Source organism: Sesamum indicum, linkage group LG6 (genome assembly GCF_026168435.1).
Source record: "Sesamum indicum cultivar Baizhima isolate 11 linkage group LG6, ASM2616843v1, whole genome shotgun sequence".
In the NCBI taxonomy this organism is placed as follows: Eukaryota; Viridiplantae; Streptophyta; class Magnoliopsida; order Lamiales; family Pedaliaceae; genus Sesamum; species Sesamum indicum.
Window position 1 is genome coordinate 18,748,166 of NC_142662.1, and position 118,570 is coordinate 18,866,735.

At 33.6% G+C, this 118,570-nt stretch overlaps 13 protein-coding genes, 1 long non-coding RNA gene and 1 other non-coding gene across 20 annotated transcripts; 5 read left to right on the plus strand and 10 right to left on the minus strand.

Annotated features, from left to right (window-relative positions):
- Window positions 1–874: 874 nt before the first annotated feature.
- Window positions 875–4,180, minus strand: LOC105164247 (protein STAY-GREEN homolog, chloroplastic). Its single transcript, XM_088881431.1, has 5 exons — window positions 3,974–4,180; window positions 2,873–3,037; window positions 2,703–2,803; window positions 2,492–2,516; window positions 875–1,232 (listed from the first exon to the last, which is right to left on the minus strand). Exons 1-5 carry the CDS (start codon window positions 4,070–4,072, stop codon window positions 1,002–1,004), a joined length of 621 nt encoding a protein of 206 aa, XP_088737557.1. The 5' UTR covers window positions 4,073–4,180; the 3' UTR covers window positions 875–1,001.
- Window positions 4,181–4,729: 549 nt separating this feature from the next.
- On the minus strand, window positions 4,730–14,377 carry LOC105164246 (MADS-box protein SOC1). Its single transcript, XM_011082860.3, has 7 exons — window positions 13,627–14,377; window positions 9,562–9,646; window positions 6,998–7,059; window positions 6,329–6,428; window positions 6,154–6,195; window positions 6,023–6,064; window positions 4,730–5,111 (listed from the first exon to the last, which is right to left on the minus strand). Exons 1-7 carry the CDS (start codon window positions 13,806–13,808, stop codon window positions 4,986–4,988), a joined length of 639 nt encoding a protein of 212 aa, XP_011081162.1. The 5' UTR covers window positions 13,809–14,377; the 3' UTR covers window positions 4,730–4,985.
- Window positions 14,378–20,298: 5,921 nt separating this feature from the next.
- Window positions 20,299–29,849, plus strand: LOC105164163 (FAM63A-like protein (DUF544)). Its single transcript, XM_011082756.3, has 12 exons — window positions 20,299–20,669; window positions 21,521–21,639; window positions 21,835–21,941; window positions 22,203–22,290; window positions 24,550–25,573; window positions 25,734–25,788; window positions 25,877–25,958; window positions 26,838–26,918; window positions 27,778–27,882; window positions 27,961–28,007; window positions 28,413–28,557; window positions 29,591–29,849. Exons 1-12 carry the CDS (start codon window positions 20,471–20,473, stop codon window positions 29,666–29,668), a joined length of 2,130 nt encoding a protein of 709 aa, XP_011081058.1. The 5' UTR covers window positions 20,299–20,470; the 3' UTR covers window positions 29,669–29,849.
- A 6,115-nt stretch (window positions 29,850–35,964) lies between these two features.
- Window positions 35,965–41,833, plus strand: LOC105164161 (homeobox protein HD1). Its single transcript, XM_011082755.3, has 5 exons — window positions 35,965–36,925; window positions 37,030–37,150; window positions 40,746–40,936; window positions 41,075–41,206; window positions 41,360–41,833. The coding sequence occupies exons 1-5, from the start codon at window positions 36,623–36,625 to the stop codon at window positions 41,498–41,500; spliced, it is 888 nt and encodes a 295-aa protein (XP_011081057.2). The 5' UTR covers window positions 35,965–36,622; the 3' UTR covers window positions 41,501–41,833.
- A 1,578-nt stretch (window positions 41,834–43,411) lies between these two features.
- LOC105164160 (phospholipase D beta 1) lies at window positions 43,412–48,449 on the plus strand. Its single transcript, XM_011082754.3, has 10 exons — window positions 43,412–45,004; window positions 45,188–45,301; window positions 45,480–45,674; window positions 45,971–46,219; window positions 46,287–46,355; window positions 46,447–46,594; window positions 46,750–46,898; window positions 47,116–47,283; window positions 47,388–47,585; window positions 47,688–48,449. Exons 1-10 carry the CDS (start codon window positions 44,063–44,065, stop codon window positions 47,979–47,981), a joined length of 2,526 nt encoding a protein of 841 aa, XP_011081056.1. The 5' UTR covers window positions 43,412–44,062; the 3' UTR covers window positions 47,982–48,449.
- A 318-nt stretch (window positions 48,450–48,767) lies between these two features.
- LOC105164159 (cucumisin) lies at window positions 48,768–52,114 on the minus strand. The gene is made up of 10 exons (XM_011082753.3): window positions 52,031–52,114; window positions 51,850–51,938; window positions 51,672–51,769; window positions 51,444–51,584; window positions 51,229–51,328; window positions 50,640–51,150; window positions 50,235–50,563; window positions 50,028–50,139; window positions 49,729–49,942; window positions 48,768–49,623 (listed from the first exon to the last, which is right to left on the minus strand). Exons 1-10 carry the CDS (start codon window positions 52,112–52,114, stop codon window positions 48,974–48,976), a joined length of 2,328 nt encoding a protein of 775 aa, XP_011081055.2. The 3' UTR covers window positions 48,768–48,973.
- On the plus strand, window positions 49,698–52,598 carry LOC148787884 (uncharacterized). The gene is made up of 2 exons (XR_016065780.1): window positions 49,698–51,552; window positions 51,687–52,598. It is a non-coding gene; the product is annotated as an uncharacterized LOC148787884 (long non-coding RNA).
- A 2,121-nt stretch (window positions 52,599–54,719) lies between these two features.
- LOC105164245 (cucumisin-like) lies at window positions 54,720–58,037 on the plus strand. The gene is made up of 10 exons (XM_011082858.3): window positions 54,720–54,803; window positions 54,896–54,984; window positions 55,065–55,162; window positions 55,250–55,390; window positions 55,506–55,605; window positions 55,684–56,194; window positions 56,271–56,599; window positions 56,695–56,806; window positions 56,892–57,105; window positions 57,211–58,037. The coding sequence occupies exons 1-10, from the start codon at window positions 54,720–54,722 to the stop codon at window positions 57,858–57,860; spliced, it is 2,328 nt and encodes a 775-aa protein (XP_011081160.2). The 3' UTR covers window positions 57,861–58,037.
- Window positions 58,038–60,048: 2,011 nt separating this feature from the next.
- On the minus strand, window positions 60,049–62,704 carry LOC105164244 (cucumisin). Its single transcript, XM_011082857.3, has 7 exons — window positions 62,620–62,704; window positions 62,446–62,545; window positions 61,833–62,346; window positions 61,409–61,737; window positions 61,202–61,313; window positions 60,898–61,111; window positions 60,049–60,752 (listed from the first exon to the last, which is right to left on the minus strand). The coding sequence occupies exons 1-7, from the start codon at window positions 62,687–62,689 to the stop codon at window positions 60,112–60,114; spliced, it is 1,980 nt and encodes a 659-aa protein (XP_011081159.2). The 5' UTR covers window positions 62,690–62,704; the 3' UTR covers window positions 60,049–60,111.
- Window positions 62,705–64,292: 1,588 nt separating this feature from the next.
- HMGS (hydroxymethylglutaryl-CoA synthase / HMG-CoA synthase / 3-hydroxy-3-methylglutaryl coenzyme A synthase) lies at window positions 64,293–68,860 on the minus strand. 2 transcript variants are annotated; one of them, XM_011082747.3, is made up of 12 exons: window positions 68,586–68,860; window positions 67,850–67,956; window positions 67,103–67,235; window positions 66,521–66,664; window positions 66,101–66,259; window positions 65,894–65,967; window positions 65,741–65,816; window positions 65,583–65,638; window positions 65,412–65,499; window positions 65,096–65,236; window positions 64,857–65,006; window positions 64,293–64,714 (listed from the first exon to the last, which is right to left on the minus strand). In XM_011082747.3, exons 1-12 carry the CDS (start codon window positions 68,646–68,648, stop codon window positions 64,523–64,525), a joined length of 1,383 nt encoding a protein of 460 aa, XP_011081049.1. In that variant the 5' UTR covers window positions 68,649–68,860; the 3' UTR covers window positions 64,293–64,522. The 2 variants fall into 2 exon arrangements, with proteins under 2 accessions (XP_011081049.1, XP_088737992.1); XM_088881866.1 differs by lacking the exon at window positions 68,586–68,860 and adding an exon at window positions 68,087–68,111.
- Window positions 68,861–79,747: 10,887 nt separating this feature from the next.
- On the minus strand, window positions 79,748–81,919 carry LOC105164157 (molybdenum cofactor sulfurase). Its single transcript, XM_011082744.3, has one exon. It carries the CDS (start codon window positions 81,758–81,760, stop codon window positions 79,883–79,885), a length of 1,878 nt encoding a protein of 625 aa, XP_011081046.1. The 5' UTR covers window positions 81,761–81,919; the 3' UTR covers window positions 79,748–79,882.
- A 2,864-nt stretch (window positions 81,920–84,783) lies between these two features.
- On the minus strand, window positions 84,784–84,864 carry TRNAL-AAG (transfer RNA leucine (anticodon AAG)). Its single transcript has one exon. It is a non-coding gene; the product is annotated as a tRNA-Leu (tRNA).
- A 1,419-nt stretch (window positions 84,865–86,283) lies between these two features.
- LOC105164156 (prohibitin-1, mitochondrial) lies at window positions 86,284–90,336 on the minus strand. 2 transcript variants are annotated; one of them, XM_011082743.3, is made up of 7 exons: window positions 90,124–90,313; window positions 89,397–89,551; window positions 88,301–88,417; window positions 87,176–87,346; window positions 86,848–87,060; window positions 86,562–86,767; window positions 86,284–86,491 (listed from the first exon to the last, which is right to left on the minus strand). In XM_011082743.3, exons 2-6 carry the CDS (start codon window positions 89,532–89,534, stop codon window positions 86,597–86,599), a joined length of 810 nt encoding a protein of 269 aa, XP_011081045.1. In that variant the 5' UTR covers window positions 89,535–89,551; window positions 90,124–90,313; the 3' UTR covers window positions 86,284–86,491; window positions 86,562–86,596. The 2 variants fall into 2 exon arrangements, with proteins under 2 accessions (XP_011081045.1, XP_088737292.1); XM_088881166.1 differs by having other exon boundaries at window positions 86,284–86,767; window positions 90,183–90,336.
- Window positions 90,337–92,947: 2,611 nt separating this feature from the next.
- On the minus strand, window positions 92,948–97,592 carry LOC105164154 (protein HOTHEAD-like). Its single transcript, XM_088882075.1, has 5 exons — window positions 97,433–97,592; window positions 95,973–96,614; window positions 94,925–95,316; window positions 93,981–94,546; window positions 92,948–93,111 (listed from the first exon to the last, which is right to left on the minus strand). Exons 1-5 carry the CDS (start codon window positions 97,527–97,529, stop codon window positions 93,069–93,071), a joined length of 1,740 nt encoding a protein of 579 aa, XP_088738201.1. The 5' UTR covers window positions 97,530–97,592; the 3' UTR covers window positions 92,948–93,068.
- A 2,482-nt stretch (window positions 97,593–100,074) lies between these two features.
- On the minus strand, window positions 100,075–109,196 carry LOC105164153 (SPX domain-containing membrane protein At4g22990). Of its 4 annotated transcripts, XM_011082741.3 has the most exons (13): window positions 108,742–109,194; window positions 108,348–108,405; window positions 107,866–107,970; window positions 107,441–107,499; window positions 106,876–106,996; window positions 105,996–106,307; window positions 105,664–105,768; window positions 105,093–105,547; window positions 104,015–104,319; window positions 102,683–102,855; window positions 101,729–101,919; window positions 100,826–100,959; window positions 100,075–100,573 (listed from the first exon to the last, which is right to left on the minus strand). In XM_011082741.3, exons 4-13 carry the CDS (start codon window positions 107,491–107,493, stop codon window positions 100,335–100,337), a joined length of 2,088 nt encoding a protein of 695 aa, XP_011081043.1. In that variant the 5' UTR covers window positions 107,494–107,499; window positions 107,866–107,970; window positions 108,348–108,405; window positions 108,742–109,194; the 3' UTR covers window positions 100,075–100,334. The 4 variants fall into 4 exon arrangements, with proteins under 4 accessions (XP_011081043.1, XP_020550310.1, XP_011081042.1 ...); XM_020694651.2 differs by lacking the exon at window positions 108,348–108,405 and having other exon boundaries at window positions 102,683–102,852; window positions 108,742–109,196; XM_011082740.3 differs by lacking the exon at window positions 108,348–108,405.
- Window positions 109,197–118,570: the final 9,374 nt, after the last annotated feature.

Below are 118,570 nucleotides of genomic sequence, written 5' to 3' on the forward strand. Positions count from 1 at the left end.
AAAATAATATTATAATAATCTCATATGCAAACTCTGAAAACTTAAAATTCAGAGAACAACGAGAAATTGAGAACTTACTTTTCAACACTAAATTGTGTTCTGAAATCAAAATAATCGTATATTAAGTGTGATATATTTATTTTATGATTGATTAATTTTCTTAAACTGTACATCAATCACATAATAGATATATTATACTTTTTATATTATTAATTCAAATTTAACCAAATTCGATCTGATCTTGAATTCCCGTATTTGTAATTGAATTGAATGAGAGGAAGAAATCTACTACACTTTCTCAATGGGTATGAAATGCCCCCACAAAGCCCAATACCACACAGAGTACAAAGGCCTGACTCAGACAAATCACCCTTCACTCGTAACTGTCGGGCCCAAGAATCCAGTCCGATATGGAAGTTGGACTCTCACTTCAAAAAAAGAAAAAGAAAAAAGAGATCATAAAAGGATCACGTGATAATTTTAATTTTTCTAGTAATAATGTGTTAAGCTAAAAAAAATTATTTTATCACAATAATAAATTTTATAATTTATCCGGTAAAATAAAAAATGGTAAAAGACCCCCTAAATGGGAAAATAAAAAAAACAAGGTCAAGCAACCCCTTGAATTAAAATATATATATATATAATTTATTGCACGCACGATTCTTTTTAAATCAACACGTTAGAGTAAATCACATTAAGCTAATTAGGAAGGTCCCTAACAAAAATATTCTGATGCTTAAGTCAGCTCTTAGAATTCAACTAACTAACGGAAAACTATCGAAAGATAAATATTAGTGAGCTTTTATTTAATTTGTGGAATTAAAAGTGAGAATTTTATAACTAATGTGATAATAAATATACAAACTCTAAATTACAAAAAGAAAAATGCTATTTTCGCCCCCATTTTTAACTACAAATTAGATGAAATGATGAAAATAAAATAACAAGTTAAAGTCCTCATAAATTCTTCTAAATTTATTCTTAACTCCTTTTCAAGCTCAATTGGGGATAGCCCTCTTCTTGCGTGGCTGAGGCGCAGCACAATGCTTAACAATGCTGTGGGACCCAGAGGGGGGCTTTGGTTGACAGAGTGGGCCCCAGCACTCCACCTTGTTGAACTCAGGGATGTTGGAGTGAAAATGGATCCAAGCCGAAGCCTGTCGGAGCTCCGGATAGCTGTTGAACAATGTCTTGTCTCCATGCACAAAAGCCTTCAAAACCTTCAATAATCAATTTTTAGGGTTTTGTTAACTGGCCTATGCATATTGTACGTGATGGGGGGTTTAAACAGTTAAAAAAGGGTCGCAAACACCTAATTTGTCCCCGAAAATGTTGAAAATTACGAAATCAAATCAAATAAGCGTTCCTATTTTTTTGTTGACCCTAATCTGTCTAACCCCATCAATTTGTTATCAGATCTATCGATGTTGAATCCACATAAAAGGCAGACTATTCGACACGTAGATCCATATACCCTCCCACACATGATTCATGTAAATACTAACGGTATGATTAATATGTCAAAATGAAATGGATTTAGGAATGGAATAAAGAAGATAAATGAATCGCATTTGAATAGTATTCATATTATTGGCATGTCCAACAGGACAATAGAATTTTCATTCCTTAGTTCCTTAGTTAATTCCATCAATATAATTGATAATTAAAAAATAATGATTAGTAATTAAATAAAATTATTTTTGTGTTTAAAAAATATTTATTCATTATTTTATTTAGTATGTTGAATTCAATTATATAACAACAGTGTTTTCAAAATTACTTACAGAAGGCTATAAGTAATTTATAAAACATCTCATATATTATTGAATATATATATATAGGTTATTTATTTACGTAATAAATAATTTATTGACTCGTTAAACATATTAATTATAATTTTCTAATATAAAAAAATAATTCGAACAATCAAATGGACTAATGTATTTAATCAGTGCATCTATCATAATTTTTTCAGTACTCAATTCAATAATTTCTTTTGAATTAATAAAATAATTAAATATCAAAATAATATGACTTTTTTTTGTTTACCATGCATACATAGTTATTTCTTAATATTAGATACCAAAAACACTCAAATTTGATAACAATTAAAACTGAGTGTTAAATTAATACATAAAAAAAAATCTTCATTCCCTAAATATTGGGAATAGCTAATACCATGATTGGGGAAGGGAATGACTAATCCCTTATCTACGGGAACAAGAATTCACATGGGAATAAGCATTCACAAACTTAAAGCATACCAATCAAGACATAGGAATAGACTTGGGAATACCCACTCATTCTTACATACCAATCACACCCTTAGGGTCTCCATAAGATATGATTGTGAAGTCCAGCTTTACAACCCCAATATATTATAAATTATCTGATTTAAGTTTAAAAAAGTTTCAACTGGGGGCAATTCAACAAGTCTAACAATCTATTATCCAGGTAAATCCACTATCAAAATCGAGATAAGACAGACCCATTTTAGAGTGGCAGAAGTTTGACTTAACAAGACAAGTCATGATCACATATGTCAACCCGAATCAATACATTCATAGATTATATGGTAATTTCTGTGGATGGCAACCAGGATCATTGTCATTTGAAAAATGAAACATTTTTCTAATTTTATATGGATAAATTGCATTTAACCCTAAAATAGTTGAAAAAACCTTTTAACGCCTCTCGGCTAGAAAATGTGACAATGCACATGAAGGCACATTTTTCCTTTGATTTTCTTCCATTCTCCCACCACTTCATCTCTCTGCAATCTGCTGTACCATCCTTGTACCTGCAACCACTTAACAATACTGTTGCTTTCCCCTAAATCCAGAATCAGAAAATAAACTGAAGAAATTACCTGACAAGTGTTTGTTGTCTGAGAGATGGAAAGAGTGAGGTTTGAGGTGAAATCACAGTGTGTGAGAGTGTAAGTTCTTGGAAGCACTTTTTCTTCATCAATTCCTAACAACACAACTCTCAGCTTTGATGCCTCAAATGTTGCTGGCCCAAACAATCTTGCTACCTGATCCCAACCAAAAAACGAAAAATTTAGTGCTAAACAATCATCTCATATGAAAATTTAACCACAAAAGTGTAAAATCGAATATAATCCGAATGATGAAATATAATATACCCTAAAATGTAGTACGTGATTTTTTTTTACTAATAAAAAAGGGTGTGATATGAGGGTTACATAATGATTCCTCGAAATTACATAAATGTTCCTAGGCTTCTAAATAACTTCAAAATTAGCCAAAAGATCAGTGCCTATTTTAGTCTCTCGTATGTATCGATCCAAACTCAGCTCGTGAATGTTCATAAATATTAGCCCCTCATGCCTCAAGTACAATTTTTACTATTCTAAGCATCTTTATGATTTTATATTTCTTTACAATATTGTTCTCAATGTTCTTTCTTTGTAGGACACGTAATTGGATCTCCAGCTTCCTTAAGCACTTTTCAAACCTTCCATAAATAGATCTATCTAGTCCTAAATACACTTTTTGTGAGGACTGTTTCATCTCAAATTCAAATTTATTTTTTTCAAAAACAGTCACTTAATATTTAGGATTAAATGCATTTTTTGGTCTTGTAGTCATTTATCCTTTTCTTTAACTTTCAGTGGTATCGTTTCGGTTATGTATCTTTTTTATTTTCATAATTTCAGTCCTTTTGTTTGTCGGTGGTGAACTCTGACAGAAAAAAGGACTCAAATCATGAAAATTAAAAAGATGTATGACCAAAATACTACTCTAGAAAATTAAACGGGACAAAACTATTGGCACAAATGGGCCAATAGGAACAAATGCCTCAATTTTAGAATGTAATGCAAGAGACACATGCATTTTTCCAACGAGAAAGGTAAACTCCAGCTATAAAAGCATTAAAATCACAAAAATTAACCAAAATGCTCGCTCAAAAAGTTAAAAAAACGGAAATTCAAGCCTAAATTACTCACGGGGAGTATGGATACATTGTTGTTTGCTTTTCCCCTGCTGCCACTGTGAAGAAATTTCATTAGCTTTAATGGAAGTAAACCACCTCTCAAGTTGCTCATGACGAGAAAGATAATAGACAGATAGTTTTCAGCTGCTTCTAATTGCTACTCTTTTTTGTTTAGAGCTTTCGGTATCGACGCTTAAAATGAGCTGCAGATCAATCATTATGTGTTCCTGTTGGCAATTTTTGCGTGCCAAAATTTTAAATGAACGACAAAATAATGTTCCGACATGTCTTTTGTTTGCTTGGCCCGTGGGGGAGCAGCAGATCCGTATGCAGTGTGAAATTGTGAATTGTTTATCACATGGGCTTTTTTCATTTTTTTTAAATTAAAAAATATAATTGAATTAAATTATGAAAGTGGCCCACGTGACGTTTTGATATATTCTCGAAAAGAATAAGTAAACTAATTTGTATTATTATTAGTTTCGTTGATTTTGTTTTTTTGTTAATAATATATTTTGTTAGTAACATGAATAATTTTTTTTAAAGTAAGAACAATTAATTATTATTATCAATATTTTGAATATTCTCAATCTTGTCATAGTCGAAAGGGCTTGATGTTGTCGTTGAAAGGGTGCAATGGGTCACAGCACTGAGCAATGCATGCCCGTGAAGCCTGTTCACATCAAAGCAAAAACATCACCATTATGTTTTGTTTCATTTTTAACTTGTTTTGATGTGTTTTATGAAGATAGAGAGAGAAAAACAAAGATAGATAAGTTGTGTTAGAGATAGTATTTATATTTGGATTTATTTTCCATAATGAAAAATTTATTCATGGAATTAATCATTATGAAAAAACATCGCAACATCTCCTCCCACACTATACACACTCTTCAAGTTACGCTGATTTCTTTCATCACCCTACTTGAAATATCAATAAGAAAGGTAAATTAAATATTTTCAAGAACATATACATAATTATTTTTCCAAAAAGAAGGAAAAATTAACATATTTTCTTCGAAAATTTAAATACCACCATTCGTCGTTGTCGAAGGGGGACCTATGAACAATGCCGTTTCCACCTCCATAGCTTGCGCCGGAGGCCGAACTGTTGGAAGATTTACAGACAGTTGCAGAGGTAGCATCTCAAACTGGACAAACAAACCAAATAACACAACAAATTTAGCAATTATCAATGAAACAAATACTTCATTGCTTTTTTATAAACAATATTACTAATTACAACGATTATTTGTTAGAATTATAAAAGAGGTTTCAATTAAACATCATACATATAGCTCTAAATCGAAACGTATATATATATTACTCACATAATAAAGACTCGAACCAAAGATCACCTTCGCTCCTTATTTTGTAACATTTGACAAGGCCTTATTAGCAAAGCCACAAATATTTCATGAAAACGTATTTTTCAGCAAACTGATATTAGTTGTCTAAGTAGTAATATGTGTCCGTTTCTATAACACAGTTTTGCAATAATTTCTAACACGGCACCGGACACACAAACTTAGAAACAAAAAAGTAACTATTTCCGATTTTATGACAAAATTGGAGACGGATTTAGCAACGGAGTGATTTTGATCCTTCACATATTGGATCTACACATCAATCTCAAGATAAAACAAAGAAGAGACACTCACTAACAATAATCCCAGTAACACAAAATATCCACAATATGCATAAAAAAACATTATTATGCGATCAAAAATTATATTTGGCTCATGAGTATAGTGATAGCCCATAAAGAGGAAAATTGTAATTTAATCCTATAAGTATGGAAGGACGGTTGTGCACCTAATTAAGATGGTCACCACTTTTCCGGTCATTTTTATCTTCAATATGTAAAATTTTTACAGGATAAAATTACTAAAATAAATTCATACAGAACTAATACTGCAATTTTCCGTACATAAGGTTCTAAATAAGTATTCATGTGTGATTATTTTATTGGAAAGAAAAATACAAGGAAACAACATAAACTTCTCATAAACAAGAGAATACCATGAAATCATATAAAACTCATAACTTATACTATGCTCACCTTTTTTCTTAATCTTGTGTTTTCTTGCATCAATTTCTTCTCCTACATCATCAAATAATAAAGCAACTCAGGATCCAAACAACGTTGTGTTCATAATTCTTGATATTCACAAGTACAAGATTAATTATTACCTGTTCCTTCAGCTGATCAATCTGCTCATGGAATAATGTATTCTGGGAACAATTAATAAGATTCAAGTCAGATTAGTACAATATGGCTGCTTAATATGTGCAATACATTGATTGCAGCACACACACACACACATGTTTGTGTATTATATATATATATATATATATATGTATATACCTTCCGAGCCCTGATGTTGTTCAAACTTCGTTCCAACAGTTGTTCGACCTGTTCTAACTCCTCGACGGAGCAAGAATCCAAACTTTCTCCCAAGAGCCTTCTGAAATACACATGCATTAGTTAGTTTCAGAAATCAAACTTTTCCAATATGTTTTGTAGGAGTGTATGTAAATATGAAATGGGCTAATTGTATTTTTAATCCTGTAATTAGTTATAATTCGACACTTTATTTCTATAATTTGTTAGAGTTTTAATATGAATGGGTTAATTGCATTTCAAGGCGTGTGCCAATTAAAATTCGAGATAACACATCTAATTGCCCAAATTTTTTAAGACGCGGCAAGCAGGTATATATGATATAGCAACTTATGTCACATCGCCTCACCTGGTTCACTTGTCACGTCATCATATTTTAGTCAATAAAAATATTTTTTCGATTTTTAACCAGCACATGACAGACAATTGCCAATTTCCAACCAACTTTGAAGATTACAGCCGAATTTGTCCTAAAATTGTTGAAATGAAAAAGATGAATGTTCCTAATAAATTACATAATTAAAATATTAAAAAAGATGTAATTACAGGATTGAAAACTCAGTTAAGTGAAATATGAATTGTTATTAGTTTGTAAGACATATTTGAGAAATTAAAAAGGATGATATATATAACCTTTTAGAATCTTCAAGGAGCTCAATCGTCTTACGCAGTTCAGCAGTCTCATCTTTCAAATGCTGCCTCGGATTAGAAACCAAAATGTCAGAATATACAGTTACCCTCTATTTACAACTATCTACGTACAAAGAGTAGGTCAATTTTGATGAATTAAATTGCAATATAAAATAGCCTATATTAGTAAAATTACATTTTTAGTCTCAAAATTGAGAAAAATTCGACACATTTAATTTAATCTTCTGCTTCGTGGGATTTATGAAACTAAATATGTTAAGTTTTTCTCAATTTTTGGGACCATCTTGAAAATCCTATAAAGCATATGATTAAAAGTGTTAAATTCCCTCTCCTATAGGACGAAAAGTTTAATTTTCGTAAACTTATAATATTAATTATGAAAAATTGAACGTATTCGAGCTAGGGTCGTACGTAGATTTATGATTTTGTTGGGAAGAAAGGTATAAGGTGATGGAGCGAACGTGATAAAAATAACAGTAAATTATACTAAATAAAATTTACACTCATTAAGGTTTAGTGTATTTTATATAAATGTCTCCTGCACCTTGCAAAATTACAAGTACAATTCTAAAATTATAAGTATCATAATTCACGGACGAATCCCTTCCGAGCAAGAATTACTAGAACCGTCTTGAAATATTTTTTTATATCTAAAAATCCATGAAAATAATTTTTGATGCAAAAGACCTTTTTCATCAACTTGAGTCTTCAACTGCACTCTGTTTTGAGGCAAAATTACACGATTTTCTTCTATTGAGTTCTTTTATTTATTGATATTCATTTTTAAAACTAGTTTCTTTGGACTGTATTCACTTATTTGCAATAATTTTTATGGAATTAAATCATTAAACTTTAATATTTTTAAATTTTTTTTGGTTTAATTCTATTAAAATTAAAATCATTTTGAAGAAATATTTTAGATCTCCAAAATTTTCTTAATGCAGTTAAAATCCATTGAGATTTTCATCAATTTTTTGTTTTAATTTAATAATTCTTGTAGAAAAATATTTCTCTAAATATTCTAGAGAGACAAAATATTAATTAGCAAAGATAACTATAAATTTTTAATTGGACGAACTAAATAAAAAGATTTGAGATCTCAACATTCGAATATTAGTTTACAAAAAGCTATATTGCATATAAATCAAATACAGCTAAAAGATTTACAATTGAATATCGATAAATAATAAAAAAAATCATAATATCTAGAGTAGTTATGAGAAAAGATAAAGTAATGGTCAGTCGTTTATCGTTTTAAAAAGAAAAGTTGATGGAATGATCAGTTTCTTGGATTAAAACGTATTTTAATTTGTCGTTTTTTTAGATATAAAAATTTATTATAAGCTGGTTCTCGCAATATTATTCTCTATTTTTTTAAGAAAATTTGATTCGTATCATAGAAATAATCAATGCTTTCTCAAAGTATCATTTAAAAAATACATTAAATAAAAGTAAATGTTATATAGATTTAGAATTTCCATAAATTCATGAGCTTAATTAATCTGTTTTCAACTCAAATGTAAGTAAACTATTATAGTAATAGCTTGCAAGATCAACATTTTTAGTCTTAGATTGATGATATATGACAAACTTGGAACATTTCATATCTTTGTAGTTGATCAATTGTGTTGAATTTTATTTATAAATTGTTGAAAAATGTATAACATTGTAATATAAAGTGTTTACAAAAATATTTGTACATTGCTCAAGCGGTTGGACAATACATCTAATGATCAGCAACACAATTATAGTTTTGCACTAAGATAGGTTTCTTTGCAATTTTGGTCCTTTAATTATTGATGTTTGGTATTTTATTCCTTTAAGAAATGGAATTTGCGATTTGGTCCATTAGGAATATATATTTTGCCAGAAATTCAAATATTGCCTGGAAAACCATGATACAAGTCACGTGTGTCCTCAAATTTAAGTCAGCACATGACTTGCATGCGATAATTTCCGAAAAATATAGAACTTTTTGACAAAGTATGTCCTCAAATTATGAAATCTACAAAAATAATGGACCATATTGCAAGTTTTATTTCTTAAACGACTGAAACACCAGACAACTATAATCACAGAACTGAAATTGCTATAAAGTCCTAAATTTAAGCAATGGAAAAATACTAGGAGGTTTGGAATACGAACGGCTTCCCCTTAAATCCACCACACGACTGCTTATATGGACATTCCGAGTTTGTGACACTATAATGTCCATGCTATTGATAGTATTTTAAATATTTTTAAACCTCATATGTACATATTCATTTTATTCAAATACATTGGTTATCATTTTTAATTAATCTTTTTTCACAATTTGATTTATTTAAAAAAGTAATGAATGTGTTTGTTTCGCTTGAATAACTTTATAAATCAATACTTTCTGAATTAAGAGAATATGTGTAAGTATCCAATAATGGATCAGCCAGGTAGTAACAATTTCCATTGACATGCAAACTTGAAATTCTAAGCAAGATAACCATATATGATAGCATGTTCGATCGTATATATTCGACAATTATCCACGGTAAGATGAGAAAAGTCCGTACCTGCGTATTTTCCTCCATAGTTTTTCTCCCAATTGCTAGATTCTTCACATTTGCTAGGTACCGTTCTATTGTCTTGTTGATCACACTGTCAATATTTTCAAACACTCTCAATTTTTATCCTCAAAATAAATATATTTTCATGTTAAAACATTACATAAGTTTTCTACTGCATAAATTAACAATGTTAGGGAAAATGAGGAGAAGGAAAGCTGAATTAGTGAAAAGGCAAAAACAAATGCTTGTGTACGACAGATACACATACTAAATGGGGAAAATGCAGTCCTGTAGCTTATGAAGGGTGGCATTTTTGGTCCTGCATGAATTGATTATTGCAATTTAGTCCATAAATTTAAAATTTTAGCAATTTTCATCATTTTGGCTGAAAAAATACATATAACTTGCACATGGCCCAGTTAAATAGTGATTTTAATTAGTCGTGTAACTTACGAGTCATTGGCATGTTTAGTCCTGTACTTTAGGGGAATTAGCATTTTTGGTCTTGTGTGAATTAATTTATAGGACTAGAATTGTAACTTAATTGGGTCATGTGCAAGTCATATACAATTTTTCGATCAAATTGGCCGGAAAAGAGCCAAAATTGCCAAAATTATAGAGTTTAAATTACGAAACTAATTCGTACAGAACCAAAATACCACCCTTTAAATTATAAGACTAAAATTACAAATTTTCCCTACTAAATTATAACAAGAGTGGTTATATTTCATGCTAGCATATGTCTATGTACCATATTACAATATTACCAAAAAATAACACAAAGATCATATTTATATAATCTACAGAAGAACCAACAAAACTCAAATAACAGAACCAAAACAATTACGAACTCAAATCTCGTTTTGAATATTACAACATAGTATACATATTTTGCCAAATATTTACGTTGACACAATTGAGAAGAATACTATCAGTTGACATGATGACTAATAAGTACAATAAAGAACAAGTCTTGCTGTTTTCTACCAACTTTCTCATCTAAGTTCATAGTATTACAGTTAGTGCACCTAACTTATGAACTTGTACGCAATTATTGCGTTAAATTTGAAGATATTCGTTACGTGTCTTCTATATCACATCACATGCATATATATAGATTGCCGTGTATTAATTACATTTGTGTGCGTGTACATATATTAGTATTGTGTAGGTTTTTATACTATAAAGAAATGAAGTTCGTAATAAGAAAATAGCTTATTAATGACTCTTGAAATCATTATATGCAAGCTATGGCAAAAACATTTCATGTGACCATAGAATGCTTACGATGATACGCTTGATATAAATGCGTATCTTTATTGTTTCTATAATTTTATACACGGGATAATAAGTAAAACTTGATTTAGTTAATTAGTTGAAAAAAGTATAAACTTTTAGGAGGAAGTATAAGTTTCTTGACTAGAGACGGATGTTTTTCAACTTTACCTACTCTTGATAATATTGTGGATATATATGTCTCAAAAAGATAAAGAATTACATGTGCCAATGACTAAGAATCACAACAAAAACTGTTTGAAAAGGAAAAGTTCTGATAAATTTCATTTGCAAATTCTCACATTAGCTCTTATCATGGGATCACTCCCAAAAAAAGAGCCTTTTGGAGACGGTTTTTGTGACGGATTTTCGAACACCTTGTCGACCCTTTTTAAATTTCAAACGGAATTATTGATGAATTTCCAACGGAAGAAAATCCGCCTCAAAAAATTAAGTCGCAAAAAATTGACGAAAATAAGACAGAAGATGATATTTGTCGGACTATATGGAACAATTTTGGATGGAAATAAGTGAACAATGATGCAGCTAATTATTGCAAGATTAACTCTATAAGTAATATTTTCTAATTTTTTATAATTTTTGCAAAGTGATTAAATAAAGCTTCGTTTATTTAAACAAATGTGGTGTCCGTTTATAAGCTCCTACATTTTATAAGATGTTTTAAAAGCTTATAAGATGGATTTTATTTTGAAAATAAGCTGCTAAAGTGTTTGGATAAAAGAAGATATTAAAGCTTTTAGGATGTGAAAACATCTTATAAGATGTTGGTGTTTCGTATAATAAGGGCTTTTATTGGTAAAATAACTAAAATGAGCATAATACTATTAGAATCAGATAAGTTGTTATTTCTTGACATATTTTTGTTTAATTTTTTTTTTAAAAATGCTTTTATAAATATTACACACTAGTTTAATTGTAAATAAAAATTTAATAAATAATCTTTTTATAATAAAAAACTAACGAATTATTACCTAAACTTTTAAATAAAAACAATATGTGTACATTCATGCTACTTGAATATTAATACAGATATATAATTGATACTTTTTTTGTTAATGCAATGATTATTTCTAGTCGTATAATTTATAATGTCCTGAATTTTTATATTTTTCAGTAAATATAATACCAATACTAATCTTAAATAATGAAGTATTTTTTATGTTTTAAATGTTAGAAAAATTAAATAGTAAAAGAAAAAAATTTAAATCCTAAAGAGAGAAAGAGTGTGTGTGTGTGTGTGAGAGAGAGAGAGAGAGAGATAAGGTGCATGTGTGTGCATGTGAAGAGAGAGAGAGAGGGGGAGGGAGTGAGGAGAGTGTTGTGGGTGTGTGGGTGTGAGCATATGAATTGGGATATTGTTGTCTTATAATATATTAATTTTATATAACTTATAAGATCTTATAAAAAAAATTTAGGAAAGTTAACTTTTTTTTTAAAGAGTTTGTAAGATCCAAAACATCTTATTTTGAGATCTTATAAGCTCTTTACAAAGAAATTGTCAAACACTTTATTGGAATTTATAAACTCTCTAACATTTTATAAGATGTTTTTTAAAAGTTTATAAGCTTAGCCGAACACCCTCATAGTTAATACAACTTGCAACACGTTCATTCATATATATACATATAGTATGTTTTGGACTTAAATTTTCAAACACGAATACATAATCTTGAAAGTGTTAGAACTTCGAACGACAAAAGTATATGATAACATGTACGTATAATTTATAAAGTAAAACTAAAATATGCCTACAACATATATATATATATATATGTAGTGCAAATGAACATCATCAAAGTGTGGGAAATAGTTATTATTCTAACATCTTAGTATTGCTGTTAACTGCAAGACAACAATCTTATCCTAAGACATGAAGCACTATAAGCAACGTAGATCAATTCCCTGAAACATATCAGCTAATTATAATCTCAGACAGATATTCTCATACTTCAAGAACATATGAACTTATGAAAATAGTGTAAAGTGGGTGGGGACACTGATGATAACATACAGCTATTCAAAGTACAATCTACTACAAGTCATCATGAAACTGTCCTTTCCACACTCCTGGAGACACAGAAACTCATCCAGTTTGCTTTGTCAATGGATGTTTGACAAGACATAGCTCTGATGTTATCCAAATAACAATAATTATTACAAGATTTTTGCTGTAACAGTTCACTTTTTACCACATATATCTTGCAATAATGCCATCTTAAACATGAAATCATGGGAATTAGAGATGTAATAATAATTAAAGAAAATATATGGGGAAAATGCTCATTAATTTTAGGGGGTTCCCCACTCCCAAGAAATTTGGAGGAGTGTGCAGGTCATGCACTTATAAATTATAACCTCAATAACATTCAGTGTTAATATAACTTCATTGGACAAAAAAAACCTTGGGATTTGGAGAAAGTATACATGAAAATCTCCAAAAACAAATGGAATTTTCAACAACCAAGAGAAGCCCACTTCATTACAGGTAATTCTTAAGTCCAAGTTGGGAGAAAAGGGAGGGAAATTTGACTAGAAAACAAGAAATACAGACACAGTTTTCCACAGAAAGACAACCTGCGCGTATTTCTACTTATATATTATCTGACAAATTCATAAGTCCAATTCACAAAAAGTCAGCTAATTGCATCAAAATTATTACTGTACATACATAGAATTATTAGCAACACACAAACACAAGATTTAGCTTATGATCTTATGATAAATCAAAAACAAGAAAAAAAGAAAAAAAAATATTAATTAGTGCAAATTTAGTACCTTGAGCTTGAGAATTCATAGAGTCTGCCTTTGGGGGAGAAGATTATGAGTGCAACTTCAGCATCACAGAGAACTGAGAGCTCAAAGGCCTTCTTCAAGAGCCCACTTCTGCGCTTGGAGAAGGTCACCTGCCTGCTGGTGGCATTTTCTATCCTTTTCATCTCAGTTTTCCCCCTCACCATTTCTAATCTCTTCTGTATGTATATGTGTATGTATATACACAACACACACAGTGGTGGGTGTAGATTTATATATATATATGTGTGTATGTGTATGTGTGTGTGTGTGCGTGCTTGTGAAGGGCTGCAGAAGAATAGTATTGATGCCAAGAAAACAGTAATGAAATCAAGAAATAGGGATTAATTTCCAAAAATAGAAAGGGGGTGGGGAGGGGATTGATGTGCTGATTGGCTCCAAGAATAGCAAAAAACAGACAAAAGATTTTGTGGGTTTTTTCTTTCAGATCTGCACTGTTTAAGGTAAGGATGAAAGAGAAACAGGTTGAGAGAGAGAGAGAGAGAGATTGAAAACCCTAGATTCAGTGTTCAAGAAAGAGAAGCAGCAGTGAACAGGATATTGTCTTTCAGGTTTCCATTTTCAACCATGGAATGAGAATATATATATAGAAAGTGGGAGGACATTAAATGCCAAGAAAAGAGTTGAAGTCTCATCATCTCTTTCTTCTTTTGGTAAAGAATCAGACATCCTAAGAAAAGAAAAATACATGTAAGAGTAGAATACTGCAATTTGTAAGTGGGAAGAAAATTAAACCTTGTTGGGGTTTGAATATATGTTATGTTGTTGTGTGTACATGTAATATTTCTATTATTGGTTACAAAGGAAAAGATGCCCTTTATTGGCCTTCTAGGGACCATTATTATTAATTAAATTGTGGGAATTGACATGTTAGTTAAGTCTCCAATGTTAAAGTGGGATCTGTTTTGATATGATACGAATTGCTTTTGATAATTTAGTTTTGTAATTTTATAATTGTGGTAATTTTAGTCATTTTTTAATTAATTTGATCGAAAAATTGTATGTGACTTGTACATGATTAAATAGTATTGCAATTTTAGTCTTGTAAATTAATTTGGATAGGACCAAAAATATCAACTCCCTAGGTTACAAGACTCCCATTTCCACTAAGTTACAGAACTAAAATTACAATTTAATTGGGGCATGTGCAAATCACATGCAATTTTTTGGTCAATTTGGCTGAAAGAGGATAAAAATTGCCAAAATCTTAAAATTGCAGGACTAGTATTGCAAATATCAATTCATATAGGATCAAAAATGCCAACCCTATAAATTTCAAGACTAAAATTACAATTTATCCCTCGACGAAATTTGATTCAAGCGCTTGAAAGATGATTATTTTTTGTATATATGTGTATAAAATAGGCAGTTATGTCCTTCTAACATGAAATGAGATACCTTTTTATTTGTACGAAAGTAATGGTTCAAGAGTAAAATTAAAAAGATGTAGGACCAAAATATAATAATAAATATTAAAAGACAAAAACATAATATGACCTAAGTTATGGGACAAAAAATACATTTAATCCTTACGTAAATATTCTTCAAGATGTAAGGCCAACTCTCTTCACGTCTCCTTAATTTTCTGCATTGATTCAACGCCACTAAGTTAATTTCCTTGGCCCGTTTCTATTGTTCTAATTAATTACGTATTATGGATAAAAGTAAAAAATTATAGTGAATAATATTTAGTCATAGTTGCACAACAATTATTAATTAGCCGTTATTTCTATAAGCAATGTAAAAATATAAATTATAGTTAAAAATTAATAAATATTTTGGACATTAGTAAAATCATTGTGAATATTGATAACCCATGGTCAAATTTAAATTTTCGCATCGATTCTATTTGTCCGAGGTAGATAAAATTTGATTTCAATCGTAGTTAAAGTATTGGGAATAATTTACTTTCTTTGTTTTGAATTTTCTACATGCAAAATATGTATAGAAGCAAAATCACACTTTGCATTAAAATAAAATAAAACATGGGAAAAAAAATTAAAATTAGTGTTTTTGGACAATGTACCGAAAATACAACCGGCTCCATTAATTAGCGGACAAAAAATGTACGTGAAGATTAAAATAAAAAAATGTGCAACTCTTGGAATGCAATGCAATAAACCATAACAAACATAACTAAATTGGGAAAGAAAAAAAAAGCCTACACATATATATAGGATCAAAAACACGATTTTTCCCCTCATCGTTAGAAGAAATTTAATATTTAATCATAATTATTTGTCATGGTTAAATGTAAATAGTTGTTGACAATTTTTGTGAATGTAGCTAAAATATTTATCATGGCACATTTACTATGGCTTATAATATGCCTTGGCAAAAACAGTTGTAGTAGTGAATAATCTAAATTCTTACATTGACTTTTATTTAACTATGATTGATTATAATTATTTACTACGATTTTAGTTCATAATCAATTAAATTATAGTCAATAATAATAATAATTTTTTTTTGAAACCAATCAAACTTTCTGTTTCATTTTTTTTTTAAAGAAAAAAAGAAATTCATAACATAAGTTTGATATTGAAGTCCCCAAACACGGTATATGTAGTTGATAAACGAGTTTACTAAATACGGAAAAACAAATAGTAATAAAACGATGCTGTCAGTGAGTGAGAGAGCTCTCGGTCTTGGAGTTGCACGCGGAGTTCCACGCGCCCACTGGTGACTAAATTATTTGTCCCTGCACGCGTCAGATATACGTCACCCTCCATCCGTACAATTTCCAAAACCTCCACCCAATGCCGAGTTGCCACCTCACATATCAGGGACCGTATCACATGGTCATTCTATGTTGTCACCAATCAACTTTTTCCCCCGAAAAAAAAAACAATATTTATTTTTGTAGGATGCGCAAATTGCATTTTTAGTCCCGTACAATAGATGGGTATACAAATCAACCCCACACTTAACCATATCTTCTAGAACGTCTCAAGATGCAAAAATTGTTCAAATTTTAGTCCCTAAGGATTCTTTTTTTTTTTTTATGGAGAAAGCACGTGGCTATTAATTTCAAAAGTTAGAGGAAAAAGTAGAGTTTAAATCATGAATTTTTAATTAATCCCACTTGATTAAACTCTTTACAATTTTACTTCCAAATTTTGAGCATTTTCGTTATTTTAATTAAATATTTTTGTGTAGATTTTTTTTTTTTTTGAAAATTAGTTATATATAGGAACTTTAGGACAAAGGGAATACATTTTCATCTACAAATTGGTAATCATTTGAAAAGGTTACAAGAAAATTTTATCTCGTGCTAGTTGTCATGGCACGTTGTCTCTGTGTGCATATGATAAATAATATTTTATATTTTAAAATATATTATAAATAATAACTTAATCAATAAATTATATTTAAAAAAATAATAAACAAAAAAAAATCAATTTAAGTATTATCTGCACGATAAAAGAATTTGTGTGGTGGTATTAGAATGGCCCGGAATCAGTTTTACTAAAAAAAAATAATTATAAGGCATAATTATCATACTTAAAAATTAGTATGGCATTATCATTAACTGAGTCTCGTAGATTTTTAAATAGTCTAAATTTTAGCTAGTTTTAGATTTGTTGCCTATAGTAAATATATGACTCTTTTCCTTTAAATAGATTATCGATAACTCCTAAGAGATTGATTCGACAGTAAATTATTTTTACTATTCAATCTCGAGTTTTAAGAATATTAGAAACGTGTTCTCATTATTTTATATTTTTAATTGCTTTAATCAAATATGAACTTATGAAATCATTTAAATAAATTTAGTCAGACATCCTATGAACTAATAACAAGTTTGATGTCTCTAAATCCTACAAATATAAGATTTTGGGTCTGAGTTCCAAGAGACATATGCAACATTAATGATGGATTATAGTTAATGAAACTAATATTGATTCAAGAAAATAACCAAAATGAAATGAAAAATTGAATCAACAATATACATACTAATTTTACAACAATAGTAACTTGTAACCAAATATAAGAAAATTAAGTGAACAAAGTTATTATTAATCAAATGGTAAAATACAACTACTTTTATTGAGATTTGACATAATTATAAATACCTTCCAATTATTTGAAAAATCAATACCAATTAATTTTAACGCCCATCTAATAACGAGCCCATTCTGTAACGTGTGTTAGGTTTCATTCAATTTTTATCGCAAGTTGACCAAAATGCTCTTTTTGTGTTAAGAAATATAATTTTGTATGTTTTTTTAGAATTTTTTAAAATATTTTTATGAATTAATATGTTTGATGTGTACTATAAATTTGGCCACACCACAAGGGTCGAAGGATTTTCAAGAAAAACTTAAGATTATCGGAGGACTAGCCCTATAAAATAGGGGTTAGCACTTCAATGCTTAAATCAGTAACATGTTAAAAAAGAAATAATATGAAAATTTGAAATAAAGTGATAATAATGATGATATATGATGTGAGAATGATAAATATTTGTGGAGTGCAAAATATAAGTTTAAAATATCCTGAAAGTGAACAGTGCAAGAAAATGAGAGTTTAAAAATAAGTGTGATGTTACATAAGCCTGCACAAGACCTTTATTTATAGGCTTGTACAGAGTTGGGTTCCATACGCCATTATAAAGGTATTTGAGTTGGCTATCATCCACAACAAACTGTAGGTGATTTAGATAAATATTGATTGAGATACGTGAGTTGGACTGAATCCTGTCAAATCTACCTAAAAATTCAGGAGTTGATTATTTATAGATTTTTCAACTTATTTGCCACCGATTTACTTGAAACCACCTAGAGGTATTTTAAGGTGATATGTACAAATGTGTTGGCAAGTATATGACATGTCCTCTCAATTGTATGATGATGTATCCGGCTGAAGTAGTAAGTAAGCTTGTAGACCTTTCTTCTCTGTTGATAGGCTTTATCCGTTCCGCTAGTGGGCTCTTATTCATCCTGCTGACGAACCAACTGGGCTCTTAGCCGACTGGACTAGTATTTTTATATTAAATTTATATATTTTATAAATAAAATATAATTTATTAAAATATTTTTAAATTAAATAATAATTTAAATTAGTTAATAATATATCATTATTACTTAACACAAAATTATAAGTTACCATTTTCTTCTTCTTCTTCTTTATAAAGTGTAATAGAGGCCAAAAGAGGGTATTTCATTTATTTTCCACTGCATTTATTGCTAAAAGGCGCATATAATGTATTCTTCTTCTATTATTAACAGAATGGTTTTTTTTTTTCTTTTTTTGTGGATTTACAAAAATATGAGTCTTTTTGCCTATGTTATTAACACACAAGAATTTTCAACTAATTTCACATAACACATGAGTTTTATGTAATTTACCCTAAAGGTCCCTATCATTCCAAAACACGCTCTGAATAAATATTATAAATTTGTCTTGAATGAGACAATCTATTGAAACATTATTATAAAAAAATAAATAAATTACGAACAAAATATTGAGCCTTAAATTAATGAAAAGCATTTAAAAAAAAAGATCATTTATCCTTTCTTGTGCATTGAATCTCCATTTTAAAAACAAAAAAAAAAAATCTTTGCATTTTAAGTCCTTGAATTTCCAAAAAATTGGACTTATCTATGAAAAAGACCAGAAATGGCGAGGCATTAATTAATTAAAAGAAACTTCTTGAAATTGAAGAATACTAATATAAGTTTGTTGGGTTCAACCTAATTTTGCTTCCTTAATAGGAAAAGGCCATATGTATATGCCAACATGCCTGCAAATTATAATATATTTGGTATTCCCAACAGCTGCTTTTAATATTTTAAAGTTATTAATCATCCGAATATGATTATTATAGTCATGGAATTGTTATTTTAATTGTAATTGATTTTTGAGAAAAAAAATTAATTAAATCCCATTAGTCTACGCATATAAATTATTATAAAGATATACTAATACCCGAATATAGAAAAATTTAATGTAGGCAAGTATCTTACACTAGTAACAAATAATGATTTGAACGGCTTATAAATCCCAATGCATCGTCTCTCTAGTGATAATTACTTTTAGGATAAAATTATGAGACTCATATAAATGTAGAACAGATAATACACTGATTGAGCCGCAATCCACATCGTTCGACGTCTTCTTTGAGAATCAAATCTACGACCACGTGCCCATACGTATTCCAATAGATCATGTGCTTGTTGCAGGCCCTACGTCGTCGTCTTTTAAAATCAAATCCACGAACACGTGCCATACGTATTCTGATAGATCATGTGCTTTTTGCAGGCCCCTCATATGGGGGAAGATGACGTGGGTAAATATTTCACATTGGATTACGGATGAGGAGTTTAACTCATTTAGTAAGACTTGTATGGAGTCAAAATAAATAATAACTCATGTAATAGAGCATTACTGCTCAAATCGCAAGTTTCTTTATTCATTTACTTAGGATATATGAAAAACGTTGCTGGTACTTGGACTTTTCTTGTACGAGGGTGATATAAAAATAATTCTATTTTTGATGTTATCGAATTAATAATAATTAATTAATTGAAATTAAAAGAAAATCTTTTGGCCTGGATATTGTTGCCGTCAAAGTACTTTCGGCCCCTCACGTTGGGCTAATAATATATAATATTTATTTATTTATTTATAAGCCGATCAAAATGCAGACCCTTTTTCTCTCTCTAGAACAAAATCATTTTTGCTATTTCCCTTCGCTCAACTTCTATTGTCACTCCCCCCATTTCGTGAATACCTCTGCTCTGATTTTGTAACGAAGAACGAACTTCTTGGAAAAGCGTTTGATCGAATTGGGACAAAGGAAAAAATGGATTCTCCTCCACTTCCGTCTTCGCAGTCTGCATCAGCCTCTGCCGCGTCGCCGCCCCCCCCGGCGGAGGTGGAGGTGAAGCGTGAGGAACGAGAGAAGGAGATGGTGCATAGGACAAAAGTGATACAATTCTTGGGGCGAACGACGCCTATCATTCTCCAAAACGATAATGGCCCCTGCCCTCTTCTCGCTATCTGTAATTCCCTTCTCTCTCCTACTCTGGCTAGGGCTTTGTTTTTGTGTCTGCTAGTGCATGTTTGTTCGTAATATACTGTAGAACGTTTTGTTCTTTTGAGGTTTGAGATGAATTGGATCATTTTCAATAAAGTTTAAGCAGAAGAAAATGGAAAACCTCGGTGGAAAAGAGAGTAGAATGTCCCTTAGCTCTCAGTCTCCTTTAAGGGTCATGCTTATGGTGTTTAGTTTTCGTGTGCTGCTTGAATTGAATATGGCAGTGGGAGAAAAAAAAAATGTAAGTTTTTAACAAGGAGGAGACTGAATTCTAGACTGTTCCTCATGAAGATACTTCTGGTTGGAAATCTGGGAAGCATCATGATTAGAGAAACTTTTTGTTTGGATAAGTTATAAATGTTTACAGCATGAAGTATGATGTATGCTCTACATGTTATTCACTTATTTGGCATGACACGATGACATGCTATTTGGGAAATTTAGTGGGACTGTGGTTTTCTTCCGGCGATGTCTTGAACCGGAGAGTTAATTTCTTCTGGTGATGTCTTAGTTAGATCTCTTGTTCATAATTGAACTTTGGGATCAGTGTTTGTAGAAACCTCCAATCTTTTGTTGTCTGTGGGCTCATCTTGGTGTCTGATTGTCACCGACAGGATGATGTGGCCCCAATATTATGATATGCTTTCTGTTAATTATTTTAAGTTTGTATTTTGGTGTAATTTGATTTGTTGGCTCGTGCGCATTCGGCATGTACGCGAAAGTGTCGTCCCAATAACCGTGTGCCTTTTGGTTTCCTAGCCCCTTTATGTGTTTTTATATTCTCTCTGACTAACGTAATGTGGCATATTCTGATAGGTAATGTTCTGTCCCTGAAGAACAGTTTGAATCTGAGTCCAGATATTTCAGAGGTTTCACAGGAGAAATTGCTCTCACTGGTTGCTGAACGGTTGATCGATACAAACATTAATATTGATGTAATTGCTTTTTCTGCATTATTTTCTTATTTCTTTTAGTATTGGTAGGATATGGCATGATGAAATCGAGAAGAGGATCTTTTTTAGAATAATTCCCATCTTATTATGCCCCCCCCCCCCCCCCCCCCCCGACCTTACTCATTGTGTTTTTCCGTTTCTCGCTTGATCAATTTGTCCGTGTTAATTGGGTGGCAGAACAAAGATGCTGGCTATGTCGAAAATCAGCAGCAGAATATTGCAGATGCTATTGATTTACTTCCTAGACTTACAACTGGCATTGATGTGAATATAAAATTTAGAAGGTAGATTTCTTTTTTTTTTTTTCTTCTTATATATTTTACTACTTCTGCTTTGTTTTGATTTTTCAGTTGTTAAGCATTACATGTTGCTGGTATATGTAAACTGGTAATGGTTATAGCATACTGCTTGTACGGAAAGTTTTTCATTTATAGTTTTTATTGAATCAAGAAAAAAGATCTGTGCTGTGCTGCACTATGACTTGAATGATCTGACACTTCTGCTACCAATTGCAATTTTGACAGATCTGTTTCTCAATTTTTCAGGATTGATGATTTTGAGTTCACTCCAGAGTGTGCAATATTTGATTTATTGGATATTCCTCTTTATCATGGATGGATTGTTGACCCGCAGGTATGGATTCTTTGCCTCACTGCTCAAAATAGGTAGATTTAAAATTTGAATTTTATGATGCTTTATTTGTTACGCTGTTCATGTGAGCTTGGTTCTAGTTGTCATTTAGTGTCAGGGTAGATGATTTGTGAGAAATATTGTGTGCTGTATCGTTGTATCGTCTCAGTGAATAAGCTTTATGTGGGCACGACATGTCTCTTGTCATCCATATAGAGTACTTCTCTTTGTTTGTTTTCAACAGTGGTGAAAGTCACAGAGAAGTAGGAATTATTTGAGAACTGAAGTTCTTTAGAGATTAATACATTATATATGCGCTTGTGTACCTTGCCTCTCCTACGCAATTCTTGTTTTCTTATATCAAGTTTTTTTGTGGCGACTAATCTGTTTTATGACTTTTTACAAGCAAGGAAGAGATTCCCTCTCTCTCTCTCTCTATCTCACACACACACACAGTCTCTACGAATATATGTATATATGGATAGATATTTGAGTAGATGGATCTTCAATTTATACATCCATTGCTCAGTAGCCCATTTGCCCAAATTTAAAGCAAGTGGCATTTGACCCATAATATTCTACCAGAGAATGATAAAAAAAGAAAGATGGAAAGTACTTTTTAGGTGCGGTTTCTTCCACTGAGACAGTTCACCGACTATACATCACCTTCCCTCCATCTCATAGAGTTTCTTGCCTGACCCTCATTGCGAGATAGCATGCCATAGAAAAACTCATACTATTAGTTCAGCACATCCATCTTTGATCCTAACTTTTGAAACACTGACCATTTTGATAAATTTCCTGCTATTACCACCTGACCATCTTTGGCATCAACGGTGGAAACATGCTGACTTTTTAACAAACAAGAAGCAAGAAAGCAGAACAAGGAAGGAAATAAAATAGGTACCTATAAGCTCATAACAGTTCTTGGAGCACAAAGTACAGGTATCAGCTTGGGACACCACTTTTTGGTTATGATTTCTGGTCTGATATTGGAGTGTCATAGTGCAAACTGTCATTGGGAAGTTAGTAACTGGGTCTCTTGTCTCCATCTTTCTCTGTCTCTTGCTTGATCTCTCTCAATCTGAGAGGCTTACATTGTGGACATCATAGATTTAGTTAGGACTGATTTGCTTAACTACGTTTGCATTTGCTATCTTGGAATTTCCATTTGGCAAACATAAGATGTCGCTTTGTTGTGGGAGCACTTTGGGTTACTGACCTCCATAACTTATTAAAATATATGATGATTTATAAAATTGAGGGTATTATGAAGACAAAATGCAGACTTTTGGGATCCTGTTTATGAAACTAAGGCTAATCATTTTTACTTGTTTATATTGATATGTTTGTTGAATTAAACAATAATGGATATTTTTCAGATTTTGAGATTGTATTTTGTTACTTTATGAAAATTAGTAAAGACTTGTTAGGAACTTACCAGGTTAAGTATCTACAGGTGAGACGTCATATCTGGAATGTAGTTCTGCATATCTAAACCTACTTAAAAGGGAAGGATAATAGCTGAGTATGTGGAAAAATTTGAAACTCCTCTTTTGACAGGCCTTTTAGATTATTGAAAAGAATAATCTTCATTGGTGTTACTCTGGCAGGATCTCAATAATTCTTGGATAAATTATTACATTGGAATTAGGAAGGTGTTACATTTAACATAGGGCTTTCATTTGACTGAATGAGAAGTGAGAAAGTGAAAGGATGTATTATAAACATTGCATTGAATTTCTGAACTATGCTCACATGTTTTTTGGTTGAAAAGTGACCAGATATTCTGGGCTTTGTTCTGTGACGAGACATTTTGAGAAAATAGTATAGTAGATCTAAAATCTGATGGGTGGTGCTGGTGCATGACTTTACAAGTTGAGTACTCAATTCTCTAGGCAATATTTTGGAGGCCGAAAGTAGTGAAGGATGGAGGTTTGGTTCTGCATAATGCTTGGTTAATTCTAGCTATTTATGGATTCTCTGAGTATTTGGTGTCATAGTAATGAATATGCTTGGTGCTGAAATTCTTATTTGGTGTCATAGTAATGAATACGCTTGGTGCTGAAAAATTCTTAGTTACCTTTCATGTGTGGCATAATGGAATGATTAATTGTCTTTTCAATATTGTTGGATCATAAGATCTGTTTTCTTGGTGAGTTGAACCTTCCTATTTCACTTTTTAATCCTCCGGCTATATCTGTGAATTGTGGCAGACTTGGTTTCATCTAATGAATGTTTCTGGTGATGCGTGCATTTCAGGATCATGAAACAGCAGATGCTATTGGCTCAAAATCATATAACACTCTCATGGGGGAGCTAGTTTCATTGGAAACACAAACTATGGAGAGTGAACAGAAAAATAATTCCGAAGAGGACAGTGTAGATTTTGTTGCTGCAACAACTGCAGCTCTTGGAGTACCTTCTCCATGTCTTTCAAGGGGTCAGTCATTTGACGATTCACCCCCACATAAAGCAAGAAAAGGGGACATTGAAGAACAAGCAGAGCTGTTAAGAGTCCTCAAATTATCAGAAGCCGAAGGGTCTAATTCATTATCAGATGGTGTTGTTGGTGCTGTTAATTTACATGAAAGTGCATATGTTAAGGATTCTGAACCCATAACGCTTTTGGAAACAGCGGAAAAGAATTTTTCTGATGAAACTGTAAAGACTGGGACACTGATATCAGATGATAGCAGTGCTCTGAACAATCACCATGTAGATCTAAAATCTCCTGAGGTATTTTTACAGGAAGCTATCTCAAAGACCGACCAGCACAAGAGCTGTATGCGACCTGCCTATGAAGAATCTAGAGAACTTGGTGATACTGTAGTTGGTTCTGATGTGGGAACTGAGAATGGAAAAATTCAATCTGTATCTTCTGGCCAAGATCCTCCATCTGCTTCTGATAGACCTCGAGATAAATCAAGTGATGAACATGCTCTAAGTGAAATCACAACCACCTCTGACCCAGATGAAACTAAAAATCATCATACTGATTGTCAAGCAAGAGATTCACCTAGCTTATTGAAAGCTGCTGCAGATTCAAATTCATCTGCTAGCCAAATGCATCATATTGATGAACCTGAAGCCTTCTCTTCCAGTGTTGATGGCAGTGAACCCATTTATGAAGGTGAAGAGTGCATATTGGACTCAGGAACCATAGCTTATGAAAGTCGCGAGCCTGTTTATGAAGGCGAGGTGGTTCTCGCAGAGCAAGTGGACAACAGAGGTTGTATGGACGTCGGTGCCCCAAATAGCAAGGAAAGGATATCAACAAAACAAGGTGAAAAGTGCTTTAAATGAATTACAGTCATTTTTGTGGTGATTATTTTTTTTTAATAATTTATTAGGACAAAGAAACTATCTTGTTTAATTTGTTTATTTACTTCAAGCATAGAAGGTTTATGCTAATGCATTTAATTACCTCTTACTGATTCTCATAGGGGAAATTATCAGGAACTTTTTGAGGAACAGTGCTAGTCAATTGACTATATATGGGTACGTATTTTTGCCATTTTACAAGGTGGTTGAGAAGATGTCCTTTGTTTGGCATAGGAAGGTGCTGATTGTTTGTTTTCTTCTGCAGCCTGTTTTGCTTACAAGATAAAGTGAAGGAACGTGAGCTTTGTGTGTTTTTCAGGAATAACCATTTCAATACGATGTTTAAGGTTTGTGCAATGGCATGTAAAGCTATCTTACATGCCTACATTTCATCAGCAACTATAATGGTGGCTCACCAATAAGTCGATGTGACTTGTCTACTTGATATGTGTGACCGATGAGGTTAAAACACTGATATGACATACAGCGATTGACTTTTAAAAGATTTTTATTAGGCAAGAGTTTTATGAAGCAGTAAAATTTTTTAAAACTCATTAATGGAGAAAGAGCTTCCTCATATCCATATCATGTATTGTGTGAAAGACAATAACTCTCTCAGGGATGCAGTTTTGGCTCCCATCCCTAAGTTGAACCCACATACTTTGTTGCAAATTGCAATTCTAATGTGTGTGCATGACGTATACACATTTGTATAAACCTGTACGCATATATGTGTGGGTGTGTATATGAAAGGTCACTGCTCGTAGTAAAGCATGAAAGCTGCAGTGTAGTTTGTATGAACTCGCAAATGATGTAGATTAAGCGTGGAACAGAAAGCTATGCAGTTTAGAGACCATGATATCATTTTGATTTTTGCTGCAGTTTAGAGACCATGATATCATTTTGATTTTTGCTGCAGTTTAGAGACCATGATATCATTTTGATTTTTGCAGTTATTTTACAGTGACAAATTCATATGATAAAATAATAAGAAAATTCATAAAGAGTTTTCCACCTAAATATGGACTACCGGATTCTTTGTCTGGGAGGGATGGGGTTGGATACCATGACCATAAGAGTTAATTATGGCATATGTTACCAGTTCGGGTCTTGTTTCCTTTTTTTTTTTCTTAATGTTTTTCTTGTAGCTAGAATGCTGCGTATTTCAGCATCAACTGTGTTTTGCTTCTTGATTGGAATTGTACCTAATATAAGTTTATTCGCAGTATGAAGGTGAACTGTACATTTTAGCAACAGATCAAGGCTACATTAATCAGCCGGATCTGGTGTGGGAAAAGCTAAATGAGGTGAGGTTTTAGTATGGAAATGGTTCTTTATTCTTTTAATTGCTGGATGATCTTATTACCTTTTGGATGAAATAAAATCCCAATATGCCACAGTTGCAAAGATGTGACAACAGTATGTAAATTTTCTTTTTTGGCCTTGCATAATTGTATTAGCAGGCAAGCCAACTTTACCTGGTCTAAATGCTTTCTTCATCACACCGTTGTTTTAAATTGTGGTTGTTACTGTTCAAGTATGATAAATAGAAAATTCTTGATCATTAATTATTTTTTTTCCCCCAACATTCAGGTGAAACTTTTTTTCCCTTTAAATTTATCAATTGTAACAATTATTGTTTTTTGTTATACGTCTTGATTAGTTTCATATTCAGCATATATAGGTCAAAGCTATATTTAGACTTTTCCGAATTCATGGAGCTCCCGTGTTGACACTTGACACTTGGATGAGCTCATATGACATGCTTCTTCCATGTTTTGAGATGGTCACATTGTAGAACTGTTTAATTTGTGTTATAGCCCTTTTATGATATCTATACAGGACTGAATTGGCTGATAAATTGTAACCACTTTATGCTGCCGATTTATTCAAAATTTAGAGGTTCATGAATGTATATGCATCCATATATGACACCTCTACCTCAAGTCCAATTCACATGGAAATCCAGTAACACGTATTTTACCAATAGTAAGCACACATTAGTGTGTATTGGTTGTTGGAGTACTAAAAGAGACATTAATATGCTCCGGTTTTGGTTCCGTAGTGTTGTGGAAATAGCATTCGACATTTGTGTTCTGATCTTTTCAGAATTGTAGCTAAGCATTGATTTCATGTTTTTGTCTATGATTTGATTGCCATTGTTAGGTTAATGGTGATACTGTATACATGACGGGCAACTTTAAGGAATTCAAGATGGAAGACCATTCCAGCAGCACGTGGGATGAACAGAATGTGATGGCTAGTACTGCTGTATGTAGCATTTAATGTTCCAGATCTCCTTGCATTTAAGTGCATCACTTCTAAATAATCCCAACTTCCTTTTTGCAGGATTATTTAGCTAGCATAGATAGTGCTCAAGCAAATTCAAGTCTCAAGTAATTCTCTAACTTCTCTAGCATGTGGTGTCCTCATATTATTTAGGTCTTTATTCATTATATAGCATATATACTATGTACGAAATTGGAATATTCATAATTCACCTACTTTTTGTTCATGTGCCAGTACAACATGTTTCCAAAGCTTTACTATGCGAGTTTATAATTGTCCTGGTAAAATGTGTTTCTAAATTCTCGTTCCTAATGACTGAAAATGTAGTAGTTGTTATCAATTTGTATTTGCCCTGGCATTAGAGCAGTTCACTGAATTTTGGCTTCATGCCTTTATATTTCTATTTTTGTACGGACGTCTGTTACTTATTATAGGTGATATCTCATTATTTCCTTTGATATCTGATCTCTAATCTAGCGCTCTTGGTTATTTCTTTTGCTGTTTTTGGGCAGTTCTGACTTGCAATTAGCGATAGCTCTTCAACAGCAAGAATTTGAGCAGCAGCAGCAGCAGCAGCAGCAGCAAGAGCAGCAGTCGCAGCGTGTTCTGCAGCAGCCAGCCGTTAGTGGGGGTTCAAGGCTGGTCACTGGCCCCCAGGTAATTTGATAAGTTCTTTGACTTCCTTCCTACATCTGCCCATATGCTTATGGTCTGGCAGTGGTGCTATACCTTAATATTGCACATGAGTTATTGAAGAAAGAATGGTCGATTAACGTTCATTATTATGTTACTGTCCTATGCCTGATGTTCTGTCTTCTCCTTCCCCTGAATCCTCATTTGGCTACATCATTTCATGCTTGAATTTTGTGGACTTAGATACAAGCGAGTAGAGCAGGATGTCCAGGATCTCTGGAACAGTAAAATCGAGTTGACCATTGGTAGGACCCTGTATGTGACATTGCATTCATTACTGTAGGATCTCCTGGAAAAGATTCTAAGGTTTGTGACATTTGCTGAAATAACGCTAGATGCTTTGCGTCCAAGAACTTATTATGGCTGTTTCACGCAAGCAAATGATGACAACTGATCACAAGGGGGGAAAAGCTAGCTAGAATAAATATATAAAACTTAAATTTGATTATGGTTCTTTATGTTATATATTAGCAACACCCCACATGCAAATACAATAAATACACACGCCAACAGACACGCAGAGACACAGGCATGTATACATGCTCAATACAAGGATGCATGGTTATGTTTAGTGTTTTTGGCTCATCTTCATTCAGTCCATATATAACTGTTGTGGTCTATTCTTCCAATATTAGTAAGAATTAGGACTTGGTACTGCGAGATAAACTTTTTCTACATGTGAAGACGGAAAAACAGTAGAGGGTACATTTACTGGCTCCAACTATGATTTTGGAAAATTCTTATGCCCCTCAAATAGGGGTCATGCCACATTAGCTCAATGGTTCACCTTTGACATGATGTCATTCTTACTGTTTGATGTTTTCACATTCGATGCATATAAGCATTCTTCCTACGGTTGAGTTCCACACGTGCAAATCTTCTGTTTTTCTTGTGCATAAATTGGCGGTACTTTTGTTTGTGTGTGAGTTGCGTGGGGTATGGTCCCGATGGTCGTTTCTTGGCTGGAGCATGGTTCTAAACCTTAAAATCGCTGCAGGTCTCACGCAGTAGTGGGAAGCACACAAGCTCATCCAAGCAGGAATCAAAATCAAAGGAGAAGTGCATTGTGATGTGATGAGTATACATGCAGGTTTCAGACCAGCAAGTTTTGTGAATGTTGTTGTGATTATTTCTTGGTCCCATTGCTGCTTGTGCCAGATCATGACTCCCATATAATCTGTAACTCTAACTACACTCACTTTGTGCTGTAAATAGAAACCATATTTTTCAGTTATATAAACTTGGAACTTTTACAACTGCAATTTTCTCATTTTTTGTCATGACGGACATCTATACGCTTGTGATTACTGCCAAAAACCAACGGAATCAGATGAAATTACAAGCCGACAACTCGCTCTCCCCCCCCCACCCCAATATTTGATTAGTTAAAGCACGGAATAATACCCATGTGTTAATGTTTGATCTGTGCTCGTGGAATGTCCAATGCTTTGATGTTTAGAGCATAATATTGGTTGGACTGTAAGGATGTAGCTCTTTTTGTTAGAAGATTGTGTATTGGATGTCATGTATTGACGTGAGGGCCTATGGTGGGTAATTTATAAGTTTTGTCATAAGCGTCTTATGATTTCTTGATATATTTTACGCCATATGAATTAGGCCTGGGCATTATCCTATTCGAACTCAAACTTTATAAATATCTGTTATTGTTATTTGTATATTTAATTGGATTTTATCCATACAATATATGTTGGATTTTACACGTAGTATATTCATAATAATTTGATTCGAAAAATTAATGAAAGAATTTTATATATATATATATATATATCTTTTTAATCGTAAAATCTAAGAATTTTATATGACAAGTAGATTGACATAAAAAATTTACAAATTTGATGCATTTTTTACATCATTAGATTTTATCGATCAATACTCACAAATTTTTAGGATCTAAACCTTATCCACACTCAAAATACTATTATAATGAGTATGGGTTCGATTTTGGGTCCCATGTAAAATTATTAGGTCCGACTCTGTGTATGATTTATTATAATGTGAATATTGGCTGCCCATAGACATAATGTGGTTGGATGCTTTGATGATGAACTCAACATGATTTATTGAAGAAGAATGCACAAGTAACAAGGGACGGAATGCATACAACTTCCTCTATTTTTGTGAATTTGCAAAAAGGGTGCCGTATTCTTTTAAATTTAAAATTATTCAAACATATTTAAAGAATTTAAAAATCTTCAATTCAAATACAATCTTATAAGTTTTTGATTTTTGGAAAAACAATCATTTTTTCTTCTTTTTTCTTTCTCCCTACCATCTCCACCAATGTGGCTCGCCTCCCTTTGCGTTGGACGATGGCGTTGTTGCCCAGATTATAAATCTAGCATTAGTTGACCATTAAATAGAAATAACTAGACATTATCATTCATTGATGTATACATAGTTGGTACGAGGTCATAATTGTGACACCCCAACTCTCAATCTTAAGTCACAAAAGATTTGCCTCAAAATTTGTTAGGGATTTAAAAAAATGAATTTGGAACATAATATATAACCCCTATTTTCTTGTGGTGGATGTAGCTTATATTATATATGGATATAAACATAAAACTAATATTGATTATAAAAGAAAAAAGTAGCGAAAAAAGGCATTCTTCGTCTTGTAATTGTAGTGGGGTGACATTTTTAGTCTATTTCGAGTTCCATTTTACAATTGAGAATGATGATTTAAAGAAAATAAAAAGTTGCACATTTCGTCCAATACTTGCCGAAAAATGTACATGTCCGATGGAATTAGCATTCTTTAGTGGATCGATATGGAATCAATTATAAATTTAAAATCGAAATGGATCAAAAGTGGCCCTCTTATAAAAAGAAAAATGCATTTTTTTGAAAAAAAAAAAAAAGAAAAAGGATGGTTCGGACTAAAAAAATATGGTGCAGACTAAAAAGTTAATTATTTGTTAGGTAATCCTTCATAATATATAATCAATAATACATAGTAACTATTTTGGTTGGCATTAGATGCATGGACTAACACGTCCCCAAATATATTTATTTCTTTCATAAAATAACCATCATTTTATTCAATTTGATTTATCAATAATTTTTTGTCTATACATATTTAAAATTAATTCATTACTCGATTTTGATCAGTTTTTCATTTGATCTTCCTTCTAATTTACTTAGTCACACAAATATGATAAAAATTTAGAGTATGTATCTCCAATCATTAGTACTATTAATTAAGTTGGACAAGTCAATAATAACTAAAATATTTTATACTAATTATAATTAAGAATTGTAATTATTATGAATTCGTAGTTATTATTAATTAATTCAATTTGAAAATTCTTATTAGAGATATAAGTATCTATATATCTAAGTGAGTATATAGAATAAGTCCAAGGAATGTAGAACTAAATAAATGGACTTATTCATCTTTCTACATGAAAGATACGTATGATAATCAACTTTATTATTTTTCTTCATTTCTTTCTGTTTTGTTCTTGTCTTCTAATTTAATAAAGAAAGAGTTTCTTACAAATTATCGAAAGATTCGTTAGAATGCGACACAACCGGGATTTTGAGTGAAAATGGGATTTTCGGGAGATGGAGAAAAATACAAAACTATATATCTATCTTTTCTATATTTAAATTTGATTATAATTATATACGTAAGACGAAATTCGTTTTATTTGCCTACTTTCACGAAAGGAAGAACTCACGCTTTTATCTTGTTGATAGAGACCTCTTAATTAGTAATCGGGGATCTAGGTAAAAAAAAAGAGTTATCCGCAACTTTTGATTCTTTCTACAATTAGATCTTAGGTCACCAAAGAAAACTCCATTCTTGTTTACTTTGATTCCGATAAGCTAACTACTTGTTTGCTAGTCTTCGGATTGATGTTCCTCTGATATTGTCGTAATGTAATGCTTAGGTAGGGCGCCTAGAAGAGTTATTCTTCCTCTGGAAGGTCTTTACTTCGGCCTTGCTCAATTATGATTTGTCTTGGCTTTGGTCGGATTGGTGGCATGAACTCTTCGAGCACCACCGGGAAATCAATCGATTCAATAAATGATAAGAGAGATTTTAGTTTCATGCGGGAAAGAGTTCGCTTAAGACTGAGAAAGGGGAGGACAGATGTTTACTACGACTGATTTAAGACACTAACGACTGCATTTGTGATTCAATTAGCTCTCAAAAAATGTGTTTTAGACGTGAATGCCATTTTCCTTCTAAAAAATAAGTAAAAGCTAAAAAAACTTGCTTCCTCAAATTTAGAGTTCGTTTGATTTAATTGAGAGAAAAAGGGGGAGGAGGAGGGAAAGAATCAAACTTAGAGCAGCCTATTGTTTGTTTTGTTTTATTTTTATTTTTTACTAAAGTGCAGTTAATTTAATTTATATTTATTCAAAATTAATTCTATCATCAACTTTTAATAAATGCCATCATTTTTTATTAGATTATTATTATTATTATTAGAATGATATATTATTCACACCAGTGTGCAATTAACGTCTTTTAGTCTAATTAATTGAAAATATGTTAATTTTTACAACAATTTATTCCCCTTTTTTCTTACGAGATGAATCTACAATAACACTAAGGGAATATATATTTGATGATTTCTTGCTTTATGAAAAATTTATACTATGTCTTTCACAAATTATACTCATGATCTATTTCATCAAATTCAAACCAATCACATGGAATGAGTGGATAAAAAATACCTTTCTGTGAGTAGTTTTAGCTCTAAAATGAGTAGTTGGATACACCTAGAATTTGTCAAATAATGTCCTTATGCCTCTTATGTTGTTGCTTTTGAAAAGAGTTCTTGATTAATTGAGCATTATAATAGAAGTATGATATAAGCAATCGTTTTACTTTACGTCAATAGTAGATGAGGAGTTCTAATGGTTTTTAAGTTTTAGTACCCCATCTTCTTAATTAGACATATTTTCAAGACAAAACTATGAGACTCATATGAAATTAGAGTGTATGATACCTTGCGCAATGAGGCATTAATCGAGCTGCAAGCCACATCATTTGGCGTCATCTCTTGGAATGAGGTCATGTGTCCATTCGAGCCCCTCGTCTAAGGTGCTGATAATATAGACAAGCGTCTCATATTAGCTGCCAGACGAGGAGATTGGAATCAACATAGGATGATTTGTCTTTTCTGGAGAGAGAGAGAGAGAGAGAGAGAGAGAGAGAGTTAGGGAGAGCTGATCAACATAGGAGATCTTTTTAGGTATGATTGTAATCAAATGCCACCGTGGTGAAATTTCAAATTTGATTGACAACTACTGTTCAAAGGACGGTCTGCCGCTATAATCCTTTTGAAATGCAAAATGGACCAAAATCAACTCAAATTAAATCCCTCAATTACATTCAAAGAAACAATGAAACAAGAAACTACTATTATTATTATATATAACAACATACATATATATTCATAATTCAAATCTTAGATTTCAACAGTAGCACGGGAGCAAGAGCGTATTGACAATATTGTGTCCTTCCTAGAGTTTGGTTTTCGAAGATGTATAGGATTTGCAATTGGACAAGCTAACATATTATCTTCCTCACATTTCTGTTTTCTTACCCAACACCCAAAATCTTGTCTTTTCCTCTTACTTCACATTCTTCTCAATATCAAAGACCTTTATTTGTAAATATTAAAAAATAATAATTATCAGCTTATTATTCAAAACAAGTTGAAAATAATGCTTTTATTTTATAATTTCTATTTTTAAACTGTTAAAATATGTTGACTTAAGTAAAAAATAAACAATAAGCGACTCTCCATCGACTTAGGCAGTTTATTGTAAAATTGTAAATATTGAGATATTTTTCAAATATTTGAACTTCAATTTTTTAGGGATAATTACACTCCCCTCCTATGTAGTTTTGTGTAATTACACGTAAACCCCTGTGGTTCGGAAAATTACATCTAAGACTCCTGAAGTTTGCTTCCGTCTAACAAATAAGTTCTTCAGTCAGTCAAAATTCACCGAATTTACTGGTATTAACAAAAAAATAAAAAAAAAATTATATTTACCCCAATTAACTTATTACTGATTTATTGCATGTCAAATAAATATTTTTATATCAAATTACCCTAATATGTCTTCGCACGTTAATGCATGTAAGGAGGTATATCTTTACCCTTATAAGGATTGTTTAGTCCCATTTTTTTTTTACCTGCAATAAGTCAATTAAGGGTAAATGCCAATTTTCATTCATTTTTTTGTTAATATCAGCAAATTCAATTAGATTTAACCAATAGAGGGACTTATTTTTTTAGATAAAAGCAAACTTCAAAGGTGCTAAATGTAATTTTTCAAACTACAAAGGACCTACGTATAATTATCTCAAAACCCAGAAGAGAGAAGTGTAATTATTCCTTCTTCTTCTTCTTCTTCTTCTTTTTTTTTTTTTACTTTTAACGTTTGTTTCAAATAATCCAAACTTTTACTAGTGTCTAACTCACAACAACTCATTCCTACCATAAAAATAGAAATTACTCCAAACACCCCACTCAATGTTACATAAAAATAATGAGAAAGTTGTCAATAATGACATTATATATTGGTAATAATATATCTGTATATCTTGTCACAATAAATAATTCTTGCAATCTTAATAATATCATAATTTTCTTTACTTCTCTTTTGTGTGAGAATTAACTCAATTTTATATATGATAACGATTAATTGCTTACGAAGACAAAAAGAACAGCTTGTGATGTATGGTTTTCATCAAGTGAAATGTCCCTATCAACACTACTAATAGTTTATCCATATTATATCACTACCACCTAATCCCACCAATAAACCCCACACATTGCTTAGATAGGATTTATTAGTTTGAGGTCTAATTCACAAAATAGTATATTAAATTTGGAAAATTTTAATCCAAGTTTAGTTTAACCATTTATATAAATTAATTACACGATACATTTATCACATAATTAGTGTACAATTCTAATAAAAACAATCAATGATGTATCGAGTGCAATACTAGTTATTTCATTAAATTCAATTCGATCGGACCTGATTTGAACAAAAAATTATTTCATTAAATCCACTCCAATATTAAGAGAAATTGTAAACTACATCAACATTCTTGGAGATTAGATCTAATCACATAACCATCTGTCATCCTTTACAAAATTAAAAATATATTTTCTAAAATTGTAATTACAATTACAAGATGAACACCCCATCAAGAAATATGTGTAGAATTATGTAAATATGTATATAATTTAAAATAATTTTAAAAAGTATAAACTTAAATTAGCCTAATAAAAGATGGGCATAAAACAAGAAGAAAAAGGAGGTGAAGTGTATCAAGAAATGAGGCCATTGATTTGCAGCTTTAATAATGATGAAGAGGTGTTGATCTCATCTGAGCTGTCCCACTCTCACCTCTCCTCTTTCAGCAATGATTCTACGCCTCTTTCTTCCTCTCCATCAACTTTTAGTACTCACAACCAAACAAAAACCTGTTCAGAAGTTCCAAAATAAATATTTTTACCCTCTATCAAATCTGCTTCCTCCCCACCCCCACCCATCTGTTTCTCAGTCTGCAGATTTGCTGTGTGTGTGTAAAAATCTGCTCACTCTGCTGAGTAAGTGAGAAAGTTTTGTTGTCTCTGATCCCAATATAAGGCCCTCTTATCAAGCATCAATATCAAGAAGGAAAACTGCCACCATTTTCTCTCTCCTCTCTCCCTCTCTCTCTACAAATATAAGTTTGAGGAGACTTTGCTTGTGGAAACTGAAACCCTTTTTTAGGTGGTCCTCACATCATCACTGCTTCAAACTTGAAACCCCACCTATCTTAAATCTCCTTTACTTTTTCTTTGCTTTGATTTCCTCACAGCCTCCTTTTTCCTTGCTCCTTTCTATATATGACAGCGTTTGATAGTAATAGAGAGCCCCACTGCACTGTTCTACTGCTGTCTAAAAGCAAAAGGGTCAAGTAATATAGATAGATTAAAGGGAAAAAGAAAAAAGACTTGGTTTTTTGTGCCAAGAATCAAATATGCAAGAACAAGGCATGGGCATGATGGGTTGTGGAGGAATCGGAGGAGGGTTAACCGACGTATCCATGGCGGTTCCCGGCGAGCAGCACCACCAGCTGAAGGCGGAGATCGCCACCCACCCTCTGTACGAGCAGCTGCTGTCAGCGCACGTTTCGTGCCTGCGTGTGGCCACGCCTATCGATCAGCTTCCCCTTATTGACGCTCAGCTCTCTCAGTCGCACCATCTCCTGCGCTCTTATGCCCAAAACAACGCTCATCATTCGCTCCCTCAACATCAAAGGCAAGAACTTGACAACTTCTTGGTGGGTTTTTTCTTCTCTAACTTTTGTGGGTTTTGATTCTCCGTCGATTTCTTGGGAGTTTTGATGTTCTTTATTTCCTTTGTGTTTATGTATGAAATTACCAGGCGCAGTATATGTTGGTTTTGTGCTCGTTTAGAGAGCAGCTGCAGCAGCATGTGAGAGTCCACGCTGTTGAAGCTGTGATGGCCTGCCGGGAAATTGAACAGAACTTGCAGTCTCTCACTGGTAACACTCATTGCCTTCTCAAAATATTGTCTCACTGCCCTTTATTTTACATATGGTGAATTCATCAGAATTGTATGGAATCTTGTGGTAGAGTTTTGCTCTTTCAACACCCCCCACCCCAGTAATGATGTTTTCTTGTTCTTGTGCTAGTCCACATTCTTTTGATTGAAGCCACAAGAAACTAGCAGAACATGTAGAGTACAAGAGCTCACATTAATAGGGTTATTAATTAATATTACCAAGTATATATACAATATTTAATAAGCACCAATATAACATAAATTTAAGCACGCGCATATTGATTCTTGGATGGACGTATTTTCATCAAATGATACTAGAGTTTCAGGATGATCCCTATAATAACTATACAAAGCATTTAATATGTACATATTTGGGGTGAGACTTTTATTTTCTTCTTGTATTATTCACACAGTAAATTAGTGTCACGCTTCGTGAGATTCAACATAATTACAAATACCACATTTTAAGAAATTATCAATACCTCTTGATTTTAAAGTCCGTCTAACGAGTCTGTTTCGTTAGCGTCCATTAGGCTTCCATCCAATTTGGTGAACTGGCCAAAATACCTATTTAAAATTAGAAGTATAATTTTATATATTTTTTAGAATTTTCAAAGATATTTTTATGGATTATTTACTTTACCCATCCTCAATTTTTTTTAAGTTTTTTCAAAGTTTTTTTTTTTCAAAAAAGAATTAGCAAAGATAAAGTAGCAATTTCCACATCATCTTTCTGGTGCTGTATAATCATTTTTCATTTGATCATTTCTCAGCTAACGAACAATATTTGTAATTATGCCAAATTTTAAAGGAGGTAGTTGTTATTTACCCTTATATATATTATGTTGATTGGTTTGGTGGGCTGGAGGATATATAAGAAATGAATTTGGGAATATTTGAAGGTAGTGTGAGGCAACAAAGAGGTGGGTGTGGTGGGATCCATTATGAGATAGTTTATATGGTTGGGAGAGGTTTGTTGTTGGTTGGATGATGGAGGGAACAATAAGTAGTTCAGTGAGGCTTCCTTTGAACTACATCTTTAAGCAATGAAATAAAGTTTTCATTTTTGAATAGGATTCCAAGATACTCCATGAGATTACATTTCAAGACTAAAATTTTGAAACCAAGAAGTAGGTGTTGAAGGAGAGTTTAATGTATATAAACAAAGGAGAGCCACACAGTGGTTTTTTGGGGAGGGGGAGGGGGAGGGGGGTATGGTTTTGCAGAATTGCCCCCAATAAGCAAATTATAGCTATATAAATGTAGTCGGAAGATGGATGAAATAGTAATTATACTTCTTACTATAAACGGAGACAACAATATGGATAAAGACCCGATCAAAAGATTGGAAGAGGTAGTTGAATTATTGAAGTTGGAAGAATTTTTACTCGGGAGTTATATTTTGGAATCGATTTGATATTGTCGCATGTTGGTTGGAGAAGTGACTTTCTTGCCCCTCATCCTGTTTGCATCATACGCTGAATTACAGCTATATAAATGTAGTCGGAAGATGGATGAAGTAGTAATTATACTTCTTAGTATAAAAGGAGACAACAATATGTATAAAGACCCGATCAAAAGATTAGAATAGGTGGTTGAATTGAAGTTGGAAGAAATTTTACTCGGGAGTTATATTTTGGAACCGACTTGATATTGTCACATGCTGACCCCATTGGAGAAGTGGCTTTCTTGGCCCACATCCCGTTTGCATCATACGCTGAAAAACCATATTAGGTTTATTTTTGAAGTATGAAAAACTTGTCGTATTTTCTGAGTTTAATTTCATCTCATGAAACTATGGCATATATCTGGGGATGGTTGTGGATATGTCTTTTCTACCAAACAATTCTAATTTGCGACAAGAGAATAATTTTTTGAGGATCTTTATTAGGGTTATCGAGAAATATTCTTGCTTCAACTAGGTAAGATGCCACCCAACTGAACAACAATACAAGTGTCATTATATTTATCTTTTGATTGGTCAGTCTTCTATAAAAAGAATCCCACATGACAAGTGCAACGGATTCGATATATCATTAGCTTGAGCTTGATCGAACTCAATTTGAATAAGAATTTCACTAATTGTCAAAAATATCAGAACTAAAGCAATTTTCATGAGTTTCCATTCAACATCTTCATTGATGCAAGAATTCCCATTGAACATTTTCTGTCATACTTCTTTTGGGTTTAAAATTATAGTTACCGTTTCTGAGCAATAGTTCAATGACATTTTAGTTTCAAATTATTTTGATGAATAATGGATAAATGATAAAGGTGACATATAACCACTTCAAAGAAATAATTTCCTTATAATGCAATCTAAAAGGATTTTTCTCATATGGACCAGGTGAAAACATCACCGTGTCAACACGATGTAGGTCTCAGTGTCGACGTGTCATGATCTAGATACTGCTTGATGTTTCACAATCCATCCATATAAAAAGAGAAAAAAACCCAAATCGAAAATACTCAAATAAACATTACTTCTACTTATTTTCTCCTATGTTTTCTTTCGTTTTTTCATCTTTTTTCCTTGCAGTACTGTTAAATACGTGCATTTGAAACTTGTGTTGAGATGGACGAAGATTCAAAAATGTCTAAATTGATTGGTGTTTGAGAATGTGTTGAGATGGACGAAGATTCAAAAAAGTACAAAATTGACTGGTGTTTGAAAATTAATGCATTTCTGTGGGTAAAAGATCTTCTATCACAGTTTGGTGATACATTTTGGTGGCTCATGGACACGCGATTAGCATGCATTCCATTTTAAAATTATGCCCTGGGATTTTGACCATGCATGCATATCGTTTTCCATATTTTAGCTACATGTGTTTTGACCTTAAGAAATGGATGACGTATGCATTTCATTACTATTTCTCAAGTAATCTTATTGTATTCATCTTACATTAGTGAAACAGATTCAATGTTTCTATGTTTTTGTCTTAATACTCAAAGGCTAATAGCATGCAATTCTGCTGTTTTGTTGTCCAACTTCAGCTCCAGACATCATGTTATATCCCCTTCAAGTAATTGCTCTTTAACCTCAATAAGGTCACTGTAGCTAATATAAAGGGTGACAGGTAATTATACTAACGTCACCTTAACTATAGTTAAATTATAAAATCTACCCTTATAGTTTGAAAAATTACACCAACTCCCCTGTCAAAACATATTTTCATTAGACTAGCCTGCAAATTAAAACATCACACTGGTAAGGACTAAGGAGCACCCCTGTAACGAGAATATCATTGATAATTGGCATCAGTGGCCTCCATTCAATTCTTGGAGCTCTGCCTTTTCTTACCGAACTTGAGATATAGGACTCTGCTCCTGGGACATATCAAGATAATATGATGTTTTTACAAGCTTGATGTCTCGACTTAAAACAGCATGCTTCAATTCCACAACTGATCAACAGACTATAGATTTTAATATTTGATAAATGCTGTACCTTGAATAGTTAAATATTTGAAGAGTTCTGCAGTAACTATATTATTTGATTTTCAGTGTTCTTACACTAACTTATCCAGATGGCTCACCATTTTAGCGTATGCATATTTGTCCTTAATGTGCAGGAGCAACGCTGGCTGAAGGAACTGGTGCAACTATGTCGGATGATGAGGATGAGCTGCAAATGGATTTCTCCTTCGATCAATCGGGCGGTGACGGGCAAGACCTCATGGGATTTGGTCCGTTGCTTCCTACAGAATCAGAGAGGTCTTTGATGGAAAGAGTGAGACAGGAACTCAAAATCGAGCTCAAACAGGTAAATCTGACATTGCTGCTGATCAGTATAAAGCTCACTCAAATTATACATATGTAAACATTATGCTTTGTCAATTTATGGTTCCAAATGTTGATATCCATCTGGGAACTTTTAAGGTATGATGTACATTTGTTGCAGGGATTTAAGTCAAGAATTGAGGACGTAAGAGAGGAAATATTAAGAAAAAGAAGGGCGGGAAAACTGCCTGGTGACACGACCACCGTGCTGAAGAATTGGTGGCAGCAACACTCGAAGTGGCCTTATCCAACTGTAAGTCCGTCGTCCTAAAAAGTCATAGTCTTAGACGGGACATATTAACATATATGCTTGATCGTCAAAGATCAAATTCTACAAGAGTCATTGTTGATTTTCATCTGGAAGAATTGTTAATAGAACATACATGTGATCTCATGACTCCGGCAGGAAGATGACAAGGCGAAGCTTGTAGAGCAGACAGGGTTACAGCTGAAGCAAATAAATAACTGGTTCATCAACCAGAGGAAGCGGAACTGGCACAGCAATTCGCAGTCGGCTACGTCTCTGAAGTCCAAGCGCAAGAGATAGACGATGTACCCTCTGTCTTCGATTGCAAACGTTCTTTTTGTGTCCATAGTATCGGTAGGTGACTGACAAGGCGGAATTCAGCATGACATTGGAGAAGCAAATGGGAAGCGACGGTTAGTTAAGTGCTTGATTTGGTATGTGGTGAACTGTAGGGTGTTAGAATGACATAATACATATGTGTTTGTAGATTTTGTATCTTAAGATAACAAAACTTACAAACAGATTACGCCTACGTTTTAGACGAAGGTGTATCGGATGATGTAACGAACTACTCATCATCGGCTGTTCTGTATCTTTACCGTGCTATATCAATGTAGTTATTCCCTCTGGAAATATGCAGTCCTGATGAGCTGTTGTGGTCATCTCTTGTCATTCCGAACATAAAAATTCTTACGTAAATCAATTTGATCGAATAAAATCAATTACATAGCAAGTGCGATGTCTTGGTATGAATTTGCTATTTTTTTTTTAAATTATAAATCAATCACACAACAAATGTATTATATTTATCATATAATTGATTCAAATTTAGTCAAATTCGATCCGTATTAGGATTGACGTGTCGCTTGATACAAGTAACAAAATTGTGTAACTTTATGTACTTACCACAAATGGAATTAATAAGATTATTTATGCCAATGAGGTTATTAAATTGAGGTTCTATGAATCCATGACCTCTAAGGTTATGAATAAAACATAATTGCTATAATTATTGATTGTTGTTAGATATAAATATTTAATATTGATAATTTTAATTGATTTATTTAAAAAAAAATATTATTTTCACTTAAAAAAAAATGAAACTATTTATAGCTAGATTTTTCAAGATTATGGTAGAGGATATTGTTCAGCTGATTGGTCAATATTATGTGGGAGCCCACTTCTACAAATTAGTATTATTTATTAGGAAAAAACCCCTAGAGAAACTACTATGGCCCACAAATTTTGAATTGCCTTAAATACCCCCTACTGCACTTATCTCTTCCATAAATACAGAGCCTTTTTTGATTAATTAATGTTGTTAATAATTTTCTATTCATGCACATTTAAAATTAATTCAATTTATTAGCTTGGATTAGCTTTTCTTTTTTATTTTAGTTTTTTAAAATTAATTAAATAAATACGAAAAAAAAATTAAATAACATATACATATATCGAGTCTGCTTCAGTTAATTATTTATAGTGTCTTGGTTCAAATTCAATGAAGACAAAAGTTAAAAAGGTATTTGGATGAGCTTGAAAGTTTTTTAAAAATATCTCTTAAAAAATAATAAAATGTTGAAGAGTTTATGGGGAAATTTTCAAAGAAAGAGCTTATCAAAAATAAAAAATAAAAATAAACCTTAGAAGTTTATAAACTATTTCAAAAAAATAAAAATTCTTAATTTATTTTTATTATTTTTATAAATTATTTTAATTTTAATCGTATTAACTATAAAATTACGTTACTAGGAGAATTTTTTTATCTCTTTTGCGTACTCTTTAACTCAAAAGAATTAACATTCTAAATTTAGTTCCAACCGGAAAATTACATACTTACGTCCCACAAATTATTTTTTTTTATGATTTTGATCATATTATTCTTGAATTTACCACATTGTACCCCAATTTAAAAAAAAAATTTATAATTTTAGTCTCAAATCTTAATTCCGTGAAATTTCTGACTGAAATATCACGTGCATGTGACGAGCTACGTTAAATTTTAAGGGGCGGTGCTGATGTTTGCGTTAAAAATTTAATAGAATTAAGATTTGGGACTAAAATTGTAATTTTTTTTCGAGGTATAGGGTACAATGTGGTGAGTTAAAAATAATGAGACTAAAATTACAAAGAAAATAACTTGGAGGACTTAAAATGCGATTTTTCTCAACTGAATTCAACTACTTATTTACGCAAGAAATGTACATATATGTCGAGTACTATGAAACAATCCTGCAGGCAACAGAAACCACAATCGTTCAGTCCCGCAAGATCGGGTTTTGGCTGTAGTTTTCCAACAAGAACGGATGAGGGACTCCCCCCCTCCCTGGCTGCTAATGAATCCTCCTCTCTCGTGATCAAAACATGTTACATATAGATGGGTTTCTGTATAATCTGGGAAGGCCCTTTAAAGCATGTTCAATTGGCCTTTCTCTGAATGAACGTGATGTCGCCTCGCTCCGTAACTGATTGGTTGTTCTTCCCAATCTTGCCGAAGTTAGAGTAGGTTATTGCGTTTTCTGTTTTGTCATATTCTTGGGGAAGGCTGTTTTCATCTGGAGAGAAGACTTTCTGGGTTGATTCGTTTGTCTCCTTTTGAAGAATGGTTTTATTGATTCTTGGTCTGTTTGTTTGCTAATTGTTTGTATCATTGATGCTGAGAAAAGTCTCAGTTTTTCTTGAATTATCCTGTATTTTGATCACATTTGCCCAACAATGTGTGTAAAAATTGGATCTTGATGGTTCTTTGCTTTCTGTGTTGTCCCATTTGGGCTGCCCAAGGTATATATATGTATATATAAATATATGCGGAAGCTACTCTTTTAGGTGTTGAAATACTGAACTACAGAGGAAACTACTGGCATGGCTTACTTAAGTTATTCTAATTCAATTGGTGAGGGCTCAGTGCATGGACAACATGTCCAACATGTCCCATTCCCGACCACGACCGGGTTGAGTAGGTCGTATTTGCTGCATGGGAATTTGGATATTTGGGTGAAATCAGCCAAGAATCTTCCCAACTTGGATATGATAAACAAGAGCTTAGGTGATGTGTTTGGGAAATTGTCTGGGAAGTTAATGAATAAATTGGAAACAAGTGATCCTTACGTTACTATATCAGTAGGGGGTGCGGTAATTGCAAGGACTTTTGTGATTGAAGATAATGAGAATCCTGTTTGGGACCAGCATTTTTATGTTCCTGTAGCACATTATGGTACAGAAGTGCTGTTTGTGGTTAAAGACAGCGACGTCGTGGGATCTGAGCTGATCGGGGGTGTTGCGGTCCCTATGGAGCCGGTAGCGTCAGGAGCAAGACTGGATGCTACTTATCCTATCCTCGGCCCAAATGGCAGACCATGTAATCCAGGGGCTCTTTTGAGTTTATCGATCCAATACATACCAATTGAGAGCATATCAGTTTATCGTGGTGGAGTGGGATCGGATCCCACACATCCGGGTGTACCTGGTACCTATTTTCCTGTAAGGAGAGGAGGAAGAGTGACATTGTATCAAGATGCTCATGTGTACCACGGTATGCTTCCCAGTTTGTGGTTGGCTAATGGCATGATGTACCAGCACAGGCAATGTTGGCGTGATATATTTGATTCAATAGTTCAGGCTCGTCGCCTAATCTATATCACTGGATGGTCTGTTTATCACTTAGTGCAACTTGTTAGGGATGATCCTAATTTGCCAAATACTAACTTGGGTGAGCTTTTGAAAGTCAAGTCTCAGGAAGGTGTGAGGGTGCTGCTCCTCGTATGGGATGATCCTACCTCCACAACCATATTGGGTTATAGAACTGTAAGAACCATCTCTACTGTGTCTTTTGTAACCATCTTCCAATCATAGATGAAGAAAGTTGCTCTAACTTTTAAATTTTTCACATTTTATAACATACATGATTTCTTAAATTCAACTTTAGGCTGAAATGTCTCATTGAGTACTTCCTTCTTATGTTATTTTCTCACCTTTTATGACAATCAGGAAGGTGTAATGGGTACCGGTGATGATGATACACGCCGTTATTTTAAGCATTCATCTGTGCATGTGCTTCTATGTCCAAGGAGTGCGGGGAAAGGAAGTTGGGCCAAGAAGCAGGTTGGATTCTGCATAACCTTCTCTCTTTATTGATAGAAGACCTGATTCGAGTGGTTGTTTCTGTAGGGAAAAAAAGCAAGCTAGAAGGGAAGAAACACTTTCTTGGCTTGTATTCAACTATTGTGCTTAATTTCTTGGATTTTTGGTGAAGACTGCTTAATGCTTCCTTTTGCATCAGGAAACAGGAACAATCTACACTCATCATCAAAAAAGTGTAGTGGTAGATGTTGAGGCCCATAACCATAAAAGAAAGTTAATAGCATATGTTGGAGGACTTGACCTATGCAAGGGAAGATACGACACCCCAAATCACACATTATTTAGTACACTGGAAACCATTCATAAAGACGACTTCCATCAACCTAACTTCACGGTAATCAAAACATCTTTTTCTAGCATATGATCTATTTCCTATCTTCTCCTCTAGTTGGTGCATATTTGTTCATACTTATTGCCATGTATGGAGGGTCATGACAACAAGTAAATCTTAATGCTGATAACGTTTGAAGTCTAGATGTAACCAAAGACACAAATATGAGTGACAATGAGCAAAAGAAGAAGAAAAGTTATAACTTTTCTAATTGTAACAACTTGAACTTGATATTGGCTCTCTTTTTTCTTCTTTCTTTTCATTTCCTTTGCTTTTGATTATGTTATGCGACTAAACAGGGGAATATGGTGGGTTGTCCAAGAGAGCCATGGCACGATTTACACAGTAAAGTTGAAGGTCCAGCTGCATATGACATCCTAAGAAACTTCGAAGAGCGCTGGCGGAAGGCCTCAAAGCGCCACGGGATTCACAAGATGAAACATTCATTTGATGATTCCTTACTGCAGCTTGATAGAATTCCTGACATTGTGGGAATAGATGAGTCTTGCACCATAGAGGAAGATGATCCAGAGTCTTGGAACGTCCAGGTATTTGTTGAAATTATGTCATAAATACTTTACTCATTTCGGGATCTAAATTTATTGTGTAATCTAGGTTTTTCGTTCCATTGACTCCAACTCGGTTAAAGGTTTCCCCAAGGATTCAAGAGAGGCTTCAAGCAAGGTAAGTTATATCTCCATTCATCTCTTTTCCCTCATCTTGTGCGTGTGTGGTGTTAATGAATATAACTAACAACTTTGCTGCATTTGAACAGAACTTGGTATGCGGGAAGAATGTACTGATCGACATGAGTATACACACGGCTTATGTAAAGGCAATTCGTGCAGCTCAACATTATATTTACATCGAGAACCAATACTTCCTTGGATCATCATACAATTGGGCTCACTATAAGGACTTAGGTGAGAAACTTTAACTTCTATCCTATAATCAGCTGCTATGTCTAGGAGCATAATACAGAACAAGAATTATTTCTGATGTGTTTGTTAAAAGGGTGTTGAGTTTTCTTTCTCTACTTCTTTTGTCTAAGGATGAATGAAATACCTTCTTATTTCAGGTGCAAACAATTTAATTCCTATGGAAATTGCTATGAAGGTTGCCAATAAAATTAGAGCAAGGGAGAGGTTTGCTGCATACATTGTTGTTCCGATGTGGCCAGAGGGAGTTCCAACCAGCACACCTACTCAAAGAATTCTTTTTTGGCAGGTGGGCCTTTACATTCTCACTAAGTTAAAATATTTCATTTCATGAAAAGCTTGAAAAACTTTTATCTTAGCGTCTTACAAAGATTTAGTTCAAGTTCAGTGATCAACAATGGAACATAAACTTACATATCAATACCATGACCAATGATATTATAAAGATGCTGTTTATTTTCTTTTTTTCATCTTGTGGAAGCTGATGATAATCCACATTCTTGCAGTATAATACAATGCAAATGATGTACGACACCGTCTACAAGGCTTTAAAAGAGACAGAACAAGATACAGAGTTGGAACCCCAGGATTATTTAAATTTCTTTTGCCTAGGGAATCGTGAGCCGGAAGTAGGAGGGCCACCATCAATCACCCCCAACAAATATACTCCAGAAGTACATTATTAAACACCTTAACGAGTTTATAGTGATTCAAGTAGAACAATGGCGTTTCATAGTAGTCTTGCTTCTAACATGTCTTTCAATGTATAACAATCCAGGCCTTAACTAGGAGAAACCGACGATTCATGATATATGTCCATTCAAAGGGAATGATAGTGGATGATGAATACGTGATATTGGGTTCTGCCAACATCAATCAACGCTCTCTCGAAGGAACCAGAGATACAGAAATTGCCATCGGTGCATATCAGCCTCAATATACATGGGCAAGCAGATCCGCTAATCCACGTGGAGAGGTATAAATCAAGAATGGGTATTTCTTGATTGGATTCCCATCATTAGAACCGCTTTCGATTCATACCGAAAGTATATGTTACAAAAGCTGTTCTGCACTGCAGATATACGGATACAGAATGTCATTATGGGCAGAGCACACGGGAACGTTGGAGCAGTGCTTTGAGCAACCGGAAAGCCTGGAATGCGTGAGACGCATGAGATGGATGGGTGAGCTGAATTGGAAAGCGTTTGAGTCTGATGAAATGGTTCCACTGAGAGGCCATTTAATGAAGTATCCTGTACAAGTAGATAGAGTTGGAAAAGTTAGGTCTCTTCCTAGCTGTGAAACATTTCCGGATATGGGCGGAAGGATCATCGGAACATTTACTGGCCTTCAAGAGAATCTTACAATCTGATAAGGAACTAGGTTTGATCGAATAAACCAATCAGACAAAAAGCAAGTGTAATACACTTGTCTTTTGAATGTTTGACCAAACTCGATATGGGAGCATCTTGTCCAGAGTGACAAGAATTTGCTCTTTATTTGTGGTCATATAGCACAATAGTTGCAAAGATCATTTTTTTTCTCTTGAACTTCTTTTCTTCTTTCTGTCACATTTTAGAATGAAATAACCATTGGAATGAGGAGAATGGGTGGGAAAGCCACATTCCCCAAAGATACAATGGCCATTACAGGGACTGGTAGAATGACCCCATTTTAGCAACCTATGTAAGTTTCCTACTAGCTTTGTAAATTAATGTAGTATAGATGTGTTGGCAATCAGTTGTCTGTGTAAGCCATATAGATGAATTTACTATGACTTAGTAACAGTGGAATCCTTTCTTGGTGCCTTAAATAATACGTTATGCGTTTGTTTTATGAATTCTTGATTTTCAGAGCTACATCACCTGAGTTTGAGTTGCTGATGTTTGAGATGTGTCCATCACCTGGTAACTAGTACTGAATGAAGATACGTCAATATCTAACTTGTTATGTTAGTTTAACGTATTCATTAATGTATTTTATGCATGTTTTCTTTTGTACTAGGTGTCGGTTAACTTTGTACATGTAGTCACAACATCAAAAGAGTGGCCTGATTATGCAAAGAAGGGTAAGAAAACAATAATTGGTCTATCTTTCTGCAATAAGAGGCAACAATCTTATTAATGTTCTTTTTCGAATTTTACATTTCTCAGAGAGGCATCAACACTTAACTGCCTCATCATCAAAGTTGCCTTCACATCCAAACACGGAAATAAACAGTCGGCAGGCATCTAATTGAACGCAGCTTTGCCATGTTCGATGATGCATACACACATACATCATTATTAATATTATCATCCCAATTATGAAATGAAAAGTTGGCATGCATGCTGCCCTCTCACTGGTTAGGCTTAATCCGTAGAATTAAGAATGTTTTTGGCGATGCCCAATGCTTCCAATTTTCTGATATACGGAAGAATGCTGGAACATGGGAGTACTTCCTGGAGCCATGGACTCGCCCGAGTCAAGATTGTATGGAGCACCGGGGATATAATTGTAGACGACGAGTGGTGTCCTGACTACGTATGTTCCATCTGTCCATGTGATCGCGCCTGACGTGATTGGATGCTGTGAGATGGCCGGCCCGGTGACACTAACGGTGAAAGTTTGGGTTTCTCCAATGGCTGAGAATGTGAGAACAGATGGTTCTACTGTAACACTGATCAAGGCTGGCATGTACAAGCTGGCCTTGTAGGTTGAGTTTGCTGCACCGACATTGGTCACTGTACGGGTGAAGGTGCCCGTAATTGGCTGGCCGTCTTCAACGTACAGGGAGAATGATGGGTAGTTAAGATCCCAGGCTCGTCCAGGTGTTGTGCTGGCACAAGTGCTGTTGTCTCCTGTGACTAGCCTGAGAGTGGAAGTGTTGTAGCCCTGTTTGCAGAGGAAGTTTATGTAATCTGTTTCGGATGCATCGAATACTAGCCCAGGGTCCCTTGCAGCAGTTGGATTGATTTGACCAGAACCATAAGCGAATTCAAGATCTTCGTGTTTCCTCGGGTCCATGACATAAGCTGATCATCAAGAAATAAACCGTCATGTGAAAGCGAATAACCAGCAATTCTAGATGACATTATGAGAACATTGCAGGGCTAAATGATAGGAACTTATGTTTTTACCTGTAGTCATGAGGGCTGATTTAATGGCAGCAGGAGACCAGTTCGGGTGAAGAGATTTGACATAGGCAGCAGCACCACTGGCATGAGGACAAGACATGGACGTGCCTGAAATGATGTTGAAGAGTGTGCTCCTTTCGTCATCATAGTAGACAGAGGACGGTGACAATGGGGACCAGCCAGCAAGAATATCCACACCAGGGGCTGTGATATCAGGCTGATATTTGGTGTACAAAACAGTTAGGCATGAATAGCTAGAGCTACAAATAGATTTCCTGATGAAGAAATATTTTGGTGATCACCTTGAGAATGTCTGGGGATATGGGACTTGGTCCTCTGGAAGAAAACGAAACGACAATTGGAGCCATGGCGTCTTTCCATTCATCGCTGTAAAAAATGGTTGCCGTGGGATTTCTGGAAAGAAAATGTCCCATGTAAGTTATAAACTTATTAAAGAGACTTGCAAGATGAACTAGTGCAGAGAAAATAAAGGGTGTGGAAGCACCCACTCTGTGCTTCTGATGTATTCCAGGACACTTTTTCCGTCTTCAGGGCTGATCAATGTTGCTGGTAGTGGCCAACTGAAGGCAACATCAGGATTCTCGACAAGCACATCCGCCATGATGGTGCCAACACCATTAGCAAGCAGAATTCCCGAACCATCCCATAAGGCCTCACAGAAAACAATTTTTCCAGCCACTATGTCAGCATTCATAGCACCAGTTATACAATATTTGGCAATATCTGGACTGGAGCCAATGGTATAGTTTGCGGCATCTCCTCCCCATATTAACGGATATGAAGTCCCATTGAGATCAAAGGTGTTGATGGTGATTCCCTTCATTTATTCAGTTCAAATTTGTTAGAAACAGAAGATGATATTGTTTAGCTTCAGGCGAAATCTTTTAACTTACAGTGAACATTTGACCATTTCCAAGTTGCATTCTTGCGACAAACTTTCTGTCGATGGTGCTGGCAGCAACTGTCAGGGACCAAGGTGCATAGTTGGAAACAGTTACAGGGAAAGGACCAGAGTTCCCTGCTGAATTTGAGGTCAAAATTCCGTTCCTCATGGCGTGGAAAGATCCGATGGCAATAGGGTCATCAAAATAATCATCAGGCCAATCCGATCCCAAGGAAACTGAGATGATATCAACTCCATCCGCAATTGCATCATCAAAGGCTTTAAGGATGTCCGCAGAACTGCACCCAAATGCCCAGCAGACTTTGTAAACCGCAATTCTTGATTTTGGGACTCCTCCTCTTGCTATGCCCTTGGCAAGACCGAAGTAGCTTGCTTCAACCTCAACCCCTGCAGCAGTTGATGCCGTGTGGGTTCCATGTCCTTCCGTGTCTCGTGGAGATGGGATATCATCATAATAATACGAATTGTCACTGTTGTAGTAACGTGCACCGATGATCTTACTGCAGTGATGCCGCTCATGTTAGACAGAAGGTTTCACATCTTGATGTAAACTCAAAATTTTCCTACTAAGTTCTTACTTATTGCAGGTGAAATTTGCGGTCATGCAGGTACCCTTCCATTTGGCTGGCGGAGGGCCAAAGCCTGAGTCGTTGAAACTTGGGTGCTCTGGCCAGACTCCTACAGGAATAGGCAGCAGAACATGTAAGAACTTCAAACGAAGTTCTGGATAGCATTGAACATTAGCTCCCTTGTGAGGAGGATCGGTGACATGATAGAGATTTCATCAAGTTACCAGTGTCTAGGAGGCCAATAATGACATCTGATTCCTGAGGAGCTCCAACTTTGTCTATGGTGACATTCATGAAGTCCCAAGACCTTGTAGTATGATGCTTGAATATACGGTTTGGGTTCACCGAAATCACTCCTTCCATTTCTGCAGACATTTGTGTTATTTTGGTTTCAGCCTAATATTTCCAGTTCTTCTTAACCACTTCTATTTCCTGCTCCAAGATTGACTCACCTGAAATCCTCGCAGCTTCCTCCTGCGTCAGCTTGGCTGCGAACCCATTAAAACTTCTCCCGTAACTGTGAACTAGTGAGTCTTTGGCTGCTGAGGCACTGGATCACAAAATACAGATGCTTTCAGTATTTAAAATTATTACAAGAATCAACATTAGAGGAAGAGAAATTTATGCAACCTTCCAAGTACTCTGTGCAACATGGCATGATGTTTGGATGCAACCGATACATCTTCTTGAGGCCGACCTCCCATGTAGACAACATGAAGCTGCAAAGGCAACAAGCACTCTTACAAAGAGAAACACAAGGCAAAAACAGATATTAATTCGGCCAAAGTTAGGCCAGTGAATTTATCCATACCTTCCGTTCTTGACAGTGGCAGTTGAGCACAAGAGCTGAAAGCAACAATGGATAGAGAAGTGAAAGTATCCCGGCTTTCGCCATTGTGAGTGAACTCTGTTAATGGGATCTGATGTCCCATTTCCTGAGACTTGAGGTTTATATAGAACTAACTTTGTGGCTTGATTTCTCCACACCGTTTGATGAGCTTAACCGGCGGAGAAACTTCAGTTGGCTGCTTGTGTTTATTGAGAAGGCCGCCTTTGTTCTTGTAGGCAATTTACAACCAAGAGCACATCAAACCAAACACAGTCTTAACAGCTCAGGTGATAATGACATTTGTTGAGGAATGGATTATAGGATTTGGGACAATCCAAGATCATCAATGGAGGACTGTTTTCACAACATCGGATGAAGTGTGGATGCATTGTTGCTTACTTTTGTTGTCTGGTGCTTTCTTTGGATAATGGTTTTTAGTAAACTAACTTCTAATACTCCCTACCTGCGCTTGTTTCATATGATGTTGGTGTAACACATTAGATTGGCTCGAAGGAGCTTGGCTTTCTTGAAATTTTTGTTGGACACGATATTTACTGTCTTGCACGTATTAGGAATATGTGTAGTTTGTTTTCGTTCAGAATGATTAGAGACACGAAGTGTAATATTGTAGATTAACTCAAATTCGGAAATATTCTAATAGTCTTCCACCATTAAAGGTTAAATTTACAACATATTACGTTAGTTTGGAATATCATCCAAAATAATCCCCCCATGTTCGTGTGCTTGAGCCACTCATTTTAAATTTTTTAAAAAGCATTTTTAATTTAATAAGATTGATAATTTTTTTTAAAAAAATTCATGATATTTATTCAGTGACACATATATATATTTAGTATTTAAAGTTTATATTAAATTTTATAAATTATTCTAATGCTATTATTTATTTTGCCATAGTAAATTAGTATTTCTAAAAATATTTAAAAATATCTTCTAACAAATTACTTGCACAAAAATGTTATTTGCTTTTTTTTTTTTTTTTTGTAATTGGATATATTTATCATGTCCAAATAATTTAGAGGTATTATGATTCTAAAACAGTTCTTTTTTTTTTAATAGAATTTTATTCTTTATAATTAAATAGACAGACTTGACGTAAAGTAGGTGGGACCCTGATTACTCTTATTACTAATAAAAAATATTAAATTTGAATACAGTTTTTTTTATTAAAAAAAAAAAGGGCGTCTTATCATCCATATCAGTGAATAAACAAATTTATTTTCGACATTTCTGACATAATAATTCAAATAATTCTTCTTTCTATATGAAAGCCAAAGTGAAAATAAACTCACCTTGGAAATATTACATTTCGAAAATAGACACTGTAAATAAATTAAATCAGGCTTTAGTATCCTATTGACAACACAAATTTTCTAAGATTTTCTTGTTTTAGGGGGTGAAAAAAAAAAAAAAAAAAGCCGTCTGTATCCAAGCGGAGAGTTGGGTGCTTCTGAAAAAATGTATATTACTTTATCAACTTGCACATCGTAAAATAACAGCATATTTATAAATGTATATTGATCAGAACAATTAAAAGTAAGGTTAGTTACACTTAGATTTATTTAAAAAATATAAAATTATACTTTTTTCCTAAAATAGTTCTAAAATTACATTTGCACCCCTTTAAAATTTCATTATTCATACATGACCTTTTTTTGTTGGGGAAAAATATTAAATGAGAGGCAGAATTAAAAATTATGCAACATTGTTTGCTATGTTAGTATTTTTTGTCCCAAACTCAACAAAAGGGATCAGGTGTAAAAGGAGAATTTTTGGAAGAGGTGTAAATGTAATTTTAAAATTTTTTTTTGGGGGAAATATAATTTTGTATTTTTGGAGGAGTTTAAATATAATTAACCCTTAAAATTATTTGCACATAGCATTAATAACAAATTATATTATTACTCATTTATAATCGTCCATAACAATAATTAATTTATTTTAATTGTTGGATTTGACATTTAGCATTATTCTACATGAACTTACATATTATAGCCATGTATTTGTGATCATGTTTATAATACAAAAGGAAAAAATGCAAGTAATTTGGTGATATTACAAGTGAGCAAATTATTTTTTTATGAAAAAAATAGTAATTTATTCTCCTATATTTTTTAAAATATAGCAATTTACCCCTCTGTATTTTTTAAAATGAAGCAATTTACCCACAAAAAATGGGTAAATTTCATTAAATCCTAATGTAAAATGATAGAAAAATTCCAGTCCCTTGCATATAGGGATTACAAAAATTGAACTTTTAGATGCATCAATGAAGACAGATTCGGAAGATGAACTGTGTCTTGATGCTTACTTTATCTGCAGCTGATGAACATATCAAGGCAACCTCAAAACTAAAAATAAGTAACAATGCATGCAAACATCATCCTATGTTGTGAAAACAGTCCAGTAATGATCCTGGATTATCCCAAATGTTCCAAAAATAATGTTATTATCACCTGAGCTGTTAAGAATGCTCTCAAACTAAGGCGGGGTTCTCAACAAATACAAGCAGCCAACTGGAGTTTCTCTGCATGCCAGTTAAGCTGATCATCAAATGATGCGGAGAAAACAATCCGCAGAGCCAGTCTTATATAAACCTCAAGTCGATCTCAAGGAATGGGACATCAGATCACATTAACAGAGTTCACTCACAATGGCGAAAGCCCGGATACTTTCACTTCTCTATCCATTGTTGCTTTCAGCTCTTGTGCTCAACTGCCACTGCAAAGAACGGAAGGTATAGATAAATTCCCCAACCTAACCTTGGCCGAATTAATATCTGTTTTTGCCTTCTGTTTCTCTTTGTAAGAGTGCTCGTTCCCTTTGCAGCTTCATGTTGTCTACATGGGAGGTCGGCCTCAAGAAGATGTATCGGTTGCATCCAAACATCATGCCATGTTGCACAGAGTACTTGGAAGGTTGCATAAATTTCTCTTCCTCTAATGTTGATTCTTGTAATAATTTTGAATACTGAAAGCATCTGTATTTTGTGATCCAGTGCCTCAGCAGCCAAAGACTCACTAGTCCACAGTTACGGGAGAAGTTTTAATGGGTTCGCAGCCAAGCTGACGCAGGAGGAAGCTGCGAGGATTTCAGGTGAGTCAATCTTGGAGCAGGAAATAGAAGTGGTTAAGAAGAACTGGAAATATTAGGCTGAAACCAAAATAACACAAATGTCTGCAGAAATGGAAGGAGTGATTTCGGTGAACCCAAACCGTATATTCAAGCATCATACTACAAGGTCTTGGGACTTCATGAATCTCACCATAGACAAAGTTGGAGCTCCTCAGGAATCAGATGTCATTATTGGCCTCCTAGACACTGGTAACTTGATGAAATCTCTATCATGTCACCGATCCTCCTCACAAGGGAGCTAATGTTCAATGCTATCCAGAACTTCGTTTGAAGTTCTTACATGTTCTGCTGCCTATTCCTGTAGGAGTCTGGCCAGAGCACCCAAGTTTCAACGACTCAGGCTTTGGCCCTCCGCCAGCCAAATGGAAGGGTACCTGCATGACCGCAAATTTCACCTGCAATAAGTAAGAACGTAGTAGGAAAATTTTGAGTTTACATCAAGATGTGAAACCTTCTGTCTAACATGAGCGGCATCACTGCAGTAAGATCATCGGTGCACGTTACTACAACAGTGACAATTCGTATTATTATGATGATATCCCATCTCCACGAGACACGGAAGGACATGGAACCCACACGGCATCAACTGCTGCAGGGGTTGAGGTTGAAGCAAGCTACTTCGGTCTTGCCAAGGGCATAGCAAGAGGAGGAGTCCCAAAATCAAGAATTGCGGTTTACAAAGTCTGCTGGGCATTTGGGTGCAGTTCTGCGGACATCCTTAAAGCCTTTGATGATGCAATTGCGGATGGAGTTGATATCATCTCAGTTTCCTTGGGATCGGATTGGCCTGATGATTATTTTGATGACCCTATTGCCATCGGATCTTTCCACGCCATGAGGAACGGAATTTTGACCTCAAATTCAGCAGGGAACTCTGGTCCTTTCCCTGTAACTGTTTCCAACTATGCACCTTGGTCCCTGACAGTTGCTGCCAGCACCATCGACAGAAAGTTTGTCGCAAGAATGCAACTTGGAAATGGTCAAATGTTCACTGTAAGTTAAAAGATTTCGCCTGAAGCTAAACAATATCATCTTCTGTTTCTAACAAATTTGAACTGAATAAATGAAGGGAATCACCATCAACACCTTTGATCTCAATGGGACTTCATATCCGTTAATATGGGGAGGAGATGCCGCAAACTATACCATTGGCTCCAGTCCAGATATTGCCAAATATTGTATAACTGGTGCTATGAATGCTGACATAGTGGCTGGAAAAATTGTTTTCTGTGAGGCCTTATGGGATGGTTCGGGAATTCTGCTTGCTAATGGTGTTGGCACCATCATGGCGGATGTGCTTGTCGAGAATCCTGATGTTGCCTTCAGTTGGCCACTACCAGCAACATTGATCAGCCCTGAAGACGGAAAAAGTGTCCTGGAATACATCAGAAGCACAGAGTGGGTGCTTCCACACCCTTTATTTTCTCTGCACTAGTTCATCTTGCAAGTCTCTTTAATAAGTTTATAACTTACATGGGACATTTTCTTTCCAGAAATCCCACGGCAACCATTTTTTACAGCGATGAATGGAAAGACGCCATGGCTCCAATTGTCGTTTCGTTTTCTTCCAGAGGACCAAGTCCCATATCCCCAGACATTCTCAAGGTGATCACCAAAATATTTCTTCATCAGGAAATCTATTTGTAGCTCTAGCTATTCATGCCTAACTGTTTTGTACACCAAATATCAGCCTGATATCACAGCCCCTGGTGTGGATATTCTTGCTGGCTGGTCCCCATTGTCACCGTCCTCTGTCTACTATGATGACGAAAGGAGCACACTCTTCAACATCATTTCAGGCACGTCCATGTCTTGTCCTCATGCCAGTGGTGCTGCTGCCTTTGTCAAATCTCTTCACCCGAACTGGTCTCCTGCTGCCATTAAATCAGCCCTCATGACTACAGGTAAAAACATAAGTTCCTATCATTTAGCCCTGCAATGTTCTCATAATGTCATCTAGAATTGCTGGTTATTCGCTTTCACATGACGGTTTATTTCTTGATGATCAGCTTATGTCATGGACCCGAGGAAACACGAAGATCTTGAATTCGCTTATGGTTCTGGTCAAATCAATCCAACTGCTGCAAGGGACCCTGGGCTAGTATTCGATGCATCCGAAACAGATTACATAAACTTCCTCTGCAAACAGGGCTACAACACTTCCACTCTCAGGCTAGTCACAGGAGACAACAGCACTTGTGCCAGCACAACACCTGGACGAGCCTGGGATCTTAACTACCCATCATTCTCCCTGTACGTTGAAGACGGCCAGCCAATTACGGGCACCTTCACCCGTACAGTGACCAATGTCGGTGCAGCAAACTCAACCTACAAGGCCAGCTTGTACATGCCAGCCTTGATCAGTGTTACAGTAGAACCATCTGTTCTCACATTCTCAGCCATTGGAGAAACCCAAACTTTCACCGTTAATGTCACCGGGCCGGCCATCTCACAGCATCCGATCACATCAGGCGCGATCACATGGACAGACGGAACACACGTGGTCAGGACACCACTCGTCGTCTACAACTATATCCCCGGTGCTCCATACAATCTTGACTCGGGCGAGTCCATGGCTCCAGGAAGTACTCCAACGTTCCAGCGTTCTTCCGTATATCAGAAAATTGGAAGCATTGGACATCGCCAAAAACATTCTTAATTCTAAGGATTAAGCCTAACCAGTGAGAGGGCAGCATGCATGCCAACTTTTCATTTCATAATTGGGATGATAATATTAATAATGATGTATGTGTGTATGCATCATCGAACATGGCAAAGCTGCGTTCAATTAGATGCCTGCAGACTGTTTATTTCCGTGTTTGGATGTGAAGGCAACTTTGATGATGAGGCAATTAAGTGTTGATTATGCCTCTATGAGAATTGTAAAATTCCAACAACAATATTAATAAGACCGTTGCCTCTTGTTACAGAAAGACAGACCATTCATTCTTTTCTTGTAAGTTTTTTTTTGCAAATCAGGTTGGACCAAATCAAATTAATTACAAAGCACGTATAATATACTTGTCATGTGATTGGTCACTTTTACTTAATTATCTATAATCCCATGACAAGTGTATTGTACTGTTCATATTCTTTAATTGTATATATCAATCCCACGACAAGTGTATTGTACTTATTATATTATTGGTTAAAATCCAACCACCTTGATTTAAGTTAGAACTTCCCTTCTTCTCTTACCCTTCTATCCAAATATGATCACAAATGGTCCTGCCATTAATGACGCCGACCAACATTGATAGTTTTACAAAGATGGGGTATAAAAATTGTCGTAATGTGAATATGAGGTGGCAAAAGTAATTTAGTGGCGACTAGCAAGACCAAAAGTGAAATTTTACAATTGTAGTCTCAAGTTGTCATGCACCTTTCATTTATTTATATCTATGTACTAATATAAAAAGAAATGTCTTTTTCACTCATAAACAGCTATTTGTAATACGCAATACTCAATTTTTTTGTTGTATCGATGGTACTCTTAAGTTAATTTTTTTTTCTTATTTATTTTTTTGTAATTGGATGTGTTGGTTTATATATATTATTCTTAGTTATAATATATTTTAAAGTATGAAAGATTATTTATTATATGCACGTAGGGATGATATGCTCCGACTCTACTTTCTATTGAAAAATTCTTTTAGTTTTATTTGTGATCTTAATTACTTTAAAATGTGATAAATTCCATTTTTTTCAAGTCTAATTAGCCACAACAATAAATAATTACAACTTTATTTGTATGCATAATGTCGGAATTATCAATTTAACGTATATTTGTTTGATATTCATAAACTAATAAAATGGCTTGTAATATTTTTTTCATTAAATGTAGCACTAAATACGAATTATTTAGCAATAATTAGTAATTATTTTAATTTACATTCTTAGGATTGAAAATCTTTTTTATTAAGGATAAAGCACTGTGGTCTTTTCTTTTTGAACTGTGCTATTTAATATCTAAGCAACTATGATTTTTATATTAAAAAAACAATACAAATTGTTCAGAATGATTACTTACTATTGCTCATCAATTCAGTCATCACAAAGAGAAAAAACAGTTGGAACGAATTGTAATAAACTTATAATCTTTTAAAAACATCTATACTCATATATTAAGCCTGACACTTTCTAAATTTAGTCCGAACACACAAATACTTCATGTCCTTTTTAAAATAATAAATAAATTTTCTGACGAGGTGCCGATATAATTTACTTCAAAGGGTTCTGGTTAAATTTCTGCACTTGAGGGGTGTCAATGTTAGTTGCAACTACAACCTCAAGTGTGTGTACTTGTAATTTTATAAAAAATATGAAATATTTGTGTAATTATACCAAATTTTAAGAAGCAATTCACCCTGTATAATATAGTAAAATTCATTGCCTTGATGGAAAACAAATGGAAATTCAAACTCAAACCGGGTTTCGTTGGACCTAAACCAATAAATGGCAAGTGCAATACACTTGTTATTTGATTGCACTTGCAATTTATTGGTGTACAATTGAAGAAAAATTATCAATTCCCTTACTTCGAAATTGATTTGATTCGATAAAACCTGATTTAGGTAAAAAAATTCCGGAAAGAAGTTGTACTTGTGTAAAGACACCAACTAAGAAGGACCATTTTCCAAGACATGTGAAAGAGAGGGGTGTTCTCCCCATTCAAACAAAAACTTTATTTATCATATTCTTTGGCAATTCCAGAAGAAATCAAGGATCTTAACCTGCTTTCCTCAGCAGTTTTCTGTTGTAACAATTTAGTTTATTGCACAACATCCAGACTCTAATGTCTTAGACATGACTTGTGCCTTGTCCAAGAATGTTTTCTAAGGAAATAACATGGTATTCCTGATTATTGTTATTATTATTTAGTATAGAAGAAAGCATCTTGAATCAGAGATTCAAGAATGTCTGACGATTCCACTCCTGTGATCCTTGTACAAGCCGTTGAGAACACGTTTCTTTTCGGGCATGGAGTTAGAATCTTCCGAGTCTAGAGTATAAGGAGCACCAGGGATGTAGTTATAGACGACAAGAGGACTTCTGACCGCATGTGTTCCGTCCCTCCACGTGATCGCCCCTGACGTGATCGGCTGCTGTGAAATCGGAGGGCCGGTGACCTTAACTGTGAATGACTGCGTCTCTCCAACAGCTGAAAACGTCAGGGTCGATGGTTCAATAGCCACACTAATAAGTGGCGGCACGTCAATGCTGGCCGTGTAAGTTGAGTTTGCTGCACCCACATTTGTCACTGTTCTAGTGAATGTGCCCATGATCTGCTGCCCGTCTTCCACGTATAGTGAGAATGACGGGTAGTTAAGGTCCCAACCTCTGCCCGGAGTTGTATTGGCGCAGGTGCTGTTGTCTCCTGTGACTAATCTCAGAGTGGTAGTGTTGTAACCCTGCTTGCAGAGGAAATTGATGTAATCTGTCGCTGATGCATCAAAGACTAGCCCAGGGTCAAGTGCAGCAGCAGGGTTAATGTGTCCAGAGCCGTAAGCGAACTCAAGGTCTTTGTGTCTTTTTGGATCCATAATGTAAGCTGAATTATCATGAACAATTATAGCAGGGTTAATTGGTTCGTTAGGTAGGCAGTGTTGCCGCGTTAGTACAGTCTAAGTAGGTGAGGATGTTATAAAGCGAAATGTTGATAACATCATGTATATATGATCTAAATCAGTAGTCACCTGTTGTCATGATCGCGGACTTGATGGCAGCAGGAGACCAATCAGGGTGAGCAGCTTTAACATACGCAGCAGTTGCGCTGGCATGAGGGCAAGCCATTGATGTGCCAGAAATTACATTGAAGTATAGGCTCCTGGAATCTTTATAGTAGATTGAAGGTGGCGCTAAAGGAGACCAGCCGGCCAGAATATCCACGCCAGGGGCAGCAATATCAGGCTAGATCATCAGTGAAAATGGTACAACATGCCATTAGACAGAATATCAGATGGTGTACACATAAAGTTTGGAGAAGAAATCATCGATCACCTTGAGAATGTCGGGGCTAACAGGGCTTGGCCCTCTTGAAGAAAACGAAACAACTGTAGGTGCCATTGCATCTTTCCAGGTCTCTCCCAGCAAAATGGTTGCCTCAGGGTATCTGAAAAATGTGTAACCTAAAGTCATGAATAGGGATGAACACTAACAATATCGATGAATTCTATAGAAAGAGATGCCTGAGAAAGAAGTGCATACTTTGTCGATCTTATGTATTCCATGACCTTTCTAAAGTCATCTGGACTAATCAGTGTTGCTGGCAACGGATAGCTGAAGGCATAGTCAGGAATTCCGACAGTTGGATCCATCATAATGATTCCAATGCCGTTAGACAGAAGAATGGCCGAACCATCCTGCAGACCTTCACAAAGTACTATTTTGCCGACTAACATGTCAAGATTCATTGCATCGGCTTCACAATATCTTGTATAATCTGAACTGGAACCCATGGTGTAGTTTACAGCATCTCCTCCCCACATTAAAGGATAGGAAGTTCCATTTAGGTCAAAGCTATTGATGGAGATTCCCTTCATTTTGGAGATAAATTTAGTTCAAAGGGAATATAGAAGGACGGATGAGAATATTAACTATAATTATGATGCAGGAGCAAATTTTAACTTACTGTCAAGATTTGCCCATTGCCAAGTGCCAAGTTGGCCGCAAATTTCCTGTCAATGGTGCTAGCAGCAACGGTCATCGTCCAGGGTGCAAAGTTGGTGACTGTGACAGGCTCAGGCCCTGAATTCCCAGCTGAATTTGAGGTCAAAATCCCATTTTTCATGGCATGGAAAGATCCAATTGCAATAGGGTCATCAAAATAATCAGAAGGCCAGAAAGATCCCAAGGAAACCGATATTACATCAACTCCATCCCCAATTGCATCATCGAAGGCTTTAAGAATGTCGGCAAGACCACAGCCAGAATCCCAGCAGACTTTATACACTGCAATCCTTGCATTAGGAACTCCTCCTCTTGCTACACCCTCGGCTAAGCCTAAAAAGCTCGTTCCTGGGAGTTCTACACCAGCAGCCGTGGAGGCCGTGTGGGTGCCGTGCCCTTCAGTGTCTCTTGGAGAATGGATATCTGTATCATCGTAATCATTGTCGCTGTTGTAGTAACGTGCGCCAATGAGCTTGCTGTGGAGAAAAAGATGAAAGAAGATACCCGTAAATACATGAAACACTGTCCTCAAGATATGTACACTTGTTTCAATAGTATAAGAGATGCATATATACTTGTTGCATGTGAAATTTTTGGTTTGGCATTGGCCCTTCCATTTAGCTGGTGGAGGACCAAAACCAGTGTCATTAAAGCTAGGATGTTCCGGCCAGACTCCTGCAAAACGTAAAACTAGAGTTAGTATAAAATGGAGCGTAGATAAGGTATAAAAACGCCTATTGATCAATCACCGGTGTCAATGAACCCAATAATGACATCTCCTTCCTGGCCGGCTCCAAGTTTGTCTTTGCTGAACCCCATGAAGTCCCAAGACCGTGTCGTGTGAAGCTTTAGCATGCGATTAGGGATGATGGAAACAACTCCCTCCATTTCTGAAACCACATATTCATCTTACTTTCATGAAAATGTTTGACACATCACATGTTCTCGCAATTCATTGTTCTGAGATTGTCTCACCTGATATGCTAGCAGCTTCTTGCTTGGTAAGCTTGGCTGCAAATCCATTGAAACTTCTGTCATAACTGTAGACTAGTGACTCCTCAGCTGATGAACCACTAGAAAATCACAAACATTCGGATGTTAATAACATCAGCCACGATTAGGACAACCAACAAATATAATTACAACTGCTTCTAGCAATTCTTTTCCTCTAACAGATCATATTTGAGGTTTGAGTATATTACAAAAAGATCCCACAATTTTAGAAAATTACACTAATATCTCCTGCTTCTAAGAAAAAAACATGACTATAAGGAGTCAACAATGTTTTTCACAATATGTTCATTGTAACTCTTAGCTTTGATGACCTTTCAAGCACACTCCTAAGCATGGAGTGATGTGTGGATGCTAGCGACAGATCTCCTTGAGGCCGATCCCCCATGTACACGACGTGTAGCTACATGAAAAACGTAGCACCTCTTAGACAAAAAAAAAACAAAGACAGAGAAACTAGGTCATTTCAGCAGAAACAAAGACAAGAACACAAGTAGTAACATTTTCAACGTGCCTTCCTTTCATCGCCACGGCAGTTGAGCACAAGGGCTGCTAGCAATAACGGATACAAGACCAAAAACATCCTGATATTAGCCATTGTAAGTGTTGTTGTTCCTAGTAATTATTAAGGTAATTAGGTGATGATATCTCATCAGCATGTCTGAAACTTGGAAGTATATATAGAGTAATGACAGATCCAAAATTGTTTTCTCCGCATAGTATCAGAGATCTTGATTTGTCAGCAGGCCGAACTTGTGTTTTGAGATTGTCGTCAGTTAGGATTTTTCTTTCTTTCTCAGGGACAGCAGAAGATCCTCATAGTAAGCTGTGAAATATTGTTGATGCACTTAGATTCTGGTTGTTTTAGTGTGCCTCCTGACATCTTTGGCGGCATCTCAAATGTTTAATTTAAATTATTTTTTAAATTTAGTTTGTGATAATTGATTACTATTTATATTTATACAGATACTTAAAATTGAAAGATAAAGTTCAGTCAAATTAAGTCCAAAAGGGTTTTTAGTCTATTTTTAAAACATTGAGGGATTTAATTTAGATTTTTCTTAAAAATACATTAAAGTAAAATAAAAATTTAGACATTTATTTATTGAATCAACAACCACCGTTGACTAACAATTTCCGTTAACATTTAATAGCATAGGACCATCAGTGTCAAAATTATAAAATTTTGGCGCTAGAAATGTCGATCCTGTAAAGCAAGGAACCAAAAGTGAGAATGACCCTGTCTATCTGGTGCAACCAAAAGTGCAATTTTGCCAAACTAAACAGTCACAAGCCAATAATCCTAATTTCAAGAACAAATGAATCTATCCAAACCTAATCACCTCCAAGGCCTAAAAGTATGAGAATAGGTTACACCACATATGAAGAACATAGAAATTTAGGCAAGACAAAGATATAATACTTCCACAATAGATTTCACTAAGATGTTGAGTACAACCATGATATACTGGTCTTCTACAACAATCTATTAAATCAAAAGGGAAAAAAGAATTCAAATCAACTACAGATAACACTTTCATCTGCCCAAACAAATCACCCAAACAATGGAAAATATAGTTATTTTTCTATCTGCTAAAACAGCCAACTCCATGCCAACACATTGTGTGCCTCGGACTATCTTCAGTGGCCATTAGCCAAGGTGCCGTTCTCAATAGCCTTCTTGGCGTAGAATCTTCGGTACTTGGAATCGACTTCGGTGAGGTAGTACGTGCCCGGTGCGAGAAGACTGCAGTCCTTGCTCGTTACGAAACCCTTGCCTCCATATCTGTGCTCCATTAGCTGCATCGTTTCGACGAATTTTTCTGGTGGGAACTGCATGGAAGAATGTTTTTTGTAATCAATTCTTCTAAAGAACAAAGATTTTGAGAAGTACGAGTTATGGGATTTGAGAAAGTTGGACGACAGTAAGTTTAAAGAATTGGGTCGAGATGGAAATGGGAGGACAATGGCGTACCTCATGCCTAGATTTCAACTTCTCTGAAACATTCATTATGGTTGCAATATTAGACAGGCTAAAAGGATGTTGCCCCTCGTTGAAACGGAGAGAAAACATGGTGGCTGTCAGGCCACTGCCGTAGGAAAACAGTATCACCCTCTGCCCAGCCTGAAACAGGTAAGAAAGTTACAGTTATTTTCTACTGACAACATTCATAGAGTCAAAAGAGCTGAACCAGCAAGATTTGTAATCTTTACCAGAGTTATATTTTTATTGTGGAGGAGGGATGCAAATGCAGCATAGAGTGATGCAGTATACATGTTTCCAACTTGTTTCGGGATAAGTGTAGATGGCTGGACTTTGGCATCATATAATGGCTTCGCAACTTGTTGGGATGCCTGTAGATCCACTCAAATTAGCTCACAGAAGTAATATCTTAGCATAATGAATTGTCTGAACTTGGGCAACGAATCCAGTGTCACATTGTTTTTGGATTTCAAACGAACATACAGTTAGTATGCTGACAGATTATCAGCAGCGAAGACATAGTTTTAGAAGTTAGATGATTCAAACCTTCTCAAGATCACGACTTTGGTAGCTTTCCTCATTGCTTAATGATGAAAATGGTGCAAGCTTCTCTTTAGCAGCCTCATCAATGGAGCTGCAAATTAATGGCAGAGAGACGAGTAAGCAGAAACCCTTTTGACCCATTAGTATTCCTCTATAGATGACCAAGATATTCACCTGGCACTCCTCGTAAAGTCGTTGAACAACAATCTGGCGAAGCTCTTCTGTACAAGCTGCAAATTTCAAGTAAAATGTTAACATAATTTATATCCGGGTGATTTATTACTTTATGCAGAGTATAGGGTAACATTCTACACTGGTTATACATTAATTACCTTGTTATAGGGAGAATGAAATACGAAGTAGTCAGCATCAGCGACTGAGAACTGCTTGCCCTCTAGCTTCTCATACCTATCACGCGATAACAGTAAGTACCCTGTGATAAAATTTATACACAAAAATGGGTAGCTTTATCTGCAGGAGCTTACTTTGCGCAGAAGCTTTTGTAACAAGAATCGAGTGCCATGAGGTAACAAGTTTGAGAAAGCTTGCCATCAACAACCTACAAGTGTAACATTAACCATAAGAGAACGGAATAAAGGTAAATTCAGCAGATCGAACACAAATTTACAATTTTTGAGGCACTTGTGAAGGACTATAATTGATAGAGTAGAAGTGGTTGAGAGGAGGATTACCGGATATTCACTGGCAAGGTCGGGCTTGTAAAAATCATAAACATGGGCCATGTGGCTCCCTCTAAGCTTGCTTTCGAAAACAATAGGAGCATTTGGTCCTATTAGCATGGCAATAGCTGCAGCCCCACCAGTTGGCCTAGCTGGTCCCTCAGCATAGACCTATCAAATGAAGCTAACTGGTAAAGAACCAAACAAAGCAAGTATCTATTCGAATCTAAATCAACAGTATGTTAATATCGGGATAAATGCAAAATATTCCAGCGGGAAGGTGAAAAGTCTGAGTATAGTTTGAATACTAATCAAATGTTAAACAAATCCGCTTGCTCAGCGAAAAAAGCAAGAAGAAATTTTGGCTGGCTCCAATTATTTTAAGAAAATTTTAAATCCTAGAATAGAAGTTTATAAAGATGATGCCCATACCGCACTGTCTGTGCAGACAACAAGCCCGTATCGTCCATCCCATGAACTACTCTCCACCCAATTGACACAGTTAAATAGTGCAGCAGTACCCCCATAGCACGCATTGGTTGAGTCGACACCTTCTATGTCGGTATTTCCACATTTCTGGTTGCACACATGGAAAAGAAAAGGATGAGTATAAGTCAAGGATGTGAAGCAAAGAGGAGGAGCAATTCAAAAAGTGGCAGGCATCATTATATCTCAATTGTCCTGATGAAATCAAGAAAGCATTACACTACTTTTTATTAAAAACATAATGGACCAATTACAGTTTGAACAAGAAATGTAAATGATATTAGCACGTCTGACGGTAGTTAATTAATCGTGACATTAAGATTTGGCTAGAACAGAGCTGCGGCAAGTTGCTTTCTTTAGCAAAGCATCGGAGGATATTACTGATAATATCTAAGAACCTTTTCGCTAACTTAGTAGGTACATTTTGCTATTATAACCTCAACTACCCATAATTCATGACAAAACCACACAACAGTCAAGAAAAGAAGTGAACTAGCAGAGGAAAAATGCAAATAAAATCACAAATACCTCAAAGATTGGCATCAGAAATGTCTTAATGGATTTGCTCTTATCAAGTACAGTCTCACTTCCAACTTCAAGACGCCCAATCTGCTTCGGATCGACCCCATACTTTTCAAGGAGGGAAGTGACAGCTGTCATACTGAAGTTCCAAAAGTTAAGAATTGCTAGAGAAAAATTAACTTCTAACCAACCTCTGTAAAAACTCAATGTGGCCTATGAAATAAATTCTTATTAATCAATTTTAGCATGTGATAAAAGAAACCGCAAACAAAAGGGTGAAGTTTCTGTTAAAGAAGTTCACAGAGCAATACCAATCTTTCCTAAAACCATATCAACAATTCAAAAGATCTACTTTTAACTTATTATCCATATTACAACATTTTACACAAGCTGAAAAGCAGCTATATATCCCTTTATAGTATATAGTAAACGCCCACAGCATTCATTTCACTATGATATGATCGATTATAAACTGAACTACAACAGCTAGACTCCTTTCCACGTTGAGGAAAATGAAGTTAACATGGGATTGATCAGGAACAAAGCCTCGAATCTTCTCTGGCGTAGCTCAGAAACTACACTAACAAAAAACTACCATAATCTTCCAAGATTTATTCGCATAAAACACTACAACAACATTAATTCCCAACATGCAACCCACCCAAAACATACACAACATCAAGGTAAGTTATATTTCCTCTTTCCCCTGGTTATTCTACTCATACTCATACGAACAGAACATCCAGGCTATACCTCATGGAAATGACATCTTCAACCTCAGCACAAAATGCCATGCAATCTTGTCCAAGCCCAATTGTGTACTTCCCTTTGCTTGCTCCATCATGGACCTCCAGCACTTCCTGTAACAAGCACATCAACACTCATCAGAAAAAAGATAAGTATAGTGGAACAGATGCTTAGTGTCAATGATCTTCAAATACAATCATGCAGACAAACAGTACAAGATATGCAATCAGCTGTAACACCAACATAAAATTGCACAGAAGATGCTAAGATCTGTTTTTCTCCACTTATAGTAATCAAGAACTGCAACCAATGAAAAGCAGATAAAGAAAGCCAATTTGTACAAAGTGAATCTGGATTTTCAGGGAGGAAAGAAAAGGAGAAAAGCTAGAAATCAGAAAAGGGGTGATCAAAATGAACTCAGATAGAGGATCATACCAATCAAACATTCAAATATCAGGTGGGTCCACTCTATAAAATTCTAATAAATATAAACCCAAAAAATTACTTCGGAAGAAAACCATGCTCTTAGATTTTCTTCCGCCATCAACATCATTCCTCACACTGAGATAAATCTACCCAAAACCCAGAAATATAAACGCCAAAACCAAACAAGAAAAAAACAGCTAGTACAAAGCACGAAAAGTGGAAGTCTTTACACCTACGTGGGATGTTTTTGAGACGCGTCGATTCAACTTACAATGAGAAAAAGGGGGGGGGGGGGGGAAAATCAAGAAAAGTTCACCTGCTGGATGCAAGTGGGAGGAAAGTAAATTTCCATGGCGAGGATCCCCACATTCTTGGCCATCTCTTTTTCGTCACTTGCAGGAAATGCAGATCAATTAAGCAAGCAGCCAGAAAGTGGTTTTGCAAAATCCGAAACTGGGCTTTTCCCTTGGCAGTAATCCAGGAAATACGCGAGGAAAGAGGTGCGTGCAAGCAAGAGAGGGAGAGAGAGAGAGAGAGAGAGGTTGGAATGGTAATGGGTGGCTGAATGGTTAACAGAGAGAAGTTGGTGGTCTATATATAGAGAGAGGGTGGAAGAGTGAGTAAAATTGCCATATTTTCTGCATTTTCCCATTTTCTTTGCTTCCACAGCCCCCAAATGCAGACTTCGTGAATTTCCACTCACCAACCATATTTCAAACTCCCAACACATTTTCTTCAATTTTTTTCTCCTTTTCTTATTGGATAATTTCACTTTCCTTGTCTGAAATTTAGTCTAATTATAATTAGATATCATATAATTTGAAAAGTTATATCTATTACATCTGAGGTTTACTTTCATCCAACAAACAAATCATTTCGTTAATCAAAATTCAATAAATTTGATAATATAAATGAAGGGACTTATTTATTAGACGGAAGCAAACCTCAAAAGCACTAGATGTAATTTTTCAAAATACATGATATCTACATACAATTACACAAAACTTCAAAAAAAGAGAATATAATTATCCCCTTTCTTTTTTAACAATACATTTACACTTCTAAATTATGATGTATTTATACAAATTACTCTTATTTTTAGTATAATCACAGAAACCACCTTAATTTCTAAGCAATTAAATAATCAATGATATTAATAATTAAAATATATATGTATAATTTTTCAAAAAAATATTTATATAAACGATATTGACGTAGTGGGTGGGCTAGTGTGTGTGTGGTGGGGGGGGGGGAGGGGGGAGGGGGGGCTTGGAGGAATTTGTCAATTTGAGCAGTCTAAGTCTAATGTCATATGTTGAATTATTCGTCTTGGTGGAATCATTAGAATTTAAAAAGATGTTTTGATGTTGTAACTATGCCACCCTGCCACCGGATTGGATTTCTTATTTTAATTTTTATTATAATTGTATACAATTTATTTTATTTAAAATAAACTGCACACATGACATTAGTGAGTATTATAAAATAACAGTTGTAATTATTTCTTTTAATCAATTAATATTCTAACTCGTTTATAGACTCGAATCTATCTATTTTTTTATAGAAATAGAGTGTTTTTATTGAATCACTTGATCGTTCTCAATTATAATAAAAAAATTGAACTCGATATTTGAGTGATTGAAAGTCGTATTATGTACATCATATATATTTTATCAATAGGGCTACGATGAAAAAATCTTACGGATTTCAATTATAAATACTTCATCAATTATAGTTTATTAGACATATTTACTTAAATTTGAGGTTTTAAAGTCTATTAGTCATATTCTTTATGTGATTTAGAATTTAAGTATATGTGAATAGAAAAAAAATATTGATAGAAAATTTAATTTCAAGAGATACAATGGAAAAATAAGTAATACTTGAGGGTATTTTAGTCCATACACATATTGTCGATAATGATCATTATTATAAGCCCATCGTGCTTAATAAAAATAATAAGGTAAATTACGATGAGTTTACATGAGATTTGATATAATTACAGATACTATCTTGTTGTTTAGAAAATGATCAATGTCTCATAATTTTAACGATTGTTTAACAACTAGCTCAATCCGTTAATCTCCAAGTTTTCATTTATTTTTCACTGACTAAGATGTTGTTGTGGACTATGAATTATAATTTTTATTTATTTTTAAATCTTCTTTTTTTTACTAAGTGGGTAATTCTTTTAGGTTTTCAAGTATTTTTATCTACCTTGTCCAATTTTTTTTTACAAACTTTTCAGTTTTTTTAAACTAAAGTAAGGTCAGAGTTGATCATATAGACCTCTATTCAAGAATTACATAATTTATCAAACATCAGGAAAAATATTTATAAATTTTCAAATAATTAGGGAATATTCATAATTATGCCAAAGCTTAGGGGAACTCGTCGTAATTTAGCTTAAATATAATTACAGTAAAACCTTTATAAATTAATAATCTTGGGACCATGAAATTTTATTAATTTAGAGAGATATTAATTTATCGATAAATTAATATTTTATTAATTAAAAGAGAGACTTTTTAAATTCAACAAATTTAGTACATATGTATTGAAAATAAATGAATTCATATATGTTTCATTGATTGTATTCATGCAAGAATTAACTATTATATTCATAGACACATATATCAATTCATTGGAATTACTTAAATATACATGTTTACATTAATTCGTTGCACTTAAATAACTATTATAACCAATGAAATATATTCATGCATGATGAATGAAACATATACTACATAAATCTCAATATGATAAGAAAATAATTCATAACACTCAACCATGTCTTCTCATCTAAAAGGCATCGCAAAATCATCCATGAATGATCATATGCGTAAAGCATTACAGATTTCATATTTTAGTAAATTATCATAATATTTATAATTGTATTTATGAATTATTAATTTAGAGTTTTAATGGGACCTAATATTTATAAAGGAATTTTCTGAAAAAATATTATTTTATTATCTTATCGAATTTGATGATTTTTTACAAAGGCCCAAGTCGGGATCGGAGGATTTTATTATTTTAGAGAGTTTATTAATTTATAAAGTATTAATTTATAGAGGTTTTACTATAGTACCATTTTTACCCCTAAGTTCTATTGCTTTATTACTAAGGATTGACATTGTGTCAAGTTAAAGAAGGGTATCAAAATGAGGATAGTTTTTTCTTTATTTTTTATTTTATTTATATTACATTTTAAGGTTTTTTTTATGTTTCGTTTCTGAAGTTTGACCTAAACTTTGTTCGTAACGCATTAAATCATTTTGCTTAATTCCCACCTTTTTTTTCTGGTTCCTAATATTTAATTATATATATTAAAATAAAAATGATGAATTATTAATTATTGAATAAATCAATTATAATCATAAATATTAAATATATATATATTTAATAATAACTGACAGCTATAACAATCATATGTTAATTATCAATACCAATTAATTATATTTAATTAATAATTATTATTAAAATTGAACGACACCTATTATTGAAGTAGAATAACATCACATATGTTGGTGAAGTTCGAGCACATAACTTATAATTTTCGATTTTGTATTAAACTTTGTGGATATTCGTTGTATTTAGTACTTTTATTTACAAGAACACGTTTTATTCAGATTATCTAATAAATTATGAACAAAAAGAATTCATTATTAAACAATAAAATAATTGATTACTTAAAATGATTCACTGTATTATTTGTTCATTTCTCGAGAAATAATTTTACATGAAAAGAATCAGTTAAAAAAATTATAAATTAAATGAAAATTATATATTTGTAAGAGAGAAAAGCATGTAAAAGAAAAAAAATACTCCCTATGGAATTTCAAATGCCCAAACAGGATCAAACCGTGCAATTTTTATTCGGGTTAAATTGACGAAATTCAACACTGTTGATCATTTAATAATCGGATGGCGGAGATTTAGACATGTGGATTCGTATAAATACGAATATTTGGTCTTGTGAATATTTTAGAGTCATTTGAAGCAAGGTATACCCGAACTAACTTTAAGTATAAAGAATCTTAATTGAGGATCTTCCGACAAGCTTAACCTATCAGATTGAACTATCCTCAAGATTAGGAGTATTCAGACTTCGATAAATCGATCGAGAACCAACTGAATTGAATTTTTGATTCGTACTCGGTATCGAATAAAAAATTTATTTCCATATTCAATTATTTTTTTAAGAAAATTGTTTGATTCAGTTTGGGTAAATATATATTTTATAAACATATAAATTATATTATAGATATATTATTAATTATTAAAATATTACTGGACTTTTTATCTCTTATTTTTTCAAATTCAGGCAGTTCAGTTCGAGTCGAACCCAATCAAACTAACTAATTTGATTTGATATTCAATACATCATTTCGCCATACAAAATTTTCGACTAGCCGAATTACACGTTCCCGGTCAAGATTTCAATGATTTTGAACTCGACAAAAAAATAAATTTTATGGCTTATGTTCTATTTTTGGTCTGATCAACAAATATTCTACATATATATATATATATATATTTCTTTTTTTAAAAAAAAAAGAACTTGAGGAGTATTTAATTTAATTTAAAAAGAAAAGGTAGGGCAAACAACATGAACTTGTGAAAATATTCACATATTTGTATTATTATCAGCCAAATTTAATATATATATATATAAACAATTACTGAAGACGAAAATAAAAAAATAAATAAAAAATATTCGTAGATCTGTAATTGTCAATGGGGACAAAATCCACTTGTGAAATATGTAATGTGTGTGGAAGGCTGACAGCCAACTCCCAACCCCACCTGCTTCCTTTGGAATCTCCGTCCTTTTTTTTTTTTTTAAATAAAAAAATAACATCTGATTTTATTTATTTATTTATTTATTTTTGGGTTGGTCTCAAGATTTTAATCATAGGTGAAGTGAAATATGAAACAAAATTTCAATTTAAAATAAATGATGTGTTATTTGTTTTCTTCATTTGAGGCCAATTATATTAATTACAGTGAAAAATCTATCGAAAATTCAGTACTAGGACGGTTGGCATACTTGATGCGTGTACTTAAATTTTTTAAATATATTATTAAAAAAATATTTATTGAACTTTGTATATAAATTAAGTATATTTTTATGAGATGATAAGTGAACAAAATAAATATTAATTATTTGGGAGATAATAATATAAAATAATTACCATGATTTACCTCTTAAAAAACTTATAAGCTAGGCCAACACTCTCTTAATTGAGATGGAAAGTTTGTTGAAGTTTGATCTGAGTAGTACACTTGTCAAGTTTCTGTTTGACATTGGAATTTTGTGCATTATTTCTGTTCAGCAGACAGCCAAATCTGACCACCACTCACCAGCCCTATATCACCAATGCGTCACTTTAACTAGTCAAATCATAAATATCTTTTCAATTTTTAATAAAAGTAATTTCTTGATTTTGGCCCAACTCACAGCTCCAATCTGTGGACCCCAATACAGATAACAATTATCTTTTGCCTTTTTCTTTATGATGATGAAAAATATATCTATTTTTATATAAAATTCAAATTAATAATTTAATATATTAAATACACTTTTCCTCCTAATCTTTACTCATATCAGACACGTACTTCCTAAACTATTAAATGTAACACTTATCTCGACAATTTATTGGTCAAAATTTGACTATTGTAACGGTGGTCATATTATTTATTTTATGAAACATACAAATTTATCCTTCTACGTATATACATATTATTGCATGACAAAAATGCGCCTTTCTTTAGTTTCGAAAGAATATTAGTATTCTTTTGGTGCTGCAAAGTGTACGTACCTGCACTAGTTTCCTAAGTTCGAAATTTATTTCTTTAAAAAAATATTTAGATAATAAGTTGATAAGTAAATATAAAATATACTAATTATTACATGAAAAGATCCTCGTTGAATCATAAAAATCATCAATTTTTAACATCCTTAACTGTCAAACTTGAGGCTGCTTAAACTCACAAATATGACCAATATCGAGACTCTATTCAAACGGTAAAATTAAAACCTTACAATTAAACATTGTGTTTGAAGTCCCGCATGTATGTGTACAAACATTTACAATAGTTTTTTTTTTTTTGGAATATATTCATTGATTTGGATTTTACTAATACGTTCAATTTGTCATTAATAATTATAATATAATATACTGATTATGTTGAAATGATGTGGGAACTACACACAAACTAAAACGAATATAGTAAAAGGCATGCATACAGTACAATAAACATGTTCTCTAAAATACTCATATACGGGTTGAATCCAATTCATACTCAATTCAATACCATACAGGGTCTTTATAATTATAGGATTCACTCAAGATCAGTAGTACATGTTAAATCGTACATGATCAACACACCTATAAATAAGGAGTCCTAAATGCCAGGTAGATTCTCCTAATGGTATTTATCGCTCTCGAGTCTCGAACTTTACCTTTGATGACCTATCTAATTGTATTTTGTTCATCGTTCTTATGACTGTTTGTCCTAATATCCACAAGTTCATACATAGGTCAAATCGACCTAAACCCGACCCTTACCCTTACTCAGTTGAGTACTCGATGACGCCTCTATTACCATAGGATCAATAATACATGTTAAATTGTACATAACGGTACACCTATAGATACTCATTCCCAAATACTAAGTAAATTCTCTTAACTGCATTTATTGTATTCGAGCTTTACCTCTTGACGTTCTATTTAATTCAGGCTATAATCAAAGTTCTCAACGCAGTTTTCACAATTTTTATAAACGTCGATCGATTTGGGATTTATCCGTTTCTTGAAACCATTACAGAAATTCAAAGATGAATACCAAATCAAAGTTAAACCCGAATCAAATATCACATCGTGCCCAAACCTAAATCATAAAAAAAAAAAAACATAAAATAAGAAAGAGCAACCTCAAGTTAGGACAAAAAAGCTTAGGTAGTGCAGAAATTGTCAAAGTTGAGCAAATGTAAGAGAAGACACATGAAATTAGTGTGCATGAAAATGAACCCATTAAACAATTGCACCCTCCTTTAATTAATGTACAATCATTTCATAGTTGCAACTTTTATGGGCACAAAAAAATTAATATAAATTATATTAATATTTCAAATTAGCTAAAATATGTAAATATTTTTTATTTTTTGAAAAATTATAGCTACGTTTCCTGAGGTTACAAATTGTTATTACAATTACACCCCATATTCAAATGCAAAATTTACACAAACACCTTCTTAAAAATATTACACTAACTTCCCTTAAAGGGTGTAGCTGTAATTTCATAAAAAATATAAAAAATATTTGTGTATTCTGACTTAATTCAGAAACTTTTATGTAATTTTTTTAAAAAAAAACTATTAATAGAGTTTGAAGTAAACGACGACGGCTCAAGTCCCAAAGACTTGGTTGGTAGTTGTGTGTGAAAGTCACATACAAACAGACATGTAAGGAAAAAAAGCATTAAAGAATTTGGTCACGTTTGCATCACTTCTTCCCCTCAATTATAACCCCAAAGTCCACTACTACCTGTTTTCGCCCGCCATTATTTATTATTTATTTTATTTTTATCAAAAAATAAATTAAATTATTCATTACCAAATATATATATTTCGTATAATAATTTGTTCAAGTTTGACTTGTTAACTACAATAATTTCAAATGGAATGTATTTTTCTTTTCTTTAATTTACGATATTTAAAACTCATAAATAATTTTTGACTCTCGACAAAAATTTAAATAAATTCTTAACAACAATATGTGCGGATTAATGAAGAAAATTTTAATTATTCGAAATACTAAGATAGTCATCCGATTAATGATACATTTTAATAAAAAGAGAACATGTTCCAACCTACTTAAAATTTAAAAAAATTTCTTGAATATTGTACGTAGAAATTTGATCTAATTGGTATGATAATTGATTTTAATAACGAGCTGAGTTGAAAATCGACATCGTAACTATAATTTAAAAAAAAAAAAAAAGAATATTCCATAACAGTAGAAATTCGTACATATTGCATTTAAAGCGATAAATAATCAGCTCAATCTTTTCAATTAAATAGAAAATAAAAGAGGAGTGAAATTAGGTAGGGTGTGTTGAATTTATTGGAAGAATTGAGTTAGCCGGAAAAGTTGGACCTAAGTCTTTTCCGTAATGTGGCTTTGACAAATCATGTACCCTTTCTATTTCAACTGTGAACGTTCCTTGTCCACTTCCGTAGGTCATCATGTTTCTTGTACTGAATTTTCTATTTCAAATCTTATTATGGTTTTTTATTTTATTTAATATATACAAAATTTATATATAAAAATAATATTTTATATAGAAATTTTTTTTATATACGTAACATGTATATGTTCAATAAAGTAGAATATAAAATAACAAATAGTTCAATGATGACACTTTGTTTCTATGAAAAATAGATTACGAGTTCGAATCTAAAAAAAAATTAAGGAACCAACCTTAATTCTCCTTTAAAATAACAAATACTACTACTAATAATAATAATAACAAAAGGTACTATATTAGTGTGTAATGTTTGACTCGATGTATTTTGTATTGACTATTTTACTTTTTGATATATATCTATATATATATATTATTAGGGTATATTTGAATCAAGAATTTGAATTTACGGGAAGAATTTAAAAAAAGAATTTCAAATGATCCCTATTTTCAAAAATTTTGGTGTTAAAAATGCAACCTTAGAGTATGTTAAAAATGCTTGCTAAGCTAAAGCTTTTGAAGTACAATAAATCAAATTAAAACACTTTTTTTTTCTCTTAAAAAATATTTGAAACTTAGTTTCGATTCAGTTCGTTTAGTGAAAAAATATATTAAATGTGAATTACAATCGAATTTGTTGTAGATATATGGCCCAGTAAGACCGACTAGCTAGGGATGGCAAATAGGGCAAGACGGGTTTCTGACTAGTTTATTAGGTTTTAACTCGGGGAAGAGTTTTAATTTTGTATAATTGGTTGGATTCAGTCACTCCGAATAATAATATCTTATTAAATATTTATAAAAAGTAATATTTTTTTTAAAAGTAATTAATTAAGAAAAGTTAATTTGATATGATCTTACGAGTTAGACCTATCGGGTCCAATCAAGATGGGTCCGGAACAAATTTGAGGCAGGACAGAGCAGGTTTCAAGGTCCAATTAGAACCAAGCGATGAAGGTGACCATTTTAGGTCCAACCAAACTCGTCCCGTCCCGCGTATTGAACGAAATAAATTAGAATTTATTCTAAGAGTTGGCTTTTTCCCAAGGAAGTTGGAATTTGAAGATGTGGGCCAATGTTTATTTCACAGCCCAAGGAAATGTAATTATGGCCCATATAAGGCCTGCTATTAGATTTATCACGAGGAAAAGAGGAGGCCTGCTAGGGGATTTATTAGAAATAATGGGCTTTACCCAACAAAACTTAAAGTTTAATGAAGGTCACTAATATTATTATTATAAAATAATGGGAGCATTATATTTATACTCCTAATTTATAATTTATTTACATAAATTTTTTGAATAATTATACATACACCCATCAAAACTATCGATATCATTTGTATAAATTATCCCTTTTTTTTAAAAGATTATATCCTCCAAAACATCAACATCACGACGTACACTACCCTATTTTAGCTGTTAGGGGCAACTTCTGTAATTCTGCAAAAGACAAAAGTTGTTTGTATAACGGACCACTCATAAAGATACCTTGATCAGAGGCAAGATATTTATTGCAGTTCTTCTTCCAGTCTTATGACAGTAATGACCTTTCTTTTTTCCCTTCCTCTAGGCCTTGTTGTTGTTGCTTGGGCCCTTATTCTTTATAGATCAGGAGGTGTAAATGTGATTATCCTTAAAATATATTATTAATTGGGTGTATTATTTTAGACTTAAATTTGAATTTATGGAAATGATTTAAAAATTGAATTTCGAATTATTCCAAATCAAACAAATATAAAATTTATTAATATTCAATAAAATATAAATCTAAAAATAGAGTTGAAAATTTTAAAATATTTATATCAATCCTTTTTTTTTTTTTTGAAATTTCTAAAATTTTGAGATGACTATTTTTTTTAAAAAAAATAATAAACAACAATTTAATGAGTTGAAAGTAGAGCTTGTTCTGCACGGCAGAATATGAAACAGTAGTCAGCCAAGTGGGCCGTGAGTTGCTTATAATGGGTGTTTGAAAGGTATGTTTGGGCCCCATCTGTGGGCCCAAGTGGGAATTCACACGCAGTATTTTATTTTATTTATAAGTGTAAAATTACTTTAAAATCGAACAAAATCCAATGATCTCTAAGTTCAATAGTTAAGGTTGAGATCCTATAATTTAATTTAAATTTATAAATTTGAATTTTATTAAACGTGAAGGTATCTGTCTTATCTTTATCTTTATATGTGAGTTTATTATAATTTATTATTTCATAATTCTTACTCATAATAATGTCAAATATTAATATAAATAAAATCAAAGAAAGTTTGTAATAATGGGCAATCATTAGTACTTGTGTCAAAGTCATCCATTATTATTGTCATAATTTTGTTGCTTACTTAAGGGTTATTCTTAATATTAAACAAACACCGTCGGACGCATTGTACGAATATTTTTTTAGGGGATATATCTGTAATTTTATAAAAAAAAAAGAAAAGTGTTAATGTCATTTGCGCTTATTAAAATTGATATTTCAATAAAGTTTAGCTTATTCGACGAAATTGAGGCTCTTAAATATAAAGTCATCGGTTCAAATCTTATTACATGTAAATATTTATTTGTTTTAATTATAATTGTTTGTCTACTAAGTATAGTTGCTGGTAAATTATAAATTATTTTTAGATATTAATAATTAATTATTTTGTTAATGATTAAAATCCATGACACAATTATAATAAAAAAAAAAAAAATTGGTGTAAAACATGAAGATGACCAATTTTTTGGGTGAAAATCTTCGATCACAATTTTTGATAAAATATTATACTATTGATTTATATATCTTTTAAAAATACAAAATAAAAAATAATTTAAAATTAAACTTCATATGTATCAATGTGATACCATTGTATAACATTTATTTGCCTTGTTTATTTTCTTTTAATATTAATAATGCCAGATAAATTATAATAATTCATCTCGATGCATTAAATAATATTTTAATTCAATCAATATATTAATAATAATAAATAAATTATAATAATTTGTATAAAGTGAGATAAATATTCAGGTGCAACTCAAATCTTTTTTTAAACTTTTTCATTAAAATCTCGATCTTAGTCTTAATCAATAAGTTAAGACATCGTTGATCCAATATTCCACGGGACGAACATTTACAAGTTGCAAGAATTTTTTTCACACTATATCAAAAGTCAATGAAATCTGCTGCAGGGGACAAAAATTGATTCAAACAGGACAAAAAAAATTCAGAATTTCACCATTACAAAATCTCAAAAATCTGATCTTTGTTATTACGTATGAAGAGAGCAATCAATAGCAAAAGAAACAGTAGTAAAACTCATGATTAACATTAACATAGTAAAAAAATCAAAGAATTTCGACAGTTCTTCACTAATCTAAAGTCTAAACCTCAACAGTTGTCTGATTAAGAGCAGTGTAACGCCACCTCTCTTTCTCCACAAAATCTGCGTCCAGAAACCTCGAAACGAAGCCCCAAACTTTGTACACGTCTTCGAAATTGCTCAACATTCCCAGTGAAACTGAAACCACACCCACCCCACAATCTTGTTTCCCTTTCTTTTTCTCCTCTGGGTTCAGTTCTTGAAACCTTTTTCTGTTTTCCAGCAATTTGTCCTTTTCTTCCTGAAAATTCTCCGAAAACCATATGTTTTTCAAGAACCCGCAGGTAAGAGAGATGTTGTTTCGATCAGCTAGCTTCTGTACTAAAATGGGGTCGACCCGTTCTCCTTTCCAGTCGTATACATTGAACGCGAGTGCCGGACCTCGGTCCAGCTTGATTTTTGGCCCGTAGATTCTGACCAGAGGAAGCCCGTTTTCGGAATGCGGATGCCGAAGACTGAGTAGTGCATTGACCAGCCAGTTTATTAAGTATCTTACTCTGCTGCTAATCAGAATAAGGCCTAGTTTGTCTGCGTGATCCAGGGCCCGACATTCGATTCCTGAGGTGTTTGTGGTGCTGTGTTTCTTGTTTGCAATTTGGGTGGCTTCGGGCTTTTCATCCAGTTCTTCTATCTCAGATTTTGATGGCTCTTTCTGCTTGATGATGAAGGGTTTAGTTTCTTGGAGTGCAGGAGGGGTTTCTTCAGTTATCTGTTGAGTTTCATCAATGGCTAGTTTTTGAAATGGACCCTTTGATGGTATGATGCTGATAATTCCCATGCTTGTGGAGGATTGGCTTAAATCTTGGATGCTGGATTTCTTGATAAACAGACAGCAAAAACCTGATGGATTTTGCCCAAAAATCTTGAAAAATGAGCAAATGAGGAAATCAGGCTGGAAAAGAGAGAGGCCTAAGGTTTCCATTTCCTTTGCTCCTAATGCAGATGCATCAAGTAGAACATGCCATCCGTTGTCCCTTGCCAGGTTCATCCACTGGTAGGAGTATCGCGATCCCGTCATCCTAGATTGCAGGGGAAAGGCGAATAGACCTTGGTTTTTCAGCCTGCTCTTTTGCACAACAAGTTTCCTTAGTTTCCTGGAGTTGATCCTGAAATTAGGCCATGAGAAGACGGCTGATTGAGCCCGAGCGCCTCTTCTTTTTGCGCTTTCGATCATCGTTTCAACCGCCTCATTCTCGTAGTCGTAGATTGTGAGAAGTGTTTGATTTGGCTGGAAAGGATAAGAGTCTGCAAGAAGCTTGAATGCTGATGACTGGTTGGCTGTGAAAACCAAGGAGTAATCCTCTTCAAACACATTCATGTATCGCATGATTCTTTTCCGTATAGCCGCCTGGAACTCCGATTCTTGGCTGCCGTAAAGCAAGTAAGAATTCAAGTTCACTGAGTTGTAAGAAATTTCCAAGAAGGGAGCATCTGCAGCACTCAGGGAAGACGTTGCTTCTGCTGATGATGATGAGGATAATACGGCAGCATCAGTTGTTGGACTCCAACTCTGTATCTGGGAGTAGGAGAAGAGGCCGTGGCCGATGTAATCAAGACAGACATGATTCCAAAGGGAGAGGTGATAGTAATGTTGAGCTCGAATATGGTCTGCAAGAACTGTGTCCATGAATTGTGGGAGTGCATTTCTCAGGATAGAGAGCAGTTCTTGCAATGAGGGGATGGACTCATGATTAGTAAAATCAGTGTTTGGTTGAATGGAGGATAGTATGGCCGAGACAAATTTGTGGCGAGCGTTGACTGCTGGATTTGCTGCGGACTTTGTAGGGGAGCTATGAGGCGCAGGCAGGCCAAGCAGAGGATTTACACAGCAAGTGTTGAAACAGGCTTTTGATGCATCTCTGATGCAATTTGATTGCATTTTTGCCTTTCTGGTTCTGCCTCACACATAATCCTTTAATTGTCGACCGTCTCAACGACTTGGTTCCCCTTGTTTTCATCCACTTTGCAGCTGATCTAACTTTGTTTATGTCTTGCTTCTGCTACAACAAGTTACAGTAATATGAACAAGCCAAGCCAGGTTGTCTGATGGGGAACTAAGTTTGACAAAGTCTTCATCAATCACAATGTTTGCCTTTTGTTTTCTCTTCACAATTATTATTTATTTTAAAAAGTGAAAAACCTCTTTCTTGAGCTGGTCTTCAACATGACTTCTAACACAGTACTTGTCTAAATTCACCAATTACAGCCATTTGGTGTGTGCAACCGCAACAGGCGTGTCCTTAGATTATCGTATGACGGGCTTCAGTTAAAATGCAGTGCTTAAACTGCCGTACGATTTAAATACCTTAATGCGCCTATTGCTATTAGCTGTAACTTTTGGCACAACAACAGAAGCTCGATCCGAACAAAGGCTAACGAAACTCTTGTTTCGCCTAGACCTAAGATAACTAGTTAATAAACGAGTGTGAATAGGGCCAAGAACCTCTTTCCTCAGCCATAAAGTTTCGGTTCACTCTTAGCTTTTTTATCTGTCACAAAAATGACCTTATGAGCAATGACTTCATCCAGTCCAGCAACAAAATGATGATGTGAAGTAGCAATGAGATAAAAAGGTGATTAGCAAAATGCATGGCTGATGCAAAAAGTGCAAAGAAACAAAGAGAAAATGGCAAAACTGAGCTCCTGATGTGGCCGGCAGAGGCAGACACTCTATCAGTGCTGCCCGGAACCTTCCTCGTGACCAACACTTGCGGGCCATTTAATTAGGCTATAGCTAACACAGTTTGTAGAGTCATGTAACTCTCAGTTATGTCCCCACACCTCTCATTTATGGATGAACCAGTCAACTGCCCTTTTCACCATTCACACTCACCTAATTGTATCTTGTGTATAGGGTTAGGGGTGTAAACGAGTTGAGCTCGACCTTTTTTAACGAGTTCGAGCTCGAACTCGAGCTCGAGGAGTTTAAAGTGAAAATTACTTCGTTTGTGCCTAACATTATAAAGTGAAAATTACCGACAGTAAACTGAACTAAATTTTCAATGTAATTTACTCTAAGAAAAATATCTGCATGACCCATAAAAGAATTCTTGGCAGGATATACTAAATTTGCCTCATTCTTTCATAATATTTATTGTTTCCTCCAAACATAGGGCACAGGACAGGGAGGGTCCCGACTTCATGATTCATACATGTATCTGCTTTCAACCTAGAAAATCATAACAGAGTTTGAATTTTGGGATATGTGGTTCACATTCTGGCACAATGACATGAAGTTGTTAGGCCCTGCCCAGATATTTTTAGTTTGAATCCTGTCGTACGTTAATACAATGTAGGTCTCAATTTTTAGTAGTTGGTATTAATATTTTTATGTTGGGCGTGTGAGAGAATTGAAGTTATTTATTGCTTGGGCGACCATCAAGCTCACGCTCGTTATAACTTTAAGGGATAATTATATTTATATCCCCTCATTTATGGTCTTTTTATACAAATTATTTCTGTTTTTTTGAATAATTACATGTACACCCATTAAAAACGTCAACATTATTTGCATAAAGTATTCATACATTTACTTATTGACTGTCGGGAGCTATTTCTGTAATTATGTAAAAGATAGAAATTATTTATGTAAATAGTTCATAGATTGGGGCGTAAATATAATTATTCATAAATTTAATTAATATTTGTGGTGTTACTCAAACTTATCTTGGAATTCTTTTTTCCATCAAATATGAACAATTGTATTTTAAAATCTCAATTACTTTGGAATATTGAGAGGTTAGTTATGAATATTTTGTTGGTGATGGTGAATGGAGTTCAGAGCTTTCTTTTCGATTTCTCATGCTTTGTTGCTGAATCTTGGACTTACTCTGTACCCTCATAAATACAAAAACGAATTATAATGCGAAATGGAGAAAAAAATTGTAGAATGAGGAGATGATAAAAAAAGAAGTTCAAGAGAAGGAAAAAAAAGTGAAGTGAGATGAGCGAGAAAAAATAAATTGTAATTGTGAATTTATTAAAAATATGAAAGTTTGTGAAGAAGGAAAAAAAATAGGTGAGCAAAAACATTGAATAGTGAGTTGAGATAAAAAAAAATTATTAAATTATTATTGCAACCAAATTATTTTTCGAAGCGAAGAAGTGAATTAACTGATAAATTATGACATTCAAAAATTAATATGAAAAATGTTTCCTTTCATAATAATTAATCATCGTTGTGTGCAGTCCAACGAGCGTATAAAAAAGAACTGCATTGGGAGATGAAGAGGAGAAAGAAATTTGTGAAAAGAAACGAGTGTGGTGTGAGGGGATGAGGCAAAAAAAAAGTCTGTGAAAGTAAAGAAATGTAGAGTAAGATAAGAAGGAAAAAATACATTATAATTGTGGGTGTATTAGAAATATAAAAATTTGCGAGAAAAAAAAATTAGATAAGTAATGTGAGAGAGAAACGTGGAGTAGTGGGTGAGTGAAAAAAAAATTACTTCATATGATTTTATTATTCTGAAGGCTCATTGAAAAGGGATTGAAGGGAAACTACGGCTACGGCTACGGCTCCGAGTGAGGAGGGCGTCCTTTTCTTCTGACTAGCAGTTATGAGCTGGGGTCGGTCTCAAGCTATGAGCTCAGTATTGGACGTTAGCCATCCTCTTATAATTGTGAGATTATTGAAAAATATAAAAATTACTTTTTTTTAAAGGAAGAAATGAATTAAAAGGTAAATTTGATATTCAAAATACGGTACATGACATTGTAGAAAGTTTTTTATAATAGAGAATAATAATGTGTGAAAATATATATATGCTCTGAAATTTAAATTTAGTGAAAAGAAATTACATTTTTTTTTCATGCTCTTAATTTGAAGTTCATCCATTGCCTATTTTTTTTAAATCTAAAAGGAGTTGGAGAGAAAAGAAAGTGTGGGAGTAAAAAGTTCAAATGTGTTGAGAGTGGGATTTGAACCCACGCCCTTTCGGACCAGAACCTTAATCTGGCGCCTTAGACCAACTCGGCCATCTCAACCTCTGATGGCTTCAACTCCCACAATAAATATTATTCAGGCGACGTCCGCAGTGGCATCTATGCATGGCGTTGGTGCCGAGCCCCACTCGGACCCATTTAAAATGGGGGCGGGTTGGGTCTGATTAAATGGGTCTCAAGTCGGGATTGATTATATATATTTTTTTAATTTGCCCCGAGCTCCCATTTTGCTGCAGACTCATTATGATTTAATGAGTAAGTATAGATGATGCTTGTATTTAAACGATTAATAATAAGTAATTGGAGCAATTAAGTATAGATGATGTTTGTATTTAAATGATTAATAATGAACAATTAATTGATGTGTATAAAAATAGGTTGACTCAAAAGATACAAAAAGAAGAAAGAAACGAGAGGTCAGTAACGTCCAAGTAGGCACAAATCATGAGAGGTCCAAATTATAAAAGGCCCAAAAACACTTGATAGGCGGCCTTGGCAGGTGCCCTCTAAAAAGAAGATAGGCGGGCGGCCTTGGCAGGTGCCCTCTAAAAAGAAGATAGGCGGGCGGCCTTGGCAGGTGCCCTCTAGAAAGTAGACAAACGGACGGCCTTGGCGGGTGACCCCTAGAAAGTAGATAGGCGGGAGACCTTGGCGGGTTCAAGGCTAGCCCGAAGGGAGGAAGATGCCCTCAAGGGGTTGGACTCTTCAGCCCAAGAGGACTCATCGCCAGGTAGGAGTTTGCACGAAGAAGGAGTCCCTCTTCATCCGAAGACTTGCTGCTTAAGGAATGGATAAGGTGCAACCGTATCCCTCCTGAATCCCGCTTTTTTCGCTGGGCATGCGGATGCCCCAACTCTTGTTATAAAGGGACTCCTCCTATATAAATAGGGGAGTGCCCCTCAACAGACAGTCCCCTTCTACCATCGAAAAAGCTCTCTCCCTATTACTCTTCTCTCTTAAAATTCGTGTTTTTGCCTACAAAATTCTTATTTCTCGTTATGATTTATCTATATACTTATTTCTTCTTAAATACGGGACTTACTTAAGCATCAGAGTGCTAACGTGTTGTTTTGCATGTCCTATTTCTCAAAAACTTTCACTTAATTAGCCCAAATCCAATATCAAAATTCAATAATTTTGAACCCATGCTAAAATCGCACGCATCAATAGTAATTTAAAGAACAATTAAAATGTGATTTGTTTTCATGTGTTAAAGTGATTTGCAAACTTCAATGATTTGTAGTAATTAAATGGAGTTTATTTATAGTTATATATTTGATCAACTTATTATTTGTTTAATAATATTAAAATATTAATTTTTATTTTAAATTTATAATTGATGAATTAATAACTGGTGCCTTTTATTAGAATAATTTGTTTCAAGGCTTCACCATGTAGATAATAACAAATTGTAAATCATTCAAATTTAAAATAACTATATGAAAGTCAAATATAATAAAATAACTATAAAATGCTGTCACTTTATCAATTAAATCAATAAAGCATTTTATTCACAATTTAATAAAAAAATTGGGGCAAATGGGTTAGACCCGTCCCGGTTGGTTTTGGACGCGGGTGGGGCTGGTCCAAAGAAATGACGGGCAAGGCGTGTCTCAGGTTCAACTCAAAGTTGGTGGTGTCCCCGTCCCAATTCGCCCCGCTTCCAAGCCTATAAATAACATTATTACAGCAGGCTAATAACAAAAGATGTATGTTACAAGGGCCTAGCATTTGTTTACTTTCATCCACACAAGAGGTGGTCTGCACTACAGGTTCACGTCCCCTGAACATTCAGCAGCAGCTCCTCTGTGTTAAGCATCACCCGATTTTTAGAGTCTGACACAATTCGTGCGATTTCCTTTGAAGCCTCAATCTTCCTTAGTGTGATGAATGATTGGTTGTTTCCAATAGCTTCTCCTATCAGCAGAGCACTCTTTGCTTCACCCTACAGTTAATTGTCACACCGATGCTGCATCAGAGATAGAGAGAGAATACCTAAAGTGAGTTAAAAGAAACACTTCTAACCTGAGCTCTGATGATAGCACTCTTCTTGTCCTGCTCAGCCTTCTCCACAATGTATTTCGCCCTCTCAGCTTCCTGTGCAGCAATCTGTTTTGCCTCAATAGCAGCAGTAAACTCCTTCCCAAAAGTTAGATTTGTAATAGAAACATCGTCTACTGCAAGGTGGAAGGAAGCAGCTCTTTCTGTCAACAGGTTACGAATATCCCGACTAACAGTCTGCAATGGCCGCATTAACCAAATTAGTATCACCGATCCTCTACGAAAGCAGTAGTGTTAACATTGACTCCGGAAATAATGTATAATTATAGTTCAGAAACAGTCTGATTGTTACCTCTCTCTGAGTGACGAGCTGGCTTGCATTGTACTGGGCGATGACAGACTTCAGAGTTTCCTCAACTATTGAAGGCAACACTCGCTCGTTGTAGTCTTCACCGAGAGTGCGGTAGATTGTTGGCAACTGATCTGCCAGAGGATGTGAAAGAACTCGCAGACCAACTTCAACCTGCTTGCATAAGCAAATGGGATTTACTTACACCATCCAACTAGTTGATAAAGTAACCAAATGCATACTTATTGGTGCTGCCTAAACATGAGAAAAGAGAAGTGTCAACTTGAAGCTCATTGCAGGCAAAATTCCCCAGCTGAAAAGAAATAACCTGTGCTGTTTCGGTACTTGGTTACCAAGCCGCGTTTGCCCTCTCCAGATTGGAGGAAATCAATTTATAATTGCATTCAACGAAAGAGAACATGAGTTTGGAATTAAGTTTCTTAAGAAGTGTTAGCATATATTGCATTTTAAATTATAACATATCTCTTCGTATTCCATCCATTATGTTGATGTTGGTGGATGGTCATGTGATAATATTTGTAACATATCTTCTTCAATTTGATCTTCCCACTAAACCATATCATGCGTAATATATCCACTTACTAGCCATTTCTCCCCACTTTCTCTTGTAACTCATCACATTATTGCCCATTAATTCACATTAAAAATGATAGATGATTTCTACGTATAAAAGGGATTATCATTCTACTTGTCTTGATACACATACCCATAGACTACATGCAATTATTCTATAAGAGAGTTATATTAGTTGTTTGAAGGTATTTTTTTTTTCGGAGAGTTTTGGATATTACTTGTCGAAATTGAGTTAGAGTCATGTTATCAAACTGTTGTATCCTGGAAGAGACAAGTCAAGAGTAATACTGCTAGACCAGTGAGAATTTTGCTCCAATGGGATTGAATCTCCTCAAAGAGATTGAGATATCCGCACTTCAACCTGAAGATTTATTTCTTATTTTTTCAATTGGAATTTTTATTTCTACGGCAAGAAGATATGAAGAGATGATGTGGAAAATTCAAAATATTTCCAGCAACTCCAGAAATACATTTTTCTATTTGAAACGGAGTTCAAATCTAAGGGGCAAAAAAACCAGCAGAGATAGACTTTACCATTTGGAGATCGCGACTTCCAGAAGTGCTCATGAAAAGAAAGGGGCGTGCGCGGATATCATAGATGATAGGCCATTCTAAATAGGGGAAGATCAGATGCGTTCCTTCCTGGAAAACCTGCAGTAACAAAGTTAGTAAAACAGCATCATTTGCCTCAGCAGCGAGAACATATCAAGTGAGTACAACTGCAGCATGCTACATATTGGAATGGAATGGTAGATCCATAGCAACAAGGAAAAAAGCAGTAGATATGAAATTTCCAATGTCAAAACACCACATCTAGTAAATCTTTATTATAGTGCACCATCTCCTTCTAACCAGTCAACAACAAGCACAAAATTTTCAAAAATGAAAAATATTCATTTCCGTCAAGTGGGACAACGGCAGGTTAGTTTGGTGTTTTGTCATCTCATGATGAATGAAGAGAGGGTGATGATACAAGACCTTTTTCATATGGTGCTAGTGAAAAATAGTAGTTATGTGTTGAACTACATAGTAGAATTTTTCGAGGTCAGATGTTCTATGTAGTTAGCATCTATATGAAGTCAGCATGACAAGCAAATGACTTTTACTCTAGCTACTACAAGGTCTTCCTTGAACTGAATAATAACTGTTATAACTGTGGAGCATATAAGAAAATGGGACAGCCACAAGCAAGAAAAATGCTACACTAACAGCAGTTCTTTGATAGAGTAAATACATGTTTTGGGGCAATTGATTACAGAGAACCAATATCCCTTGGTTTTTTGAATTCTTATTGTTTCTTCCAAACTCTTATTGTTTCTTCCAAGAAAGAGAAGAAAAAAAGATAATCTATTTGCTAAAGCTCTTTAATAGACAGCAAATCCCTAGTTTCAGTAATCAAGATCAGTCAAATCCTGTTACTGGAAGGTTGTTCAAAGTTCTGCATCAACATAACAGAAAGGAGGGAGTAATATAGAATTTTTTTTCTTAAAGTTTAAAACAAATTAAGCGACTGATTATAAAATATCAAATAAAAACCACACGAATTCGCAAAATTCAGTATTGGACAGGCACTAAAAATATGAAAACAAGTGCAGAACCAAAATGTGAAGGCAAATATGGAGCATTTTACCTTGTTTTTTATCCCAGTGAAACGATTGAACTCTACAGCTCTGTGGCCTCCTTCAACGTTATAGTAAGTTTTCCCAAAGGTATTAACTATAGTAGCCCCAACAGCTGCAATTTTCATCACCTCCCACTTCAGTCCCATGTTCTTTTCTTTGCAATCTAAAATGAGGACAGAATACTCCAGGTCAGGATATGCCAAAGTCAATAATTGATTTTCAAGACAAAAAAACTCCAAAACCCATTCACAAGAGTGAAGCAGTCCGTCATTTTAAAGGATTACAACCAGAAAGATGAGGAAAAAAGTAGGTAAATATGATACAAGTATAGTTGTCAGAGAAAAACAATGCAACTTTCCATTTCAACCATAACAGTACATATCACCGCAAGCACATGCACTTTTGGTACAAATTTACAATCATATTCATAAAGTTCAAATAGAAATCGAAGCACAAGAGATTCCAGAAATAGATCTAACAAACTCATCCAGACTCCAAACACATCTGAATCTGATAGCTAACTCTTCATAAATCTTCAGCTTCTCATCCCGCATTAACAAAACCGAGACTCCACTACCAAGATATCGAAGATCATAAACAGTGTAAAAAGCGCAACGACTACCAACACAAATGAACAATAAACTGAATAACGGAAAATCATTTGAACATCAAATAAACAGGAACTACATCACACTCCAATCCAATACACTACAAAAATCGGAGCTACAGATTCACCTCCAGAAAGCTCTAAGCGCAACAAATTCAAGGAAGAAATGCGGTGAAAAAGAGCACACCAGGCAGTGGAGGAAGAAGGAGAATGAGGCGAGTATGGTTTTCATTGATGAGAGCTTTTGCTACTGGCGAAGTTGCTCAAATAACTGCGACGATGGCGGTCACACTGAGCATGACTATAACTAACTCAGAATTAAACCGTAACTAAATTAGCATGAATTGCATTTTCAGCCCCTTAACTGTATTTGATATGACAATTACACCCCCTAATTTTCGAAAATTTACGCTTAACTGCTTCTATTTGGTGGAATAGACCTCTCAGATTTTCATTTTTTGCCCCTTCAATTTTAGGCTGCTTTTAGTATGTTTGGTTTTGATTTTGGCCCATCTTTGAGATGTGCCAAAATATAGAGTATGTTTAGCTTGTTTGGTTTTGTAAGTTTTAGATATATTTTTTATTATTTTAAAATAATTTTAATTACTTTTTGTCCAAAAAATATAATTAATTAAAAAACAATATTTATTTTAATCCACTCACAACTATATAAATTATATATATTTATACATATATATATAAATATATATAAAAGAGACATGATTTAACAATAAACAGTACTTTTTGTCTCCCCACTACCAAACATCAAACATACCATACTTATTTTATATTTTCTCCAAAAACAAATTCAAACATACACACTATCTCTAACTTATTTTTTATTTATCTTTATTTTTCTCTCTCTATCTCCAAAAAACACCCCAAAACAAGTAAAAAATAAAACAAAACATAATGTTTGAGTTTGACCAAATTGAATAAAATCTCCATATATTTTTAATACAAGAATTTTTTCACTATTTCGTGAAAATATATGAAAAAATTAATATAATTTAGCGTAAGTTACATACTTAGACCGTTTAAATATTTTTTTCCCATATTATTTTATGAATATATAAATTTCTCTCCTTCTACTTAATTAAAAAATTAACTTCTGCCTTATCCCATTTTTGTCATGAAACTTCCTTTAATTTTCAATATTAATTTTAACAACTTAATTCTTTAAACTTAGTCAAAGTTAATTAATAGAACAATATTATTATTGGTATTTTATAAACCCTTTTTTAAGTATTAAAACTTATTATATCTAATTAACTAATTATTAAAACAAGATTTGATATTATTATATGAACTCCATAAACATATTAAAAGATGCTATATATAACATATTTATAAACTGGTCAAATCCGTACTCTCAATGTACATTGTACATTAATGTACACTGAGGGCATATATATACTCTTCATATTTAACGTGGAGTATATATGTAAGACTCTCCTTTGGACTCAACAAAAAACAACGTTACCTGATGAATGAGGTTGATTAATTGGTGTGGAAATAGCTACTGCATGTTCACTAGGGAGAATTTTGCATTTTACGTCCCACAAGTTAGTCTGTTCACGCGATTCTGGTACTAAGCACGTGTGAACAGACTAACTTTACGGTGCCAAAGGAGAGTTGCCCTAACGCGATTATAGTAGAAGGTGCTACCAAGTTTAATTTTGGACCTCAATTGAATAGGTATATATTCCCATGTCATAATCTTCAATTCAATTTCTCTATAATTTTTTATAGCAAAATTACATTTTTTTCCCGGTATTATAGATGGTTAGTATTTTGATCCTATAATTTGTTTCATCTATACATTTAGTTTTTTTTTTTGACGAATTTAATCTTGAACATCACATTTGGTTCTTTTTTTTCGGGGGAGGGGGGGGGGGCAAATTTAGTCACGTATTTGATAATAATTACATGACAACAAAAGAAATCTACTCTAGTGTAAAGGGAACCAACATTGTCAATTAAAGAACTCAATTTTGTCAAAAAAACGATCAAATGTGAGATGTTCGAAACTAAATTAATCAAAAAATGACTAAATATGTAAATGGAGTACAAGGACAAAGTGATAACGATTTATAGTTATAGGACCAAAAATGTACTTTTCTCATTTTTTTATTTTAAAATTTTGGGTAATTAATTAAGTTGGATTGCAATTCTAATTAATTAATTAGTACCATAACAATTGTTATGTATAAATGTATGAGTGCTCGCAAGAAATGAAAATAGGACTATCTCATTTTGCATTATTTCTTAGCACAAATTTGTGCTATTATTGAGTGATTTGACAAAAAAAGAAGTTTCATTAGGATGAAAGTTTGCTTATTGTAAGCAAACATAGCAATTTGTGACAAGGTTGGAACGGATAACAAACACGTTTAAAATTGTCGCAAAATCACAAACACACGTCTAAAATTGTCACAAAATCCATCACAACATTTCAATTGCAAATTCCGCAAAAAAATTGGCAAGAGACACTTTTGTCGCAAACTATCTCTAATTTTGTCTCAAGACACTAACAGAATTGTAACTTTTTGTCATGACTAATCACTATGATTAAAAATAAAAAATCATAGCAAATATTAATTAACAACAGTTGCACAACAGTCACTAACCTACTCTTGCAAACAAGTCCAAGATATTAGCCATAATTAAAAGTCACAGTAACTATTTTAGTCATAACGAAAATCATTAGAAATAAAAATTAACCGTGACTAAAACTTAAAATTTTTGCGTTATTTTTGTTTTATTGTAGTGGTAATATTAATTTACGGTGACTTTTAAGCTGCGATCATATGAAATAATTTATTTATTTTTAATGAAAACATATTTCTTTTTGGTAGTGATATATACATTTTTATACTCATGCATGAATTCATAAAACCAGAAATGTTTTCAAGAATGATATAAAAAGAGGTAATAAGGACAGTAAAGGAATCAATGAAAAAGGAGCTGAGTATTAATTTTATTTAACGGGAATAATATACTACTCAACCTTAATTAAGCACAAACATCTTCCAATGTCAGATTGAAACCTAGAAACTCTCATTGTATTTGCTCACTTTTGAAGTCTCTCCTGCAATATTTTCACTCCCATGTACCTGCAACACACCCAATTCCCCAAACAACAAAACTCTTAAAACATTAAGAAGCGCAAAAATAACCACACTATGTATAAATTGAGTTACTTGCATTTCACTCTATGTGAAAATTCTAAATGACCAAAAAAAAAAAAAAACCCTTCAGGAAGAAAATGGACATGATCTACTGTAGGGATAATTACACTCCTCTCCTATGATGTCTGGTGTAATAATACGTATAATCCTCTTCAATTCGAAAAATTACATCTGGTACTCTTGAGATTCAAAAAAATATCGATTTCTATTCAATTTTTTTGTTAATATCAACAAATACAGTGAATTTTGATTAAGAGGTGGACTTATTATTTATTATATAGAAGCAAATCTCAGGGGCACTAGATATAATTTTTCAAACCACAAGAATTTATATGTAATTACACCAAACCTTAGGAGAGGGTATATAATTATCCCTACTTTTTATTTTGGTTCAAAGGGGTTTTTTTTGTCTATTAGTGGGAAAAAATATTATTTTAGTCCGCTAAGTATGTCTAATTTTAATTTTAATCCGATAACTATGTTCATTTTTGTTTAAATCCAACAACTTATGAAATTGCTTACTTTTAGTCCTCTGGTAGATTTTAGGACAATTTTATCCCTATGAGTGCATATGGACTAAAACTGCCTTTCAAAAGTGGCATAGGGGTAAAATTGTCCGAAAATCTGCCAGAGGACTAAAAGTAAGTAATTTCGTAAGTTACTGGATTTAAACAAAAATGAATATAGTTATTGGATTAAAATTAAAATTAGACATATTTAACGGACTAAAATAATACTTTTTCCTCTATTAGTGTTTTCATCATTAAATGCTCACTGACATACTAAAACATTACCTTCCCAGCATCATAACAGTGGCTTGAGGATTAGTCCCGGGCGAGTAATTAAACGTCGAGCCATCGATAACTCTCAGACCATCCACTCCAAGAACCCGATACTCAGAGTCCACCACCTTCCCGACCTGGCAACCTCCATGATAGTGCCATATGGTCATTACAGTGTCCTTGCAGAATTGCTCTAAAGATGTAGTGTCATTGGCGTGCTTGGGTAGCAGATTGATGGGTGCATTGGCGGTCATGTTGAGGAGCACCGATAGCTGAAGATAGTCGTATCTGAACTCGGAAAATGCCTTCGATTCAATCACAGTTTCAATGACTTTGAGGCCATCAACGCATCTCTGCACGTCTCGTGGATCCTTGAAGTAGTTGAATGTGACTGACGGGTTGTCGTTCGGATTCTTGGTTCGGAGCTCCAAGTGACCTGTGGAGAATGGGCCGGAGATTTTCTCCAGGATGAACCCGCCCCTGATGACCGCTGGATCAAGGGCTTCCATGGCCTTGATTGCTTGCTCTAGGGCTTCTGGGGTTCTTTGTTTTGGTGGGACGGTTGACAGCTGTCCAATCTACATATAATACATTTGTTATATAATTAATTTAAATTTAATACGGACTGAAAAAAAATATTATACTACCATTTTGGTAGTTCTAAGAGTGTAATTTACAATTAACAACTACATGTAAAATTGAATTATTAGCAAGAATACTATATAATTTATTTTAAATTTATTACTCTTATTTTTCTATATAGAAAGTAAAATCCAATTTCTCAAAACAGACCATTTTCTTGGGTTGAAGAACACAACCCACATTTAATTAACTCCTATTTCAATAAATCAAATAAAAGTTTAAAAAATCCCCATGGGCTTGCCTCGGCCCAACATACACCAAAGTTAATTGGGCCTATCGATAAAATATTTAACCAAATAAATAAAAGCACACACCTTGGGAGAGAACATTCCGAAGTAGTCTTTCTGGGCCGGATTGGAGACAAAGGGTTCTCCGGAGGCGGCCTCGATGTAGCTCCCGAACTGCGTGATACCAACGACCTGAATCAACGAAACCTCCACCGTATGTGGTGACGGTACAAAAACAGCATTCATTGGGTTGTCGGACATGCCTTGGCCCACCCAAGGCTGGTCCAACACCACCGTAATGTTATGGGCCTTAAGGTGGGATGATGGGCCTACGCCACTCAACATCAGCAGTTGTGGGCTCCCAAGGGCCCCGGATGACACAATGATCTCATTCTTCGGCCCACTTTTCAGGTATGCCCTGTGCTTCTTTCCTGAGGCATCTCTGAACACCACCCCTTGGGCTAATGGCCTGTTTCTCCCTGTTCAAACCAATTAAACATCAATTCAGCTCTCCTAAGCTATAGAATAATGAGATTAGTTACATTTTATCATTTGAATCATATTTATTTTTATATTTTATTATTATTTTTATGTCAACTTATTATTTTAATTTTTTAAAATTTATATTTTATCATATAAGACCATCTTTTTGTTGATTTAGTCGTCAAAAAAATAGTACATGCTCTACATATGTGAAATATCACATATGCTGCATGTAATGTTTTTTCGACAAAAAATTTGGTTGAAAAATAATTATAAATGACAAAGTGCAAAATTTTGTGATGTTGAGATGATAAATTGACACCAAAAAAAAATTAAACATTAAAGTGTAACAACGAGCATAGTTTGGATGAAAAAATATAATTAAACCAAATAATGATACTAACAATGTTAATTATAACATGCTTTTTTATAATACTTATAAATATTTCTTTATTATTTGAAAATTATGAGTATTTTTCTAAAGTTATTGGTCGTCTTATAAATCATAACTCATGATAATTTACTGTAAGAAATATTTGTTAAACGATCATTAATTTGAGAGGTATTTGTAATTTTTTAAATAACGAGAGTATATTTATAATTATAAAAAAATTCAGAAATTAATTTCTAAAAAAATGACACAAACGCATACCTTTGATTCTGAAGAGGATTTTGTGAACAGAAGCATGCAACATAACAGTCAGCCCCTTCGGGTTCGCAAACCTCAAAAGATCCGCCGCTGTGTGCCGCAGGCCGTCGCCGTCAAATATGGTGCCGCCGAGCTTCGTCCCGGGCAAATGGTCATACGTGAATCCGTTGTACGGGTCCACGCCGGCCTCCAACAACCCATCCTTCACCGCCGACTGCCATTGCTTCATCGGCGGCTCAAACGCCACCACCTTCTCCACCCACCTGTACGACTCGTTCACCAGCCTCACGTCCCACCTGGCGGCGCGGACGTACTGGGAGGCAGCGCGGGAGTAGAACCCTGCGTTGAGGCAGCTGCCGCCGCCGAGCACGCGGGCGCGGGCGTTGATGACGCCGTCTTCTGAGATGAAGCGTTGGGAGGGGGAGGATGAGGAGAGGTCGAAGAGGGCTTTGCCGAAGGCGGCGAGGTCGGTAATGTTGGGGTTGCCGTAGGGAGAGCCGCCGCGCTCGAGGAGGAGGACGGATGCCGTCTGGGAGAGGGTGGCGGCCAGTGGGCAGCCGGCGGTGCCACCGCCGACGATGATGTAATCGTAGTATGAGATTGCGGGAGCGGTGGTGGCATGGTGCATGAAAGTATATTTTGGAGCTAAAACAAATTAAATATTCAAAAGAAAATATTAGTTATAATTATTTAATTTCTTAAAAAATATTCTTTGGTTGGAATATAAATTTAATGGCTTTGACTTCTTTCTTGAAAAGCAATAATTATTGTGGTTAGATATAATTGATTTATAAATTATGATTTTAATTACAAAATAATGTAATTAAAATTTATATGAATTATATATGTAAAACATGTAAATTATATATATGAAATAAGATATAAAATACAATAAAAAAATAGGTGAGTCCTTATACAGCTCGAATCTTTAATTATAATCTTATATTATTATAATTTTTTAATGTATTTTACACTCTCTGTATATAAAAAATTCAGATAATCTGTATCTATACATACTTTATGAAAAGCTTTTAATTATATATAATGTAATTCCTATACATAACCTTGTATATTTTCTTAAAAAAATTCATATAAAAACATACCCGCATATATATAATTAATTAACTTGGAAAAAATCAGCAAAAATCGAGGGATAATAAATAGGGTATTATATGAGATTTTTTGAAATTTGTCATAATTAAAAAATTATAAATTATTTTTTAAAATTACAAATATTCTAACAAATACTTCTTGTAATGGCTCATCATAGGAAAGTATTTGTTAGTGTCTTTGTAAAGTCAAGGAGGTATTTTTTAATTATTCAATCAACAAAAAGATATTTATAATTATGTTAAATTTTAGGGAGCTGTTTGTAATTTATCCTAATACATAATGCATTTTCAAGAATATATATATATATAGAGAGAGGGAGAGGGGAATATGTATATATATATATAGAGTACCTGGATGATCAGATGATGAGAAGGCATGAGAGAGAAGAAGTACAGGAAAAAGCAGCAGAACAGAGAGAAATGTGGTAAAATCCATGATGATGACCATGAGATGTTTGAGAAAAGCACTGCACAGATACTGAGTGATATATATAGTGAGAAGAAAGGGCGGGGGGGCGGGAATTGAGGGGTAAAAGCGTGTTTTGAGATTGAGAGTGGAGGTGCTGTTTGGTGGGATTGGAATACAAGACAAGTTGCTGAGCTGAATAGCAATTAATAGCTATTAATATTCAGGTGAAGAGCAAATGTGGTAGCTAGCAGCTGCACCTTCTCTATTTGGCTTTTTCCTCCTCATCTCTTTTTACTTTTGATACCAAATTCTAGCTCGAATCGAATCTGGTTCAATCCTGTAACTCGATTTATTGTTTTATAATAAGAGATTATTTTTTTTTATTAATTATACTTAAATCCCTTCTGAGAATGTTGAATTGTATTTTAAAGAAATTGAAGTTTCTAAATTACACTTACATCTTCTCCGAAAATTCAACATTTATATCTGATCACTTTTCGCTATAGTTTTATAGATATTTTACCTCTCATTTAATATTTTCATTTATAATTTTTTACTTATATGGAAAAAAAAAATATAACAATGTTAACCCACTCCATATATATAGTATTTATCCCATTATAAGTCAAATAAATGAAGGGCAAAATTAAATATTTATGTAAAAAAATTTTGTTGACGTAAATATTTTCCATTCAAACATTAATGGAATGCGATCAGGTGTAAATAAAGAATTTTCAGAAGGGGTGTAAAAGTAATTTTAAAATATTTAGCCTATCCTCGAAAAAATTACGGCCAACAATCTCTGCGGTTGTGGTCTATAAGTATTTATTGTGGCTATTTATTATTAACCATGATTAAATATTATATTTTTGTAGTATGATCAGTAAATATTTGACGTTGATAATTAATATATAATTTTGTTTATTGATGTGGTTGAGGTTTTTTACTAAAGGACAAAATCGAGAATTTTACTTCGGCACAATTGCGCACCAGGTGAATTGCAGTTTCCGCAAAAGGGGGTGCTGATTTCAAGAGAGATGGGTCTCACTCAATGAATAGTCCTCCCTCTTAAAAAATTAATATTTTGGTATTTATAGTAGTGTTGGAAGTTATATGGTGTGGTGGGTTGCATTTGCTTAAGGTGTGTCTCATATATATCAAATTACTTTTTTACCCTTATAATTTAATATTATTTACTAATGTACATCATTTATAATCAAAATTTATGATAAGATTATAACGGATTCATTTAATTTAATTGAATATGGTATGGATTCCTTGATTTGAAGGGTGCAGATAGAGGTGAAGTTATTAATATTGAGAAATAAATGAAAGAGGACATGAAATTGGGAGGGGAATTTGGTGAGATTCAACCACTACTGCTTATTAATGCTTTTGCTCAACTCCACACTCACTATGATGAAAGGTTAAATATTTATCTGCATCATTTGAAATGGTTTTTTTCTTTTTTCTTTTTTTTTTTTTGGATTTTTCCTTCAGATTTTCTCCACACCTAATTTTTATTTTTAAATTGGGTAAATTCATAAATACTTCTGGTATTTAATATAATTACGAATACCCTTCAATTATTTTAAAAATTATTAATACTCCTAATGTTGAATGAAATTATGTAATTCTTAATGGGGGTCAGAAATTGCCAACTTAATCATATTGTGTTATGTCTTCTTTAAAAAAATATATATAAGAAAATTTGAGAAGATAGATGGAAAAAAGTGAAAAATAATAAAAAAAAATTATCTACTTTGTCCATAAATAAAATATATATAAAAATATATATAAATTATAATCTACAAGGGTACTTTAGTTCATTCGTTAGGGTAAAAATGAATGAAAACCTAACAAAGACTAATGAATTGCGTAATTATTGGATGGCCACTAAAATTAGGGTGGTATTATTAATATTTCAAACCACGAAAAGATATTTATAATTACAACAAATTTCAAAAAAATTTATTATAATTTACCCTTTTAGATATAAACAACTATATCAATCAGCATATTAATTATATACAATTTATAACAATGTATATTAATGGGTGATTGTTATCTAAGTAGACAAAGCTCATAATATGGTAAAATTTAAGTCGATCCGTAACTTAATAGTTATGAGACCTCAATTTTATCAAAAAAAGAAAAAAAAAAAAAAGCTAAATCAACTATTTATAGTGTCTGCCTTTCTTCTTAAAATTTGAAACATTGAGAAAGCTAAATCAAGTGTAAATGAAAACTCCTCCTCTCCGATATTTATGGTGTGGACAGTTCATTCTATAGTTGAAAAGATTAAATTTTTTTATGTATTATAATTCTACTGTCCTTAAATAGTGGCCTCATGACTATCAATTTATGTCCTCAAACTTCAATTTTTTCATTTTTTTTATTTTTATTTTCAAACGCTCCTAATTTGAGTACGACTTATTCCTGGCACGAAAGTAGAAACTATTATAAACACCGGGCATAACTATATCCAGAATGCACATAAATGTTATAGCACACCCCAGGCTCCTCCCACAGTTGGAAAAAGGAAAAAAAACAAAAGGAAACAAAGAGGCAGCCTAGTCCCAGATCAAAGAAGATTTTGTAGCAACTCCAGAGAAAGACAAAAATGGTCATATGTTACAGCTCCAGAATGCCCAGAATGAGGAAGAAACGGACTGTTTTTTCCTTCAAATTTACAACATTCGCCAAGCATTGAAGACCTAAATTTTTGGGACCAACATAACCAAAATTTCAGGCTAACAGAGAACAGTATTGAGGGCAACAAATAAAGAATGAGACCACTGGAGATTCTCGACTCGAGGAAATCGTCTAGATACAGAAGCTGACTTAGTACAGAGAATTATAGGTACAACATGTCGCAACAATAGATGCTATGCAAATGACGAGGGAAGGAATGAGGGTGATGTTTAAGAGCCTACTCTGCCCCAAATAACCTGCAAGGGTGATTGTTGCATCGGCAATCACTCGGGCAAGTGTCCCGGCTTCCGTCGACAGAAGGCCACCATTGTAGGTTCCACGAGAAAGCCTGGATGACATTACTCTGGAGAGAAGTGATAAATTGACCCCTGCAGTAATACCAACAACATATGAAGATGGCCCAGAGAAATGCATTTAGATGAATGCCAATTTGAAAGACAATTCCATTTATACCAACTTCAAGCACCAAAGTCGGTATAAAGCAACTTAGCATGTGGGATGAGTTTATCTTAGAAAATTAACAGCCATCAACTATGTCTAAATTTGATTATTAGCGATGTTTGGTCTGTTTATGCTACTTGTTCTGTGCAAAGATGAACAATTTGAAATAGAAATCTTACCTTCCAATACTTCAGCAGCCACAAACATGACGAGGCCTGAGCAGACATATTGTGGAACAGAATATGGGACAATAAAATGGAAGCTGAAAAGTATACCCAGGAGGACCACAATTTCAGATGCCAGTAATATTTGCCTGCAAACAATTGTTGAGGGAATTCTACTATTAGTTTAGATAGCAATGTTTTGAGACAAAAGCACTTTCTTGCATGGCATGAAGTTGAGCTGCAAATCTTTTAGCACATATAACTTGTTCAACATTGTAAGTTTACACACTACTCAGAGATAAGGCCTAAATAATGCCATATCAGGATGCACCATCATGCTTTTAAATTCATTTCAGAAGACAATCTTCATAACTGAGATGCATTAAGCAAAGATCCTAGTTGTGGGTTAAGAGGTAACATGTGGGCGTATCATTTAAATCTAAACCAACACGGTCGACCCGACTTACAAGTTAGACCTACAAATACATGCATAGTTGGTTCAGCTCCCCACAGTTAATTTGACACAACTAAAGCAGTATCGTGTGTGTATTTGAGCTTGCAGCTCACTAATAATGATCATCGCAATAGAGTTGGAAAGAGAAATTGTTAAACTCATGACTCAAGAATCAAATACAGCAGATTTTACTGTGTAAGCAACGCATTCTGTCAAGGTTGGAACCCTTTTGAATGTAAAGTGACATATTACAGAAACAACCATTCACTATAGAGTTTTATAATAAACAAAGGATCATCCACCACCCTGTACATAAAAATTCTGACTTCCCAAAAAGTTCTCCATCAGCTCTTGGCATAGAATTACTTTTATAGAATACTGGTATAGGTTAATCAAGTAGTTGTTCAGAGATATCAATATGTGCGCTCTACATAGAAGGCATGACTTCAAAGGTTTGAGATTACCTGTCCTCGTACATATTGCTTATGTAACTTCCAACAACAATGTTAATCGGAAGAACTGTAAGTCCGAGGCAGGCAAGAAAAATTGACACTGTGCTTGTTGTCCAACCAAAATAGTATGTTGTGATTACACTTGATTCTGAAAGTAGAATTTCCATTGCATATTTAAGCATGAAGTAAATCAACAACTGAACCTGCAAAATAGTATAGGAAGTAGTATTGTCATGAGGATAGGTGAACAGGACCTTACCCACTGTAGAATGGGCACAAGGCTAAGTTAGTGTTATATATTTATTGAATTTTTGATTAGATTCCTTATTCATCTAAGTTAAAGAGCAAGAATTGCATTAAGTCTTGTGTAGAATTCAACTTCTTAGTAGGTTCAGTTTACATTCATACTTCCTATAATCTTCTTATTTTGACAGAGTAGATTACTGATGAGAACTGGTATTTGATGTTGCGGTTTTGGTTTTTTGCTCCAACCCTTGTAAGGGTAAGGACTCTCCTCTCTCCTTATCTCTCTCTCTTTTTTCCAGCTGCTATATCATTTCGTCCTGTGTTCAAAGCATTATTTTTGCACTGTAATTCTTCCTTAGTGTAAATAGAATAACTTGATGCTTACACCTTCCAACTATAGGAACAACATAAAACAACCCTCTTTTTCAAATAATCACTGGTTTTCATTCCCTCCTGCAGGTCATGTAGATCTCAGACCTATCACATAACTCTCCCAAATGGATTATTACCAAATTTAGTCGATTGTTCACTTTTTGTCCATCGATTTCAATCTACATCCACCTCAACCTTACTTCTCAAAGATGTCCCACAGCACAGATCCAGTTATTAAAGCAAAAATCAAGTACAGCAAATGTCAACTTCCAACTTAATTATGCATGAGGAGACATAGCCTTCTTACTTATCAAAAAAATGGGAAGCATACAATATCAATAATATTACCTTAACAGAAGGTGTGAGTAACCTATAGGCCGATCCTAAAGAGTTAGCTGCTAGACGAGATTCCTCCGGAGCCTCTTCACTCGCATCACATTCTTGATCGTCATCACCTTGTTCATGTTCCTTCGATGTAAGTAATGGTTGTACCAGGCCTTTCTCGAGCTTATCATTTTCTGCTGTTGACAAAAATACTATGTCAGGTTTCCAGACATCTTTTTCAAATTCTGTAACCTGGGCCTGCTTGTGGGCGCACTTACATTTGAAGACAGACGAAATTACTAAATTTAAGAACATGTAAGTTGTATGGTTTTTCTAGAGTCGAAAGCAAAAGAACAATTTTCATCATGCAAGAATTATTGTAAATCCGTGGATTCTTTATCCACACCCTACAACGCTAGCTTCAGAAATTACTCTAATGGATGTCCCCACTTAACTTGTCTTTTTCTGGAACATCCTACAGTATTATAGTGGCGGTGAAATGGTAGATTTTTCACTGTAGGACGGGAGTTTAGATAGTACACAAAGGAGTTGGTTTAGATAAGATGCCATTAATAATTTCCTTTCCGTACGTGTAATAGCTATGAATAAAGTTGTTAAAGTGGCTTTGATATAAATTGATAGTCAAAATATATATCATGAAGTACACTTCTAAAATTTCCAAAACCCTGACGTGATCTTCGTAATTTTGCACTTAATAAACTAGTCAAAGTCAAGTGAACTCACTAATTGAATAACGAAAGGCACGAGCATCCACTGTCAAAATTTAAGACCATATGTTCAGAAAGTAGAGTTACAAAGCTTCAGGAAGATTCACATGGGGAAAACATAAGTTAAGAAAACACTTCAATGTAGGATGCTGTTATGCATGGGTCTGGTTTTCTTTCAAGCAACTTAGACCCATTTGACCTTTTAGAATACAGAGTACATCCACCCAACAACTATATAAAGGATTCTATGTCACTGAATGAATTATATTAATGAAAATATAAGATCATCTTTTTGTAATTCAACTGACAGTTCTCAATCAAGGTATTGTCCAGACTTGTCAGCCCAACATATATCTACATTAGACAAAGAAAAGCACAAACGACAGATTTTATTAATGATGTGGCAAGTTTATTGCTTGAGTGCTAAATATTAAAGTACATTTTCTTGATTTTACAAACAAATTCTTTTGAATTCAAACATAATAATTTATGAGTTCTTACATCATATTTGTTTCATTCTTCCCCTAACAAAACCATATCCCACCAGTTATTGATGAGGACTTATTTGTAACAAAAGAAAAGCAGCAGAGAAAAAAGCAAGTAATAGAAAGAGATTATGAGGTAATACCAGCATTAGATTGTGTTGGGGGGGCATGATTGACTTCAGTCTCATGAGCAGGTTCTCTAAATGAGATCCATAACCATACTAAATAGATCAACCATGCCACAGTCATTACCCAACCAGGCAAAGTATCTTGATTAAACGTGATATTGAAGATTTTGAAATTAGTTTGCAGCAACCCGGCAAGGGCAGGACCACATGCCATTCCCAAAGCACTAGCACTAACAAAACCTGCTGAAGCCTGCATGCGGATTTTAAGTGGCACGCAGTCGCTAATGTAACGTCTGTTAACTGCTCTGGCAGAACCCAAACTGCAAAGTTAAATGAAAACAGGGAAGATGTCACATTGTCAAATCTTGTCGAAGCCGATTACTTCAATATCAGGTACTGCATCGAGCAGCCATTATGTTCAAATGCAGCCTGCAGCTGGACGATGCATGACTGGAAGTTAAACATATGAAGACCTCATATGTCACCAGATTATTAAACTCGTTTATTCATATGTTCTTGAATGTTTTAGTATCAGATTTTTCAATTTGGATAATTGGCTCTGCTTGCAAATAACTTACATAGTTAAGAACATGCTGGAAATATGCAAGAGCAAGTAGTAAAATATAGAAGATAATTCATATGAAAGCATGCATCAATTAGTTTTTCCTTAGTGTCTTTCAACTGGAAGTGTATAAAAATTCAATAACTTCTATAACACAATCTGACTTACTACTTTTGGCTATCAGGAATAAAATAAAAGACTTCAACTGACAACTTAACTTATGACGAGAACACAAAGAATCTAGAATAAAGTGGCCACAAACAATAAATATGAGCAGAGCAACTAGAGCTGTAGACAAGACATGAAAAAAGCACCACAGATTTAGACAGCAGTGTCCCCATGTGACTACCAAAAAAATTCAGCAAAAGTTATTTAATACGGAAGTAAAAAAGAAATGAAAATAAATACACATGAACAAACCCACATATTCATGCTAGCATACATAGTTAAGCCACCTTGAAGGACAAGCAGACAGATCAATCACAGTGAGTCAAACAACAATAAAAACACACAGAGAGACAAGCTACTTACCCACAAAATACTCGACCAAGCAAAAGTATTGATATTGAGTTGAGATCATAAGCCATTGCATACATCGCATTTCCAATAAAAAGAACTATGCTGCTAAATACCAAAGGTCTGAAGTATGACTTGTTAGACCAAGCACTGAAATATACAGAGGAAAATATCTGTGCTACTGCCATTGCCCCAATCACAATACCACACACCGTTGCTGCTGCCCCAAGGCTCATAGAGTAGTCATCTGCTGTGGGAACAATAATATATGTATTAACCATGTAAAGGAAAGTGTTCGCCAAGTTTAGAAGAAGTGACATGAAATGGTATCTCTGATCGTCAACATGTTCCTCGACGGGAGAAGGTAACTCTTCATGCATGATAAGTGCATGTTGGCCCAAAAAGTCGAGGAAATTTGTTGAGTAGGTTACTCTGTCAACAGCTGCTTTTAGTGAGTCAACAACAGGATCCTGCAAACAGTTCTTCAAGGGGTAAGCAAAGAATGAAACAATCTCAAGAACAAGCTGATTATAATGAGAAATGCAGAAAAGTTGAGGAAGCTAACAGAACACATAACGTGTTGAACCTGGAGAGGAAGTGCAGGTTCATCATAGATTGATAAGTAGCTTCCCTGGCGGTCCTGAAGATCTGCGAGATTGCGAGATATAGCTCCCACAACAGCTCCTAAACCCTGCAGTCACCAGTCAGGTCAGTGACAATTTGTTTCATTTCCTTTTAATGATTTGAAAATATCATAATTTCAAATCATTTACTATGCCTCACTGATGATGATGTAAAAAGTTGATAATGCCAAGGAAAACCGTATAGATAGAAAGTTGATTGCCCCTAGATATTAAGACAACAGACATGACACAAAAATGGAAGCAGCAAGATTCTTTTCAATTTAAAAAAAGTTACCACGTGCTTGAATACTTGCTGAAGCTGGGAATAAGGATGATTTGCACGAGTTTTGACATAGTAATCAGTGAATTTGTAGCCAAACCGCTTATCAAACTTCTTAAGGATCTTTCGCAGACCAATGCCATTCATTTCAACAAAAAACAAAAGCTTTAGAAGGTCCCGCCCAACTGCCCTATAAGCTTCTCGGAGCTCAGATATTTTGGATATGTCAGGCTCTTCCTGAAGAGCCTCTTGTTGCTCATTCAGCTGCGCAATCCTTCTTGCGAATAGTCCTTGTTGTTCCAACAGAAAGAGAACAATTTTTTCTATCTGCAATGTCAGCATGCAATTATATAAGCTTCATTGTACAAAAACTTGGTGCACGCTAAAATTATTGAACTTTCCATGATAAGTATGAAAAGAGTACTTTCCACAAGAAATATACTACGAGCATAGACATAAGCATAGTGGTTTTCTCTACCATAATTGTTAAAACACGCTTGAATTTGTTATCCAGACATAAAATTACATAGAAGCACAACAGGACAACACCATTACCAAAGATCAAGACCATTGACCTCATGTTTTATTTGTCATTAAAATAAGCCATATTACTTTCAAGTTGACCGTAATTTCTAACTTGACCTTCATTGACATTCTAGAAATGATCTTTTTAAGCTATGTTAACAATGGCACCTTTACAACATATGGCGACCATCCCACAACAGATAAAATTAAGTAACATAAACTATATTAAAGGAGAAGAAGATAAAAAGGGTGGGAAATGGAATGATACACTCATTACTCAAAGCATGTTAGCAGAATAAGACTTGGCAAAGTGACACTGTACGGAATACGTTCGTGAACAATGTTCATTATTTGATGTAATTTCTATTACCTGAATATCAAGCATTCTCGAGAAATCCTTGAGAACATGGCGACGATCCAGTGCTCCAGCTTCAATTTGACTAGCGTATTGCTTCACCCTTTTCTTCATTAATTTGTAGTTGATGTAGTATCTATTTTGTACCAAAGTATTTCACATCAAGATCAAGTCAATGCAAACACAACTGGATGATATGACAATATAACTATGTGTCTATGTCTATCTAACACCATTCTGTAGTTGATCCGTGATCCTTTCTTGCTTTATGCATCCACTATTTCTCAGATTTTAATAGCTACTTCATTCGTCTAAGATATCCTCCGATGTCAACAAAGTAAACATAAACATGCAGAATATGCCGTGTGGTAGCAGGATTTCAGCCATCCTCTATAATGCATAGCAATCATATTGTCTCATATAACAAGCTATTTGTAGCTGTAGATTATACAACTTTTACAGCTCAGATTCCAAGCACTCCCACATTTTAAAATGTCCAAATTATCCAGTAATACCAATAGATATTATTTCGTCCAAGGAAAAGTGATTGAATTGAATCAAATACTTATTTGATGCATACCCCTGCCATTCTTGGATTTGTCTTTCCTTCAACTTTTTCCCAAAAGCAACCATCGCTGTCTGCAGTACAACAATGCAAACTCATATAAGAATAACATGCAATAGCATTACCACAACAATTTTGCTAATTCTAATAGATGGCATCATAGTTTTTCAAAAATGAAATATTTCATTGTTTTCATGCTATCCGAGTGCCAAGACCGATTTTCAGTAGACTGCAAGAATGTTACTAAAAGCAACCATTAAAATTTCTCTACACTTGCGTTCCAAAAATAGAAAAATGAGAAAAGAAATTATCTTTGTACTTATGCTTTACAAAATATCCACTCATACAAACAATGTATCTGCTCATCATGCACAACCACAACTGATAGTTGAGAGGCACTTAGTTTTTACTGATGTTTGACATTCCAAGCTATCAATTACCTAGATTTTAAGATCAAGCTGATTTCTTTGCCACCAAAATGTGACAAATCTTTCTATCACAGCACTGATCCCAAAAAGGTTTCCTCTGCTCTTCCTCTCAATTCCCTACAAAATGAAACTGGTTAGAAGTTACAATGTCTGATTCTACAACTTCTCGGTTAACACACTACTGACCATGTACACATACATATACATTCCTGTCTATTTTTTTTTCTTTTATTATGACAACAGTTATTACACATCTGCAACCAAGTGTTGCCCTTTCATATAGGGGCAAGAGCTAAATGGAACAAATCCTAGTTAATTAAAAATAAACAACATTTTGCACGCTCTAGTTTTGAATAAAAAAACTATGATCTAACGATCAAAAATAGACATCTTCAAGAAATACTTCAAATCAATAGAGAAGAGTTTCATGCTGCCCATTTTCTACCTCAGAACAGGACCATATCAGAGCAAGCCAAAAGAGAAATCAAGAATACCTGATCAAGCCCATCTATATTGACTTAGCCTCCAGACTTGTCAACTAAAAACAATATGCTAAAATTCATTGGAAAAAAAAAAAAAGGACTTGTCAGCACATCAACTACTAATCCTTTGTCACTATCATAAAAGTACACTCTTCTTCACCACAAAACAATACCAACTCTACTCAACTCAAGAAGTACGACTTTCATCACATGATCCACAAATTTACTTATTCCACATGTACAAAACACATAATTCTCGAAGAAACCAGAAATCAGAACTTTATCAAACCTGATAATATATCATATCAGGCTGAAATCTTTCTCATCCAAATACACATGCATATATATTTATATATACAAACGCATAAAGACGCCAGAACACAGTTAGAAAAAAAAAATGCACTACCGGAGGATTTCTCGCAATCGGGAGCAGCAAGAATCAAACCAACATCAACAAACGTCAATTTGCCAAGCTCCCGGATTCGGGCCCAGAAAAAATCAATTCAAGATTCTGAGTAATCCGGATCTTTGATGAAGATTCGGAGTACATCAACTCGAATTCATTAGCTAAACAACAAGAAAAACGGGCGACCGCCAATTATGATTGTTTCAGTTCTCAGCCACTCAACCTGCGCATACACGCATGTATACACGTCTATGTGCGTGTGCGTGTGTGTGTGTGTGTGGCGCGAGAGAGGAGAAGGGTTGAGTGAGAGAGTGACAGTCAGAGAGAGAAAGGATTCAGAAAAATGGCTTTGCTGAGAACTGAAGAAGCAAGTTTGAGCTGAATTTTTTTGTTTATTTGGTTGAATGAATGAATGATTGATTGATTGGGGAATGTCTCCTTTTTACTTTAGAGACCTCTCATCTCTTTACATTATTAACTTCGTCATGTGCCCAACTCGTTTTTGGAAGTTAGCTCTTTTGTTATTCCTTCGCTCCCATAATTATTTCAAATAAAGGGCAGTGACGAGGTCGAAGCTTCACAACAATAGATAAGTTCTGGAATTGAATTTTCAGTAATAAGCTAATAAGCACTTATTTTAAGCTTTTTCACATATACTTCGAGCGTTTAAATTTTCACTTGAATGCCACAAGTTCAAATCTTATTAGAGTATGTAAAGTTGGTGGTTTGGTAGTCCGAGCGTTGAGTTCTTCACTTGACTGTCGAGAGTTCAAACCTCGTAACTTCAGTGATTTTTAGTCAAAGTATTCAATTATTTACTTGAATCTCAAGAGTTCAGACCTCGTAAAGTCAGTGTTTTTAGTCTAAATGTTCAAATTTTTACTAAAATGGACGAGTTCGAACTTCACTAAAATCGTAAATACCGTCATGTTATGTGTATATTATGGATGATGGCGTCCGACTGTAATGTTTGACCCAATGGAGATTGGGCTTCACGTATTAGGGAAGATTGGCAATATCTTGATAAGTTTTATCGAAAGGAACATTTCATAATGATTAATGTTTTTATGTGCTTTATTATATGACGACGGTCTCCCATTTATAATACTCAATCTAGTGAAAATCGATGTCTTGATAAATTTTGACAAAAGAAATAATTCATGGCGATTAGTTCTTTTAGTTAAGTTACCGACAACGGGTTCATCGGAACCTCACTTTTTAATTATAAAAAAGAAAAGGAAATATCATAATTGTTTATATGAGTAGTATTTAATTTGACTGGACATAAAAGTTAAATAAGTGTCTAAAAAAATTAAAATAAAAATCTTAGAGTCAATATAATTTAATACCCCTCCCAAAAAAGAATTATATGATATGGTTCAATCATCAGCCAAATTAATAACAGTAAGTTTCTTTTTTAATATTTGGATAAAACTGTTCTATGCTTTGTGTTTTTATGTGATTTTTCATAGATTTTATCATTTTGGTCCTAAGTTTTCGATTTAAATTCTATTTTAATTATAAAAATTATTTTAAGTATAATATTTTAAAAAATTAAGAGCTAAGTTTACAAAAATAATTTTTAAATTTGGTTATTTGACCTTAAAAAATGTAGTAGTAGGTTAGCTACTCAATTAATTTGAATATTTTTGTATAAGATTATATATTATTAATTTATTAAAATTGAATAATAGATATTTACACAAATTTTTCGACTATTCTAAATGAAAATTAATTAGATATCTTAGTTCAATTTATTACAAAATAAGTACCTAAACTTAATTATTTATTCATTCTAAATCTGAAATAATTCAAAAAATCATTTACATTTTCTCAAAAGAATTCTTATATTATTATATTAAATATGAAAGTATCTTTTTTATATAAAAAAATTAAAAGAAAAATATTTTAACCCATCTTAAGATATATATATATATATATAGTTCTCCTTGTAATTAAAAGAAAATAATTATAATATTATGAATTAATGTGGTCCACCATGGATCACACAGTACTAAATATATTCCTAGTATTAAGACACAGGTCTTCTTTTTCCTCATGTGTATATAAAGATTTTAAGTTGTGCTACACTTCTAATAACTTTATTTTCTATTTTAATATTCTTTATCTGTCTATTTTAATAATAATTATTATTTAATAATAAATATTTATTATTAATAATTAAGTACATTAATTTATTATGATTATTTATGAGTAAGTTTGCTTCCGTCTAATAAATAAGTCCTTTCGTTATCTAAAATTTACTGAATTTGCTGATATTAATAAAAAAGTTGAATGAAAATTGACATTTACATTAAATTGATTTGTTTCGAACTTATTGTAGATCAAATAAATTTTTTTTAACTAAATTACACTTATAATAGTGAAGATATACCCCATCACATACATTAACGTGTGAAGACATATGAGTGTAATTTGGTTATAAAAATATTTATTTGACTTCAATAAATCAATAATAAGTTAACTAGAGGTAAATATAGATTTTTTTTTATTAATATCAGTAAATTTTGATGAATTTTAATTAACAAAATGGTTTATTTGTTAGACGGAAACAAACCTCAAGAGTGCTATATCAATTTCCAAACCATAAGGGTTGCAAACAGAAACAAACTTCAAAAGTAATAAATATAATTTTTCCAATCATAGGGATCTATTTGAAGGCCAAACACTAAAACAAAAAAAGTCAAATAGAATGGGCATTGGACCCCGTTGGGCAGTGCATGTACTGAATCTGATTTCATGACTAGTCAATCCGCTACACTGGTTAAAATAAAGGCAAATATTTGTAAGTATAGATGATGACAAAGTTAATTATGTAAGTATAGCTAGTAGCAAAATTAGCTCTTTTAATACTCAGATTAACAATTTTGGTCCTGTAAATTTTAATTTAGTGAGAATTTTGGTTCTTCCAGCAAAAATTATCTAAAAATTAGCCGAACAAATTGGGTCGTAGGGTTTCGATTGCCAACTGATCTCAACTTACATTTCTCTTTGGAAATTTATGAATATATTTGTCTGCAAACCATTTTTTGTCAGTCAGAACCCTAAGCCCCAATTTATCAGGCTAATATTTGTCTTAAAGATCAAAATTGTCAGTCCAGTACTTACATAATTAATTTTGTCACCCCTCCTATACGTACAGAACCAATTTTGCAATTTTGTCTAAAATTAATTTATCAACATACATGTTGTTGGAATTATTGGGTATAATTATTATTATAAAACAATGGTAGCTCCACAACCTAATCATGTTTGGATAATGGTAACGAAAGAGTTAAATCCTTCCCAGCAAGTATAACTCTGAAGATTCAAACTCTGTTTCTTTGCAAGAATTCGTCTTAAAATTTAACTCATTTATCACTGAACCAACAATTTATTGGTAAAATTCACTTATACATAGGTGTAGTTTCGTCCTGCAGTTGAATGAGTGATTGTGAATAATTGAATACAACAAAACTATTATGACGTTTGGATTCACAGATTTATAATTGATTATGCAAAAGTAAACGAATAAATTTAAAAAATTATTTAATAAATATACTCGGTACTCAAGTACAAATCAATCACGAGGGTACGAGAGTTATAAATTATAGCTTTTATCAAAACGTGATTCTGATATAATTTAATTCAAAAATGATTATTGAAAGAAAGTCTAAAACAGAAAAAAAAATTATATTTACACTCGAAATACAGATCGTATTGCTCAATCCCAAAGCCAAAAGAAGGCAACAGGACTAAATAGAATCACTCAGACCATAAAGACACCTGATAGCCAATGAAGCATAGTTGGACTGGAAAAGCTGTGAGTTTGAATCCCATGAATATGAATGTATGTTTACTTCTATAGTAATTTCTTATTTTCTTATCTCGTCTGAATATATTAATTGATTTAAATAAATTTTTTGAATTTATATTAAATAATATAATGAATATCGTAAAAATAATAATAATAATAAAGACAGGCGACGCCAGTTGTGGTGGAAAATAATATAATGAAAGCGATTTTTGGTCATTATTTTCTTAATTTGCTGACACATCTACAGCTTATGCAACTTGCAAATGATAAGGATCTTTTTTACTTTTTAAATTTCTACTTCATCACCACTTCTTCTTCAATTAAATAACTTATATAGTTCTTCAATATAAATCTTGCAAAATTTAAGTCGCGTTGTTGGGATTCAACGACGATAAGATTATGGATTCGGATCTGATCGAAATATAAATTTTTATTTATTTATTTATTTTGTTAATTTTACTTAAACCCTTTCTAACACCATGAAACTATACTTTCCTTCAAAAAAGTTTCGATTTTATGTGCATACCCTCTTCAAAAATTCTCCATTTATATCTGACCCATGTCGTTTGGGTTTGAAATAAAACTCCTGATGTTAGCAAAATAAATTATATGAAGTTTTAATTTTGCCCCTCATTTAATACTATCAAGTATTTTTGTACTTATAAAGGGATAAATATAATATATATATATATATGGAGTGAAGTTAACATCATTATATTTTTTTTCTGAAACTACCATAAAAATAAAAAAATACCCACATACATGAGACTCGAATAAGAGGGATTTTATCAAATGAAGAGTTTTAAGACCTTAGCTTACAATTGAGGCAATAGGTAACAGCAAGTCTTTGACTATTTTATCAATAATGTCTAAGCCCACCAGCTAAAACTGAGGTTTTATATTCTTGCAAAATTCTAAGCAATTTTCTTTTTTAATAAATATAATTTAATAATTTTTTTTATAAATATTTCAAAATTTATGAAAAAGCAATTAAATAATGAATTTTTTCAATAAATACAACCTAGGACAAGAAGAAGAAGAAAGTGGGACAGCCAAATGCTAAACAAAATAAAAAGAGTGAGATGATGTCTCATAAATGTGATCCCATCCTACAGTACGTCACATGCCAATTATACACACAACTTGGCCCCACATACTTATTGCTATTAATTATTATAGTACACGATTTTCACGAGCATATAAAAAAAATCTTTGTGTGAGATGATAAGAAAGAAAAATTATGAAAATAATAAATTATCATTTTAAATTATAACAAATATGGAGAATTAAGTGAGAGAAAAATGTAAAGTAGTGGTTAGTTATGAGGAAAAAGAATATAATTGTGAGATTATTAAAAAATATTAAAATTACTAATCCGATCAGAATCTTTTAAAGAAATGAAATGAAATAAAGGGTAAATTTGGGTTTTTAAAAATTGATACGACAAAAGATTTTCTTTTATAATTGTTTAGATTTAATATTTAAGGTTGTTTGTGGTAGCTTCTGCTTTTGTGTTAGGAATAAATTAAGTTGCACAATAATAAAAAATTATAAGTATTTGAAAACAAGGATAAGAAGCGGAAAAAAGTCGAAATCAGGGTGTTTGGGCAAACAACTTTTATATTTATAATTTTATCAATAACTTGCATAATTTGATAAGAAACTGCTTATAACTTTTAATTTTGTTAAGCTAATTTAAGCAATTCTTATATATATAGAGGGGTGAAAATTAAATTCAGCGGATTGCAGATTTATATTAAATTGATGTGATGCATTAATTTCCATTTATTATTAAAATTCACATATTTCTGATAGTTTGATATTAAATATATATATATATATGTATAAATAAATAGTGGTGCAGCTGTGCAATGATAGTAATTAATTTAAGTAAGATATCATTTTATTATAAATAATTTGATATAAGTTTGGAACAGTGAGATTGAGATCCAATCCTGTCCCCATCTGGACTTTATCCCTTTTAGAATATTAATTAATCACACACACACACACGCACATGCACGTGTACGTGTGTATGTGTATGTGTATATATATGATTTGGCTTTATTGCAAAGAGGAATATATTAGGAACAAAGGCGGAAAAGGAGCCCCCTTCAATACTTATAATAATTAGGGTAGATTTACGAGATTTGGTATAATTACAAATATTTTTTTATTATTTGAAAAATTATAATTATTTTTCTCAAATTTATAGTCTTGACAAATGGCCGTTTGTTAGACGACCGTTAATTTTAGGAGAATATTTGTAAATTTTTAAATAATGAGATAATATTTATAATTATGGTAAATTTTAAGAGAATCTGTTGTAATTTACTCAAATTGCTCTATCATTAAGGTGGCATCACATGACTGGTTTTCAATTACTTTTGTTTCTAAATGCTAATTGAGGTTTGAAGAATATTATTACAAGCTATACCTACCTTGAATTGGATCAAAATGGACTACGGGTTTGGGTTAATTAGGTCTGGGTGGGTCCACGGGTTCAAACTAATTCGGGTCAAGCTCGCAATTGTTTTATTATGATCGAAATTGTATGGTCGGGAATGATTCTTGGAAGTCGTAGATCAACGCACACTCTAGAGATATTTTAATGAAGATATTCGAATGATCAAATCAGTAATGGTCTAAAAATCATGCTAAGGTAAAAAATTGATAAAGATTAACAGTAAAAACATACCTAAATATTCTTTTAAGACACTATTTATAAGTAATATCCAATGTATAAAATACACACTCTAGGATAGGACCATGTTTCCCACTTTCAAAGGATCGAATTTCGGGTCAAAGGATAGGGTCGGGTCGGGTCAACTACAAGAAGAAACGTATATATGCTACGTCCTGTTTGGATATTTTACTACTTTTAATCATATATGATCCCGTTCTTTTTATATTTTGTTTGTTACCTTTTACAGATGAAAAACCCTAACCCTTTTCTTTCCTGTCTCCTCGTCTCTTCCACTCTCTCTCTCTCTCTCTGTTCTCATTTTTCCACCTTCCCCCACTCTTCTCTTTCACTGTCATCAATGGCTTCCCCTTACAAATACTTTGGTGTTTTTTCTGATGATAACAACCGAATCAGAAAAAGTAATTATCTATCTCTTCCTTCGATAAAATAGTTCTTTGTGAACTAAGTTTCTAAGTTGAATTCTAAATGGTTGTGGATGGTCCTTTTGTGGATCGTCTATCGGTGGTTTCGATTTTGGGTCCATGTGATCGACCTGGTGGGTGTTTTGAGTAACTGAACCTTTGTGGCTAGTTTTGGGTGATAAAGCAACCGGTATCGTGGTTGCCGGCCTTTGGTGGTTGTGGACGATTCCCATCGGATCTGGCTCCTTGAGCCATTTATCTCTTTGGTCCTTATTCTTTATAAATCTGTTGATATTGTCTTTGTAATTATATTTATTATTTCTGTATTATAAAATCTATTAATATTTTTATAAAATTAGACTATAACATTAAGAGTTTTTGTAATCCACAATTCATTTGTAATAATTGACTAGAATTTTATATTTAGGCTCATTATTGGTGAATAAATTTCGAACAGAATCTACAAGTTGAATATCATTCAAATCGAGTTCAAAGATGTTTAATGCTTTATTTATGAGACCAAGGTCCCAAAAATCTTCATTAGACACATGTCTTGGATTTAAAATTATTGTATGTAGGTATTTGTCTATTTATATAATAGTTGTAATTTATTATTTTATTACTTTTTTCACTATGAAATTATTGATGTATTTAGGAGGGTTTTCAGTCTTCCTTTTTCTAATTAAGTATTGATTCAAATATCAACATTTATTTTCAAATTAACTTTATAATTAAAAAAATTGGTCTTATTTCCACCCGGATAGAAATGGGTCCATTTTGGGTGAACACTATTTTCATAAAATTATGTGTTGGAGAAAATTTTGTCATATGGATAATGTCTAAATTTAATTAATATTAAGATCTTATAAATAAATTCAAAATTATATATTCAAATTGAATAGACATATAAGTATTTATCTTAATTTACTATAATTTATATTATTATTCTTGATGTATTAATATATTGATCGAATATTAATGTATTAATCAAATACTAAGATATTACATACTTTTCATTATAAGAAAAAAGAAATATTTATCTTAAGAGAAACATTTATCCACAAAATTTGTTTATTTTTCACCTCTTTCTGGCCTATTTTTTAAGTTATAAAAAAGACACATCATGATATTAATTATTATTATTATTATTTACAACTCAAATGGGAACAAAAAATTACTTAAAAAAATCAATTAATATATTAACAAAATAGTCATTTAAACAATTATACACATAAAATCTTATCCTTTATATTTATTTCAGTCTATTCAACAAGTGAAGAATGTATGACTTTATTGTGTATGTGTGGACAAAAATAAGGCAACTCTGAGTGGAGGTCCATGCAGGCATGTGGCTGCCACTGCTTCAGCTCATACCTCAACACACACATCCACTTTTTGTGTTTCACTACTGGGGAAGGTTTTATTTATTTCAAAAGAAAAAGGTTAAATTTTTTGGAGGAAAAAAAATGATTGTTTGGTATTATTTTTAGGGTAAATTACAACGGGTTCCTCCTTAAGTTTTTCATAATTATAAATATTTTTTTATTGTTTGAAAAATTACAAATACTTTATTTAAATTACAATAATGAAGTTTTTATAATTATGATAAACATCATCAAAATCCATTGTAATTTACCCTCTTTCTTGAGACAGTTTGAAAGTAGTGAAAAATTGGATGACTCATTGGGAATGAGAGATGTTGTAGATGTCATATTATGTGTTGATGGTGATTGTTTGGGATTTTATATGTTTGTAATGTATAGATAATGGAGGGTAGTGGTTAGGTTTGGGGAGGGGGGAATTTGGTATGATTCATGTGAATTTGTATTTATATGAGTTGTGAATTATTGAATTATTTCATAATGATGATTATTTTATGTAAGATGTAATAGTTGATGATTTATGTGGGTACAAACCCATATAAAACGACGTCTCCAAATTCAGGTTGGGAGATAGGATTCTATGTTGTTTGAGTCCGTTTGGGGGTGTGAAACTATCATTTGATTTAAAACCATCTAAAACTTCTATTCATTAACGTTATAGATGGTCAATGATTGTTATAAAAACAGACTAAAAATGACGACAAACGCGATGATAATAGCTTATGTGGGTACAAATTCACATGAACCACGTAACTTAGGCTGAGGAATAGGATCTTGTGCTGCTTAAGTCCATTTTTAAGGGATTTGAAAATACAAACTGATTCATAACCAATTAAGAAAACTTTTATTCTTAAACGTTAAAGATGATCTGTGACTGTTATGAAAACACACTAAAAATAATGTCAAATATCACCTAAATATTTAACAAGTAAAAGGAGAATTACAGTCCTCATCAGATTTAGAAGGTGATGACCACTTATTCATAAGATTCTTATAAGCTTCTGTATCTTGTAAAGTATTTTTTAAGTGGTAAAATAACGGTCTTATTTTAAAGACAAAATTTTCAAATAAGATATGATTTTAAAATTTATATGAAATATTACCTCATGATAATTTTATAATTAAAATGTTAAAACTGAAAGAATTTGTCAAACATTTAAAAATAAGCTAAAAACTTGTTGCATTTTCTAAAAACAATTATAAGCTCCTAATATCTTATTTTTTAATCCATCAAATCTAATCAATCAAGCAGACGAAAATATTTCTAGCATCTTTTCAAAGTGTACAGTGGGGCGGGTTGGTCCTAAAGCAGTATTCAGACTAGTTCGAAAAAGTTTGGTCCAAAATTAGCTCACTATAATGGCCATTTTTGGAACAATCCTGAACCTCTAAATAGACCCTAATTAAGTCCATTTTTAAACCCAAACCCAGCTCATAGACCGGCTCGATTGAGGCCTGAACCAAACCCACACCAAGCCCGAATATGCTTGTTTTATTTATTTTTATGATATTAAGTCTTCTT

What these genes read in the sequence shown, in the direction of transcription:
- LOC105164244 (XM_011082857.3), bottom strand. Translation starts at nt 62,689, where the DNA reads ATGGGGTTCAGCAAAGACAAACTTGGAGCCGGCCAGGAAGGAGATGTC. An exon ending in GCAATGGGCAAATCTTGACA is followed by an intron (nt 61,738 to 61,832) that starts GTAAGTTAAAAT and finishes TCCAAAATGAAG; the next exon opens with GGAATCTCCATCAATAGCTT. An exon ending in GAATACATAAGATCGACAAA is followed by an intron (nt 61,314 to 61,408) that starts GTATGCACTTCT and finishes CACATTTTTCAG; the next exon opens with ATACCCTGAGGCAACCATTT.
- LOC105164247 (XM_088881431.1), bottom strand. Translation starts at nt 4,072, where the DNA reads ATGAGCAACTTGAGAGGTGGTTTACTTCCATTAAAGCTAATGAAATTT. An exon ending in ACAATGTATCCATACTCCCC is followed by an intron (nt 3,038 to 3,973) that starts GTGAGTAATTTA and finishes GGTTGGGATCAG; the next exon opens with GTAGCAAGATTGTTTGGGCC. An exon ending in AGACAACAAACACTTGTCAG is followed by an intron (nt 2,804 to 2,872) that starts GTAATTTCTTCA and finishes AAGTGGTTGCAG; the next exon opens with GTACAAGGATGGTACAGCAG.
- LOC105164153 (XM_088881731.1), bottom strand. Translation starts at nt 107,493, where the DNA reads ATGGTTGCTTTTGGGAAAAAGTTGAAGGAAAGACAAATCCAAGAATGG. An exon ending in AGCAAGTATTCAAGCACGTG is followed by an intron (nt 105,769 to 105,995) that starts GTAACTTTTTTT and finishes TGGTGACTGCAG; the next exon opens with GGTTTAGGAGCTGTTGTGGG. An exon ending in AGCAATATGTACGAGGACAG is followed by an intron (nt 100,960 to 101,728) that starts GTAATCTCAAAC and finishes AATTGTTTGCAG; the next exon opens with GCAAATATTACTGGCATCTG.
- LOC105164246 (XM_011082860.3), bottom strand. Translation starts at nt 13,808, where the DNA reads ATGGTGAGGGGGAAAACTGAGATGAAAAGGATAGAAAATGCCACCAGC. An exon ending in CTATGGAGGAAAATACGCAG is followed by an intron (nt 7,060 to 9,561) that starts GTACGGACTTTT and finishes AATCCGAGGCAG; the next exon opens with CATTTGAAAGATGAGACTGC. An exon ending in ACAACATCAGGGCTCGGAAG is followed by an intron (nt 6,196 to 6,328) that starts GTATATACATAT and finishes AATTGTTCCCAG; the next exon opens with AATACATTATTCCATGAGCA.
- LOC105164157 (XM_011082744.3), bottom strand. Translation starts at nt 81,760, where the DNA reads ATGCAATCAAATTGCATCAGAGATGCATCAAAAGCCTGTTTCAACACT.
- HMGS (XM_011082747.3), bottom strand. Translation starts at nt 68,648, where the DNA reads ATGGCCAAGAATGTGGGGATCCTCGCCATGGAAATTTACTTTCCTCCC. An exon ending in GACTTTACGAGGAGTGCCAG is followed by an intron (nt 65,500 to 65,582) that starts GTGAATATCTTG and finishes ATTAATTTGCAG; the next exon opens with CTCCATTGATGAGGCTGCTA. An exon ending in AGTTGAAATCTAGGCATGAG is followed by an intron (nt 64,715 to 64,856) that starts GTACGCCATTGT and finishes TCTTCCATGCAG; the next exon opens with TTCCCACCAGAAAAATTCGT.
- LOC105164160 (XM_011082754.3), top strand. Translation starts at nt 44,063, where the DNA reads ATGGCTTACTTAAGTTATTCTAATTCAATTGGTGAGGGCTCAGTGCAT. An exon ending in CCATATTGGGTTATAGAACT is followed by an intron (nt 45,005 to 45,187) that starts GTAAGAACCATC and finishes TATGACAATCAG; the next exon opens with GAAGGTGTAATGGGTACCGG. An exon ending in GGCTCACTATAAGGACTTAG is followed by an intron (nt 46,595 to 46,749) that starts GTGAGAAACTTT and finishes TTCTTATTTCAG; the next exon opens with GTGCAAACAATTTAATTCCT.
- LOC105164245 (XM_011082858.3), top strand. Translation starts at nt 54,720, where the DNA reads ATGGCGAAAGCCCGGATACTTTCACTTCTCTATCCATTGTTGCTTTCA. An exon ending in GCCACTGCAAAGAACGGAAG is followed by an intron (nt 54,804 to 54,895) that starts GTATAGATAAAT and finishes TTCCCTTTGCAG; the next exon opens with CTTCATGTTGTCTACATGGG. An exon ending in ATCAGCCCTCATGACTACAG is followed by an intron (nt 57,106 to 57,210) that starts GTAAAAACATAA and finishes CTTGATGATCAG; the next exon opens with CTTATGTCATGGACCCGAGG.
- LOC105164163 (XM_011082756.3), top strand. Translation starts at nt 20,471, where the DNA reads ATGGATTCTCCTCCACTTCCGTCTTCGCAGTCTGCATCAGCCTCTGCC. An exon ending in AAGGATATCAACAAAACAAG is followed by an intron (nt 25,574 to 25,733) that starts GTGAAAAGTGCT and finishes TGATTCTCATAG; the next exon opens with GGGAAATTATCAGGAACTTT. An exon ending in TGTGGGAAAAGCTAAATGAG is followed by an intron (nt 26,919 to 27,777) that starts GTGAGGTTTTAG and finishes TGCCATTGTTAG; the next exon opens with GTTAATGGTGATACTGTATA.
- LOC105164154 (XM_088882075.1), bottom strand. Translation starts at nt 97,529, where the DNA reads ATGGTCATCATCATGGATTTTACCACATTTCTCTCTGTTCTGCTGCTT. An exon ending in CTCATCATCTGATCATCCAG is followed by an intron (nt 96,615 to 97,432) that starts GTACTCTATATA and finishes AATTTGTTTTAG; the next exon opens with CTCCAAAATATACTTTCATG. An exon ending in AATCCTCTTCAGAATCAAAG is followed by an intron (nt 95,317 to 95,972) that starts GTATGCGTTTGT and finishes TGGTTTGAACAG; the next exon opens with GGAGAAACAGGCCATTAGCC.
- LOC105164159 (XM_011082753.3), bottom strand. Translation starts at nt 52,114, where the DNA reads ATGGCGAAAGCCGGGATACTTTCACTTCTCTATCCATTGTTGCTTTCA. An exon ending in GAAATGGTCAAATGTTCACT is followed by an intron (nt 50,564 to 50,639) that starts GTAAGTTAAAAG and finishes GAATAAATGAAG; the next exon opens with GGAATCACCATCAACACCTT. An exon ending in TATCCCCAGACATTCTCAAG is followed by an intron (nt 49,943 to 50,027) that starts GTGATCACCAAA and finishes ACCAAATATCAG; the next exon opens with CCTGATATCACAGCCCCTGG.
- LOC105164161 (XM_011082755.3), top strand. Translation starts at nt 36,623, where the DNA reads ATGCAAGAACAAGGCATGGGCATGATGGGTTGTGGAGGAATCGGAGGA. An exon ending in GAACTTGCAGTCTCTCACTG is followed by an intron (nt 37,151 to 40,745) that starts GTAACACTCATT and finishes CTTAATGTGCAG; the next exon opens with GAGCAACGCTGGCTGAAGGA. An exon ending in CGAAGTGGCCTTATCCAACT is followed by an intron (nt 41,207 to 41,359) that starts GTAAGTCCGTCG and finishes TGACTCCGGCAG; the next exon opens with GAAGATGACAAGGCGAAGCT.
- LOC105164156 (XM_088881166.1), bottom strand. Translation starts at nt 89,534, where the DNA reads ATGGGACTGAAGTGGGAGGTGATGAAAATTGCAGCTGTTGGGGCTACT. An exon ending in TCACTGGGATAAAAAACAAG is followed by an intron (nt 88,418 to 89,396) that starts GTAAAATGCTCC and finishes TTGTTACTGCAG; the next exon opens with GTTTTCCAGGAAGGAACGCA. An exon ending in GAAGTCGCGATCTCCAAATG is followed by an intron (nt 87,347 to 88,300) that starts GTAAAGTCTATC and finishes TTATGCAAGCAG; the next exon opens with GTTGAAGTTGGTCTGCGAGT.